Raw genomic sequence first — 133192 nt, forward strand, 5'->3', positions numbered from 1 at the left:
ATTAGGTCACCAAAATACCCAAAACACTCAAGAAATTCCTGGCCGATAGAGATAGAGATAGAAATAGATAGATAGATAGATAGAGATAGAGATAGAGGTAGAGAGAGAGAGAGAGAGAGAGAGAGAGAGAGCAAAAGGTTTTACGTTATCATTGAAATATTAGACGTTGTACTATCGCTCTCTGTTAATAATTTGGAAATTGATTCTACTTTCCCAGTACGAAAGCGATGTACTGAATTGTTGAATTTGCGTGAAATTAAAGAGGAGAGAGAGAGAGAGAGAGAGGGAGAGAAGAGGAAAGGAAATGGCACGAAAAAGTAGTTCTCTCGCTGATTTTTAAACGAGCTTTAAAACATAGCTATCTCTGTATTGGAAAAACTGGTTAGTAAATTTACAAACATCATGGCACAAAGCCATCTCTTTTTTCACATTTCTCGGGATGTTTAGATGCGCGGCTCGACGATTAGCGAATCCCTTCATTTAATGCCGCATGGAAGAATAAGAAAATAGGAGCAGCGTTGCTCGACGTTTTTGTTGAAATGCTTCCAAAAATCTTTCTTTACTTTCTAGATATGTTCCTGCATTTTCATCGTTGTTTTTCAATCGTAGTATCTTTAGTTAGCCGAAGTTAACCTTCAGAAGAAAGAAAAATGATAATATATGCACTGCGGTTGAAAAATACCACCCGAATGTCTTGATAGATTCGTCGCGACGCTCTGTGAATCTTATTAAAACGCACAAATTAATGGCAAATTGACGATTAAAGGTAACGCTCTCTTATGAATTCGTCTAACCGTAAATTTAAATCATTTATTAAAATTTTAGCGGCGGTACGTATCTTTCTTTTTACGAATAAATACACCAGTCGTGAAAGAAACCTGCCGATGTTTCTCCTCAATTTTCCTCGATGTTCAATTAATCGTAAGAGTCAGCGTTCGTTCGAACGTTTCGTTGTTCGATCGAAATTTATAATAAGAGACGCTATGAACTTCCCGAGCAATTTAACATTATCGAACCTTATCGATTTCAATTAACGACGCCAAACATAGAAAATATGGTTTCTAAATGTTCTTAAAAGTGTCATGGAGACCGATCCCCATTTTTAGAAGAACGATATACGACGATATCTGGTATACCGTGTAGTTTTTCTTCTCCAGTTCCTTCCCATTCCTTCGTTGACGACTGGTTTTCCAAACGGGTGGTTTCCACTGGCTGTAGCCGGTAAGAGCAGTCGTCCGCGAAACATCGCGGAATTTGTAACGGGAAATTAGCATATCATAAATACTGATGATTCTTCGCTTGCGTGTGGGGATAACTGCGTGGTGGGAAACATATGATCGTGTCTCCTTTGAATATCATCCAGCTTATTTTTACAAGAAAAACCACTCACAATCAGTTTGGAAGCAACATAAACTTAAGACGGATTCGTTTACGTTGCGAATATCTCGTTGATTTTCTGTAATTTTAGTTAAACGCGTTACGAATTCTTCGCATCGATTCCTGTCGTTCGTCGATCCTTTTTCCAAGCTCCGTGCAAACCTGCAACGCTTTGAATAAAATTTGTAAAACGAAGAGGAGTAAATATAGTAGTCGTACTGTTGTCTTCGATATTTGTGATTTATTTTAGGAACTTGTTGCGACATAATATGACGTTTTCCTTCGCATCGCACTTTCTACCCTAGACGTATACGAATATTATTTACAATTATGTAATTTATCATAAATAGATACGTGTTTTCAATTCATGTAGATCTAGAGCAACAGTCGGAGAAGAGTTACAGTCAAGAGTGTTCAATCTTTTCACAAGGCGCTTAGCCATTGCGTTCTAATCGATGGTTTTATACAACTATTGCTGCGAATCGTCGCGTATATATATAATTCCTCCCACTTTATACCCATTAATATAAGCCATATTTTCTTTTCTTCCCTTTGATACGAGCCTTCGTTATGTAAACATTTCAAAACGACTCGGGGGAACACCGTAAAGAGGATTCGATTAATTTTCTAGGCATATCGCTGCTGATAACGGCAATCGTGCGCATGCACCGGTCTGACATGGGCTCGAACTTGTGTACACTGCGTCTCATAACTATAAAACCACCCAGAAACATTCAATTTTTATCTACAGTGTTATGTATTAGTCACTGAGAAGTCACATCAATGAACTTGATAAATCTGAGAAGTAAGCGACGATGTTACGAACACCGTTTTTTAAATCCACTTTACGAAACCGCCCAGAGATTTTCAATTTTTATCTCTATCGCGTTACGCGTTAGTCACTCAGAAGTCACACGAATGAACTTGATATTTTTTAAGTCTACCTTACAATCTATCGTTATTCGTGTAATTTTCTCGCGATACGCTTTTACGCGATAACGTACGTCAGTTACGAATAAACCTATGGAACTTACGAACTTAATCGATTCTTCAGAATTGAAATGAGAAATGAAATTGGAAAATTAATAAAAAAAAAAAAAAAAATAGCGGAATCGATCGGTGTGATTTCTGAGAGGTTCGTGTAAAAATCATTTTGTACCTCGTACCTCCTATAAGAATTGAAAATTTGAAGATACTTTTGTAGCTACGAGTCGCTGTGTATTTATGCGTGTGTGCGTATATGCGTGTATTATCCATCGTATTGTTCCCTATATTTACATACGAGTTTTGCCATGTTACACCAGCATGCGTACAGTATAAGTCGATACTTACATCATACATGCACGCGACTCTATTTGCGATTTGTTTGTGAAATCTAATCGATCGATTTGCCATTGAATCCTTTTTGCACGTACATCTCTCCGTTTTTCGATCGACTAACGATGTTGTTGTTGTTGTTGTTGTTGTTATTGCGTAGTATTAAAAATTCACTCGAGAAACGATCGAACATATCACACCAAGTATCAAAGATATCAACAAGAGATTTAATCGACAAAATGACGCCAAGCAGCAACTTACATCGGTTGGTTCACATTTGGCACACCACTGGGTCGATCATTTTGGTCAGAGTTTTATACCACGTAAGGTCGATAAAGCGGCTCCTGAAGTTCGGTCGCGTTCCTCTGCGTTTCTTGTAGAGTACCTTTGCTATCCTCCTGCGGACTCGGCGAATTTGGATTCGGATCACCGCCAGTTTCTCTCTCGCTGCTTCTCACGTTTCCTCCGTCCTCGACCTTATTATTCGCCCGCGCCTCCTGTTGTGCCTTTTTACTCCTTTTCCATTTCATTCGTCGATTTTGAAACCAGATTTTCACCTGAATTTTAACACACATTGCTCATACATAAATTTTAATGGCAATTATCCATGGGATGCATAGTGACGTTCGAGTAAATGGACGTGGAGAAGAAAAAGGAAGGTCGTCTATAAAAACGTTAAAGTAACGAAGAATTTTGCTTTTTACTATGGTACAACGGAGTACTGAAACACGACACTGAATCGTATCGCTCGAATGCGAAAAAATTGTAGTCGCGTATAGGATACAATACGACCCCTTAAATCGCTGCAAATATACCTAAGTACATGGACTCGATATTTCCTTGCCGAATCCCACAAGAGAACGATGTGTAAATCCTTTGGACAACATATCACGTGCTTGAACCTCCCTGATGTCTCGTTCCCAGCCCTAGTACGTCTTCACCCTTCGAGGAAAGAAACGTGCTTTCTTCTCGCGATAATAGCTACAGTCACTCACGAAAGTATTCGAAAATTTTTATGAATATATAGAACGTATATGGTAGGAAAGTTTTTAAAATTTTACAATCTGTACCGTAACTGTGCTGTAACCAGACACGATTCTCGTGATCATAGAAATTGGGTTATAGAGTTGGTAACATTTGAAAGCCATCGAATATTAGATGTTTATCGCTTATAATTGATAAGAATTTTATTGTCAAACAAATTTATTAATTAGAATCAATGAGATTTTTATCAGAGATCTAAATAAACAGTTATCTTTCGCTTCTAAAAAAAAAACTCTGTTCGAACTGTGAAATTTTGATGGAAAGAGATGTTACCCTCAGGAACTTCTTTAAAATTCTCATGAAACTGATACTCTAGGACGTGTATTAAAAAATGTTCCATAAAGTGAATAAAAGTAGCGAATTATCAAATATTACCTTTATTTAACGATATAATATCGAATTATTCATACGTTTGTCGAGTAAAAGGTACGAAAGTCGTAACATGAGGGGAAGACAAGTATTCTTGTCAAGAATAATACCTGAGTAACATTTTTTAACGATTTAAAGCTAAGCAAGCTACGAAACGTGAATTATCTGCATAAATATTACAAACAAATAACATATTCAGAATATCGATAATCGTAATAATTATTCGATATTATCGTGATACTATTGAGAACATTTTTAATATCGACGAACAAAATATCTTTCCTGTCGTAGAAAAATTGCTATTCTCGTATTTTACAAGTTCTGTCGAAACTAACACTTTTATTTTCAACAACTATCTTTCATCTGTCCTCGTCGGAACTTGTAATGCGAGAACGTTTTCTAAAAAAAGTTCCACGGTACACGTTTTAAATGAGATCTATGAAAAAGTTCCATAATTCTTTCGATCTCTGATTTTTATTATCTTGATTTCAAGCGAAATACCTAATAATCCCTGATGTTTTAGTAAGTTTCTACAGATTTTTCCAGCTTATCTTGTTTCTCGTAATTGTCCTGATACTTGTGATCGATAGCGTGTATCGAATATATCACGATTAATTAGATTTAGTATTAACGAGTATTAATATACTTGGACATGCATTTCCTTCCTTTCGTCGATACCATAAGGGGAAGATGAAGGAACGATGTGACGAGGAAACGCAACGACCGGACAATTCGGAAACTAAATGCTTCAACTTGAATCAGTTGAATATCGAAACAAATCAGGGACTCAGTCTCCCATAATTCAGACTTTCGTTGCTATTTGCCGAGCGATCCGTCAGAACACGTAAGCTTCAAAGTTATGTTTAAGTTGTTGAACTATGCAAGAGATTCGCTCGTTCACGTTCGCCCCGGCAAAGGAGAAGGGTCCTGGATTATTTCACCGATTTCTCTGGAGGCTTTTTCCCTTTCTTCATTCTCTCTTCCATTTTCTTTTTTTACACCCACGTTTTTTTTTTTTTTTTACTATACTGACTACTCGAATCGCCGCGTCTTTCCTTAAGTGAAACAAACAAAAAAGAAAGAAGGAGAAAGCAAGAAAAAGAAGAAGAGAAACGACGAAGGAAACTAGAAGGAAAAAGAAGAAATTAAAAGAGAGAATGAATTTGAAGCGATTAAGGAAGCTATTAACCCTCGAACAGCAAAGGCTGGGTCAATTCTGGCTCATGCACATACCATATATAGATAGTTCACCCTTGTTACTTTCAAAATCGTCATATTTTTTTCGCGTGCATTTATGTTACATTTATGTATTATCACTCTGTCAAATTATACGAACGATTTTATTTTCTAAGTAAATTTGGTTATCACGCGGGAGCGAAGGGCCTTTCCCTTCGCACTGTACGACTATCGAATAAAATATTCGGCTCTCATGATAACAATGAATCAGCTTCCGCTGGACGAGGGTTGGTCTATTATGTATGTATTCGATTTAATTCGGTTTAGCGATTTGGTGTAGCGATTCATAAAGGTACAGATGAAGCAGCGTTTACCTGTGTTTCCGTGAGCATTAACGAAGTGGCCACTTCGAATCTCTTCGGTCTGCTAAGGTACTTGTTCTGTCTAAATTGTTTTTCCAATTCGAGTAGCTGTTGCGACGTGAAAGCGGTTCTCGGCCTTCTCGTTTTTCCAAGGAGGGCATGCTGGGCCGCGCAACCTGTCGATGATAAGTATATTTGGATATATTTAACATACTTGGCTCTTTTACGCGAAAGAATTCTTTTCTTATTTTTAAAGAAACATTGTCCGGACGGTACACGCTTTATTTTATGATACGAGAAGCATCCTATTATCAAAGATTTTAATTTGCAAAAATATACGCTTTGTCATTCTCAGGCTCTGTTTTTAATCGCGTTTATAGAAACACGAATTTGCATGAATATTCCGCAGTCTGTTATTCCGAGTTTTCTTGTTCGACGCTCACAATTGAATGGAATAGAAGAAAATCAGTATTGCCTGTTATTGATAATGTTGGCTCGAATTAATACTAATCGCAAGGAGAGACCAATAAAAATCATCGAATGCTAATGCAATTACCGCCAGTGTAAATCCCCCTGGGCTGCAATACTATGATTTGGGGTTGAAAATAGGAAGGGGGAAAGGTAGAAAGGGAAGGACAGAAGACGAGGGTGACCGCCCTAACGATTAGCCCTATGAACGGGTCTTGGCCAGACCCGATTTTCTCTTCTTTATGACTTTATACGCGCAATAAATCAAAACGAAATTCGACTTCCTTCGCGAAGGGAACAACAACGATGGATCGATGATTATCACTGTCAAATCGTACAATGTATTCTTCAAGACGCGTTGCATTTTGCTTATATAAACGTAGACTATACACCCTCTATCGTACACAATTTCTCGTCCCTTAGAATTTCGATAAACCAAATTTGTACGACATTTGACTTATCGATAGCGATAAGATTCTGTGTTAAAACGAAAATTTTGATTTAAACCGTACGTAACGTTGGCTCTAGTAACTTACATCTAATGAAAGAGAAAAGACCAGAGATTTCGCCTATCCGCGAAAAGATGTTTGTTGCGTGAGCGCATCGTCGTCGTAGCGATCTGTCAACATCCTAAGGCGGAAAAATGAAACAGGCCCATGGTGTTGAATGTTTGACTAAGCGGCTGATTAAGAGCGACATAAGGGTATCGCACGTTCCAGATTAATCTGGCTGTACGCGCGACTAAACATTGCCATGTGTACAAACATTGACAGCCGGTCACACACTTGCTATGTAGGTAAATTGGTGGGTCGCATCGTAAGCTGAAAGCGTTTGGAGAAAAAAGTATGGTGAACCGCGTTGTAAGATCTCGATGCGGATACACCGTACTTTTCACCGCACCTGCATATCGTATAAGTACTTAACACGTAGCATAATGGTGACTTACGAAATCGTTTGAACATTTGTCATACAAGATCACCGTAGACCGTTCAAAATTTGTTCGTGTTCGCATATGTAGAATTACAAGTAAATTGCTATAATTTGACGTAAATATACCTTACCCTACGTTTAGAAAAATTTCTACGATCGAACGTAACGAATATCGTACATAATAACATATTGCTATCGATATTACTTCCAAATACAAACCGTCTATGGTTTGGTTTCGTTATTTATGTCGGTCGTAGATATATTAATCGTCCCTCGGAAAGATGGTTTGCCACCCGCTGAGCACATATGGTTCCATGATTTTCCTTCTTTTTCTCCGTTCCCGTCGCAATTGCTATCTCGGCGGTCGCTTCTGTTCGCCTCTACCGATTCTCTGCTATTCGTATTATTACATATTTCCGTTAAATTTGATCGAAACCAATAATCGTGCGATTACACTTCGGTGCAGAAGACTTTGTAAAATCGTGCTAGATAAATGCATAAACGTTCGTACTCTAATTCTAAAACTTTCATCTATTTCGTAAATACGAAAAGAACGATGTTTTTTAAAGACTATTACAGTCTGTTTAATCTAATTGAGACGTAGCCAATGTTACAAAATGATCGAGTTATTATCAGTTTCGTTTTATGGGCTCTTTTCTCAGAAAGCTGAATCGTCTTCGAGAAACAATTTCGTTCCTCTCTCTCTCGTTACCTTCGATGTTTCCTCGGTGAATTTTGATTAAATCAAGCGAAGTCGAATGAAAAAGCGAAAGCATCGATACATAGTGTTGGGAAGCCACTGGAATTGCACGAGTGCGAAGGTGCCAGGGAGAAATGGTGCAAGTTATGACAGATGTCGGTAAACAAGAAGGGCGGCGCACCATCGAGTGGACAATCACCATTTTCGTGCTCCTCTGTGCAGGGTGAAGCAATGGGGTGCTGTTAAGGTTAACGTCGTTCTCACCCCGCTACACTTTTATCATGATAATTTAATTTATTTGGGGTCCTATTAGCCGCTTCACGCCAGGCTGCTCTTAAATCATGCTGATCACCATACCGGTAAACACCAGCCATTATCTGTACTTAACGCTATTCTACCCCACTATTGCTCATATTCCCGCCCCCCACCCGGCTCAACCTCTTACTGTACCAAATACACACTTCTCCAATTTGTGATTCCATTTGGTATCGTTACTATCGTCTTTTGGTTTTCTCTTTGTCGCATCTGGTCTGGTTCGAAGGGCGAGGAAGTATTTGGTAGTTGTTCTTAGTCAAGACGTCCTATTTATCATTTCAAAACTGAACACGATGTTGTGTTAATGAAATAACATGTTCTGTAGATCTGCATTTATTTTGGAAGGAAATTGTCGATACGTAATACGATCGTTAGTGAAACGACGCGAGCCGTAAAAATATTCTGCCACGGATTACGAACATATAATTTCGATAGAACGTACGACCAACTTCAAGAGACTAATTGACAATGGACCTGCTGAAAGCAAAGGTAGACTAAGCCATAATTTTTCTAAATGGAAGTTTACGTTTTAAATAGGTGGAGTTAATGCGCAGAGGTTCGTTCAATTGGGCAGTAGTCAGAATTTTACATGTCAATTGTCGCAGTGAATCTTCCCTATGTAGTCTGTACATATACGGTTCATTTCCCTGTTACTTTTGCTTCCATTCTACTGCAATTTCCTGATCCTCCTCGTTCATCTTATCGATCTTTTCTAGTTTCCTATCCTTATTCGTATCTTTATCCCTGCTTCTTTCCTCCCTGTTTTCGTATTTATAAAATGAAACATACCAAAAACGATCAAGCATATAAACTCTTAAAAAGAGTAGTTACATCGTTCCTGAAATTTCAGTGGTCGTAACGCGCACTCACTGGAACCATAGTTCTACTCGTAACTTTATTTTTCTTTTTCTTCTCATTTCTCTATTCTACTTATAAAATGAAACTCATCGTCATCCACCGTTCGATTTCTACGTTGCAATCATCGCGGTAAATCCTACTACACAGTCGGTAGATGCACGGCTCCCTTCCCTGTTACTTTTCTTCCCATTCTACTGCAATTTTCTGATCCTCCTGATTCCTCTGGTCGTCGATGCGTCCCGTAGTTTCGTATTCTTACTCGTAACTCCATTCCCGTTCTCCTCGTTTTCCTGCTCCCTGATCCCTCCTCGGTTTTCCTTGATGGGTGTGAACGGGCGTGTGTGCACGCGTGCGTGAGTGCGTGCGTGCGTTCCGGGCGCGTGTTCGCGCGCGCGCGCTCGCACCAGATCTTGCTCCCTCTCCTTGTCTCGTATAGCGGCGGAAGCTCCGCCTGCAGCCCCTGAGTGCTCGATACGACCCGCCCCCAAATTCTCAACCCCTCGTATCAGAGGTGAACGAAGACGAGGCGAGGGTAACGTCGGTGGGTATCCACCATCCCTCTACAGCCTTGATCGCGAGACGTCATCGACTCCCGCTTCCACTTGCGCCATACGATTGGAGATCCGCGGAAGCCAGTGGCGAGGGCAGATGAATACCGAGCGAGGAAAAAGTTGGCCAACTTTTGTCAGAGATTATTTTCTCTACCCAAAATGGTTGGATTTAATTTGAAACTGCGCTCCGTGAAACTCGCCGCGAATCACGTCATAAACATCCAGAACGTTACCATTTACTTTTATCATCGGGCTACTACTAACTGGACGAGCTCCGCGTCTGCTTCCCCTACCAACTACGCCAGGCGTTGCGGTAATCATCCGCAGAATCGACGATTTTATCCGTTACCATTCTCGCTGTATATGTACTTGGTTATCTATCGTACGATTATCTATCGTAGAATACCTATTTAGGAATAAAATTCCGGCTTCTCGCTTTAATTTTTCTCGGGCATCTTAATTATCTTGATTAAGGAGGGCGGAGCGTGTACAGACATTTCGATTTCCTGATGTTTCACTTGGAACGTGTTCCCACGAAATTAAAACAATCACGAAATCCGCAGCGATTAAGATGTAACGCGTTAAAAATTACAAGATACTTGGTATAAGCGTATATTTCGTATAGCAGGATTATTCGTTTTATTGATAAATCTCGATATTCGGTGGAACCTTATTTAACGCGTATTCTACGCTTAAGACGAGTGTTCGTGCTGTGTACCGAGTTTTTATCAAACGAACGTCTTGTAATCGTTATGTACGCTTCCGATCTAGTTTCCGATTCGGTCAGTACAATCAAGACAAACGTGTGTCTCGTTGTAGCGCTAATGAAACTTGCAATTGTTTCGTACAACGCGTACGATACGAACGTAAAAGTTTCTATGCTTTCGACTACTTTCGTCAGCCGGTGGTGTACATCGAACACGGTCATATTTATACACGACGTGTACACGGAAAGCTGTGCTCTCGTGTCATCGTTTGCACGAGACCATGTGGCTACGGCGCGATCAGACCAGATCATAGAGATATAGGATGGTTTGGGCGAACGTGGAACGTTACACATCGGGTAACCAAGATCTGTTTGCTTGCGGGCGGCCAAACTAGCTGGCAGCTAATTCAGAAACACCATTACCGCCTACATGCCTATAGACAGGTAGACTGACGCGACCGCTACTGCAACGCCACTAGACGTTTTCAACGTGTTTCCATGTATCCAGCTACTAACGTTCCTACACACTCTGCATACGCGTTTCCGATTTCTATGTACGCGTATATAGCGTGTCTGCGCGCGCTCACGTTTATGCACATCACCATCTTTCTCATATGTGTACGTCGGTGTGCAATTAATTGCTGGTTTCTCATTTCTCAACCATCATCGACGATATCGTATACAATATCGCGAAAAGCTTCGTCGAGATTAATTCAAACAGCTCCAGACTACTTTATCAAGGGAGGACGTGTTATTCGCTTGACGCGAACGTCCATATACTTTGATAGAATAATAGTAGTAGAAAGTAACGAGCGTACGACGTACTAAGTCGGAATTGACATGATTCTCGTCGAGGCTCGAACGCTCGGTAGCACGACTAACGACAATGATCTCTTACACGTTCAGGAAGATGACCAAATCGTACGTTTAACCCGAAAATGTAGGGAAACGATAGTTTCGATAATACGTAAACCGCGAATGTTTATGCGTTAAAAGCTATAACGAGTATCGCGTCGTAGATATTTTATACACTTTCGCGCGTTATCTACTGTCCATCTTTAAATTTCCCAATACGAGGATCTTAAAACTCCTCTTTGAAAAACAGAAAATATACTTATATACTAATATACGCGAAAATATACTATCGAAATTCAAGCCGTAAACGACTCAAAAACGATATGTACTACGATATAATCGTTATTAGGCGTTTTTTTTTTGTTTTTCCGATCTCCTCGTAACGAAGAAAGGAAAAACATCGATACTGGTTAAAGTTACGAGACATTTCATAGAGATAGATAAAAAGCGATTTGCGTTCTTGGATTGTTTCAAAGATGAGCGAAATTAGCTGTTGGAACGGTCTATGTAAGTCCGTGGAGTTTCCATGGCAACCTTAGAACGTCTGCGTCGGCGTTATGCTATCGTGGAGAGAAGGGCGAAGGGGATGAATAGACGGATGAATGACGCACAATTAACTAATTAAATCATCCGCCAACCCTTCGCGTGCTTCATCTCTCGGGTATCATCCCCTTTTGTTGGCAGACCTCCTACCATCTCTTCGACATCTTCCGCCATTATTTTTTCACCGTAACTTGTAAAGCGAACCTCGTTCCACGTTCTTGGTGAATTCGGAGAACGGAAAATCGACGAGACCAAAGAACTGTTGAGAAATTCAATCCGGTACGACGACGTCTAATATTATATAAATTATTATCATCTTTCTCTTTTTCGATGCTTTTCGATTAATCGAAGTATCTCATAGTCTTATCCTATTCTTCTATTTACATTGTAAATTTTATCTCTCGTTTCTTCTTCGTGTTACTCGTCGTTTAATTTACCCTGTCATTTTTCGTTACACGTATTGCTTTACACGTACACGTTGTGGGACAATCAATAGGATCGTTGGAAAATCGAGAGAATCGGCCAGATTACGTGGTACGTTTCACTTGTATATTTTTAATATTAGCTAAGCGCGAATCGATAATCAAAGACAAGATCCATGTATTTTACATAGATCCGTGGGTCCTTTCCTTTTTTTCAGAAAGCTGTTCGATCGTTATTAACGGCGTGGCGAAAAGAAGATGCCAGGCTTAAAAACCTTCGCACGTTAAACACTGGCGTGGATATCGCGCAAGTTGAAAAGTCGTTTCGGTCGATTTCGATTAATCCGAATGCAAACTGGTATCGGCCGGATGGACACGCGGGGACACGGGAAACCGTTTTTAGTGTACACGAGGTAGAGATATCGGGATTTGGGATACGCCGAGGATGGAAGATCGCGAGTTAGCCGGCAGCCATCGGTATCGCACTAGTTAAATTTCGATACTGCAAAGCTCGACTCAAAATAGATGAAACACGGTGTTGTTGGAATATCGTCGTTGGTATAACGCGCGACAAATATTCCACAAATAAAAGCTCGCGTCTACCTGTTTTCCACCCTGCCTCTCCCTTCCCGTGTCAGCTCACCGTGCCGAGCCGCTGAGTCGCGTACTCATCGTTATTTACATAACGTCGAGAGCATACGAGAATGCGAGACTACAGGTGAAAGAGAGAAACGGCAGACAGAGACGGTGGACATAGGAGGAGGAGGAGGAGGAGGAGGAGGAGGAGGAGGAGGAGGAGGAGGATGGAGGGGAGGAGAAAGGGCTGAACGGGACGATACTCCCATCCAGCAATTTTTTAACAAGTCGTGTTCGTGTTCCCTGCCGACGCGATAACGGCCGCTTCAGGTGGGGCTGAATGCAACCGTTTTATTTTATTCCGCGAGACCGCTTTTTTTGTACCCGTTGCTCGTTTTACGCTATCGGGTTTTCGCCTTTTTCGTCGACGTTGGATTGCTCGGCAACTACCAATCAGGATCATCTGACAGAAAGTACCCCGCACTTCGCTCCGAACACCTCTCACTCTCTTTCTCTCTTTCTCTCTTTCTCTCTTTCTCTCTCTCCCTCTCTTCCACCCTCTCGCTCTAAAACACACACACACACACACACGCATATACACGTACAATCGCGTTCCGTTTACTCCCGCTCTTCCCCCATTTTTCTCTCTTTCCCTCTCTTTCTATTCTCGTTTATTCGGATTCGGTCCATCTCGGCATCCTGGTTCGCTACGTTCACTGACCAATTTGTTCGATAAAAGCTTTCGACTGATTGGCTGGACAACGCGACCACTCTCTTTTTTCTAAGCGTGAAATTTACCGTAGTAGTAACCGGAATCATCTTCCTTTCTCTCGTGATCCTCTCTATTCGCCGGATACTCTTCTTCATCTTTCCTTCGAATCTCGTTGTTATTTATTCCGGCATTCTCGTGACGTTTCTGCGCTATCAGGACCCTCTCGCGCGATAATTTGCTAATTGCGTACCAAATAATATCAGCGAACAGACGAGTGGCAAGTTACGGGTTACAGATAATTCTACGATCATCAAAGTCTCCCCGATAATTCTACGATTCTAGAATTTTCTACGAAACCACCCTTCCGTGTTTATTTCGATCGTGTACAGATAATTTATAATTGGCGATTCGTAAAATTTCGCCAATGACGTTAACTCGGTCGTGTAAAAGGGTTTCCTTCGGTGTTTGTGTCTTACGGTCCTGCAAACATTTATACAGAGTTCGGTGATGTTTGTTATTTGCTCTTTGAACACTGCTGCAGGTGGAAGCGAGCGTAAGATATCAGGGCTGTAACAATTTCCCGATATCTTGAAATAAGGGATGTTATATTTCGAAATGAACGGTACAGATACGTATTTTCAACAGTATGCTGCGAAACTGTCCCTCTGTGTTATCATTTGACAACCAACCTAAAAACTGGAGTAGCCAGTCAATATAGCATGGTAAAGAGTTACATTAAGCATGTAAACATTCGTTATCTACCTATCGTACGAGCAGTCTGTCGATCTATTTTATGACGTTGTTCGTACGTCAGGGTAACGTTGAACATTAGTGTTCCAAACAAATTTTGTCCCATCGATATATGTCAATTTTAGACGAGAGATATTACCACGGTAGTTTGGTCGACGTTTTAAAAACACGAAATGGTATTGTCTCGCCTTCTAATAGCGTAACGAATAATCTGAACGATAACAGACTTTCTATCTTTAAAACTTTTCGCAGCCTTGCTATCGCACGTCATTTATAATTTAGAAACGATTTGTGAAACAATTACAATATTAATTAGCCTTCCCTAGGTTGTATTATTTTCAGATAACGAGGAGGACAGAATGTTTATAAGGCTGTTACGGGTAGTAGTTAATCTACCTACTTACGTTTAAATATATGAAAATTCTAGTTTAATTTACGCTTAAGACGATCGATATCGTAATGAACACGAGCAAAGACGATAAAAGCACGTTAAGCCGAGAAGGAGAGAGTTTTCGATTTCGAGGTGAAGAGATTATATCGGTTATCACCGATTATCGTGTTTTACAAATGTTCCATATCTGCTCTCAAGACGTATTTTTATTATTAATTATGACTAAGTTGCGTATTTTTATGCAAATTCGTATTCCTACGCGTACGACCACGGAATTGAAACCCGAGCGAAAATTCGGATGTTCGTTCTCGAAACGTTAAAACGAGAAATTTGGCGGAAAGTAGATGAGAGAAATTTGGAAATTTGACGTATCTTTGAGTATTATCGTATCGGTTTTATTACTCCGTATCGTCTATCGTAAAAATCGATTTAATCGAGTCGGCCAATTACCTACAAAGTATAAAATAACTGCGACTCGATTTGCTCGTAATTTTCAAATTAAACGTCGTATCTCGTGAAAAGCAGGCAAGCGTTCGGATAGCTATCAACGATAGCGCGCGTACAAGAAAATTCGCTGCGTGAAACGTAGAAGGTCGTAATCTGAAGTGTAAAATGTGAAATTCGTGTTCGATGGATGAAAGATCGATACGAAACGACTGGATGTTCGGCGAGTGTGGAAGAATTAGAGACGAAGTAGGGCATTTGGTAAGATTACTAACTCACCGGCTAAATCGGCGGGTAACCTCGGATACAACATTCCAGTCCTAGCCAACCACTCGAGTTGGAGTGGATGGATGTGATGCTGCTGAGGATGAGCACCGGCACTCTGCGAATGTCCGACGGGTTGACCTTCCTTGTGTATCGAATGAAACGCGCTACCACCGGCAGGATGATAATATAATCCTCCGGGATGTATGAGGGGACCACTTGGATGTAAGAGAAGCGCTTGATTTTGTCGTGCTACTCCCGCGTTGCTACCGAGCGCGCTATAATGGCCACTCGGTAAATTCGGATTACCAGGGATAGCGTTGCCACTGGGTTCCTCCGATCCAGGGGAAATCGGAGGGCTGGAGATGGGACTATGGCTCGCGTTGCTTCCGGAGCTGGCGCTTCCCGTTCTCGTAGGATCAACCTCGATCGAACCGTCGTCCTCGATATTTTCCAACCGATCCACTCGAAATCCTCCGTTACCGATGCCAGCGTTTTCTCCTTTGAAAGGCGTTTTCGTCGTTTCTTCTACCGATTCCACGCGAATACCGGACAAATGAGCGTCGCGTACGGATCGGTCACGAATATCTTGTCTGTCACTTGGATCGCGAATAACTTGTAAGTTCGACGGCGAAGCGAGTCCGTGTTGGACGACGGTTCTGTCGAACGGATGCAAAAGGCCTCCGAGGGAAGATGATGTTCTTTGCTCGTCCGTTCTAACAGCGCCGATAAGCGCAGTCCCATTACCAACGCCGACCGCAACTCCGATTCCAACTGCGCTCGCAGTTTCGGTTTCGCCTGCACCGGTGCAAGCGCGAGTACCGAGGTTAGTACCGGTAACGATGCCGGTTCCAACGGCTCCGCTTACACCTCCTAGAGTGCAGGAGGATTCTCGATCGTGGCCACGGACCAACGAGTTCGTCAAACAGGGGCTCGCGTCGATGACAGAATTTCGCGTTGCGAACAGCGATCTTTGGTTCGGTCTATCGGATCGTTCGTGATCCAGACTCTCCGGTTTCCCAGTTGCCCGACCGAGCAACGCGTCGATGCAGAACGACGTTTTCCCAAAGGAACTGTGACGTCTGTCGGTCGAGTGAACCGCGTATTCCTGCGGCGAGATTCTACCCGGCGAGTTATTCGACTCTCTGTAGTGACTCGCCACCGCCGATACCATTTCCTCGGTGAAACACTTTACACCGGTGTCTTCCGGGTCTCGAAAGAAACTCGCCGCCGACTCGTTCTCCTGCTTCGAGAAGGAAGGTCTCTTCGCCTCGTTCTCTTCGCGATACCTCGACATTCGCGATTCCTCACCGAGCTCCGAAGGAGAGCCGTTTTCCACGAAGCGTATGTTTTCCGGAGATCCGATAGCAGTCTCTCCTCTCACCTCGGAGCCGGGCGACCGCACTTCATCCGATCTCGGTGAACACGAACGATCGCGGCCCTTCTGCCGTACGGAGTAGCCGGTATGTTGACCCGTCTGTTGTTGTCGTTGCTGTTGATGTTCCTGTTGCCTCTGTCGCAGGTACGAGTCCTCCGTGATCCCTTGGGCGTTGTAATGCATACCTGGTTCGTGGTTTAGCGACCGTGCGAAATTCCTCAAATCGATCGGTTAGTACATACTTGGTATCGGTATCGGGCCCCTTCACGAACACTACTTTTCGATCGATCGTCTATCACTTGCAATTTCGACCGCGTTTTCTCGCTAACCGCGCGAGACTCGATCATACGCGTATAAATGTTCTCGAGCGTCGATAGAAATACGTCAAGTCCAATCGATTCAACTGGAACGGTAATCGATCGATGGTCGATCGCTGTGGCCGATCGACTTCTGATCGGCGTACGGGACTCGATCGATCGATCGAACGACCGCACAACCGACCGACCGACCGGCCAATTCAACCAACCTCACCCTTTAATACGGAATCGCGGATGTTGCACGCGATGTGCGATTACGTTACGCGACTCTGTCCGTCTTCCGGGTTATCGTGTTCGAAACGAAACGCAAACGTACGACCACCGATCACCGATCGTTCACCGACGCGAAACGCGTGCGTTTTTCAGTGACGAACGAATCAACGACCGGTTTTGATTTCGACCGGCGATACGAGCGATTAGCTCGACGCCGCACCACAAAGTGACGTCGCGAGGAACCGCGTGTCCGTAACGGGAAAATCGCTCCCCTCTGCTACTGCGTATCCGCGGTCAGTCGATTCTGCCACGCCTATCGCGGCAAAGCTCGCGGTTCTGCCACGCCTACACCATCCCCTTTGTTCCCCTCTGCTTCGCCATCTGTTTCTCTATCTCTGTCATCGGTTCTCTAACCTCGGATGTCGAGTATCGGAGTACCCCGAGTTCCTGCCGACTCGTGATTTCTAATTCTTCGCTGCGAGTTCCTCGATTCGCGATCGCTGCCACCCACGACGATTCTCGATTCGCGAGCGTTCGACGCAGACATCGCCAAGCCACTGCGAATACCGGCGAGCTTCGAGGCTCGGGCATTCGCAGCCTGAATCCCCGGGCGTCGCATTTCCAGCGCGAAACCAGCATCCAGTTCTGCCCTCTTTAGGTAAAACGTTCCATCTGGTAGCCGAGTTGTCGAAATTTTTCTCCTTCGAGACCCGGCTAAACGATAATTTGAACCACTCACGAGGCTATCTGGATGACGCGCGAATTCATTTTCGGCTCGTGCTCAGACTTTACGCTTGTTTTTTAATTGTCCGATAGCGTAACGGTAGCGTAGTCGGTTACGTGGCAAAAAGAGACGTAACGTTTCATTCTACGTTCGTCGTAATAAATTTCAGCTACTGAAAATGTTCCTTCTCGCCAATTTTCCCCTGTCTAGACGAAACAGGTGTTTCGTTCGATCGAGAGAGAGAGAGAGAGAGAGAGAGAGAGAGAAAGAGAGAAAGAGAAAAGATAAAAGACTTTGGATCCTAATAGTTTCGAGAGCCGAAGGAAACGTCAAGTTTCGCGAATCCAGAAATCAGATTTCAAGCCATCTCTGCGCTTTAATTAAAGAGGGCAGAGTTGCACGCTGCTCGCGTATCAAGGAGCAAGATCTGTATCTCGTTCGATCCGTCTCTTATGAAAGTAGGCGAGGAGACGCGGGCAAGAAAGAACAGGGAGGGAAATAAGAGGCAAAGTTACGAAGAGTAGAGAGAAATAGAATTGCGAGTGGAAGTGACGAGAGACGAAGTAAGAGGAAAAGGCGGTACTGGAAGCGGCGGCAAGAGGACTGCAGGAGAGGAAGATGGGAAACGAGAGCAAGAAGAGACGGAGAGTGAATTCTCTCTTATGAAACGAGATTTTCGTTCGATCCAACAACGACGAGCACGGAATACGCTAAGGATAACCGATATGTGCAGTTGCCGGTACGTGATCGGTCGAGAGAAAACGGAGGTGGATGAACGATCTCTCGATTTTCGTTACATTTGTGTATACGCGTATATAGAATAAGATAATCTAGAAATAATTGGATAACGTTTGGTAAAAACGCGAAAGTACCAACGACGAGTTTACGTGCAAAGGCTGACGAGCGAGAGACACGACGGGTACCAACGGTTTTAATCGTTTGGAATTTAGGAAAAGTTGATCGAGTCGATAGAATCAACGATAAATGAAAGTTCCGCTGGCGTTCAAGCCCATCTACGTTTCGTTCGATCGTATAAAATTCGTGACTCTTTCCAAGGAAATATCGGTGATATCTGTCGCCTTATCGAGCAGCTAATAGCCGCCTAATAGGTATCACACCCAGTTTTCAAGTAATCGGTCTGTTATCGGTTGTCCCGCGATATTTTACGTGGGTCCTACAACGCATTTGCTTATCCTGCTGATAAAAAATCTATTCGTTTTTAACCGCGTTTAGTTCAACGTATCTAAGCCCTCTCAAATATCGTTCCCTTATCGAGACATTGATTTTGATTCCTGGTATACTTATAAAAAACTAGAAGGAGGGGAGGAAAGTCCGAGGGGAAACAAGGGTGGGCATACCAAAAAAAAAAAAAAAAGAAGAAAAAATGATCTGTTCGATGAAATTTTCTTCCCATTTCTCTAAAAAGGAATCCGTAGGACCAGCGAAGGAACGTCGATCTTCGGAATGTTAATATCTTGCCAATTGTCGTCTTATTTACTCGCCTCGATGATACGCGCGTTTTATCGCCCGTGTTTCGTTACCCGATCAAGAATAAAATCACTTTTTTACTCTTTTTCCTAGTAAGTCGATTTGTTTTCGTTTCGACAATTTATACGGATAAACTAGTTGCGCGTAAAAGAATGACAGATCGCCGTATCTTTCACGCTTGTTATGATTCCTTGTATACTCTTGACAAATCGCAGCATAACCGAATACGAGTCGAAGGCAAACGGTACTAGTTCACCGGTGACCGCTTTTTAACCAAATAACACAGAGGGAAGAATATTTACTTAAGGATCGGAGCACGTTCAACGTACGTATACGAAATAAAAATTTTAAACGTTCCTCCTAATACACCAACCCGTGTCTACCAAACGTAGATCGATGGGCTACGTTCGTATTTTGTTTGCTCTTCGGCCAACGTTGTTATCCATTTCTATTAAAATATCTCCATCCATCGAATCTGGTAGCTGATAAGTATCGGGCTTGCAGCATTCTGTTGTAATTGCTGTTGAAAATAGTTGCCCAGCGTTTCTCGCGAATCCTTGATCCTGTATCCTGCTGCGCTTTTAGCTCGCCTGTTCTCGGACAAACCGTTGGAAATTCGAAAAATTATCCAAGCGGTTGAGAAATGGACGCAAGTGGCAACGATCTGTTTGCGATGCAACGTGCGTTTAATATGCGCCTGCGCCTGCACGTATACGCAGGTAGCACCTTTCAACCTCGGTCGTCGAGCAAACAGAAAAATTTTCAACCCATGATTATGCTCCGTCACGATAAACCAAGCTTATTTTTCCTCTCTTACCGTGTTTCGAGAAAATCCAAGGTTTCCGAAAGCCGCTCGTCCCGACAATTATTATACGCACCGACTCGTATCGTTATATCGTGTTGCCCGATTATTATCTAGAAAAGATCAGATCGTAATTTGAAATAATTATTTTTAACTCAACAACGTAAGCACGTGTTACATACTTTCGGCTATTAGCGTCTCGTTAATTTATATTACATCTTATCGATGTTCGTGTACCGTAGCTAAAAATCGGCCAATGTGCGCGGAACCTGCGAACGTCGATGCGTACACGCGCGTAACTACCATTCACGTGAAACGTATTTGCGTGTTTTTGCCCAATACAAAGTTCAATTTGACAAAGTTAAACGGTTGATAATCGTAATTAGCCGGATCATCGTAAATTTCGAAATTATATTTAACGATAACGATTTAGGATAAATATCGTTCTAAAGTCTAGTGGTGCCAAACTGAAAAGTAATTAACGATTTGATTGTTAATTCATCTGTTCTTATCGCAGGGATAAGATTGTCCGATTAATGCTTTGATTAGGTATCGCTGGCGATAGATAAATCTTAATTGGTGTCATGTATCGATTTGCTACGGCTTTTGTGTATATGTAAATCCTCTTAATCGTACTTTATCCCCTTCGCTAGATTCTGTTTAATTCGAACGGTACAAAGTATTGGAGGGAACGCGTGAAACATGTAACACAAGGCACGAAATCTGAAACACGAAAACCGAAAGGTGTGATAATCATTCGATAATGTGTAACGTATCAGTGTGATACAATATAAGCATTTACAGAGATTTATCTAAAAGGAATTCTAAACCGATAGAGCTATATGTACATGCGCGTGTAATATTCGTACGTGTTTCATTTTTACCTTTAGTCACCTATATATACTTTATATTCAATTTCTCAACTGCATACGCGTATGGCGAGTCACGAAAATATTTTTTTAGAAACTTATACATGTACGAAAGGTCTCGTACCGCGTGATACAAGTATTATCATGACTATATTGATAAACTATCAAGAAATAACGATAGATTTTAAACGATGGTCGTCTCAAGTTTTTATACTCGTTCGTAAAAACAGAACATTTTCGTTTGGTAGACTGCCGGATATTTTTCCACGTTACCGTTGATCGCGTCTTTATTTCATCGACGATATTCAATTACGAACAAATCCATCGATCGACTATCGTTGGACAAGAAATCGTTGTAAATATTGTATTTAATACACCTAACCTCAACCTAACCCCAATCTATTTACTATTTACCTGTCTACTTAGACAATTCGACGTTTCTTTTCAATAATATCTGTTTTCCCTGTGCTTGCCTTCCTTTTCCCTCTCTTCCTTTTCGTTCCCTTTTATTTTCCTAACGCTATCCATTCGATTTTCCGACTCTTTCGCTCTTCGACTCTCGCTACGCTACGGTTCGAGGTCTATCTCCTAATTAGAATCTTCCGGCCCCCATGTGGCCGCATCGTCAAGTTCGGCCCTCACCGCCCATTACTTTTAATGGCGTTGTTAATGAAACTAGGTGTCGCCAAATTAACCTCTCGTTTCAGCAACGCTCAACCGAAATAATAGAAAACTGCGTTATCTCGATGCGGAACGAAGACAATTCCGTTTCAAGTTCGTAATTTATAATACATGCATGTACACGCGTATAACTCGTTAAACGAAAACCGCGAAAACCACGGAACCAGTCTGCTGCCGTTACGTTCGGCTCGACCTCTTAAAAATCAATTTCATCTGATCGAATATCGTATCGATCGAACTTATTTAGGTTATACGCGCGTTACGCGATGATCGGATCGTTAATAACGAATATACTTATGTACATTGTTACTAAGACGAAATCGAAGAAGAGATGGGATTGACGTAACTAAAGTGTAGAGATCAAATTGGAAGAACGATAAGGATGAAAAGAATGGCGAAAGATATACGAAATTGTAAAGAAAATACGATGTAACGCGAAACAAGTACGCTACGTTTGAAAACCACTGGCACTGGCTGATTACCGCGGTAACCATCCCCCGAGCGCCAATTAATCTTAACTTTTACGGGGCAAACACTTTTCATTAAGCTCGGTCCTGCCTCCAACCGGAGTCGAGTTATCCCCTCCATGTTGCAACCTTAGCCACCCTTGCCTACTTTCCTCTTTTTTCCACCCCTACTCTTCCGGAGCACGGCAAGCTCCTCTTCGCACTCGTCCTCTACCGAGCATGCCGAGGAACTGCGAGGTACGGGCGAGGTACGGCGAGGAACGGCAAGGAAAATGGTTCCCCAGACAAGCGTTTAATCTGGCTCTAATTAGCAACTTACCCTCCGCCCACGTCTCGACGTTTCACTCGCTCTATCTTTCTCCTTCTCCTCCCTTTTACTCGATACTCCTCGTACTCTGTTCCTCTCCTCCTTTACCCCTTCTTCTGCCATACCCTTATCCACTCTATCCCCTTCTCTATGTGTAGGACACTTCCTTCGTGGTTTATCCAGTTGTTGCCAAGCTTTTAGCCAGGCCAAAAATACGAAACGCTTTCCATGGTTGCTGAATGTAACCACCGCTCCACCGACAGATATAGCGACTATTTAATCGCTCATTCGAAATAAAAACATTACACTGGATCAAATTTTCCTCCAATATCTCGTACAACGAACGATTCTTTATTTAAGCCTTATGCAAGGGTTATCTAACGAGTATTTAAACGGGTTTGAAGTTTACCGTCGAGTACTGAGAACTTTTACATTTTCCACGTAAAAATATGGGAAACATGCGAAACACATTTTGACAGGGAAATACGAAAGTTGTTAAAAGAAGTATAGGAATGGGTACTTAGGTATCCAATTGCCCGCGTTGAGGTTAAGTAATTTGTGAAATAAGAAAAAGAGATATAGTTCATTATCGACGTCGTTGTATCGGACCATTGACCAGATACGTATATATGAACATGTACATATGTAGGGGAAAGACTTGACCACGGTCGTATGCACGGGTCTGGAAACTACAATGGAAGAGATAAGGCTGTTAAAGTCGGGAACTGTACTTTACAAATTGACCACCATAGGAAGCGGCGATCGAGAAATTAGGATTTCGTATTTAACGCCATCCTTCGGTGAAAGCATCGAACGCGAAGAATATAAACTAAACCATTGAGCTTACTCGATAATTAAACTACTTTTCATAATTTTTTTAGCTCTAATTTTAAGTAAGTATATATATAATATTTCATCTATTACAGAAAAATGTTATTTAAATGAATATTAATTACGAACCATTATTAAATATACATTATTGTTTCCAACAAAGAAGTTTAACAAAATTATAACTTCCAAATCAAATATGGACACATATATTTAATGCTTTTATATTCGACAATTATATTAGAAAGTAAATTTGTTGTCAGCTTTTTTTAATTCATAAAAAATTTGTGTAATTATCGACGTTATCCACAATACGTCGAATACGTGAAAGAGACGGAGACAACCAAGTTCGAGTTATTTTCATACGATGGCGCTACACGGTAAATCTTAACTTTTCGATCGAAGCGCCTTATCGACTAGTCACTAAAAGGTACGAGCATGAAACTTACCATACGAGACTTCGTGTCGCGTTCTGAAATACCGATTTCGAAAAGAATCGGAATGTTTCTTATGGCCTCTGCGATTTGCTGAGGCGAATATAGGAATTACATGTCTGACTATTCGAAAATTTTATTACGCCATTTACAATTTATAACAAGACGCTAGTGTAATCAGTCCGAACGCGTTTATTCAAACAAAACTTTAGTTAATGCTTGATTAAATGAACTTCTCATGATTGAATTCATTTGTCTGAACATGAACTACTATTATACGAACAAGAAATCGTAAGTAGCAAGGAAAAGTTGCCTGATGCATACTTACCTTCAGTTTTCTAAGGATTTACTAGATCTAATAATCTGAATAAAACGTAACAATTTCCTTCAACGACGCAGAGATTGTATTCCAATTGTTCGTATAATAGTTAAGTAGTTTATAGCAATATGAATCATTGCTATTAATATCGATTCACAAATGTAAAAATTAAACTGTCCGGCATTGAATATTACAATGAATTATATTACATTGAATATTATAATACCGTAACTATACAGCATATAAAATTATATTGTAAACGATCGATCGTTATAAACTGGTATCTTCCAGCATAGCTTTTGCATGTACTGTTATCTCGTCACATTTGTCGAGCTACGTCTTTCAATTTCATTTATGTATCTCCTATGTCCTTATAAATTACAAAATCTAACTCATAACCTTGTCGATCCAAGGTACGAATTTCTGGATATTCGTATATACACCTGGCAGATGTTCCCGACCGCATCCTATACCCCATGACACGAGACCGATTAATACGTGTCTTCCTTCGACGGACATGGTTAAAGGACCACCCGAGTCCCCCTGTAATCGTATTTGTATTTATATCATTCAATAAATTAGATAGAACGAAATGTAATAGGCACTACTGGTCTGTCAAATATTTCATATGCACCAACTTAATGCAAATTCTGTATAAGCCAAGTTTAATTTACCTGACAGGAATCTCGTCCACCTTCCTTATATCCGGCGCATAAAAAGACGTCGTGAATGGTTTCGCGTCTTCCAGCCGCTCTAAACCAACGCTGACATCTTTCATTGGGGATTACCTGAAAGGCGTTACTTCGTATGTGATTCAACTTCGCTATTCGAATTTTGAGAAGAACTTTAACGTATGCTTATTTAAGATAGGAAATTATGCGTATAAGAAACTTGTTAGAAATGAAAATACACGATTGACTTTAGATCATGATCTACAGGACGCAACAGGATTGAAATAAAATTGAGTCCAAGTATGATAAGCGTGCTGGTGCACGTACTTCCACATCAACCTCTTGAAGAACCGACGGCGCCGAACTTTGCCCGTGTCTAGTTCTACCCCAACCGGCAACTGTCGCTGTGCGTCCAGAAATTTTGAGATTCTTGGCTGGTAAACAGACAGGTACGATATGTTGTTTGAACGCCACTGTTCTCGAAAGCTTCACCAATGCCACGTCGTTTCGGAAATCGGTTGGCGAGTATTGCGGATGAACCTGCGAGACAATTTCCGATAATAAAATCTCTACGTCTGTTTCACGGCGCAATTCGCATACAAAAATTAAATAACGTAGCTCATCGCCTACCTCTTTCCTTTCGACGTTGAATTCTTCGTGTAGCAATCGTTCGGATGCGTCTCTAACGTCCCATTCACCAAGACGAACTTTCAGGTTACTATTCGGTGTTCTGTACGAAAAAGAAAAAATTGATAATTACCATTCAAGTTGGTAGTGACGAATTGTAAAATGTTCTTGATACGTATTTCTGCATACTAACGTTGCGACACAGTGAGCCGCGGTAACGACCCATCTGTTGTTCAATAAGGCACCGCCGCATGACAACTTTTTTGTTAAGAATCCAGATTTGATAATGGCAGCCTAAATTTCGAAGGAAATACGTAAAACGATCGACTCTCTCGACTCTTTCAAATTTTACGATAAATTTACCTGCCATGGATGACTACCGAAACTGGAACTGTGCCCACCTACGATTCTATTACTTCTCGTGTAAAGTTCACCGCAACCTGCAATATAATGCAAAACAAAATCTGTATCATATACAAGGAAGAAGCTTTGCTTTGGTTTAAAGCAATCGAATAATGCGGTATCCGATATCGATATCGAATACATATTTGATATCACGATCGTATTAACACATTTTTTCAAATTGAACTTATCCAAGATCTCATGCTTCTTGTCTGTAAATTTCTTTCTGTGAATAGCACGCGGTCACGTTTTTCTACATTTCTCCCATTTTTCTCTCGTTTTTCATCTGCTTACTATCCTTCACCTAGTTTATCGTTGATATCTATTTATCGTTGTCGTGTATGATAGCGATAAAGCCACATGTATAAAAACGTGCAAAGCGAGAAGTGACAGAGAAAGACATTAAGCGAGGAAAAGTGCTTTCTTCTGTTCTGGTATTCGTTTATTCGCGGCGATGATTATCGTCAGAAAAATACAATAAATATTCTTTGATCCACTAATATTCCATTATAATTATTCTTTGACCCACTAATATTCCATTGTAAATATTCTGCGATCAATTAAGTCGTCGACTTACAAATTTCGAAGAATAACGCGAACTTTCTGAAAGATAATTTGTGAGGCAATAAAACACGATTAGTTAATTTCTATCAAGGAAAGCAAAATTACCCGATAAATTGCCATAATATTAATAGTTCACACATGATGACACCTATATTCTCCATAACATCGCTAATAACTTTGTAAATAATTCCAATTTAAAAAAAAAAAAAATAAGTAATACAAAATATTTGACCGACTTCTTTACGTGACGATCAGAAGTAGGAGAGTACGATATTGGTGCAAAACTTTTGATTGGTGCGACTTCATGCGGATTACCACGATATTTGGAATAATCCACGGAGTTTGAGACGTCCTCGTTTGGTGTGTGAATTCCCGAAACATCGGGATAAGCGACGTCATATTCATCCTGAGGATAATCAAGCTGCAGCGGATGATAAACCGATGGACGATTTGTATGCACAGGCCGATCGTAATTCCATGTCTGTGAAGACTCATAAATGGTTGTTGGTTTGTTTGCGATGTCTGCGTACAGGTAGCTCGTCCCGTGCTCGTTCTGACCGCTATACGTCGGTTTGCTCGGCCTTGCCGCGTTGTCGTAGATTTGCACATCATCGTCCACATAGGGATGTTGATTTCCCAAGTTTAACGAAAGTGCTATGTTTAAACAACCTTCATTTTACCTTTTCTACCTTATTAATCGCAATTTCCATTTAATTGTACTTATCACCGGGTCCATTCAACATATCGCTGAGCAAACCGTGTTTTCATACGTATCAGAAACAGAATCAGAGTTAATGGTCCCCACCATTATCAGTATCGTTATGTTGCATTGTTTCCTTTTTCCTCGACATTAAACGACATAAAGAATTAACTTTACCGCAAAGATCTTTTACAATTTGCATCGCACGTAATACAATCGAGGCTTAACGAGTAAGTAACTTTTAACAACGAAATATTTCGAAATTGGTTATCAAGGAGAAAAGGACTCGATAAAAATTGTAGAGATTTTATGACAACTCACTAGCATTTTGCAGTAGCCCGATTGTCGGTCGTGGTACTTTGTCGGGGATGTCATCGTCGTCGACGCAACAGCTCCATATCAATCCTCCGGAACAGAGATCGACCGGACGACCACCTCCGAGAACGCAACTAATACTAAGGCCACAATCGAATGTCGTTCCTTTGTACGTACACGTTTGCGGTATCACTAAAACAGAACAGTTATCGACAATCATTCACCATTTCTTCACACTTGAAGGTAATAAAACTGCACCGCGTAAAATAAACAGCGTATAAGGGAAAAATATTCCGAATTTCATCCCCTTAACGTTACAGTGACTCGCAAAAGTATTCGAACACCTTTTACGGATATATCATGCGTATATTATACGAAATATTTAGAAATTTCACGAGGATTCTGATCAGACACGATTATCATGATTATATTGGGCAAATTTGAAGCTAATCCGAAAAAAATGTTCAAGCAATAGAACAGTTTACAAGGTAATCATTTAATGGTTTTATGCTAATCACTCGCATTCGATCTTTTAGAGATTATTATATTTTTTTATGGGTAGTGTCTTGTCATGTCTTGTATCTAGCATTGTTGTTCGAGTGGCATACGGCATCGCGTTGCTTTTCTTTCGGTCTGTTTCTTGAGATAAACACATGGCTGCTTTCGTTTCGAATAACGATTTCATAAGTGAAATCGTGAATTCAACTCATAGTGACGAGATCGAGCAGGAAAGTCGGACGACTAGCGGCTCGATTATTATATTTCGAATTATTGTACCAGTATTGTATCAAATGAACGTCTTTGAGCGTTTATTCGATCATTACCGATCGTAAATTGTCCATAGTCCGTCGTTATACATATTTTGTCTGTTGTACACCGCATTGCTTGTTTGTTCGTTTTTTGTTTCGATTTACTCTACAAAGAAGGATATTCGATCTTTATAATATATCTTTTCTCAAACTGAAGACTTTATATTTTAACAAGTCAATCACGATTATATTCCTCAATCTCGATTTTTATTGTACGAAACGTACTTCTACCCAACATGTCCATTAAGCCATTCTGCAGATCGTTATTATGACCTCGATGATCTCCCGTGTAATTTCGTTTTTTCCTCAGAGCCTCGACAAGGAGGGTGCCTTGCTGTTGACTGGTTAATTTACGTCTTCTTCCTTGCCTGTAACTTGTCGACGTTAGCTGTTCCAATTCCTCGCCGTTCATCTTTTTCTTCAATCGATCAAGAAAACCTGTAAAATCATTTTCTTCACTGGTATCGTTCGAATATCCGTTATCGATGATACGTTCATTCGTTAGCTGTCGTTGTTGAACGTTAACGTTATCCAACGTCGAAATATAACTTTCACTATCGTTGTCACTATCATCAACTGTACGTATATCGTGTCTCCCTGCTATTTGTCTTCTCCAATCGCCATTTCCGACCGTGTCAGCCTCCGACGAGTCTTTTCTATTGGAATAATCCAACCTACCTTCCGATAGACCTTTATTTCTAACGAACACTCTGCGAACAATAGCGTTTCGAGGCTTGTCAAAATGATCGTAATCTCCATCGTTCCACGAGTTTTCTCTTCTCGGATCGAAACATGTTTTCACGCCAATTTCACGTACAGGGTTATCAAATTTCTGACCCCCAACTACCGTCAAACTATTGTCCAGTTTATTTGTTTCCCTCGGGCTTCTTTTATCCGACAGTTGCTTCTTAATCCATAAATTGAGAGGGTCTTGTTCTACGAACTGTCCGTTGGATAGCAACGTAAATTTCTCTGCTCTTTCATTTTTCTTGGATTTCTGCAATTTCGAAAACCAATTGTGTAAATGTGACAAAGACGGTGTAGTGGAAGAGGCCAAAGGACGATCGTAAGTCACTGCATCGTAGTTACTGTACTTGAGTGCAGTAGCGGTTACTATTAGGAACACGTGTACAGTCGCAGTGACACTCATGGTCTGATATCTTTCTAATTTATTTCGTAAATAAATTAGAACTCGTATTAACGAGTCGTCACAATTCGTACCATAGTTACGCGTAATTTACTTGTTACCGATAAAACTCTCGACTTCATCGAGAATCGAATTGCTTTGTTACCGTTGAAGAGCGCGCAGGTTGCCAATGATCCATGGAAGATATCCGACACCGTCGTGCCTTCGACATTTTACCTTCGTTCCATCGATTTAATCGAACTTTGTGTATGTCACCTGATAAATTTCAGTAATTTTCTGTGCACGGTAACCACCTTTCGGATCTGTCCTTTTTTTTTTAAATGATTCGATAAAAGACAAGCGTCGATTAACCAACAACGTTCACCTATTGTACGTGTAATTTTGATCACCGTTTACGCTCATGCCATAAATATCGTTTCCGTTGCGACACTTAAAAAAATTAATTCTTGCTTAGCCTATTACGAATTGATGCGTTCCACCGACTAACGAGACTCTACCGGCATCTAAAGAAGCGTTCCCGGCTTTCACCAACGTCAGCTTTCTCATTGCTACGATAGCGTGTCTTCCCTGACATTGGTTCCCCACTCGTCCTCTTCTTCACTCTCTTTTGCTTTCTTCCCCCTACCTTGTTGTCCTCGCGTCCTTTCTTTCCGTTGTTCTTTGCCTTTCTTCCTTTCTTTTCCCACGTATAATGTACATATTTGCATGTTATATATGCACAGTAGCAACAGTAGCGACAGTAGCTCACCAAACAATTCGATCACTTCTAAAAACGTTTTACGTTTAATAAACCTTAAGGCTAATTACTAAGACTATTTAATAAACTTTAACCCTTATAAGCTGTCATGGGTGAAAGTTCACTGCGAAACATCAGTAGAATTAAAGAAGCTGATTCACAAATGATTTATTATTACGCAATATAGACGGGGAGCAGAAGAATTATTGTTTCCGATAAATAATTAACTATATAGCATTGCGACGATATTATCACAGGCCGATAATATCGAAAGAAAATTCGCATCGAGTGAAATTTCATTTGTGATATCTTCTAAGAGTTAATGTTGGTTATTAGACTGCCTAACTGTAATTCCGAGATGAAACATTTAAGTCTATTACATCTATTAACGATTCGAATCGTTTAATTTTTGGGTCGCGGTGTAGATTCACATAAAACTTACGTCCGAGTTCGTCGAAAAATCGTGTCTGTCCTTCTGTATCGATTACATTTTCCATCGCAGTTTCCTTCTTTGTATCTAGATCTAGAATCGAAATGCGTAATTTATATTATATATTATATACTATATTATATTAGCACAAACGTTATGTAAGAAGAAACATAACCGACGTTCTGCCAAAATGTTTTCATCCATGTGAATTTATATCTTCGTGAAAATTAAGGGCAACGATACGAATAGACTGTATGTAAATATGCTATTCGCTTGCTTTTATTAACTCAGACTCACCGAAATTCTCTAAATACCGGTCATTTTTCCTGATATCGGCTTGACAATAGAATCCAACAAGAAGCCGAGTGAAAAGTAAACTTGCAAGCCAATTCATTTCTCTTTTCTACCAGCGATCTAAAACAAGATCGATCGACAAAGATTTGACTCGTTGCCGACTCGTTGTAGCTCCTCTAGTCGTTCACCAATGCGAAGGAACACCCTAAATCTTTACGCTTTGCGAATCGAAAATTCGCAGTTTCCGTGCAGTGTCTTTTCCTTCGAAACAGTTTTATTCCCCGATCTTTTTCAAACGTTAACTCGCCGATATTACCGATCGATACTTGCATAGCTCCTGTGATTTATTCGAACAGAATCGCAATAAAAAAGTTCAATCGATAATCTAGCATCCTTGCTAGAACCTCTCTCTCTCTCTCTCTCTCTCTCTCTATCTATCTATCTATCTATTTATGTTTAAATATAATCCTCTCGAATCAGGTCAGAAAGATACTAAATTCTAAAGAATACCGTTGATCGATCACATTTCTATTTTTATCGTTTATCGACGATAATTGCAACTCGAACAAACTTACGACTCGTCTAAATATATAGTCGTAATCTTACGATGAAATATGATCCTACCCCTAAATGAGGGTCTCTATCTTTCTTCACAAAGTACACATTAATGAGAAAATTTGTCTCGATAGGAACGCCTGAAAAGTTCTGCAAATGTTTAATTTCATTTCTGAACTTTGTGTGTCTTTTTCCTGGATACCGTTCGTGTACCGTAAGAATACGCGAAGCGTAGCGAAGGCATTCACACGTAGTGTGGTCCGGTAGAAAAGTGGGTCGTGAAACCAGGCCACCGAAACAAGTGGCACGTCGTCTCTTCGTGTGGTTGTTGCTTCGTAACACGTTCTCAGTACCCTACGACGTCCCGTGAACGTGCGGTACACGCGTGAAACCGTAGCATTACACCGTTTGGTTATTAGTGAAAGTTAGACTCAGTAACTTTCGACTTTGACAATGCCGATTTGAATCGCACGTATGAATCGGCTCGTCGAAATACTCTTGGTAGGACAATTCCCATCTTTGCACGCCTGCCACGCGTTCTCTTCCCTTCCTCTTGCCACGTGACGTTCAAAAGGGGCTGCTTAACGATAAACATGAGCATTCGTCAGACCGTTTCTTTTCACACCGCGTGCTGAAACCGGTGAACATTGTCTGGATCACGAGTTCCTTCAAAAATTCCACGCGGACCATTGCGTTTATGATATCCAACAATACATTTGCCTCCGGTTATTAATTATTTAATCGTAGATTATTACTCGATCGATTGGTGCTTTATGCTGGCGCACACATACCCACGCACGCACACTGGCATACGCACACGCCAACCCACGACTGACGATGACCGAAATGAATGAAAAGTACCGATCCTTAGAACGATAAGAGGAACAAGTGTTTGATTTCAATTACATTTCCATCACGATCGGAATCACTTTGACGTCTTTCCTTCGCCGATTACCCGATGACACTGCGAAGAAAGGAGGAGATCCTCGGCATAAGGTTGACTACTGATGAGGAACGGAAATACAGCATCCAGAGACCACTCTCTCTCTCTCCTGATAGTTCCTTTCATACGGCTTTTCTCACTACCCCTCCACCTTTCTTTCTTTCCTTTCCAAATCGTTATCTTCCTCATTCGGATGCACCGGACGATTCCTTCGCTTACTTTCAACTCGTATTCTGCATTTATACAGACCCTGGTTATCGAATTAGGTCCACATGCAGAAATTCCACTCTTCGAACTGTGACATCCTATATACATAGAAGTATATCAAAATGGCATTCTTGACTATAAATAGCAATTGTTTAATTTATTTAACTTCTTGTTATTGTACATCATATTGAAAGTGTCTGAAGCTTAGTCAAAGACATCTGTGTACTCACCACCGTCGATCATTGTGGTAAACCTGTACTAAACCCGTAAAAATCTAAATTTCCCAAAGTCATATTCAATTAGTTTTTATGTACAACATTTTTAGTGCCAAAGGTGAAATTACCTTTTAATGTCAAACCATTTTTTTATTAGTTGCTAGAAACTAGCTTTGCCAGAAATCATATGAAAAATTATAGTGAAAGTAGAAGAGTGAGAGTACCGTCAAGAACGATTTCGAATGTAGGACAAAGTGCCAAAAATAATGGTTTTTAAAAACTGTTCCGATTTCGGCCCCTCTCTTTCTCGTAAACAGCTAAATTAACGGCATTCTCACTTTTTTAAATTCCTTCCTATTGCTCGTTCTTCCTTGTCGTCCTACCTTTGACTATCAGCTGCACATAGTTTTCTAATTGTAAATTGGTCTCTTGAAAGAAGGCCATCAGACTTCTAAGCACTCTTTCCTTGAGGGTTCCAGTTAATTTTCTGACATTATTTCTTACTCTCTCTCTACATTTTCTTGAGTCTTCTTTTCTAGGCTGATCCTTTCTGTATACATAGAATAACAGCATTTCCATAATGCGTGATCATAATCAGATTCTTTTAATAATACCCTTTTATTTGTGATATTATGTTTTCCAATGGAATCTACAATCGATTGTATTTTTAATTAAATAATCTTATTCTGTACTGTATCGGTAAAGTCGCATATGACACGAAAATTAACGCGATCAATATCAACGAACATCAATCCTCAAATTCCTCCGACAATCAAAAGTGGGATACGAAAAAATATTACATGTTACTTACTTGTTTGTTGTATTTAATTTCTTCTAGCGGTTGCCATATCGATATTGAAATTATTCATATTCGATTAATCGATTAATTTAAGTAAATTGCTCGATCTATCGATCTCTAAATTCGAGATGTGTTGATCGAATATTATTCTTCGTTTATCGATATCTGCCGACACTCATTTCGATTTTTCTCTCTAAATTCCTTTTTTGAATAAAACTTGTTTATAGAACAACAAATCGTGAAAAATTAATCTGTCAAAATAAAATTATAAGTTAAATAATTAAACATAAGTGGCAATATCATTCGTGACAAGATTTTACCAATACAGACGATACCTATCGAAATTTTCGAGTCAGGCTGAGTCACTTTGTGAACTTCATCGTATTAAGATATCATATTAAGATGGTGAAATAAGACAAAACATCGTTTCGGTACGAACGATAAATTTGTAACAATTAATTGAGCAATTTTACTAAAGGATATGGATTATTACTTAACATGGATCGAAAGCATCGAGAAATATTAGACTCGTGTTACGAAGATATTGTACCTAGAATAAATATAATCAAATTATGGCCAAAACTGTTTGAAAATAAAGTTTTTAATAGAGATGACGTGAATATTTCGCGCTGGATAGTAAGAAACTTTTTAAAATTTCCTGAACATTTTACGACTATAAATTATATAGAGTGACTTGTGAATTTTGTAATATTTTATATAGAAAGACATCACAAATAAAACAACAGTACATGAAATATATTTGACGATAAAAACACGAGGACCACTTGCATTTTCTCGTTTTCTTGCAAGCCTAAGACAAAGTAACCATGAAGATTTAGCAGATATTTTGGAAGGAACAAGAACTCCATTACCTATTACTAACACGCCAAGTTATGGTAATCATAATGAATGCACGAAAGAAAGCAATGTAGAGGAAACTACTTTTATTCCAACTGCAGAAGGGTAAAGTTTAAAGTCCTACTAATTAGCTTTAATTTATTTTGTATGTATATCTTATTCTGCATTTACTGTATCAATTGTATTTCCATTTTTAAAAAGACCACAAGGCGACTTTTTTCGTAATATACAAGTATTAGAGGAACCACTACAAATTTTAGTACAGAAAGCTACAAAATTCTTAGATGGGCCTGAATATGAAAATGTTCAAACATATCCAATGCGTAGCAAACCCCGTGGACTGGTTTTAATAATAACAAATATTGATTACAAACATCCAGATAAAGAAGATAGAAATTCGGCTATATATGATGAATCAAACTTAAAACAACTTTTTAGACAAATGGGTTTTGAAGTTTCTTCCTATTGCAATCTAACAGCACAGGTAAATATGGATACATTTACATATTAAAAAACAAATGAAAACTTTATATCACATACGCTATTTCTTTCCAAGAAAATGTTAGAGAGAATTAAAGAATTTTCTCAACGTAAAGAGTTACGCAAGGTTGATTCTTGCTTTGTTATAATAAGTAGTCATGGTAATGTTAATACACAGTATGAAGTCACAGAAATAGAAGGTGTAGAAGAGCATATGCAAGACAAAGTGCAAAATCAAAAAACTGTTTTATGTACTGATATTTTGAGTTATTTCACTGCAGAAGCTTGTCCCAATCTTGCAGGGAAACCAAAGATTTTCATTTTTCAATTATGTAGGTAAGTGCTAAATCCACTATAAAAGTATCATAGATACATATAGTGATAATATTTTATTATTATACAATGATCTTTTAGAGGAAAGAAAAAACAAAAATCAGTAAAAGAACCTAGACATACAACAGATACATCTAACTTTCAACATTCCTCTGATGAAACTACTAATGTTAAAAGAAATGGTAGGGAGACACTGAGATGTTATGAAGATATGTTACTTTCATATGCTACCCTTCCAGGATATGTTGCCTTCCGAGACAAAATAACTGGTAGTTGGTTCATACAAATTTTGTGTGAAGTATTTATGAAATATGCTCATAAAGCTCATCTTCAGGATTTATTAAACATGGTGAATAAATCTTATGAAAGTATATTAATGCCATTCTATACATTAGTTACAATTAGTTAATGCTTCACAGGTTGATGAGAGATTAAAAATACAAAGGACTAATGGAGGAGACTGTCAGACATTAACGATAACACTGATTGGATTCAATAAACATTGTTATCTTAATCCTGGTCTTTTTGAACAGATATGATCTTAGAAACTTGCCATTGAACAGAATGCATAATCTATATATATATATATATATAGATTAACATTTTTTCAACAAATTTTATATATCGAGTGTATTTATTTATATATAAATTTTATATATTTGAATATGAATTAATATTAAACTGGGCAAATGTTACATATTGGATGTATTTGAATCATATTACATTTTTATTATATTTTACAAAATATACCAAGAAATGTGTAAACTTTTACGTTCTTCTCTTTCTTTTTTGCGTATAATCTATCTACATTGCACAAAATTTTTTAGAAATGATAAAGTACTATAGTCATTGATATAGTAATAATATACGTGACAAAGAAAAGAATAATGATATGAACAAATGAAGCGTTTGTAAAAGGAAGAACAATACATTTCACATTAAAAGGAGCAATGATAACGATGACGAAAACAGACTGACATCCAACTGTGTTTCTGTACAATAATAAGATTTCAACATTTACGTCAACCGCATACATTGAAATTTACTCTAAATGCAGTATAGCATGAATAACGATCTGTAGTTGTAAAGAAATAATTATATGCTTATGCCATTTGATACTGTGGTAAAAAAAAGAAGAAAATAATTTCAAGCGATATAATTTATGATTAAAACTCTTAACATTACAATATTTGTGTCATGTTTTCGTATCGCATAATATCGCGGTTGAGAAAGAAAGAGGTGTTTTGAAGTTAATATGATATACCAAAAACATATGTCATATCTCGATTTATGTTCTAACGATATTACAGCTGTAAATTACAAATTACATGCTTAACTATATTCTAAATTCAAATAGGTGAAAAGATAAACGTTCCAATACTCTCGGATCTGTTTTCGATAAGTACATCACACCGTGCAATTAGATAGCAGAATTTGTAAAAATTAAAAAGATATGATAATAAGAAAAATCCACGTTATGAGAGCAAAGAAAATAGAAAAATTAAACTTCTGACAGATTTTGTAATAATTATGTATTTAATAATAAATGAAATATTAAATAATTAATAAGTAGATTAATTTTGTAGTAATTTTTGTAAAATTCAAAATTAATTTTGTAATCAACTGTAGTTGAACTTATTTCCGTGAATGATGCTGAATATATCTTCTTTTATATGTATTTATTTATTGTTTTGGATATGGCTCAAGTGAATGTCAATGAGTCAACGTCAAGGCGATTTAATTTAAAAAAAAAAAAAAAAAAAAAAAAAGGAAAATTCAAATTTTCTATCGAAAAGTCGAGAATGACACTCTCTCTATCACGTAGCTTTTTTCCTTTTCCGTTTTGCTTCTTTTTCCCCATACAATCCTGTACACCATCCGATAGAAATAGCATATGAGGCTAATGTTTAATACAAAGATTGCGCGTTGGAAGAACGTGGCTTTTTGATCTTCTCCAAATTCTTGATTACCAAATCGTGCAGAGAACAATAACGATTACGGACTTCGCACATAACTAGCCACAGGCTTACATATTCTTTTTCATCTAATTCTTGAACTGCTCTTCTATAGTCGCTAATGTGTGGATACTTTGCAACTTTACTAACAATCTTTCCTCTAGAGATAAAATACCTAAAAAAAATATCATTGTATGAGTATAATGTGTCCCTTATGAGAAGAAATCTTTTAATATCATTACTATTCACATTACCTAGATATCTGATCGAAAAATGCAGCAGCCTCACTTTCCACTGATTGTATTTCTGCAAGTGTATCTTCTTGGATGGACACACCAAAGTTATTACCATCTTCGATTTTTGGAATCAAAAATGAAATCCACATTTTCAACTGGAAATTCAAAAATTAAAATAACTGATAAGGATATTAAAGTTCATATAATCTATATATACTACTCATATACTTTATAGAATATATACCAAATTAGAATCTTCTAATAGTTGTCGAATATAAGGCTTAACTATATGAATAAGATCACATAGGGGCTTGTTACAAGGTACAGGTCCATTTGGTAACACCATCACTTTGGTTCCACTGGTATCATCTATGCTATTGTCTAGCTTTCGTTTCTTTGCAGTAGACTCATTTTCGGAATGATTAAGAATAATAGGATCTGGAATGGGCACATTTAAGTCTTGATGAACATTTGACAATTTCCTGTTGCGGAAACCAGGGGTTTCTAATAATTCATTCAATTTAACAATCTTCTCTGGAAATCCTTTCAGCAATAGTTGTTCAGCCTAAATAAAGTTTATGCATGTGATATTATGATGTACTTCGCAACAAACTGAGTATACAAATTATAGGATAATAATATTCAATTAATTACCTTTGTTTTTAAAGAATCTTTGTATTCCTGAACCTGTAAAATAAATTTGAGAGGTAAATGCATTAAATAGGATGGTTATATTCAATTAAAAATTGATACTTTGCTTTAATTACATTTACAAACACATATATGTCTTAAATATGAGCAAAATGAGATTACACGTAATAGCAGTTATAAGTAATACATTTATTTCATAGTAATGAGTTGTCGAATAAATGTTTATAAACTATCCGTAAAATTACAATCAAAACAAACATTAAATATTACTAACCAAAACGATGAATTAATGGACAAAAAATTGTATAAGAAAACCGAGAAAAGAATTGTACTGTCGATATAACAATACAGGTATAGTTTTGCATAAGTATTGAGATAAGATGACTGACCAAGGCCAATTACTAAAATTGTAAATAGATTAAAGAATTGACGTGTATAAGTGATAGGAGAATTATGTTAAGATTCTTGAAAATATTGATGATGAAACAGCAAATATTATTTGGAACATAGCGATGCCGGTGAGTTAAACGCTACCATTAACCTAAACAATCTTACTTGCAATATATTAAACGTGTAATACAGACTACTTAATTTCATATCTTTCTGTTTTGCAGCTTCAATTATAATATAAAATATTTTACCTTCTGTGCTGTAGTATCCGCCATTATACACTCCATGAAAAAAAAAAGTTTATAAAATATAACCACACTATCCCTTTGTTGTAACGTACAACTTCAAACAGGAAGTTGCGGTGAGTATTCTTACTACGCCATCAAATCAGAATCTGTAACATTAATGCAGTTATATTAGTCTTCTCAGAATTTAAATTTCTGTTTATTCGTCTAGAGTTATTTTTTCTTCGTCAAAATCGAGACACCATAGAGCTGATTGAGAGAATTATAATCATAGCATGTGCAAAGGTGCACGATGATACACAATATGTCAATCTTTATTCTTTTACTTTTTACATGTTTTATTTCGTATTCTGTAGAGGTTGTTTTTACTATAATCTATACAATTTGAATTCGCTTCTTTGATAGAAATGAAAATTTAAGAAAACATGATGTGATAAATTATAATTGATGTGAATAGAATACTAATAATACAAAATGATATTTTGATTCCAATTAACTGTCAGAAATTAAGTCAATACTCATATAAATAATCTATGAAAATGTCAAATAAGTAGGTGCCAGAAGTAGGAGAGAGATAAAAGGATAATACTTCATTAAATTGAATGTCATGGATATATTTAAAAAAAACTGTAATTTTTTAAAAATAAACAGCATACAGTTTTGCGAATATTGAACATATTTTTTAATCAGATTAGAACAATATTTTGAATCAGATAAGTAAAACGGTAAAATGTATCGTTTCATTGTATTACCATTGTATTTCGTATTTTGTACATCAATATCCATCTTTTGAAATCAGCAAATTAAATCTGCTATACATGATTGTATAACACATGTTTGTATAAACACTGTGTAGAAATATATATTAAATACGGCTAAGTGAGTTTCTTTGCTTTTTGGTAAAGTGTATCAACGACTTTCCCCATACTGTGTATAGTATCTAATGCAATCTCGTAAGTCTTATCGCGCGGAGTATCTTCAAAAACGATTAAAACACCTTCACCCTGATCAAGGACACCCCTTAGTTTTTTATCCAGTATCATCTGTGAAAGCTTCTTCTCCACTTGAGTAAGTGGTAGTGATATAGAGGTTGCGATATGACTGACCTAAATAAAAGAATGAAATTACAAACGATGAATATTTATATTTAAGTAATCAACCGATTTAAAGTAAATAATCGTACCTGTACGCGGGAATAAGGTTCAACTAAACGGCATAAGTTTTGTTCAAGCATCGCATCGTAGAGAGAGCCGAGATGAGCACGCACAATTACGTCATCCTCAAGTTCTTGGCGATATTTTTTCACAGCTGTCTGGAAATCTGCTAATGAACGTCGGTGGCTCGCTTCGGCAACTGCCCGCATTGCGTCTAAATCCCTTCCTGCATATTTAACAGCTAATTTTCCTGACATAATTGATTGAACATCTTCAGGTGTACGTAACATAATTTTTGAAAGTAACATATATTTTAAAGCTGTTAAGGCCTTTGGGCTTTCTACGCTATCATATCTGAAGAACAGTAGTAAAGCAATTAAAATATACAAACATAAACATAACAATTATACTGAAGTACAATATATTTATTTAAGGAAACAACCTACCCCTCAAATGCTTCATAAAAATATGAATAAGCAGTTTTAAAATCTCTTTCATCCGCAGCATGTAATATTCCTGATTGTAAATCTAAAGCAGCTTGCATTTTAGGTGGACAATAAATTGCATTAGCAGTGGTTCTAGCACTGGTAAGAGCTGCCCTTGCTTTTGCTAAATTACTCAGTGCATGATAGGTTTTGCTTTCCAATAATTGTACCTCCACCAAAAGTTGTTTATCATCCAGTTTCTTAAGTTCTTTAAGTAAAGCCGATCCCAACTGTAATGCTTCACTGTACATACCAGTATCGAAATATAATGCTATTAAACGTGCTTCTAATGACTGCCTTAAAAATGTCCTACGTTCTTCTTTTGCCCATTCTATACATTCTTTGCATAGTTGAACCTGTTGAAAAAAGAAGCATTGTACTAAACTGTCTATGAAAATACAATCAAAATTATTTGTGAAGATACCTCAATGCCGATACCAGCTTCCAGATCCAAGAAAAAGTCTACTAAGGACCGTACGAGTTTGGCAGCTTTTGCTTTGCTAATCAAACTAAGAAACGGTCTGGTAGCTTTAATCAACTCTGCCAACTCTTTTGCCTTCCCTTCTTTTTTGTAAAGTTCACCAAGGTGTAAAATACCTTGCTCCTTCACTCGGATATTATCTTCGTCATCCTCCGTCACACCGATACTTGGGTCGGAGACGATTTCACTTAAAAGTGAAATACCCTCGCTACGATTAGTCATTGAAACTGCTTGTGCACGTTCGAACAGCATTGCACCGGCCATCTCAAAATTTTCACCGCTTTATAAGGATGAAAACGGGATCAGATAACCTTTATCCTAAATGATGAATATTATTCTTCGGATAATTGATCAAATTCGTGAAATAATTCCTACGTTTTACAAGAAATCAAAGTTAATTTTCTTTAATACGTTGAATATTGCATGCGCTTGTACGCACAACTACACAAATTTTATAAACGTCTTCTGTTTGTCACTTTATTCGCAATCCGTTTCAACCTCAGAACTACAAAACACATGTCACGCTACTACGTAAATCAAATCAATTGCAGTAAGCCTGGAAACGTTCAGACTGATGCAGATTTTTCTAAATAGGTTATTGTTATTCGTTTTTAATAGATGTGATTACATTCCTGTAATTAATTATGTAGTTGATTTTTCGTTGTATTTAAAACTTGTATATTTTTGTACTTTTCTTTATTAAACAATTTTGCAAAAAGGATGGAAGGTATAAAGAAAGCGTAAAGAAAGAGATAGAGTAAAAAATGTACTATACGGAAGATTCCAGATCGAGATTGTATGTATATGTACGTTGTGTTAAGGGACATGTAAAATGAGATTGTGTAAGATATAAATATACGAATGCTGAATGGATGTAAATCTTAGATTGTATAGACGTTTAGAGCTGTTTGAAGATAAAAGTGTAACAATTATAAATATTTACTTAAAATATTGGATGGAAATTGTTATTGTTACAATTGATTTTAATAATGTTATGATCATGTCGCAGTATTTGTTTTGAAAATGTCACAATTTACTACAACAAATGTTATTAATGAAACATCTTCCAAGTTAACATATCATGATTGTAAGTTACAACTTGTGTAAATGCATTCCTTTAATTAGAAAAGAATAACATTTCATTTGAAATAGAATATATTTTACAGATAATAAAACAAGGTCTAATTTACCATTTCAAATAGCCCTGTATGTAAATCTATGGCTTTTCCCAGTTTGGCTGTTGATTACTGTTGTAAACTTGGATGCAAAAGTAAATATCATCTGTGTGATGAAGTTATAAGATCAAAATCTAATGTATATTAACTTGTACTTATATATATTAATTTTATTTATTATTTTTTCACAGTACAATAATTTGACAAATGTTTATAAATTGCTAACTATAGCAATATTTCTGATACTTTCAATTTTTGAAAGCTTAAAGTTATATTTGGGATACCTTGGAAATCTTATCGGAAAGGTAATCATACTTTATTTGTAATAGACTTTTTTTAGTTGATTTGTAGATTTTTGTCATGCAAGAAAGTTAATATTAGATTCCAGAATTAACTACTTGCTGGTTAATCTCGATATTAATACAACTTCCCCTAGAAGCATTTCTCCTTTTTGATCGTGGAATACCATCTCATTATAGTGAAACATTTATCAATTCTTTCATGGTCTGCCTTCTTCTTATTGAAATTATTACAGGTACGATAGCTTTAATGAACTTAGCAGATCATCGTGCTAAAGTGTTTTATTTAATGCATCTATACAATACATGTACATAGGATGGATGTTAAACTGTTCTAAAATACCTTTGTAGCTAGTCTCATTTTTTAATTATATATAGAGTTTTGAGCAAATACTGGCTAAGTGTAATTACTGTACAGTATACTAGTACATTATATTAAAATACTATTGCAGATTTTTCCTTTAGCAAATATTCTCAATTAACACAATACCTAATGAACACAATTCTCAGACTAATAAAATGTCTTATCTCAGAGGTTATTAGTTTTATAAAATAACTGTATCGCTAATACGTTTTTTCGTAAACGCATTAAATAAATTTCCATGCTCTTTATAATGATGCTAATCTCGGTAGTTTGTTCATTAGTAAATGTTTGTAAAAGTTGCGAACGTGTAGGAACCATGAGCGAAAGAAGCTGTTAACAAAAAGTCGAAAATTATAGTAAATAATAGTATGTAAATAAATAGAAAAATTGTAGAAAGTATTAATTTATTTGAAAAATATAAACTCATATTTCGTCAAACTCAACACGTGTATTATATGAATGTTTTTATGCTTTGACATCAACTAATTGGAAATGTAATGAAATAGTATAATTAAGAATGTACATATGTATTGCGTATAATACAAGAAAAAAAGAATAATTTTTCGTATGTATGCGAATACGTTTTTAGTAAATACTGACTTACGTCGAAAAGTTGTTGCGCCATCCAACCGTGATATGGTTGTAGAGCTTCTTTATAAGCCTTTTTTAAAAATGCTACTAAATCCTCTGTTGGTGTTGCCGTTTTAGAGTCCTCGACAATTTGTTCGAAAAATAACAGAATCATATGCAAGGCTCTGTAATTTATAGATCGGAGTTTTGATTTAACTAATGAACAGAATAAGTGATGGAGAAGCGTCAATACACACGAATCGAATTCATCAGAAACCAAGTAAGAAAGTGGAAAGAATAGAAATGCATAAGAAACGCTACACGCACCTGGTTAACCACGTTAGAGCATCCGTAGCGATTAATTTAGTTTCAGTATTTTTTTCAATTAGAATCATATCTTGTAGAATCGCGTTTTTTTCTTTATCCTTTACATGCCGGGACGCGAGTTTCTAGAATTATTTTTAGGTATGTATATGATTATCCTTGTGAATGATCGCATTTTAAGGTATGTACTTACATCAATGTTACCCTGAATATCATATTTAACCGGAGCAAACACTTTGCCAAGTTTTTCTGAAACATTCGTGTTCGTCTTTATAGATTTCGTTTTTGTGTAGGTTATGTGATATTTACTGGATACCAAGTGCATACCAATAATTCGCACAAGACCTCGAGCTGCATCCAAGAATTCTACGGTTCTTATTTTATCTTCTGTGATATTTGGAAATAAAACTTCTATTTGATAAGTAAAGACATCCTCGTCATCGTTTGCACTCGACGAAGGGGACAACATAATTCTGTATTAGGACAACGTAATTTCAGTTATAACAACCAGAAACGATATACGTATAACGAAAGTGTTTATTTTTAAAAGTTTTTAAGAAATATTAATAATGTTCTTTCAACCCTTGCAGTCTTTTTTAATATATTATCGATCTGTTTATGATAAGTAAATACTTAGGGTTATAGCTGTTAGCTGCAATATATAAGCTGCGATAACAATTTTATCTTAGAGTGATTTGTAACAGAATTTTCAATATATAATCGGTAACAAAAATGTGTGTACACGTGATTTTTTGTCTTATTGTTTATATTTTTATATTGAAATAATTTTATAACAAACTGAAAAAACCGATAAACATTCTCATAAAATCTAATCGATTACGTGGCATGATCGTGTAATATATATTTTATTACATCGTTAACTGGATTGGTTCTACGGACACTTTTGAATTATTTTTTTCAAAATTATTTTCACAAGTTTATTAGTCGTTATGCAATTTCATATTAGCTATATCTACAAATTATTATCGTCCATAAGGCATCCTAGTTACTATCATGTAAGTAACCCGATGTTTGTAGAATACGTCGGATATTAATGTTATTTCTTGATTGAAAATATATCAAACTAAATTCGTAGTTATTAAACTATACATACCTATACGTGGCAATTTCACAATTTTATCGTATTTTCGGTAATAAGAAATAGAGATTCTGGTTTTATAGCATTCGTTCCTTCCGTAGTGTTATTGTATACATTCGTTCACACATTCGTACATAGAAACGTCAATGCACAATATTTGTATTTTTTATCAAATACAATGTATCAATAGTTGCTACAAAACTCTATAGTATTTTGAATGATATTTACAAAATATGTTAGAATTTAATGAAATGAAGTATGTAGTTAATAACATTGTATGACGTATGAAATTCTCATTTTCTCCTCCCATGTTTAAACACATGCACGCACAAATGCTCTCTCTCTCTATCTATCTATCTATCTATCTATCTACCTTTCTCTTTGTGTCTCTCTATGATTTTATTTTGTTAGAAATAGCGTACACAGGGCAATAAGGTTTTTCAAGTCCAATACGGAAAGTTTTACTGTTACAGTTTTCACAAAAACCGATAAAACTGGGAAAAATTTCTCTTCAAATATAGCGCATTAGAGAAACAAGCTCGTAGGAAATATCAATAATTAATTAGTAAGCAAATACATATTGAGCTTGAAGTTATCTTCGTTCGAATTAGCATTAGCGACGAAGCATTATTATTAATATTAATCGTGCTTACTCGCTATGCGAAGATTACAAAAACATAGGACGTTGATTCATCGGCGTCGATTTTTATCGTTCGACATTGGCTATATTCCCGCTTTCAAGATATAAAATCGTGGCAAAATGACAATAACCTTGGAATCTTTAAAACGCCGTTGGAAGTGGATATTTGAGAACATTGCCAGTCGAATCTTCAGCGACGAGAGTCAATGCGGTAAGACAGTGAGGAGGAGCTGGTGGAACTAACGCCTCCAGAGGTGGTCGAGAGCCGGGAAACTGTTTAGAACCAACTACCATTCCACCAGATGTTTTTCTGAGCTCTATTACTCGTACTCCAAAGCGTGATCTTACGACGTTTCTATGATAAAAAAAAAAAAGAAACGTATATACATACATATATAAATAATAACCGTTTTAAAACTATAATAGCAACAACGGAAGAGGCTGAGTAAGTGGGTGTATGTGCAAGTTTTGTGTACGTGTATTGGGCGTATATGCGCCAGTGAATCAAAATTGGAAGAGAAACATTTTATTATACCTTTTCCCATCGTACTCGATGTCGTGGAAAGGTCGATTGAAAACGTTGTCCATTTCGTTGTTGAACCATCGATGATAAGCAAGAAACGCTGCGCAGGATGGTGACCAAAATGTACGATCAGTTTGCAAATTGGAAGGGGTTTGTTCCGATGCAGGTTGCATCAGACTCTTGGAAAAGGATCTGTTTAATTCAGGACTAGCGGGTGCGGATAGCCTGCCGGGTAATCGGGAAGGGTTTTGAGAAGACGAAGGGCGGGACGATTCGGAAAGTAAGCGATTTCTTCGAGGACTCCCTAACATAGCGTATGGTTCTTGTATCGTGACTGTCACGCTGAGCGGTCTACTCAGTGCGATCGTTGTGTGTTGAGGATCTCTTCGTAAAACGGGGTTGCGATTGAAATCGATCCCAGCCGCTCCGACAAAGACACGATCGACGTAATCGAATCCGCGGCCCATTATGCCTTCACGAGTATGCCCGAGATCAAAGGTGTGTCCTAATTCGTGGAGAACCGAGCCAAGAGTCGTGGCGAAGCAGCCACCGTGCGTACCGCGGTAATTACTGTCATCCATCAATTGTTCAGTATCGATGACCGTAGTGTCGAGGAATCTAGGCAATATTTGCGCCATGCAGGTAGGCCATGTATGAAGACATGCCGAACCGAATAACGCTAATCCACCTCCACCGAGCGCGGCGTGTCCTTGCGTCCTCGCGAGAATATCTTCGCGAGTGCGTGGATTTGGCGCGCCTCGATATCTGGTACAGGAAAGAAACGCAAGATATTTGCGATCTTCCGATGCCAAGGGACCGGTCATTAATTCTCGCGCGATGAATTTCCAAAGTTCCCGCTGATTCATTGCACGTGCCTGATTAACGTCAAGCATGCTGTGCATTATCAAACATTCCATACCACCCAAGTCTCGTTCCAGTTGAAACGTTTTCCTTCCGTAACCCGCCTCCCTTAACTTCTCGGCGGTGAGAGTTTGTAAAAGTCGGGCACCGAGACCTATCCTTATCGTCGCACTTTCCGGCGACTGGTCTTCTCCTTGTGGACCTTGGAAATATCCATCGTGTCCAAAGCAAACCACATAGACAGGAGTTACACGTAGTCTCGTCGTTCTCGGCTCGTGAATTAGAACTAGTCCCTTTTTTTGGCCCGCCACTTCTAATTCCAACTTGTTCGGACCTCGTGTCAATTCTACTATCACACGAAATTCACCAGATACGATTGGCCACTCGGAACATTGATTATTTTCATTTCGTACGGTGATAAAGCTATACGCCATCGACGTACGACCTCGTATCAGAGCTAAACTATAACATAAGCTCTCTCCATCCGTAACGTTCGTTATCGATATCTCTTCTGAATTCTCATTCTCCGTGGATTTGCATTGTCGGTTCTCCCGTTCTAATGGAAATTGTCTATTACCTTCGTAATAACATTTCTGCTGACACCGTTGCTGTTCTTGCTGCCGTTGCTGCTGATGTTGCTGCTCACGAAGAAGATTTGTCAGATTCGTGTCTGGAAGTACCTGTGAAGTTTTTTATGTACAATTTCAAGATACGTTGCTAAACGATAAAAAAAATTAGAAAGATGAGAGTGACGAGAGTTAGAAACGGCGACGATTATAATGGCAATGACGAGCAGAAGCATGATAATAGCGGTAATAACGACAATAAAAATAACGATGACGATGACGATGACGATGATGATAACGACGATGACGATGGCAATGACGACAAAGACGACGACGAAAACGATGACGACGACGACGACGACGAGGACGACGACAACGACAACGACGACGACGATAACCACGTCGGCAAAGGCGAAAACGATGATGAAGACGAAGACGACGATGTTACCCCCTTTGATAAAAGTGTATCATTTACATAGAATTAGGGAAGCAAAGAGATGTGGTTTTATTTTATTTTTATTTTTTACAACTTCAATGCTTCATTCGATGGATAAAAAGAATAATAGCAGTTTCACGAAAAAGTGACCATATCGATGTAAAATGACAATTCCAAGAGAGGTGCTGCGATCTCGCGGTGAGTTAGAAAAGCTTCTCTACGGAGTAGATTCCTCCAAGTTGTTTCCCACTTCAATTTCCGTTCTTCGGACCGCACTGACACGTACCGTCACATAGAATGTCGAAAGGAATAAAGGCAAGTCGATCGAGCGATTTATTGATTTCCCTTGAATAGCAATGAGAAAGTTTCGTTCAAATCGTATAAGATTGGCTTTTATTAAGAAAAAAAGATATATACGTGCAATCACCGATAAGAGTGCGAGACAAGTAACGAAACGATGTGTCGATATAAATTAAAACGACCAAAAAGAGGGAACTTTGTAGTCGGTGTTAGAAGAAAGAGAAAAAACTTTCGAGTTGCAGAGTAAACGAGGTGTGTCGATAAGGAATTATTCGAATTCGCGTTTGGTTGTCGACGATGTACGCGTGTAGTAAGTCTGACAAATTGAATCGGAATTTTTAAGCGGCAGTACGATTTGCAGCTTTTCAAATGTCAGCTATTTCACTCACCATCGTAAAAGAAGTGTGTAGAAATAGAGTAGACGTACACGTTAAAAATGAAAGGGAGGAAGGTACGTGCTGAACGATCAGCTTCAGCCGGCTCCGTACATACGGAGAGAAAGACTGTGGCGCCGGGACGACGGCGGACGGCGGGTTGCGGTACTATGGCGTCCTCGCAGCGACGCATGCAGTCGCACAGGCGCACTCGCGTTTCTCTTCGTTCTGCGTTCCTCTCCTTTCTCTTTTTTCCCTTTTTCCACTTTGCGTTAACACCCCTTTTTTTCGTACTCTTTCTTGTTTATTCGTTGAGAGATCTGTCTCGCTCTTTCCCTAAAAAACGTATAATTCAATCCCTCTGCCGTATATCACAACGATCATAAAAGATACATGGACGAGCAAATTCTCCTTTCTCGTCTCTTGTTTATTTATTTGTAGAATTTGTTACGTTATTTCGATTACTTTCGAATTAATTGTATTTTTCTAACGTCAAAAAGTATCTCTCATCGATCCTAGAATTTTTATCTAATGGAAAGTTTTGATTAACGTAAATAGAAATCGGTCGCGATCTTTTTAAACAAACAACGCTTTTACCTATCAGCAATGGTTGTATCTAACAATAACAGTATTATTATTGTAATAATACAAAATTTGATGCTTTGATTAATTCTTCTTCGTGGACAAACTTCGATCGATGCTACACTAGTCGGAGAACTGTATTAATTTGTACGATACCGTGCTTTATCTGTGAGATGATTTCAATTGCGACGGTACAACGTTCGATCGACTAATCGCATATGCGCGTGATCACGAGTAGGGTTGATTCGTAAACGGTGTCAAGGATGAGCAACAACAAACATCGTTTCAAGATGTTCACGATTTGAATTCGTTCTATTCTTAATGTTATGTAGTACTTAGTACGTTCGTAAAACTTGATTCGAATTAGTCAAGTTATCTGAATTCCAGCAATTTACATACATTCGAGTAACTTAAAACGTGTTTATCAGTGTAAAACTGTTATTTACTTGACTCGTTCTTATTAATCACGTCATCTGATTTCCACTCGTTTGAATTCAAGTAACTTGACTAATCCAAACGAGACTTAAAGAACAGCCAATAGTCGTGACAAGCTTTTCCTCCTTTCTCTTTCTTTCCCTATATATCCCTGTATGAAAATAATGTTCTACAGCGAGTTCAAGTATTATAACGAGTATTCTATTCATACGTATAGTATAGTATAGTATACGAGTATTCTATCATTTTTCCATCTGTTTCGCTAAAAATGTATTAAAAATCCGTAGTCTATCGATAAAAGGATACGAGTCTAACAATTACATTCGCGAAGAAATTTATGTACATAATTTATACACTAATATCGTATTAACGCTCGCAAACAAAGCGACCATACTGCCATTTACGAGTTGAGACACCTGTTGATATTTAATGCAAATTGATTGCTCTCCTTTGCTCTTCTCTTCTATTACCTAGTTACTTTATCAATAAATCTGTTATTTCGTTCGCGTCACGCGCAGCTACCGATGTAAAATGTCAAATAAAGCAAAATTTGTTTCGCTTTTCCGATAAACATAGCGAGTAGACGTCCTCCTAATACTTAAAGCCAGCTATGTACATACGTACGTATAGGCAGTACAAGAGGATGCAAAATATATGGCAAGTGTCGTTGTCGTGGGGTTAGCGACCGTGAAAGTGCTCCCATGTAAAAGTAGAACGACAGTTTTTCAAAATCGTTGCGACGATTGCGTGCGCCCACAACCGACCTACTTGACGATCGGTCGTTGCACCGTACCTCAGTTTCCTTGGTTGTTGTGGACCTTTGCTTGTCCTCGAACGAAAGGTACTCCGGAACGCGTGTACACGGTAAAAGAAAGTGCGATTTCATTCAAATAAAAGTTTCCACGAACTACGATCTTGAGCGTGCCCGTTGTATCTCGAACGTACTTGCACATTTCATTTCGTGGCGTGAATCGAAGGGAGGATGCTGCGCAAATATGATCGATAGACGGCGAATGTTTATGCACTTATGGGAAATTTAAAGGTGCAAAAATACACAGAATGTACTTAAAATATGCAAAGTATAGCACTCGTCGTAAGATTTGACGAGGTTCGGCTCTCGCTTCTTTAAATTGCATTTACGAAAATACGAATTTATACAAATTTGCATAGATCAGGTTGCTTGGAGAATCTATCGCGAGAGTTACAAAAGATTTAATTCGAATTAGACTATCTATAGCTCCGTGAGTCTTCTTGAAAAATTCGCTTTATTTACAGGCTCTTTCAAAGAAGTTTCGTAAAGACTGTGATAAATAATAATGAAACTGTGTTATATTGGGACAGATAGAGGGAAATTCAAGATTTAAAATTTCTCGAATATATGGCATTCGATTCTCTTTCATTATTTGATAGAAATTCATTAAAAAAAAAAAAAAAGGAGAGAAAACTACTTTTTATCCAATCCAATAGGAGAATCAAATGTAATTACGACAAGGATACAGTATGGAGATTGCGAGGAAGAAGAACTGGAATACGTGTACATTTCAGGCCGGAGTGTCGCGATTTCGCGTGCATCGTGCGTGTTTGCACGCGTTTCCAAACTGAAAGGGTTCGCAGACACTTATCCACTCGACACTTGTCCTATCCGGTTGGTCGATCGTGTAGTATGCTCACATACTGGATGGTTGTATTCACATGCGTCGATTTGTATTGCGTGGCACTTGACACGGGAACGAACGAGAAACGGATGACTTTTTTTCACTGAAAACTAGGTCGTACCGAAAAAACGAGGCTTCTTTTCTTATCGTTATCATTATCATTATCGTGGTTGTTGTCATTATCGATCGTTCGTAAGACAACAACCCTTTAATGAAGAAATACTCTTTTGTGCAACTACTATCTGTGTACATATATCTGTATTGTCACGATCGAATGATGTTTGTAAATACCTATTCACTTATTTCCTTTCTCTCAGATAGAAAACGCAGTTCATCAGCTCTTTGTTTCTCTGTTACACGGCCTCCAGCATAGCATCGCATCCGTGATACGTGTTGCGAACGTTTATCAAGCTTAATTGGACATTCGAGTTTTCCGCGATCATAGAAACGGAGTGAGTTGCGTTCAACGATAAGACGAAAACATACGAAAGAAAGCGAGACTATGAAGGTAAGCAGGGGAGAACGAACTATACCGGAGAGAGTAGGCCAATGCCAGTGTCAGCGGCACGGCTAGTAAGTGTCTGACGGTAAACCTGATCGTGAAAACAGAGAAACGAGTTGCACCGATTACGTTTGTTTTTCCATGATTTGTTTCAATACGATTCTGTATATTACTTTACGATATATATGTATAAATCGTGGGTCTAAATCCGTAGTACGAGTGAAGTCATGAAGATTCCATGGCTCGTAGTAAGACGAAGATCAAGAATAACAGAATTGTGTTGGAGGCTTCGCGTTTGAGAAAGCTGAGTTTGAAAAGCTTGCCAAGTATAGGTACGTGAATTTGCTTAATTCTTAACGAGACAGGAGTTGATAATCGACAGGAGGTTGTTTTACATGCAGGAATAAGTCGAAAATGTAAAATAATATTCGTTCGAATTTTGATTCACCATGAATGTACTTGTCTCGAAAAAAGTGATGTTGAAGTTCGTCGATTCCAAATTTCTTGCTTAATATGCAATTCATTGCGAAATCGTTATCTGTTCTCTTCGTATCTTTCGATTCTCCTTCGTGTTTCTTTCTAGACATAACGTCCAAAATATGTACGTATAAGATAGCACCGGAATACAGATGAAACGAAATGAAACGCGATGACACGATGAAAGATCACGTGTATCATTGTCATGCGTAGTTTACGATAAATATGCGATGAAATCGTGGAGTGGTAGTATTCTGACAGCATCGAATAGAAATTAACTATGTTGCTATTCTGGAATTTTATACACCTCGATGTCGTATCGGTCTGGGAGAAGGATTTTTAAAGTTCTAAGAAAATCATTAGCATACAATTGCCAGGAAATCCAGCCAGCAAAAGTAAACATAATTAGTCACGTGATAATCCAACTATTGGTAATAGCTATCTAATCGCTGGTGAAAGCGATGTATTATTAGCGTGACTGTATTATCGATAAAATAGATGTAACAGAGTTGACCTGGTCATCTTTACACAAGGGTTGGGAGTTAAACATGCAATTTAATCTGTTAGTCAACCTCTGATCTTTCGAACCGAGGGTAGATCAACTCTAGTTCAATATTTTAGATATTTTATCGTATGTATATTGTGTATCACGTACACTCTTGTATCTTCAAATTTTTCATAAGTGTATATACTATATTTTCGTTATAATCGTGTACGTATTATTAGTATAGTATAGGCGAAGAAGAGGCTCGGTACGCTGGGTGCTTCGGTTCGGCCGAACAATAAACAAAGTATACTAATTGCAAGAGGAAGAAAATCAGCTCACATGCGACAACATCATGTGTAGAATTCAAGATCAAGTAGTTACGCGCATTACGACACTCGAACAAATGATTTTGAAACGATTTTGGCATTGAATCGCACGACACGTAGATGCGATGAAGAAATAGCTTATTCATAAAGAGATTCGATGAGATCACGAACAAAGTTTTTTCAATGCGTACAGAAGGGAATTCGATCAAAAGGTTCATCGAACTTGTTGATTCGCGCGATCTATGGTATGGTTGTTTGGTTAGATAGACGAATACGTAATTTGCCTGAGAACTATTCGATTTTTATGAATTCGCCGTACAAGAATTCGCTGTAAAAGGGTAGACGAAAAGGAAGGAAAGGCAGTATCGAACGAAGAGTGTTTTTACTTTCCCCTTTTTTTCCTTTTTCTTATTTCCCTTTTATCAGATGATCGCGTTGATTTGAATTATGCACGCTGGTTCCCCATGCGAGTTATATTAAAGGAGAACGGTATCTTAATCAAAAATACAGTTTATTAATGTAAAAGAGAAATGACAAAAAAGGAATTTCGACTTTGTTAAATCAAAACAATTGTTCAAACGGTGCCTAGGACGATTTACGTAATACTATCGGCTATCGCGAAAGCTATTATACCACTACGTTTTATTCTACATATTACGAACATCTTTTTTTAAAATTAGAAACGAACTCAATTGATTTCACCGAGTTTTACGAATGGCACGCTTCTATATTATGCAACTGTTTAACCTAACAACTTAATGTTAACGGTTATCATTACTTACACGATCTTTTTCACACATTTTCCCAATGATGATTTCTCTTTTCGTACAATAAAGCAAGAAGACGTCGTCGCGTACGAGAGAGAAGGAAAGAAGGGTAAAAGGTACGAGAAACGAAATTGAAAGTACAAGCTACGGAAACAGGGGAAACGAAGGAACGATCGGAGAGAAAAATGTCCAAATATAATCATCCGTAGACCGAGCAATAATTTATTCGATTAAAAATTTCCAGTCACGTTGCCTCTAAATAGCTTGGGTGTTTCACTTTCGACGCCTGAAGAGTAAAATTCATTCGAGTACTCGAGACGACGACGATGACGGCGTGTTCGCTCCGTGTCAAGGACAACGCGTCTATCGTCGCGTACTTTCCTGAGAGCCAAGAAAATCTCCACTTCTGACATACACGATACGAACGTTACACGAGACAACGACTACTACGACACGTAAACCATCGATACGTGGATATCTTTCTTCGTGGTAAATTGATAGTTTCTTCTTTGAATTAGCTTCCCGTTACTCTTTCAAAAGATTACGCAAACTTGTTAAAGTACAACGATCGAGGTTCGAATAGTTTTGCCTGTTTGTATATGTGCGCGTATGTATACCTGTTCGGTTGTATATAGAAGCCGTGATTATAGACCGTGATAGTCGGTACGATATCTGCCTGCGTATCGTATAGAGTCGGAAACGGAAAAAATGAAAGAGAGAGAGAAAATACGTTGGTGAGATTTTTTATGTCCGCACGTCCTGGCAACGATCTTACGGAATTAGGCCGACAGGGTCTGTCGCCGATGTCCTTGACACGCTGAAAGTAAGACCAAGCCCGCGCGCGCTAACTTTAATGTCTTACGCAATCGGTCGTAGGTGTATCATCGCGAGCGTCAAAACTCGCATCAGCAACAACATAGGCATTCTCCAGTGATTATCGATAAAAGAAAAAATACTGTTATTCATTCACAGCCATTCTCGATATCTGGATACCGATCCTGGATAGGATTCTGCATTTCCTGTCTACATTCTTGTAGGTAAAGTATCTACAGTGGCTCACGAAAGTATTCGGACATTTGCTGAAACCTTTTATGGATATATTATGTGTCAAAAGTTTCGAAATTTCATTAGTATCGTAATGAAACCGGGCAATCGTGTAAACGAACAATTTTCATTTAGCGGATTTACGTATGTGATCCAGTGTAAGTACTTCAGAGAGAAACGAATTTGAATAGCTACTGTACTGCACACAACTACTGGAAAGTTTACAATTAGAAAAGTGATTCTCTACATTGAAAACACGGATGACCAGGATACGATCGTATCTGGCTGCTTGCCCGTGTTTTTGAGGATACGAATGAGACCCATGGACGCGATACATGTATACTATGCATACATACACAACAGTTCAGACGCTCGATACTTAGGCGCCAGGCGTCTCAGCGCTAGTGCTGCAGATATTGCCATCCTGACGTATTTTTTCGCGCAAAGTATTATATGTAGGTTGGGTCATGCTTATCGTAGTTAGATAAGTGACGTACGCTCTTGACGTCTGCGTATATTCGATAATAATGTAAATGTCATATTTCCCAATTATTTTGTTACACAGAATGTCAGTTTCACGGATGACCAAAGTTAGATCACGCTTAACCCTGCTACGTTCTTTTGGCCATTTTGCAACGCATGTTTTCTCGTTTCAATCGTCTTCTCGAAACGTTATAAATCTTTTTTGATTGCTAAAATCAGAGCAAGATCGTGATATTATAAGGATTAGGTGATTACATTTAGTTTAATCATAAATTTCATCGAACGAAAGATATTTACGATTAAAATATCGTGCCATTCGTTTTGCACTGCAATCTGAACGCGATAAAGCAGACTCCTCAAGGTTAAAAATGTGTATGTAAAAGTGATTTTTGTTCGTTTTCCCATACACGTATTACGTGTGTCAAATGAAAGCGTTACGTCTCGGATTAGCAAGAGTTCTCGCAATATATGTATATATGTATATACATACCGCTTGAACAGGTTCGACTTACGTTTCCGAAATACGTGGTTTCTCAGTCCGTAGTTACGAATTACGACCGTTGAATTTGTCGCGTTAATGACGAAAAAAAGCCGGCGGGCGTGAAAGCGAGCTCTCTAGATGCAAAGCAGCTATATAGTTAGATTTTTGGTAGAACTTTTGAATTTTCGCAATTGAAAAAAGGGCGAACATCGAGCCGAACGTAACGAAACAAGAAAATAACCACTGCAACGTTACATTACTGTTCGAAAGTATCCGAAGATCAGTATATTTTTAGCACGATGTATTTTAATTATAAAATTACGGATAAATCGAACTGCTATGTTTTTAATCTTTTGTAATCATCACAGATACTTAAAATAATATACTGTGAATTGATTAAATTGACTTCCAAAAGACAATAACAAGACCGATGTTTGTAATTGTCAAATATTTGTAGAACGATTTCGTTATTTGACTCCTTATCTCTGGATCCCTTAATATTTGAACTACAAGTTAAACTTTAGAAAGAATCTTCTAAACTGATAAAATGACTGCGGATGTTAATAAATACAGTGAAATTGAAATAGTAAATTATGTATAGTGCATTCTCATATAAAATCTTTTGTATAATATGTATACTATATTCAGAAGAAGTTTCTATAATCGTTCAAACACTTTCATAAGCCACTGTAGATGAAAAATGTAGGCGACAGAGCACGGCGTTAGCGAGTTAAACGAATCGATGAATCAATGCTGATCTGACAGCTGCAATCGTCTCTGCACATGCTCGGTCTACCTGCACCTACTTTCTTGCCGAATTACTTCCATTGTTTGTTGTCTCACACTGCGAAATGGAAAAGATGATAAATTACTACTGTGGAAGCTTCCGTACTTATATAGTAAGCAACGATTCGAAAATACGGTCGGGGAAAGGGAAAGTGGTTTGTCGAGGTTGATCGTCGAGAGTAACGTCTTGCCTTTCTTCTCCCATTGTCCATCAGGCACTATCTATCCTTCTCGGAAATCTGCCTCGAATAGATGGACAGGTTCGTTTCGAAACGATCAGAATGTGGTGTCGCGTAAAGAAGAGCTGTTCTTCCATCGATTAATCGGTTAGTCATAGGAAAATATGTCGGCGAATGAAAATCCACGATAAGGAATAAATATGGCTCGTTTTGTTAAATTTTGACAAATTGCATTTCACTCGCTCAACTCGTAAGGGAAATTTTGCCTCGTGCGAATTTTGTTTTAGTATCATTGTCCCGTGATAACACCACTGCGATGTTATTTGCATAAGCATCGTAAAAGATGGTTTTTCTATCTTTAATTTAATACCGCGTAACAGTATGAACTATTTAATCGCATTGAGATAAAAAGAAATCGAAAAAAGTACCGTGAGATTTTATCCATAATAATATAAACGTGATTTCTTTTGATGGCAACTTTTAAGGGTTAACGGATATGCTACCGATTTGATATCGCGGCGAATAAACGCAAACGCGTAACAAACTTGTTATTTTATCGGTCGGTGCGTCTGACTGCGTAGCGTCGCATACTTTTGCGTCTATCAGTTTGCCACGAAAGAGGAAAGGACGTTTCGTATGTCGACTAAACTTGAGCTTTTTATGTGATTTTCAAGATAACGTTCGCAGCTTGTCTTGCCATTTATGCAAAGATAGTGTTACGGTTTACGCACTGAAATGCTCCTTGTTTTTCTTTCCTTCCTCTACTTTTTTCTTTTCTTTCATTTAGCACGAGTCCAAGTTTTGTGCGCATCAGCCTGCGTTCGTGTTACAGATAGAAAATGTAAAGGTAATAAGTGCTGCTTCTAATTACCAATTCGCCATTAATTTGTACATTTTTGTGAAATTCGCATACGGTCGTTATACGTCAACCAAAATCTCTGGAAACTTAGAAATAATAGCGCACGAGTATTCGTAGGTTGAACAGATTTTAATCATCTGGGGGTCCACGTGATGACGTTCGGTTTAATGTTGGGACAGCAAGTCGAAATTGGTGAAACGTATAAGTCGATAAGGTCTTGCGTGAGCTGGACAGGGATAATGATATTTACGTATGCAACAAGGTTTCCATTGGGTTCGTCGAGGAATAGGAGGCGCCAGAATAATCTGTCGTGGAGATCTCGGTGGACAAGCAGATTGTTCAATGTCGCACCCGGCGCAGCAGCCACTTGGTTTGCACTGATTCGACATTAGCCTTTTCGATCGTTAATGAAAGACCATCGAATAGCGAGCTAGTTACGGTGTATCTAACGGTGCCCGTTCACGCGTTTCATGTCAACTAGAAAACACACTGTTAATGAAACGGTAAATTAACTGTCGCCTTGCTAGAGCTTTATGACACACTACCTTTACATCGAGATGAACGATAATTATAACGAGGTTAGCCGACGATTAAACGAGCATGTCTGTCAAATGGTGTAGCCGTAATATACTCGTAAATGGTGATAATAACCTGATAAATTATCGCTAAAAAATCGAAACCGCGAATGTTTCTATTTTACGAACGCACTTAAGGCATGATTTAATCAAACTGTATAATTTCTACCGCGGAATCGTTCGGCTCTTTCTATTTTAATGGGTACACGTCAATTTTCTTTCATCTTCACATGTTTCTCGCTTTTCTACTTTATTTCTCTCTTTTCGATTGCTTAACGAAACATCAGCTGTAAAAAGTACTTTCAGAAGTCCCATCGACACGTGTGCATTAAAATTCCAAGCTTCGCGCTTCTTCGTATTTCGTTAAGGTACTTTTACCTTTTTAACGAAAGAGAGATTGAATCGACATTAGATCGAAGGAATATTACGTAAGAGCGAAGCAATGGATTTCGAAAGTACGAATAAGATTGTGTACGCGTAAGTTCCAATCCGTTAATCGTCGCAGAAGCAACGATCAGGAAAGTACAGGCGCAAGATTGGCGAGTTTTCGATCGTGAACGACGATCAAAGGAGACGATAGAACAAGCTGGAACATCGAACCCCGAACTTCGAGCGAATGCTATTCGTGATTCGTGGTTCGTGGTTCAACGGTCGACACCGTATGCCATACTCTCGAAACGAGGTTATAACCAAGGTTACCAAACGGAGACTACCCAAATACCCAGATACATACGATTATAGCGGTCCCCTTCTTTTTAATCGAATATTTTTATTTGACACTGTACTTGGTAAACCCTTGAAACGATCCCTCGAGAGTTCTCTTCCTTTCCACGCGACACGGAATGCGAATGGTAGGAATGGCAAAGGAGCGCGTAAACCACGACGCAACAGGTAAATCAACTGCGCTACTCATGTGAAGTTTACACGAGGAAATTTTTTTTCAACTTCGTGCAACGATTTGTTTCGAATTTATCAATGCTTGGCATTCATGCGGATTTTATCGAAGTCGAGACGATGGGAAGAAGACGCGAGGAACTGGAGGATTACGTAGCGGTTGGCCATAAGCACAATGGTCTCCTGTCCATTAACGCGATGGAAAAATTGCAAGAAGATCGACACGACATACACCCTGTATAACGCGTTAGGTAAATTTGACATTTTACCTTTCATCTTTTCGCTTGGAAAAACATTTCTACTTTTATCCTATTTGAAGGACTCTGATGATGACTCGGAGAAAATTGGATATTTTCTACAGCTTTCTACACAACCCCGTAACAGCGAGAGGAGTTTATGTTTAGAATCCACAATCTTCTCAAACTGTTATGTATATTTAAATGAAATATTTGCTCGTGACGATGCGAGAAGATAAATTTCTAAGAATGCCAAGAAAGTTGTATTATCGCAAGATAAAGGAAAAATTGGGGAAGATATCGAGTAGTTCGTACGAGGAAGGAACAGGGTAGGGGAGGAAGGAGAAAAATTAAGGGTAGGGGAGCATACAGAGAAACGTGAGAAAGAAATGATGAGGGACTATGACCTGCGTTTATATGTATTTACTGAAAGTGACAGTGATTCTATATCTGTCGCTACGATGACGTAATTACGATTGGCCGCCCAGGGTCGTCAGACGTGGTATTTCTCTCGCAAGGAATTCGATTCCGATTAATCGGGCGATCGTCTTGCTCTAAAGGAATGTCAAATCTTTCGAGATTTTCAGAAAGAAAGGAAAACACAAAGTTCGATCTCTAGTCGATTGGATAGTTAAGCGTGTATCACGCACATATGTACATACAGTCCTTTGCCATGGAATCAGGATCACGCAGTGTTTTTGATATTTCTCGATTTTTTAATGGAACTAACAAGAGAAGATCGCGAACGATTCGACTTCGATTTAGATGAAACTTCGAACGTTCGCAGGACAGCTAAGAATAGTAGATACGTACTTTTTTCTAAATATATCATAAGGGAAGAAACAATTTTTCATACGGACGGTACACGATCTTGAACAAAGTTTCCATCCCTTTATCCATCTCTCCCTATCAGCCTTAAATCATTTTTTTAACTTTTTGAAAAGTAAATGGCCAATTTTGTAATCTCACGATACCTCTTCGATTAACAATACTCAATAAATCATTCGTACAGAATTTCGCAGGTACGGCGAATTTCCTAACGAATTTATTTCGCCTTTACCGGTTACCGGTCGAAAAAAACGTTCTTTTACGCAAGACACGCAGGATACCCACGCAGCGTTGGTTTTCAGCTTGCTAATTCGAAGCGTTTAAGGATCTAACTAAACGACATGACCGGGACTCTCGTATTTAGCTGACGAGGAGCGCAGTGAGACGGCGACGACGCATCGATTGCGTCTTTTGGTGCGGGTGTTGGACAGCGCAGACAGACACCATATTTCTTCGTTTCCTATCTGTTTCGGATTTCGGTTCGCTTGCACTTTTCTATTCCCTATTTCGTTTCGGTCTTTGTCACAACCTATAAAAAGATATACGCGTGCCCGTTGCAAATATGTACAAGAGGAAACTCTACTTTCTCTCTCTTTGTCTCTTTCTCTTTTGTTAGAGAGTTTCTTTCCCCCTGCGAGTCGTAACTCGGCTCGCTGGTGTACACACGATGCACGCGACATACTCTTATGCCCAGCTGCATAAGCATTTGATACACTTGCTACACTCTTGGTACAACACCGGTCAACGTCCTTTCGAAGGTTTGGATCATGCGATCCGAAAGGTAAGAGCGAGTGTGCAGCACGTCGCATACCGATTGATCGTAGTAAACGACTGGTCACAGGAACGGATCGATAGAACTTCGACATCGATTAACTATAGCATGTACTACCGTATTTAGGATGAAAGGATTATGTACGTATACGTGCGCGGTCGTGTCTATGTCCTGTGAAAAAAAAGAAAGGAAAAAAGAAAGAAAGGAAAAAAATCATACATCATAGCCGGTAATCGTAATTGCACGTTCATTGTAAATACTCATTGTGTATAGATTCATCGCGTAATTAGAGAGTCGTTGGTAAGTACGATAGAAAGTACGATCGTTCGTACGTGCGTGAATAGAGGATTCGTCTTTCGTCGTCTTTCGCTGCGATGTACACGCGGATAAATCGGAATTCGCTTTAACGACCATTCTAATCATTGGAAAAATGATCTTTTTGTAATACCGACGCGTGATACGCCCCTGACTCGGAGAACACGAACGTTTCCTCGAGAGATACCAACCAGAGGTTTCCTGTTTAAAGCCCGCTCTACACGTTGAAACATGTTGCGACGCATGTATCGACACTTAGGTTCCATGAAATTTGCATCGGTTTCAGTTTAACTGCACATTGCCGATTCTACTCGGTTTATGGTGTGATAACGATGTTGAAACACGTGTTTCAAAATGTCTGATCTTCCAACTCCGGTATTATTATCATTAATAGGAGGTATGTTGATTATATAGAACGAAAGATCAAAGAATAGCAAAGAAACGAGCGAAAACACGGCTAATCGAGAGGAATGGTTTTTCTAATTTCGCGTTATTAAAAGAACTAAGAACGAACGTACACCGTGATTATAGAAAATATTTGCGTATGGCTTCGCTGGAAATAAATTAGGAACCCTGTCAAGAGATTTCGTTTCGAAAGGAAATTGATTTCCTACAAGATTTATATTCGGTATCCTTATTACCGGATCGATACAAGTTGATTTTGATAGCGATTCGCCGATACAGATGTACATACATTGTAACATGTATCATGCAACCTAGGTGTCGATGCATGCATCGCAACATGTTTCAACGTGTAGAGGCCCCTTAAGAGGCATGCGTTGATATTTCGATCTCGTTTCGCGCCAATCCCTACCAATCAACCTGCGATCACATTTACAATTCTTCGTAGTCTTGCTGTGTATCGAGCGTGTGTACAACGAGCTAAGACTTTTCACAGTTTCGTACACCGACTTCGAGCACCGTTTCCTGAATCTACGGGATTTTGGTCAGAGTTGAGAGAAGGAAGCGATCGAAATAGCTGAATGAATTCCCTTTACTTAATAAAGGGAAAAATGAATATCGAATTAAGAAATATGCAGATCGTTCGAAGGCTAATTGAGCTTGGAGTAGATCATTTTGATAGGCTGTGGGGCAAGAATCGAGAAATCAAGTTCCGCGGCCGACTTGGACGAGAAGTCGAGCCGTTTGTCACTTTTACTGTTGTTGAGGTCAGTCGAGCATTGACCGCTTGTCGATTTAATTGCTGTGTACTTGTACAAGATACCAACAAAACTATTTCCTTTTTCTTTGCTTGTCCTCTTGTTTATCTCGTTTACCTTACATTTTCTTTTTTATCCTTTCCGTTTTGTCACGCGACGATGACCGACAAAATTGTCAAAGCAAAGAAAAAACCTGACAGGTAGAAAAATAAGCGCGATTCGATCGTTTAACGAAACTATGATTTTCGTTGATTGTTTACTTCGATGGTGGCAGGATAATCTTTGACCCAAATCTTCTTTTCGTTCGTGTTTTTTCAACCCCGCAATTTTTTAGCAAGTTTGTAGTGTTTATTACGTTTTCCGTTTATTTCCTAGTATCAACGAATCTCGGTACAATATTACACAAAGAAGTGTACGAAAAATTTGTTATTTTCACGGTGAGAGCAGATTGCCCGCAATCGTCGATGGAGCCAGAGGACAAAGCTAGACGATCTGGCAATTCCGTTTGCAAAACCATATACACATTCTGGTAATAGAGTCAAAAAATCTAAGATCGCTCTTAGAATGTCGACTATGTCAACTACGAGAATGTGGACGTAGAAAACAGCTTCGTTGGAATATGATGCAGTTGTCCTAAATATAGGTTAACGCGGTATCATAGAATACGTCGAGTATTCTTCGCTGTTGTTTGACGATATTCATTGTTCGTCGTCGCCATCCTGCTACCATGGGACGTAAAATTGTCGACCAGACGATGATTATAAAGTTGGAGCGACTCGAGAAGGAAGGACCAAACGGATCGGTATAAGTTGGAACATGGTTTGTGTACGGCACTTATGCCACTTTACCGCGGTCGTTCACCTCGAGGTTCTCCTTCGAGCTCCAACTCGAAGGTGTTAGCGTCATTCGCCTCGTACGGTTTCGTCGTTGTGCTATCATTTTAATCGTAGACATAGAAGGACAGGAGGCTCTTAAATCCGCGATAGCCGGCGTTCGAAACTCTCGAATCTCGAGTCGAGGACAAAAAGCATGTGGAAAGAAGAGACGATTCGATTTCGTTACCCAGTTTCTTGGCCGCGTTACGAAATTCACGGCAGGGAATATTTTGACAAATTTTGCAACAAGGTTTCGACGATCGGGATTTTGCAATTACATTGGCCCATTCGGTGGCGGGCATCGGTGGAGGGCGTTGAAACGACGATGTGCGAAGGAATGCGTGTAATGCGGGCAAATGCGAACCGAGAAATCCGTACACAGTCAGCGATCAAAGGAAGATCCGCATAACTTCGCGGCGCTCGTTCCCTGTCGTTTTCGTGACCGAGTATAGCCATCGTGCTACGACATCGTTTGTGCGAGCCACATATCCACCGGTTTCGCGCTTCTTACGTAACGCAAGGGGATCTATTACGTTGGAAAGTAGAATCGTTCGGTGTATGCAGACCGATGAAAAAAGAAAAGAGAATTAGCGCGGCGACGATGCCACTCGAGCGATCGTGTCTTCGAATGTTATCGTCGGCGTTTCTTTCGGCGCGACGTTTCACTCTAAAAAGGAAGGAAAGAAAAGAACGGAAAAGAAAGACGGAAAGGAATCGAGGTTGATACGGAATGCGCGCCAATTCGGCTGTAAATTGGGCACGCGGTGAACTGCCGCAGCCCCGCAGCTGGAAGGTGACAGAGAAGACGAAAGGCAAGGAGGAAAAGATGTTGTTACGTGGTCTGCGTGTTCCATGTTCCATATTCTGTGTTCCACGTCTCGTGTTCCGTGTTTCGTGTTCGATTCGACATGCTAGAACGAGCTTCGAAAATTTCGGCTGCGAAAGAGGTCTCAGGTTATCGACCCATTGGCAGTGGTCAGTGATGGTAACGGGCGAGCAAGCGAGCAAGCGAGCAAGCGAGCAATCGAGCAATCGAGCAACCGAGCACACGACCAACCGGACAACCAGTTCATCCATCCGATGCACGGTTCGGTCCTTCACCCGGCATTATCCCGAGTGTTACGTACTCGCACGTATATTACACGTGCTCGCAATATGTACGACGTCCTTTTTTGCGAATCGCAATTAGTCAAGACACGAGCTGTGCGCAGTGACGATCGAATCTGTATCCGACCGATTAAAAAAATAGAAAGTTTCCTAGGGTAAATGGTTGTTGCCGTGTCAAAAGAAAACGGTGTTTACGAGATTGCTATGAAATTTATTCGACTGAGAAAATCGACCAGATTAAAGTAAACGATTAAAAGGGTAAAAGCGTAAACAGGGTTACACGACGATGTTCATCGACAATATGTGGACGTAAAGGAATTGGAGGGGTCGGTGGAAGAGTCGAAAAGGGGGCGAGGAAGCAGCCGTAGCAGTGACATTCGACCGCCAAGAATTAAAATACGGCCGCGTGGCGAGACTCCACTATGGTTTCTAACGGATCGACCGAAGGTCCCACGGGGGGCTTCCACAGAAGATTCGGGAGACGGTTCGAAGAAGGAATAACGGACGGTCAAAAACCGCGTTCTCGTACCCAACCGGAGTCCGGGGCCCGTTATTAGCCGTTAGAAAGGAAACCCGTTCGAAGGTGGATTGTGCGGGCGTAGGTATCGCTAAAAATTACCTGACACGACCCGTTTCCCGTCTCGTTCTCCCTTTTCATTCTGTATCTGTATTTATACATGCGTTATATTCGTACATCTATACAACGTTGCATTTCTCCGCTCTTGTCCGTAAATCGACGAGCGATAAAATTTATTTTCACGCGAAACTTTGGCAAAAATAATCGACTCGATCGGTTAATCGTTGCGTAGAAAATGGAATGCTCGTAACTCGTATTATCTGTTCTCGCCTATCGCTTAAGTGTATCCACACGCTTATTCGTAACGTTAATCGCTCTCATTAATTTCTACATGGTTAATCTTCGGTCAGTTACGAGTTAATAACTCGTGAATTTCGTCGAATCCCGAAAGTTTTCTCTTATCTTCGAAAGAGTTATCTCTCGCGTGATATCTACCGTTGCAATTTCTCTGGTCGGTAATGAGCAGCTCGGTTTCGTTCTGTTTGAACAGAAGGCGAGGAGAAATCGTGGACACGACGAAAGAGGAATCGAATTGGAACGTCGAAACGCACGCGATAGTCGAAGAAAAGCGGTAGCGGGGATTAGATGGGTCAGCGTGCGAAATGGCTGTTCTACTCGACCGACGGTGGGCTCGTTCCGCTGTTATAATTCGAATTTTTCTCAGAATATTCATGCATCTCCTAGTCGAGTATCGGCTCGATCGCTAGTACCTGCAAGCGGGAACGACTGCGTGAGTGCGAATGGATCGTGTGCGGTTCGTGTACGCGTTGTAGGTTCCTTGGAAGGCGGTAGGAGGTTGGAATCGCGAGGTGACGAAGGAGGGAGTGGTAACACCTGGAATGTACGTAAGGTAAACGGCATCCGGGCAATGCCCTCGCATGTAAACAATCAGAAATCGCAAACTTGATTACGCGAGCAAGTTGTTTCTCGCGTATGCACACATTCGAAGAATCGATCACGTTTACGTGCACGCATGCTCACGATCCGTAACAGTTATACATATAGTAGTACGAGGACTTCGGTATATGGTAGCGTACTAGTTCTCCCCTTTTCACCTGTCTCCTTCTCCTATCGAAAAGTCTACAGTTTAATTCACCGATAGCTAGGTGCTACAGTGTGACGAGATCGGATACGTCGAATTAGGAATTACGATGTTTATCGAGCGAGGAGCAATCGATAAGAGAAAGGGGACAAGAAAGTTGAACCAGAACTGACGAAGCATCGGTAGCTGATAACGGTGGGAGATGACGTGTGAGATGAGATTATACTCTGGTTAAACTATAACTCGGTCAAACTATCAGTACGATATAGCGGCACATCATCTTCTTCCTCTCTTTTCCTTGTTCTACGACCATGTTCTTCCGTTTTCTACCGATACCGAGAGAAAACCGAGTCGTATCGTTTCTTCCCACCTCTCCAAATGTAAACTCTGTGTTATTGTCTCAAAGAGCCAAAGTCAAATTTGTCGTACGTCGGCGAGATCGTTCGATCGAGAGAATCACGCGACTAAACATCGGAACAAAGTTACGAAACGATACGTCTTACGTCGTCGATAGGTTCGTCCGACGGATCTTGGACAAGCAGAAAAAACGAGAAAGACGACTTTCCAAGAGATACGTAAAATTATCGTATAGATGTACGTGCAGGAAGAAACGAATAGTCATACAAACATACGATGCATGTTTAAAGCTTCTGAAGGTCGAATATTTATCTCGAGACACGCGTAGCACTTGGACGTATCAATATTCCGGCTAAGTCGATCGTAACTCTTTTTGGTTTCGGCGAATCGGTATCTGTTATTGGCCTGCTGTATTAATCGGTGAATCATTTTCCTTTCGTCTCGCGATGGGGGTTCGATGTACGCGTCCGATAATAATTGAACTCCTCTGCTTCTATCGCTGTTGTCGCATCGCGCGTGTCTTCTCCTGCTAATTGTTATCAATCGAAATTCATACTCGCCTCTTTTTATCTCCGTCCTTATTCCCTTCCATTCGAAATTGTTCCAAAGAAAATCCTACGCTAATTATACTCGAACAACGTTTATCATCTCGTTTCGATGATTCGAATTTTACAGAGTGAAACGAACGAGCGCACTCGTAATCGGATCGTCGAGTGACATCGCATCGGTTTTCGCAACCAATTTACACGACTTATGCTTCTTCTTGGACATACTTGGCAGAAAGGGAAGAAAAGTCGTGAAACCTGTTGCTAATCGTGTTACTATATTGCGCATGCATTACTATCGTAGAGAAGATGTTGCCGTAAAGAAGACGAAATTCGAACAATGAAAATATCACAGGGTGGTATCGAAACGATCAAAGCTGTAACTCGTGACACACATAGCGTAGATAATAGATAAGTGACAAAGATCGATTCGACGAGCCAAGACGATTTGATCCATTTTTTCTTACGTTTCTCCCGTTATCGTTTTTACATCGAGGATGTTACGTCAAGTTACATCTTGTTGCGAAGAAAGGCAAAAGTATGGGAAAATAAGCTATCGTTGCTGTTTCCAATGAAATCGAGGCCTTGAACTTTACGATTAACAGCGATAAATCGATTATTTTCGGTCGAATCGAGCAAACGTGAAGCCGAGACGTAGAGTGACAACACTTGGTGGAGTACGTGTTGTTCATGTTGCAGTAAAACGAGCGTGCGTTCTTCCCGGTTTCGAACGAACATTACTACAGAGAACTCGTATGTGTTCGATGGCAAAAGGGATATTTCTGGTATCGTCCCTGGTGAAAACCGGACATGGCTATCGAGAAAGAATACGAACTGGGTCAATGACCCAACCGCCGAAGAACCGCGAGACTGTTCAGCGGTGGCCAGGTCTGTGTCAGTATACGTAGCTGTGTGAAAAATGAGATTCGTTTAAACGCCGAAGAAACAATCTTGCTGCTTAAACGATCGTTCGTCTTATCGCTTGTTTCACGCTCGTTTCTCGTAACGTGCTTTCATGTTCGCGATTACGACCTTGTATCTGCTGAAAAGGAAAAATGCGCTCTATCCTTTGAACGGAGAAATAATTCGCGGCTCGGTGGAATCGGTTACGATTCGATTTACGATCGAATAAACTAGACTTTCAACAAAAAAATAGGAAAATCAAGAGAGAAGGAGACGTCTTCGCGCGTTAGAGCGCAAAGCGTATTTCGCCTTGTTCGCGTATCTATTATGCGACACTGTTCTAATTTTCTCTTGTTTATCCCTTTTCCATTGTATGTGTAAAACGCATGTCGAAGAAGGAGAGAAGGAGGAGGAGAAAGAGAAGGAGGAAAAAGAAGAGGAGGAGGAGGAGGAAAAGGAGGAGGAGGAGGAGGAGGAGGAGGAGGAGAAGGGACGACAAAGCAAAGATCGAAAGAATAGCTGACCCGAAGCGGATCCTTTGCGTGTAAAACGGAGAGGCACCGTTGGGTTTGGTGATAGCGATCCCCACCATAGGTTGACGGTTTCGAATCCCTGCAGGGGGCCCGAATGCCCCCACTCTATGGTGGCGGTAGAAGAGACCTCGTGGTCTTCGACCAACGAGACTGTGGTACAAGGAGTCCGCCCTTGCACCCTCGACGGAAGTTGGTCCACTACCCTGAAGGCAAAGCTCGTGTCGTACCCCCACCGAGTTTCGTGTCACCGTAACTCGTTCAACGGACCACCGTCTTACCTGACTCCTTCCGCTCCTTTACGTCCGTCTCTGCTCCTCTTTGTACCGTTGCCCCACCATATTCAGGGACTGCCGGGGGCAATTGGGAGGCATCCGGGGGGCCATTTAAAGCCGCTGGGGGGCCGGTACTCGATGAGTCACTATATAAGCGGGCAAGGACAAGAAGGTGTATGTTAGTGTACACTCAATCTTCCCGTGGCTCGCACGATTCACGAAGTAGCGAGCGCCGGTGAATTCGGCTGCGGCTGTGACCGACTTTTTTTTTCTTTCCCTTTATTCTTTTTCTTTTCTCACTCTTATTTCCTTTACTCTTTTCTTTCTTCACTCTTATTCCACTCCGATGCGTTTTTCTTCTTTTACCTTACACTATTCCATTAAATAATTGCCCAGCTCCTCCTCTCGCTCTCTTACTCGCTCTCTCTCACTCTCTCTCTCTTTCTCTCTCTCTCTCTCTGTCTGTCTGTCACTCGTTTCTCCCATACTTCCATTGACTCTCCCACCACGTTTCTTCCCCTAGTGCGTAAGAACAAGCGAGCGCGTTTATCACCTGTGCGTGCACGTTTTTCCTACTCATTGTCTCTGCTAGTTGATACGATTCGCGGTTTCTTTCTCTATCCGTTGCAGCGGACACTGCGTCTCGCGATATTTCACTTTATCTGATTTTTCGGCGAGCCTTCTCGATCGTTGCGTAATCGTTACTAAATCGGTATCGACGATTTTTCTTCCATCGTTTTTGTTTTGCTTCATTTTTTTTTTTTTTTTTTTTGATAAATCGCTCCAATTATCCTCTCTCGTACACGTGCGCACGCGCACACGCATAAACGCATACGCATTACACAGAAGCGTGCGCGCGCGCACTCTCCTTCCCCCTCTCCTCTCCTATTCCCCTATATTCCCCTCCAGATTATGCCCCACCAGCCTAGTCAGATTTGATACTTAAAGCCGCGAATTTCGGAAGCATCGTTTCGAGTAGGAAAATTGTGTTCGTGCCGATACGAAACCAGCCAGAGGGAAGGTTGACCGGTGGTTTTTCGTCGGGACGTGCGAACGTGTCGTGACGAGAAGGGATCGAAGAAGTTCTGACAGAAAGAAAGCGAGAAAGAGGGAAGGAAAGGAAGAAAGGGTCGTAGAAAGCGAAAGGAGACGAGAAAAGCGGAGACAGGGTTGAAAGGAAGAAAGAGGCGACAGAAGAAGGTGCTACACGGAGAAAGGAGAGAGGGAAGAAAAGAAAAAGAAGCAGAAAGAGAAAGAATAGGAAGTAACAGCGAAGGTTGTGTATAATATTAGGCGCCGAAAAGGTCGAGGTGATAACGAAAAGAGAAAGTAAACGAGGGAAGGGTAGAAATTCAATTTACGAAGCCGAGGGAAAGTTAGAACGATAAGAAGAGAAATATACGGAGAGGAAGGAAGAAACGAGTAAAAGTGTATCGGGATTAAGGGTTTGAGAGAAAGAAGCTCCCTATTTCGAATTGGAAAAATCGAAGGGAAATTTCGTTCCCGAAATATTTGCAGAAACGAACGCAAAACGTATTATTATAAAAGCGTAATTGAATATAGCGCGATGTTAGTGGAACACGCGACACAATGGGCTTGGCAAGCAATGGGTGGCACGAGAATCGAGGTCCTTTACACGTTTCTCGTGTTCTTAGGTGTATTATTGGTAGTAAGGTGCATGCAATGGCTTAGGTATGTGCGCTCTCTGCCTCCAGGGCCTTGGGGTGTACCCGTGTTTGGTTATTTGCCATTCTTGAAAGGCGACGTTCACCTCCGGTACGGAGAACTCGCAAAGAAGTATGGTCCAATGTTCAGTGCTCGACTAGGAACGCAACTGGTGGTTGTTATTAGCGATCATCGTACGATTCGCGACACGTTTCGTCGGGAAGAGTTTACTGGCAGACCGCATACCGAGTTCATCAACATCCTCGGTGGATATGGTAAGTGTATAACACGTGACGCCTGTCATGCTCGTTTTCCGATAACTAACTCTATCTCGATTTCGTGTTCTCGCATATTTTTCACTCTGCGTTTTCCCGTCAGATTCTTATCTCTTTCCTTCTTTCCCTTTTCACATTTTTATCAACCATCTCGCCGCTGCATGCGTGCGTCCGATTTTATCGCCGAATCTTTCTTTCTTTTTTCCTGTTTTCCACTTTTAGCCAACTGACTTCTACCTCTTTTTTTTTTTTCGTTATTCGAAATATTTCGTTCGTCTTGCTCGTAGATTATTTTTTCGCGTCACCGATTCTTTCGATTCCGTGATCAGGATTCCGGCAGGAAAGCTTGTATAGTTTACAGATAATTTATTATATTGTTACGCTGCGTACGAATTAAAACACGTTGAATCTCCTGTTTTTCGTTCGAAGCGGTTTCGTTCTACGAACTGGTCGGTTCCCTTGACTTTTGAAGCTCAAGAGTTTTTCTCTCGTAGGTATTATCAACACCGAAGGTGCTATGTGGAAAGACCAAAGAAAATTTCTTCACGATAAGCTCAGAGGCTTCGGCATGACCTATATGGGCGGTGGGAAGAAAATTATGGAATCGAGAATCATGGTGAGCGCTGCATTTTACAAAATTTCGTCTTTCCTTTTTCTATAGTTTTTCTTTCTTCCATGTACTACGGTAGAACCTGAGTAAAATTAACCAAACGATCGACTAGTGAGAAGTTTAAGAATAGTCCCTCATGTAAGAAACATTAAGAAATATAAATAGCAACTGAAACTGATAGTACATCTTTGCTCGCAAATCTCTATTTCTGACTAATATTAATATTTAAACATAGCTCGAAATAAACGACGTTCTCGTGAAAAAACCAATATATTCGATTATCCGAGCAGCGTGCTTCCCGATTGTATTCGAATAATCAAGGTTTCACTGTATATTCGCATAATACTTGCTTCGTTGCACTTGATATCAAGTAGATGAAAAAGAGACGAATAATTTCTAATTGGTTTTAGCGCGAGGTTAAGACGTTCCTTCGTGGATTGGTGACGAAACGAGGAACACCGACGGACGTTTCAGCTTCCCTTGGAATGTCGATCAGCAACGTTATATGTTCCATTATAATGGGAGTGCGTTTCCAACATGGCGACAAAAGGTTCAAAAGATTCATGGACTTGATCGAGGAAGGTTTCAAGCTGTTCGGCAGTATGGCCGCTGTCAACTTTATTCCTGTGATGCGTTACTTGCCTTGCCTTCAAAAAGTTCGCAACAAGATTGCGGAAAATCGCGCGGAAATGGCCGATTTCTTTCAAGAGGCGGTCGACCAGCATCGAGCAACGTTCGACGAAAGCACTTTACGAGACCTTGTCGACGCTTATCTGCTCGAGATCGAGAAAGCGAAGGGAGAAGGTCGCGCGACTACGCTCTTTCAAGGGAAAAATCATGGTGAGAGTGCGCCGATGATATATCTCGTACACAGACAGCGAATATTTATGAAATTTTCTATTTTCATTCGTATTTTCATGGACAAAGAAATGGAAATTTGTTTATTAAATGTGGTAACGAGCGCCGTACTTGAAATATTTCGTATCATTTTGCGCGCTGTTTTCGTTTATCTTTGATTAATATAAGATAGGAAGCGACGTACGTCGAATTTGTCGCCTCGGTTTAAACGAACGATGTCGATGAATTTTGGTTTCGTACGAAATTTAACTGAGAACTCCATAAACATTCGCAGTTCGCTCGTAAGAATCGCCTTTCGTTTTACACCACTCATTTCTTTCTTCTTTTCGTACTATTCATAGATCGCCAGATGCAACAAATTCTCGGTGATCTGTTCTCTGCTGGCATGGAAACGGTGAAGACCACGCTCGAATGGGCAATAATCTTGATGCTACATCATCCGGATGCGGCGACTGCCGTACAGGAAGAATTGGACCAAGTGGTAGGAAAATCGAGGATGCCTGCTTTGGAGGATCTACCTTTTCTTCCGATAACCGAAGCGACGATACTCGAGGTTCTTAGGCGGTCGAGTATAGTCCCTTTGGGAACCACACACGCAACCACGAGGTAATTATATCGTCTACAGATCCCACTGTTGACACGATACTTACGAGAATTCGTCGGTCGAATTTCCAACCTTGTTTTTTAACCGAATTACATCGAGCGGGATCATTCTCTCTTTCGTCTCATTACTATAATTGGGTTTCTTCAATTGGGTTAATATCTATCGATATACCGCGATAAAAGCGAAAGTAAAATCGAACCAGTCGCTAATTAGGTTATTTGCTTTCGAAAAACGTTGCTATCTTGTAAAGCGGTGAGTGGACGAGCAAAAGAGAAAAGGACAAAGACGAGACGCCGATATAGATATACAATTTTCGTAGTATTGGGGCGCCGCGATGAATGAATGGATGAATCACGATCTCGATGGAACGTGTGAGATAGTTAAGATTGAAAGGTGTAAAAATGTTTCAGAGATGTGACGTTGCACGGTTACACGATACCAGCTGGATCCCAAGTGGTACCGTTGCTGCATGCCGTGCATATGGATCCAGAACTTTGGGAGGAGCCCGAGGAGTTTCGACCGAGTCGGTTTCTCTCGGCCGAAGGTAAAGTCCAGAAACCGGAATACTTTATGCCTTTCGGTGTCGGCAGACGTATGTGCCTGGGCGATGTGTTGGCACGCATGGAGTTATTCTTGTTCTTTAGTTCGTTGATGCACACGTTCGAGTTGCGATCGCCGCAGGGCTCGTCCTTGCCGAGTTTGCGCGGCAACGCCGGTGTCACCGTCACGCCTGACCCCTTTGACGTTTGTTTGGTACCAAGAAATTTGGATCTCATCGAAGATACGAGCAACGATGTGATCCCCTCCGGCGCTATTCTGCGTAATATCGGCAGTCACTGAGTTTCCTGCTTTTTCGAACGCTCCATAACGATCAACGGAGCACGGTAATCGTTCCTAACGAGACCGATCCGACCTGGACCGACTTGGCCCGACACGATCCAACCTGATCCAATTCGATCTAATACGATTCAATCCGATCCATCGTACATTCGTCCATCCTTAATCAGCCCTACAATATTTCACATCATCGTCGAAAGGTTCGTTCGAACGCGTTCCATTATCCCTCCTTTTATTCTTCTCTCCATCTACCTATCGCATAAATGTCGTTTCACTCTCGATTTCTATTATTTAATTTCCTTGCGTGTACTAGCCAACATTTATACATATTTAGGGTAACATTTCGCTCTTTATTTATTCGCATTTAGTCATTAGCGTTATTTGATAAATGTATGTCGGTATAGAACGTGTGTATACGGTTGAATGATATGAGAAGTTTGCGTGTACATGTTCAAATTCGTTGCACACAATATATACAAAAACGATTTCGATAACAATTCCGTCAACGATGATCCGTCACGTTCTAGAGATCGTTGTGTTGGCGCAGTCTCGGACGTAAAAAGAGACAAAAGACTTTTAGATAGTAATGATAATAAGAGGAATCAATTATTAGTAACGGTATTAGAAATAAGTAGTGGTAGTGGTAGCGGTAGTAATAGAAATAGACAAAAGTAGTAACGGCAACGATAGTACAGGCGGTAGTATTGGTAAAATTATAATTGATAACGACAATATCGATGATAGCGATAGTGGTAAATGCTAGATTAAGAATTTCGGGTTAATAAAAAAAAAAAAAAAAGAAAAAAAAAGGAAAAAGAAAAAACAAAAGACCGTGTAACGAAGTACGCTGTGAGTGTGCGCACAGATATTCGTAAGTTACTGTATTATGTACATATCTAGGTATTATCTTGATAATAGGCGGTGAACGAGAGCGCGAGATCGTCTTCGACTAACGAGTTCTCTTTCCCTTATCGTTCGAAAGTTTCGACGCGACTAAATTCGAATGGATTAGATCGTAGGGCTGCGCGTCGGATGGACGCGGCTGTTGACCTAGAACAGTGATTTTCGTGAAAGTTAGAACGAGATTCTTGCGACACCACACACAGTGTAGTTACGTAGCGTTTCAGAATTCAAGACCAACATCGAACTCGATCCGTTGGGTGCGGGCAAAGATTAAGGCTGTGAATTTCGAATTTAGGACATGGGACCCTCGAGATTCCTGTGATAACGCGATCGTAAAATCATTTCCAAAGATATATTTTGTTGCGTGTCCGGCGAAAGCCGACGAACCATCGACGCGGATTCCCCCTGGTTTCTTTATATTCCGTCATCTTTCTTCCTCTTCATCGTTCCTCTTACGTTTTCCCTTTGCCGCGGTGAGCTTTAACGCCACGTATATATCACCGCGTCGATGCTTCGTTTGTATTCACCAGTAAGAAATTTATATGCTGCATGCTCGAATTGCGGAGCACCGCATTGTGTTCACCCGCCGACCGCGAATCTGTGTTACTTAATGTTATTATCTATTTTTCTTTTTTGTAACGATCATTAAACAATGTTAATGTCCATATGACCAAGCTTGTAATTATAATTGATAATACGTGTGTCTCCTCTTCACACGAAATAAATCGATATTTTGTATTTCATGAAAATCAATCATTGCCTCGTATCGTATCGTGCGTACGTTGTTGCTCGACGAGTCGTGTTCACGAACGGAACGACCGTCACGATTATGTTCGTGACTTTTTGTGAGCTGAAAATTACATTCCCCGTTTTATTTCGATCCAGTAGTCGATGATCCTTTCTCTTTTTTGCTTTTCCTTCCCCACAATTTATTTCGTATTTATTTCATATTTCTCTCGGTTTGTATTACGCTTGAAACACCGTTTCGCTAGAAAGAGAAGAAGAAAAAGGGAAAAAAGTAGAAAAAGACTGTAATTACGAGGAGGATGAAGGGGATACCTTTTGTGCGTTACGGGGAATCGATTTTGTGTTTTCCGAATTCGCGAATATACCTGTTGACGAAAAGATTAAGAGAGCCAGAGATGGAGGGACGGGAATGTGGGCGGAAGCTGAACTTTCGGGATGACAGGCGATATAGCTCGACCAAGACGAAAGAACAGGTATTTAAGAAAAAAGACAGATACAAAAAAGGAGCGAACAGCAACAAAGGGGGGAAGAGGGGAACAGGGGGGGCGTGATTGAGAAAAGGAGAAACGAAAGAGTCGTTCGTTTATCCGCTGGACGAAAACTTTCTAAACGATCGATCGTTCGACCAGGTTAATTATGAAAAGTATATATTTTCGTAAAACACGCTTGTGATAGTTGTAACTTGTAACGATGATCGATCAGATTACAATAGCCGTTCTATTAGATCTACATCTTTTATTGATTATAATCGTTAATTAATGATGTCGTGGAACGAACATCAAGCGATGTGGTTTCGGAACTAACGTAATGCCACAATCGCCTTCGAGATCGACGATCTCGTCCGGTGGTATGGATATAACGAATGCGCGCAGTATCCTCCCGGCGAACAAAAATAGTATCATCCTAGCGAGTTCCTCTCCCACGCAAATGCGTTTTCCTTTGAACAAAATGAAATCAAACAAAAGAAAATTAAAAGAGAATAGAATGAAATAAAAGGGGTAGAAAAGAAAGAAACGCGTCTAGCAGGTATTTGTTATTCGAATAAATACGATGAAGCAGAAAGTACATATCTATAATATCACGAAGAGAAGGTGAACGAGAGAGAAGAGAAGGAGCGGGAGAAAAGTCGAAGATAATTACCACTTTGAAATGGGAGAAACGATTCCGGTTTGAAGAAACTTCCATCATCGGATAGGAATCTGTCGGGTCGAAATTCGAGAGGATCTTGCCAGTAAGCAGGATCGGTGTGAATAGCCCACTGCATCGGCACGATCATGGTACCGCGTGGTACATCGTAATCACCTATCCGCATATCCTAAACAGGCGAAATTTCTCATAGAGAAATTGGAATTTGATTTATGGACGGTACGGTACCTCTGATGTTCCATGAGGAATACCGAGTGGTGTAACAGTCCTTATCCTCTGCACTTCGGCTATAGCAGCCTCGAGACGAGGCATAGCGATTCTATCGTCTAGAGTCGGCTGCTCCCCTTCCTTCAAACATAGATCCATTTCCGATTGTACCTTTTCCTATGAATAATATAGTAAATAGAAGTGATAAACGATCCAACTGCCTTTGTGTGAATGTGTCATGGGATAAATAGTTTGCTTTTCCGAGGAAAGACAAATATGGACAAAGGTTGTTTTTGCTACGAGCTTACCAATCGGCGATTCTACTTAACGCTTTATCTTACGATCTCCCTATAGAAAATCTCACATACCGTAGGAGGAGCTGTAGGAGAGTGCAACATACCTGCTCCGTAGGATGGGCAGCCATGAATAAGAGAAACCAACGAAAGGTGGTCAAAGTAGTATCAGTTCCAGCACCAAAAAGATCTGCTAATAAATGGTACAGTTGGGGTTCTGTGAAAAACTCGGATTTTGTACCGTTTTCCTTCCTCATTTGTTCGTCGAATGCTGCCAGAAAGCTCTCGACTCTATCCGTATTTTCTGATGCTTGCGCGATCTGTGCACGGTGTTCTTCGAGTATTTCCCGATATACTTTATGCGTTTTCTCCTTTCCATCGACGATCGATTGTATCGTTCGGCCGTATCGTGGTAAGAATCTGAAGAGCAATTTTTACGCATAAATTTGTCATTCTTTTATTTTAATAATGTCGTTTAAAATTTGTCACTTGGATGTACCTGAGAAAAGGTAAAAAGTTGAGCGGTCCAGCGACACCAATTTCTTTCACTCCTTCTTCTTGCAGATGTCTTAGCCATTTCCAAACTTCGTCTTCCTCCTTATAGGTTTTTCCAAATACGATGCTATTAACAAGATTACCCATACAATGATGAAGCGTATTTAATGGATCGATCGGTCCATTTGCCCCGCGATTTTTCAGTGCCTATCATACGCAGACGAAGAAAATTGTATAAAAAGTGATTGATGTATCATCGATTGATATATTGCGACGACGTATTCAATTCAATTCATGCTATTAACAGGATTAGATATCAGAAAGCCAAATATTTTTGTTCTCAACATGTAATCCATTTGGAACTGATCTTCTTGGTATTTACTTTTTCACCAAGCAAATATTTTGCTATTTTAAGTTGTCGTAGTATTGTTGTGTTTAGTCGGAAATTCTACTATCAGGGTTAGTGTATATGTATTACAACTAGTTATCGAAAGAAGCAACGAAGCGGTGACTAATAACACGACATACCGTTGCACATTCATTTGCTGCATCGGATATTCGTTTCTCCATTTTCTCTCGCTTTGGTCCTTCGTGCTTTATCATTCCAAAGTTTCGTAAGCAATTGCTAACGAATTTTCTCTGATCCTTCCACCGTTCTCCCTCCGCGCAAACTAAACCTGCACAAAGTCATTCGAAATTACGAAATAGTATTTATAATATCGTTACTTTTTCCTATTTTTCGATTTATAGAATCAACGAGTATAGTTCCCGAGCGATACACATGATTTTGTCAGATAATCTTACCATATCCCTTCATAATTCCGTGTGTAAGGTACAAAGGTGCTCTACCGGTGGACATATCTTTCGAGAAGGTCTGCTTTATTAATTGAGGATCCGACAATAAAACAGTATAAACGGAACCCATGCGAAATCCACATATAGGACCATAAACTCTGGCTAAATTCGTCAGAGTTTCGTGTGGTTTTTTTGCATCGATCCATGGAAGATAGCCGACGATCGGAAGTTGCCAAGGACCAGGTGGTAGACGACGTACCTTTCGATTTATATAGAAGACGTATACAAGAACGGAAACGAATAAAACGAATATCGCGTAAATGAAGTTCATCGTGAATCAGTTCGCGAAGCAGCGACGAAGCATCGAGCGATTCGATTGAATCTTCTGAAACGATGTTTGCTGCGTTACCTGTAACAAAGAACAAACAAATTACTTCTCGCTCGGTCGTATCGTAATTGTAGAGACATCCTGTATGTTTGTAATAATTGACAAGTATCCAAATACTCACGTAATTATTAACGCAAAAACGTAGCAAATATTTATTGACGATAACACCGAACTAAAACGCAATTGAAGTTGAGCAAGAACATGCGTATGAAAGCTATTTTAGCGGATATTAAACGATGGAACTACCCAGTTACGACGTAAACGATTGACTGGCAATCCTGAGTAGTCCGGTAAGTCGGACACAAGTAAGAATAGAAACAATTTAAATTTTTGACTTTCAAATAGTCGATCAACCGTTTTACAATTGAGATATGGCTACACGATCGAGACGGTCAGAACGATCTGCTTATTCTGGTTTAGTATGAATCGCTTTAGAATTTTGTATTTCATGCGAAGGTTATATATATTATATATATTATGTTCACTCGAACGTTGCACTTATAATTATTTATATATTGTATCCTTAATGACACATTATTTGTTATTTTGGTGTAAAATGCTACGATTAGAACAGTTACAAAGAACCATGTTGCACTCTGAGGCTATCAAAAGTATTACTGCCACAAACTACTGACGCTAATACCCTCCTCTCGTCGTTTCTTGCTATCTCGTTTGTCAGTCCATTTGTGATATTTCGTGGACGTGGGTAAATTTCCAATTTCTTTTCGCTCTTAGATTATCTTTGGTAATTCCAAGAACTTTTCAACCGTTATTGTGTTAGACTATCGCTGCTCTAATCTAAACCCTAGGACCTTAGGATCCTGGGACAAAAATAGCAAGTAAAAAAGATACTATTTCACAAGTTTCGCTTATCTGACCCATCTAGGACAAGGAAAAACTGTTTTTTGTTTCGACCATCTGCTTCTTACCTGATTTGTTTTGTGGAACTCGATCGTGGGTACCCCGTTTTTTGGCTTTTTTTTTCTTTTTGAAGAGATTTAGAAGGTCTTTGAAAGGTTAGGAAGAGACATCTATCTCGAGGTCCTAAGCTTAATCAGACTTACAACTTTCACTAATGTCACTTACAGGATAACATTGTAAGATATGCATACGTATACGCACTGTATTCTACCTAATGTTACCTAGAAGTTAATCAGTCAGTCTTCCATAATTCTAACCTAATGTATAAATATATGAGATTTACTCTGTATATGAGATTACTCTGATTTACTTTCGTATCTATGTTACTTACAATTTACATGATTACGCAGAGTTAAACACTATATCTGGAACTGTTTGTCTTTGCAAATGCCGTCACTGCAGTGACACCATCGTTTAGACGAACGCTAAGCTTGCTTCTTCTCTTTCTCTATGGTCAGCAGAAATTGTATAAGCACAATATATTTTAGCGATCTAACGCGAATCCACTCAACTACTTCTTTTTTGAAGCTGTGAACCGCAAGTAAATATTTTGATTACATCTTCCTTCGCCACTGGAAAATTTCAAAGGGACGCGAAGGCGAAGGCGAAGGCGAAGGCGAAGGCGAAGGCGAAGGCGAAGGCGAAGGCGAAGGCGAAGGCGAAGGCGAAGGCGAAGGCGAAGGCGAAGGCGAAGGCGAAGGCGAAGGCGAAGGCGAAGGCGAAGGCGAAGGCGAAGGCGAAGGCGAAGGTGAAGGCGAAGGCGAAGGCGAAGGCGAAGGGTTGGTTTGAAAAGTAGAAGGAAAAGTAAAGGGAAAGGTGGAGTGGAGTGAAAAGGGTTCTTACTACTATCCTTGGCAATAAGATCTTGATCAAACACAATAAGTTAATTGAAACTATTGAAGTTCCTGAGATGTAATATGTTACGATATGTCCCACGGTTTAGCAGTTATACTTTGTCGGTATATTCTATGGGTAGAATCAGGCACAAAATGTTACGTAAACATTGGTCAATCAAAGTTTCATTAAAAAGTTATATTAAAAATACAAAATACAATGAGAATAATACTTTGACTTTCAATATCACCTTCGATTTCACCCCATTGAACTTTTATTTGCGGATAACTTTAGAGAGATTCAATCTTTTATCGCTAGCAGTTTCGTATCGTAGTGAGGTATTAACAGCTAATAAGAGTAGATATTATTAAGTGAATGTTTGGCAATAATCGTCTTTTCAATCATAAAGTGACATAAAAATCAACAAAACAAGGCTTATATTCTCCCCGTGTAGTCTTCGTAAGAAATTTATATCTTCTTTCCTATTTCAATAAGTACGATTTAAATATTGAAGCTACCTCTTTACTGATCGAAACTCTTACATCTTTCTCAATTGTACCTATTCTGTTCTGTACATTCCTCTCTCTTCCAAAAGTTCAACATATTCGCTCCTTCATGCGAGGTGAACTATTCGAATTGAATTCGCGCCGGTGATAAACTGCTCAACCTTTTAATGTAATTTTATTATTTTTCATTTAACCTAAGGACAACTACTCCGAACTCGATAAAATGATTTTTCTCCAAGGCTGGTTGATGACCGCAGACTTTTTGTCAACTCTCTTCGAAGGGTATAACGAACTTTATGCTGATCGCAATCCTCATGGACGAACCACGTAGCTTTTCTTCGTGATCCTTCCTGTCCTCCACGATTCACCTTTCCCTGCATTCATATACTCTATTTGTTCCTGCACTTTTCGTTCGACCTATCGTACTACTCGATAATTCATCGACCTGAAATTCTATTCTTCCTTTTTACCTTCTCTCTTTTTCTCTTTTTCATATTTTTTTACTTTCTTGTATTCTTATTTTTCATCTTTATTTGTGCTATTCGGTGAACGTAGAGTCACCATTGTTAAAACGAATATTATAGTAGGAGGTGACCATATTTAAAGGAGGGTTAATGGTGGAACAAGATGCAGGATTGGCACATAGGTACCAGTCTATCTACCTCTTTCCTCTAATTCTTGTGGTAAGCAGGTAGAACCGGGGCAACGATCGACTGGGGTCATTGGCTGGATCCAGTTATCAAGGTTAGGGTCCTTTTCTTTGCTCGCGAGAGATCATCGTTTCTCCTCGATAAATTTCTCAAGTTTATTCACCCGTATGCGAGTCGCATCGCAATGCGATATGTCAAGATCAGCCAACAGCTCCTGCCTTTCAATTTTAATTATTTATCAACTACCAGGTAAACGATGACTGACTAGTAAGTTTTACATGCTCTTTAAAATCCTTCGCATTTAATGGTTCGATGACTAGTAATGCGTACCCGTGCAAATCGAGAATATAACGAAACTATTATCGCTAACACATTGGTCTCGAAGGAAGTCGTATAGGGTGGCTGATTCGAGCGACGCGAAAGACAAAAGGAATTGAAAAAGTCTTCATAACGAAAATGATCCTTGCCAAATTTGTGGAGGCTCTTCTTAGAGTCTAGAGGCTAGAAAATGATCTACGTCTTGATTTATCGTCGGATAGAAATTAAAAGGTTCTACAAAAATAATGTCAAACGCGATTTCATTTTTCTAGAATATAACTACAGTTAGACTTACAGCAATTGTATAGTATGTGTGTAACGTATTGAACAGGAATTAAAGATGCCAGACTGTTCTTTCGTTATTCTGGAAAAAGACAAACTCGGGGACGAATCATTTTTGTTCAGATAAAAAAATTGATATTCGATTTATTCCCAGTTGATGCTTGTCCCGTACCCGTTGTCTGCCTCCTTTTTCCTCAGACTGTGTGTGTGAGTACAGTTTCTTTTTGAATGTCCGATCGGTCGCACGTTGTCGCCATATCTCGATCTTTCTGTTGCGAGACCCGTTCACACGAGAATTCGCAGATTCGACAGTCGAACCAAACGTGGTCGTGCGGCCAACGACCGCGACTTTCTCCTTTTATGCTAATTTTGTTAATACGCTATTTTCACGACTTTCGTACTTCGCAAGCATGCCATTTTATCGTCCTGTATCTGATGCAGGACGGGCCGACGAACCAAACGAAATATTTTTGGCGAAAGGAGATAATTAAGAAACAGTTCGTTGCTCGCCCTATTACGTAAAACCATATCGAAGCATTTCAGAAAGTTCAACGAATTTGACGGTTACGATAATGGAACGAACCTAAAGTCGCATACACTGTCGGCCATAAGTATCGGGACAGTTTAATTGATTTATGGTAACGGTATATGAATTTTATTAGAGTACAAACTAACGATGAATTAATAATTAGAATCGACATTTACTGCTTTCTGATGAAGCCACCAAGGATATAACCTTAAGCTATTAAAAAACATAGCAGTAATATATTTTAGTATTCCCCGTATACGCTATTACATACATTTGCTATATAAATATCATCGTATTAACATCGGTAGTATTTCTATCACTTTGCAAGATTAGTCCTCTTAATCTGATCTTTGTAATATATCGACGATCGACTAGTGTCGACAGATAATTGCGGAATATTCTATCCATATGTAATAGGAAATAATTCGATTAAACAACCTGTTGGAACAAATTGAACGAAATCAGAGAACGAGCTTCCTGATTTGAATTACGAACGATTCATCAATGGATCGGTGGTGGTTCTCCAGACTTAATGTATGCGAATAAAGGATAGGTTGTGAGTGACACCATGATTCGTGATACAGTACGATACAGAGAGTATATACAGAGTTCGTTGCCCCATAAAAGAAGGTGGGTGTATTGGCCCCGACAGGCGTTTCTGGGTTTATTACCTACGTCAGTTCGATCGCAAACTACCGTGCGTCTATACCCTGTAACACTGTATTATTTCGACTGGCGACTGATTGCCAGTAGAGAAGTACGGTAAAAAAAATTATGGAACGCACCTTTCGAAATTTCTCCTCGGAAGGTAATATACATCGGATACGACAAGGTAATACATCGATGAAAGCATTTTAATGTCTTTTAAACCCATCATGGTTTTACACGCTATACGAGTATTTCTAACAGGCAGCGCATACTTGCTGCCTTTACCGTCTTACTTTCTCTTTAATTCCCTTTAAACCCTCCAGTTTCTTTACGCACACTCGCTACCTGAAGTAGCGTTCCTTCTTTTCTTTAATTATTTCTCCTTGATACTTTCACGATGGAAATGCTCGATTTGGAGAAAAGTAAGGGCGGAAAGGAATCGATTACTCTTTCGTGTTGCAGGTACCAACGTGTGCTTAACGCTCGACGTTATTTTTTAGCAAAGAATTAAAATTCTTCGCGATGTGCAATATGCGATCTGCAAAAAGAAGCGCAATTACACTCGCGAAGAAAGCGAAGACGTAGGAAAATCGACATTACCACGCCACTCAACTTTTTCTTCAACGATCGTTCGAATCAACGTGTTGCATACATTTGACAATATGTTTCATCGGTACGAAATTTTGAAGAACGAAAACGAATCGAAATGAATCCAGGCGACGATGAGTTAAACCCAGCAATAAAAATAAGTGAATGAAGTCGAAGATGATGGTTGTCTCACGATAAAAATATTCTTTTGTTGAGAACGATGACGATAGCGGTAGCAATAGGCGATGACGACGATAGTAGCGGTAGCGACGTCGTTTCTGCTGTCTCTTCTAGCGTCGGGGCTGGTTGTTCGTCAGCGTGGCTGTACGGTACACAGCTTCTTAGTGGGGATGGAGGACACTTTCACTCTCACAGGTGTATGACCGAGTCGAGAGCTCGGAAATACTTGTTACCTGAACGAGTATCGTTGGGGAAAGAGAAGGGGGATAGAATAAGGGGAATGGAAGGGATAGAGGGGCGACGAGAAAGAGATCGAGAGCGGGAAAGAAAGAGGGAGGAAAAAGAAGGGAGGGAGGGAGGGAGGGAGGGACACAAAGAAACGTGACAAACAAATAAGAGAAATGACAAAACTGTCTAATTTTTGCAGCTATCTAATAATAGAATGGTACGTATAAAATGTCGCCTTTTTTCAGAGAATCTTTTAGTCGCATCTTCGGTTATCGCAAAGACGTTATAGTCTGCGCAGTACTTAATTTCCAATTATCGTTAAACGTATCGATACCGTATGTAAATTAAAGTCATGGTGTGAAAAAAAACAGGGTGAATAAAAAGGAAACGTATTAGAGATAGGAATGAATGGTTCGGAAAGCGGAGAATGTCGCGTGGTCCGCTGGATAACGACCCAGTGTCCACGTGCTCGTACGTATATTTTCAATTTTGTTCGAAATTTTACCAGTATGATCGTAAATTTTAAAAATTTAATAAAATTTCAAAATTCCTATAACACACGTGATATATTCGGAAAAGGTTTCTAGAAGTGTCCAAATACTTTCGGCAGTCACTGTAGATGGGTAACGAGTAGCGAGGCAAAGACAAAAAGAAAAATAAGAAGATAGAGTGCGAAGAGGCTGGACGAGGTCAGTGAACCATGAAAGAGTATGGTTTTTTGGTCAGTGTACGCACTACCGAAATACGTTCCCGACGCGGCGAGACGTTCCCGCCGATATTTCTCCGTGGGTCCCCAGTCGGCCCCAGTGGGTCAGTGGTTCACGAAGAACCTCTCGAGGATACACGCGAGAAAGATACGATCCTTTTGCAACACGCTCGATGTTTGTTCGTATTTTTTTCAACATTACGTATTTAAACTAATTCTGTTCACGTTTTATCATAAACGTATTTATTATATTCACAACTAATATTTTATATGTGCGAGATATATTTTTATTGGACATATTTGTTTATACCGTTAGCAAATTGATTGTTTTTCAATACAGTGAAACGAATATTCTCTAGTTTTCAGAAGCATATGTAACTTTTTTAAAGATTTCATATCCCAAAATATGGAAAATTAACGTGAGTCATTATCGCTATTAATATGGATATGTTCCATAAACATATGATAATGTTTACAAGAAATACATTGTAGTTTCTGTATACATTTTCAGATTCGTTTCAAGTTATAGCACGTTGCACAGAGAATCGCAAGATCATTTGCAATGCGTTTGACATGCAAACAAAAGTAATCACGATTTTAGGAGAGGACAGAAACGGGGAAATGGTTGGAAGTAAACGAAAGAGAAATAGAGAAAGAAACGAATGCGAATGTTCGGGCAACTCGATAGTTAGCCATCGTATCTACTTGAAAAAGGTGTACCGATCGTAACAGACGCGAAAGAACCATTCTGCTTGCTTGCGGTTCCAAGAAATCCGGTTAGAATTTAGGCTATGTGGAGCTCCTACTCGAATCTGGAACAGGCTGGTCATTGACCTTGCTTCGATCGCTCTTTGAAAAGATTTTCAAGCGTGATTACAAGTTTACCAGTGATTGTCTTCGACACGCGACACGAGACATTGTCGTTCTCTCCACGCACTTTCCGCTATTCGAACGCGATCGAGAACTGTTGCGAGGCAATTAAATATGAAAATAGTTTTTCAACTAGAAATCCGAATATCGTGCTCTCTGATGACCGATGTCTTTGTTCGAAAGTCTTCCGTGGTTGATAGAACGTGCAGAGCAATATGAGATTCCTTTGATTTTTATCTTCGAATATAACGATGATTATAGTAGCTATGGCGATCGAGGCAGAGATCGAAAGCTGACAAGAATACACCAAGAGAGCACGAGAGCAGGGGAGAAAGGCCCGAAATGATTCCGAGATGACATGTCCATATACCGAATTACACGACTAACTACCGAATCATTTTGACCTACATATGTATATGATACCATGTTTTCCCGTATGCTCTTCAAATGGTTATAGAGATAATTTTTAATTGCATGTATAAGTAACGAGATAAGAAAACAAATTGGTATTCTCCTTGCGATCTCGATATCGTCTATCATGAATATGCATTGATATATTATTTTCGAAGAAAATGGCAAGCGCTATTTTGAATAGACCGCAAACATATTTCACTTTGACATGAATTTTCATCGCTACCAGTAATATAAACTAGAAAAAAGAAAGTTGCGGATGAAGCGTTGGGTCAACGCAATGTTGGCCCTTAATGGGTTAATCAACGGAAATGACGGTGCATATCGGTTACGAGCAAGTTTTACCAAGTAACGTTTGATAATGGAAGACACGAAGGGTGGGCAGCATACGTGTCTATTTATTTAAGTACGTATGTCCCTGTTCGCGTATAAAAGTACGGTTGTACCGTACGATATGTATTCTAGTTGATATTTTGTTGGATCGCAGCGACGGAAAAATAACGATCGAGCATAGTACTTATCGTTTAAGGATGCTTCGGTTCAAAAATAGTGAAATAGCAATTATATTATTCCTCGTAACGGTGGCAATTGGTGTCGATTCAAAAGCTACTGATTACGGTTCAAAGCGAAAGATCGTTCCACCAACGCCGAAATTTGAAGGAACGTTCAACGAAAGACACGAGCATCAAACCATCGGTATATGATCGTAATTGAGACGCTTTTTGAAAAAAGGATCTATAAGGTCTGTGGTAAACACCATTGGTCGAAAGTAGCCGGCACTTTAAGCGCCGTTGTAACTATAGATTCAAACGTAATGAAGATTTAAACGAAAAATTCGAGGCAATTTACTCAATGCGCTATTTTCTCTTATGAACCTTCTCTCAGAAAGCTGTCCAATTGATTGGCAAAAGTAGGAAAATTCATTCTAATTGAATCACGATTCGTTATTTGTTTCTACTCACTGCTGACAGCTGATCGCATAAAATCATGGACGAAAGAGGACAAACAGAACGTTTGGGAATTAAGCGGTTTGTACGAAGGAGATATAATGCTTAATTCGGAGGAAGATGGGGGGAAAAATGGTCTGGTGAACAACGCGTTTCGTTGGCCAGGCGGAGTTGTACCTTATTACATAAAGGAAGAGGATTTCGGTAAATCATTTTATTAAGGGAGTATGCTACCTTGAAATTTGAAGAAAATTAGAAGCCTTTGAGATTTGAAGCCAAATTTTAAGAAAATTAGAAGAGTAGATTCGATTCTTTAAATTGTCAAGACGTTGTACCTCGTTAAGTAGATAATATCGATAACAAAGCTGAGATAAATGATGCCATCGCATTTACGTGTACTTTTATAGATGAAGAAGATATCGAGGTAATCGAAGGTGCTATAGAGGAATACCATAAGAACACCTGCATACGTTTTCGTCCTTATAAAAAGGCAGATACCGACTATATCACTATAAAGGGCAAAATGTCGGGATGTTGGTCCTTGGTTGGCAGGCACGATCGCGGACAAGTAGTGAATTTGCAGAATCCGGGATGCGTGCAGCATGGTGTGGTCGTGCACGAGTTGATGCACGCATTAGGCTTTTACCATCAACAGAGTGCCGCGGATCGTGACGAGTGGGTGACGATAAATTGGGAAAATATAAAACCAGGTAACGCGTCGATTACTTCGATGATTGGCGGATCGAATCGAAATTCACGTTTGGACAAACAAAATTTATTCGCGTTATTACGATTTATACAGGCAAGGAGCATAATTTTAATAAATACGACAATGGCACTGTCACAGATTATGGGATTGGTTACGATTATACGAGTGTAATGCATTATAGTTCTCACGCGTTTTCAAGAAATGGTGAACCGACCATTACACCGAAAGTAAGTAATCGGCGCAATTTCGCGAATTGAAAAGTTTGCAGCAATACGGAGATATAGGTTCCATATTCATAACTGCAAAAGATTATTATTATTATTACGTTGCCCCGAGAGTTGATAGCGAAATTTAGGAAAAATTTGAAATTCTTCCTTTTTGCTCAACGTTTGTATTCCGCAGAAGGAGGAAACAGAACTTGGTCAACGAAAAGGACTCAGCGGAAAGGATACACTGAAGTTACTAGAAATGTACAAAGAGGAATGTAACAAACGACAAATGAATGAAACCACGGATAGCGATGATTCATCGGATGATATATCTATCGAGTGGCTACTCACTAGATCGTAATATCAAAGTTAATAAATCGCTATAGTAGCATTTAGTTTGACGCTGTGTTGAATAATAAAATGAATAATAACGTTGGAATCGTGTTTAATTTGATAGAAAAAGATAATATGCAAATTTGTTGCTGTCAAGTACAAAAAAAAAATAAATGTTAAAATATTCAAAGAAGGAAATGCATCAAGTAACAGGATTTTGTTGATTGTAGTACATCAATTCCTTTAATTCCTTGATTGCGTCTTCGGCGGCCTGAAAGTATATTTCGTATGTACTCTCGAGCCTATATTTTAGACGACGACGACCCGAGTTCTTATTTGTTTCATTTGAATTGTAATTTTATTACTTACAAGCCTCACACACTGATCGTTGTCAAGGATTAAACTTTCTACTAGATTCTTCAAAGACTTACACCAGATTTGTTGCAAAGCTCTACAAGAAAATCTGGCTAAGAGTCTAATCAGCTGACATGTTCTCATTCGGAGTATCGTTTGTCGATGCGTGAGCAGTTTACCGAGCTGCTCTATGGAATTTCCTTTTTAACGAAAAAAATATTTCGTTGATATTATGACGAAACGACAATCGACTTACAAACGATAAAAGAGAAATGGCGAAAAAATAAAAAACGATATAAAAGAAATAAAAAAAAAGTGAAATAATTAAAAGGGGAGGAAAACTAAATCAAAGTCTTCCGCCGATTAAAGATAAAAACATGAGAATTTCGAGTCGACAAACTTACCCGATAAATGCGAATGCAATACAACTTTTTCCACAAGATGAGCATTTTCTGGTTGAGAACGTAATATGTTGCTTAAAATCGCAACGAGGTCTACGACCACGCGTGCTTTTCTTTTTTCCAAACTCAACAATTGTTGTAACAACGTTACTCCGTTTACGATGTAAACGGCGTCGCAGAATTGAGTGAGAAATTGTTGTCGATTGTAAACTAATCTGCAAAGTACAAGCATCATGTATTCTAGTGTTTGTAACTCGTCCGCGGATAGCGTAGATGCTGATCTGGTGTTTGCATTTGTCGGTTCAGACTTTTTGTCCAGTTCGAACTCGGAACGTTCGGACATTAAAAGTTTCAGAGAGTAAACGAGATTCGGCACGACTCTAACATCCAAGTATACTTGCGTGATCTTCTCGAGAGAATCTTTCGTTACCGATACGACGAATGGTAAAGACAAAAGACAAGCAACGTATTCGACAACGCGACAACTGGCTGCTGGATTCCTTAATGGCGATACAAATACCGACACGCAGTTTTGTTGAAGCAACGATCCTACTTCGCCCTCCATAATTTCCTCCATGGATCGTTGTAAAAACGCTATCCATTCTTCGTTTTCGATCGGCCTATCGACAGCCTTCGGATTCCAGTCAGGTATTCTGTTGTTACATGATAGTCCAGCATTAACTGAATCGTATCTTCGGCAACGTAGCTGTTGATCACATGCGTATTCGTCGTTTTCATGGTCTCTTTCTGATTGAATCGTTTCCACTTCTCGAGGAGCGATCTGCTGCTGATTCAATTTATTACCACCGGTATTTTTTAGTTCAATGTTCTTTTCCGATTTTTCTTCTTCCGAATGTTGTTTCGAGTTTCGTTCACTTAAACGAACCGGTAATTTAACGTTTGACATCTGATCAAACGTTAAAACAGTTTGTTTATTCGTTGAATTCGTAGTATTTGGACAATCACTTCGACACAATGCATGATCCGCTGAGAGTAAGTCGCTTTTCAACGATGCCCTTAAACTAAGATTTCCTAATAATACATCGACACTAGTGCTAGAATCCGTTCCGCTCGGTTCGCTATGTCGTAAAGTATAACATTGGTTCATTTCATGTTGACAATATCCGTGTGGTATCGGATAACGCGGATTCGATGTAAATGTTTTCTGGCGACGTTCTTCGATTGTTCTTTCATGCTCTTGTAACTTTTTAATAGCTTTCTCCAAAAATCTGCATTATATTCATATAAAATTCTTATTTACTTAAAGATCTGTCTCTGCTCGATTTCATCAATCAAAACTAAGTTTTATCAAAGGTTTCTTGTCTCAATGACAGTATTAACTAGCTAATTCTAGAAATTACAACTAGTTCTAATTAACGGAATACAATTAATTCTCGAATTAACTAATTAAAACCAGTATTTACAAAAAAGATCTGTTAGTCCAATATTCACTGAGAAGACTCAGTTTTGATGAAAGTTAGATTTAAGTAGATTTAGATTTAGACTGTAACGTATATGTATACATATATACTTTGATTGATGATTGGTAGGTTGTACTGCCAAGTTCTGTAGTTGCATCTGTTTCTCTCTAGCCTGACTTGCGGATAAAGGTGTAGTGAATGGTGTAGGCCCAATTTCACCTACTATTACTATTCTATTTTTGACAAAAGGATGATCTAAAAGAGCTGGCCAAGTTAACCTTTGCGAAGGATCCTTTTGTAGCAAACCCTACTAATAAAATTATCATTGACGGACAAGGAAAAAGTAAAAACCTTCTAAAGCTTATCAATATGCTACAACCTGTAAAAATTGTTTGCAATTTTGAGAAATATAATCAGGCCACTTTATCGCTTCAAATCTTATCAATCTGACTAAATGTAGAATAGAAGTTGTTTGAAAAGGTGGAGACCCTACAACTAGTTCATACACAATACAACCCAAGGACCTGGAAACAAAGTGCTATGCGTATTATATATAGTGTGCTTTGCTAAACATTCTCACATCTAGTTGTCTATAAAATTAACACACCACAAGTCTGCATTATGGTCATAAGGGCGTTCTTCTATAAGTTCTGGAGCCATATACAGTGGCGTTCCCTTTATAGAAGTTAATACATGCGTCCCTGTACTCATACTGCGAGCAAATCCAAAATCACATAACTTTGCAACTCCATTGCTTTCAAGAAGTACATTTTGTGGTTTAAGATCCCTAGAGCAGAAACAACTTATTATTATCAGAAAACATTTTAACAGGTAAAATATCGAACCTGTGTAATACTCTGTTGGAATGCAAGTAGTAGAGTGCAGACACAAGATCACAAGCTATTACTTGTGCCCTTTGTTCCGACAAACGACCTGCTTTACCTAATATTTCATACAATTCCTTGTCTGCATACTCAGTCACAACTACTATCTAAAGAAAAGATTAGCTGTATTCTACAGGAAATGCATAATTGCACATTCTTCTCAAAAATTATATCAATACCTCATTTTCTGTTTCAAATGAATCAAGCATTTGTATTATATTTGGATGATGAAGATGACGTTGAATTTCACATTCTTGACGCAAACTCTTTAGTTCTTTGAATGATCTACCACGCTATATAATTTTATTTGTACGAAACAGAAATATATATAAAATTATGAATCCAAGCAGGTAACCATCACCATAAACTTGGTCGAATATTTATCGCTTTACCTTCCGGATTACTTTGAAAGCTACGATTTCACCGTCAGATCGTTTCTTTGCTTTGTATACTTGTCCAAAAGATCCCTCGCCCACTTGTTTTAAAACTTCATATTTTTCCATAATCTTATTGGATACACGTGCGAGCGTGCGCGTCTATATGTATATACATATAATTATATGTATGTATATGCGAAACATGAATAATATAAATACGAAAAGACAGATTAATAGTTTTATAAATAAGAAGTATAGAACATAATATGATACCTATTATACGTACTTGGATATAACAAGGCACTCGTTTGGCAACGTGTAATGAACTATATCTATACCTACAGTCAAGTGTAACACATAATATATTACACGTCATATACTATGGAACAAAATACACCATGGATGAACATAACCAACGTTTGAAAATTCAAACATTTTCTAAGCATAAATAAAGCAATTTATTAGTGTAAAAAAACATTCTGTCACTAAATAATAACTGGTTAGGTTAACAGATTAATAATCTTTTGTTAATGAAGTAATAATTAAAACGATAGGTTTTACTATATATATATATATTTTTTCTAATTTCATGGAAAAGGAATAGATACAACCCTTAGAGTTAGAGTTTGTGTTATTATTTATACAGAAAATTCTTTAATATCAATAACAATACAAATTTAACAGTTATAATATTAATTTTTCCCGGCGATCGTTACTTCGTTTAGAGCTGTCGCTATCAAGTGACCTGTCACTCTTATGAGATTTCTTATGATGTGTTCGTGTAGAACCACGTTTGCTTTTTCTATCATGATCACGTTCCCTCGAACGAGATCTCTTATGTTTATGAAGCTTTTGCACGTTCCTCGATTCAGTTGTAATTCGTGAACTTTCTCTTTGTTTTGAATCTTTTGCACAAGTAGTATATGGTTTCTCAAAGTACTCATATTTCTTGTTATATTGAGAACTGGAATGTCCGCGATGATTCTGCGTATTTTCTATAAAGACATCGTTGCATTTCAATGGAAATTCATTAATCGTATCGCTAAGACTATTACTGGAACTTTGAATTTCAGTAGTAGTATTCGTATCGTGATTAGTTGCACGTGCTTCTGTTATATAATCTATATATAACTCCATTTGCTGTTGTATAACTTCCCTGAGAACTTCTATGTGAGACTTCTTATTTGTATGCACACCTCTGTGCTTAGCCCGTCGTCTTTTTAAATTACGTTCTTGTATAAGCAACTCCAAAAAGGATAATTTCTTATCTTCTTTATCTTGGCTTTTCCTGAAACAATGTTAAAGGATATTACAAAATATTGCATATGTAAGGCCTAAAAAGTAAACTTTGTTTGTATAAACTTACAATTTCTGAATATCTGTAATATCATGTCCAATGTCAGGCTTCACTGTATTTGATATAACATAATCATACAAAATTTTTCTTTCATCACAAGTAAAATCTGTGAAGATTCTATTGGACGTTCTTGGAATTAATCGCTCACCCAAACCTATTATCAGTGTTAAGAATTCATGTTTTGAAAAAAACTACATACTTAAAAAATAAATTAAATAAGGAAATATGAGGTAGATATTTAATATTATTTAAATATATGGCAAAGAACATGAAAAAGGATATATAGAGCTTGTGCCAAGTAGAACATTCATAACTTGCTGCAAAAAATGGACTGATTTAAAACTTGTAGAAATTTCAACATTGAAATTTTATGTGCATTATACTAACCAATTTTCAAAGTTGAATCTTCCTCCTTTGCTTTTTGTAAAATGCTGTTTTGCATTTGTGAATCTACAATTAAATCAAGGTTTACAATAAATCCCATTATCAAAATTGAAATTGAATTTTTAACGAAGCTTAATACATACCTAATTTTATCGAGGAATATGAGTTTAATGGTAAACATGATTCAGGCAGTAGAATATCAAATTCATTGTAACCTTCGTGTTTCAACTGACAGCACTCCAGGTGTTGATATAACATCTTTTTACTAACTTGATGAGATGAATCGTACGGACAAACCAGCATATTATCATTCTAAAAGAATACATAAGAAAGTAGTTTTGTTCGTTTAGTTGTTGATGAGATATTATCTCTAATATACTTACGTCGGTTCCTATACTTTCTATGGTCCAATTCAAAGTAGAGATAGTTTCAACAATTTCTTGGTGTATTTTCTTAGTGAAGTCGTCCAAACTTTGGCATTGACTTTCACGGTCATTCATAGAAGAATTTAGCATTTTTATTTATTGTTAGAAATAGCCTTGTACAACGGAAACAATATTTAATGGTTTTCCAATGTTTTATTCAAACGTGAGGTTATATTTTAGTTTGGGAAAACTTGTCCTTGCGAATACAATTATAGAGACACCTGTAAGAATCATAAAATTAGATGACGAACAATATATAAGATAAGTATGGAATAGATATGGCATCTTATAGGATTTTGTATCACGAGATTATGCTATCTACGATTTAGAGCGGTGAGTGTAGGAATTATCTGAAATATCGATTTTCAAAAAATTAAAGTGTTTCTTATTGTAATTTGCTGCGACCAACATAAGAAATATGTTCAATTCAATCGTCGAAAGTTGTAAAGCCAGTAACTATGAAAAAATCATTTATTAAACACTTCTTATTTACACATAACTCTTACTACTCGTATGCCATCTTTGCAATCAACCAATAATGTGCAAAAACGAAAATTGAAAGTAATAAAAAATGTATAAAATAAAATTAAATATATTAAAATGAAACAATAATCAAGCTTAAATTCTATTACGGAAACTACAACACAAGCTACCGGTAATGTTAACAGTGAAATGGACGATTGAAGAAATATTAACAAAAAATATTTCAGAGAACTACATACGTACTTAATTTCGTTATTTTAATGTTTATGAATTGTTAAATAAATACGTATATTAAATACGTAAATAAATACGTATGTATCAACTATATAATGTTAATAATACAATATAAACGGTAGTAAGATTAATGCAAAGGCAATGTCATTGAAAAAACGTCACTGATAGGTTATAATACATCACTTTCACAATGTATTACACGCTACCGCCACGAAATTCGACAACTCAATGATTCCAATTCTCCGCATTTAGTGACCTCTATAGTACGTACACGCACGGTACGACACGCTCTCCCCACCATTTGAAATTCGCTGCGCAAGTTACGGCGCAAGTTACGGCGCAAGTTACGGCGCAAGTTACGGCGCAAGTGTAAGTTTATTGTCGAAAATCAGAGTGATTAAATGTGTATCTGTGTTATTCCGCGACAGGTATCAATTTCTCCGCTGCGTAGTGTTTTCATAATCATTCATTTATTGCTTGAAACCGCGCTACTGGTAACTTCGTTTAATTAATGTACGTTTCTATTCAATATTACGTTATAATCTATTATTTGATTATTTTCTTTTTTTTTTATTGTCTTTTTGGTTACTCTATTTACCGGTAAATCTTGTAATGATTTTTCGAGACGCAATTTAATCGATAATTGTTTCATTATCAAATAATCTATTCTTTGTATACATTTATTTTAATGCTTTGATCTTTTTTTGCGCAGATCATTGCTTCATTGCGAGGGAAACTTTGAAGCATTAGAGGGATATCACGAAATACAAAAGAACACTGCGATGTTCGACGATGAATCCGAAAATTTTTCATGCAGATTTGGCAAGTTTGATTTTCTTTAATTTTTGAGTAGTTTTAGTAGTTTTTGTTATATTCGAGAAGGATAGCTATCATAGACACGTTTGAACACGTTCTGCGCATCGCGTTTTTGTCGTACTGCGCAGTTATGTTTAACGGACAAGAAAAACGCGCCATGTTTTATTAGCACAAAATAAATGGCGTATATTCAGTTAGGCAGACAATATTTACGAATCATTCATATGTCCGCGTTGTACGCGGATAGAACGAACCAATTTTTATTCCAGCCGAAGAAAAAAAAATCGTACACGATTATTGCATACTACACCCCTACACCGAGTTAGAACTTACTTTTACCTTTACTTTTATGTTTTATACTTTGTATATTTATGCTTTATTTTCTATGTAGTTATTTATCTATATATTTCTACGTTTATTATTTTTTTTTACCCAAGAAATTCTGACTCTACTAGCAATAATAACTTTATGAAGCCATTAAACATTTCTTTTAGAAATGTTGAGATTTGTTTACAATAGTCAATGGCTTAGGATTTCCCTTTTTGCCTTTTATTATGAGTATGCATTGTTCGCTTTATCGTGTATCGTGTATGTCGCTACATATAAACTACATATTCTATTTATATTATACGACATGACATCTTATCTCTGTGGTAAATGAATAATAATTAGTTTGTAATCTTGAAAAAGCAATATTTTCATAAATAAGCACTTGATAGTAAAGAGAAGAAAAATATGGAAAAGGATATGTTTCCTCTTTTTTTTACTTCGTTACTTTTCGTTATCTTCTAACAAAGTCTTCTCTTCAATGCGTTATTTAATTTTTCTGATTGCGCGCAATACTATCGGTAAGGTCAGTATTTGATGTGTTCACCTGTGTTATTGTCATTTTATGTTGGTAACATAGGAAATAACAGTAAGTTTTTGTCTATGATAATATTTGTTGCCAATAATAGATAAAATTTCAAATGGTCGCGTTGGGTAAACTAATTCATCGGTGATTTTAAAACGAAGTCGATATACTAAGAGTCGGTAACAACGAGAGCCGTAGAGCACATTATCGACTATGGAATTGTCCCTTATTGACATTAGATATTTTATAATTTTGTTCTACCTGATCAGCATCTGGTTCAATAATTGAAATCACATACACTATAATTATCCATGTCGTAACATAATTTCCATTTGTTATATAGAAATAGTTATACCTATATTTCGATAGATTTTTAAATATAACTTTAATGAGTCACTTATCTGTTACTTCAAGTTAGACTCATAGAAAAGGAATTTTACGGATATATTTAAAAAATACGGTCGGAAATGAGTAAGAAAGAAGGAAGATGGAATCATTTCTGAGCTACTACAATCCGTCGAATATATTACGCGCGATAAATGTCTACGTTAATAGTTAATGGTACAGTTTAATGGCGTACGCAGGTGCGGAGACGTCTTGTTGTTTACCTTCGAACTTGTACATGCTCCCTAGTGGTTTGTTAACGACATCGTTTTAAAACGTAATTCTAAAGATTTATTTTTTCGACTTAATTTATACATCCACGAATTTTCGATAAATATTAAAACTACATCATTCGACGCGTTCATATCATACGCGAGCACAATTTACCCGAAGATTTTTTAAACGTAGATTGTCCCGAAAGTTGTCGATACGATTGGTTCTCGACTCGTTTTCGTGTTGAAAAAGTACGAGTCACGCATCGACGCGTGATGTGTGTGAATCTTTTCGGAGATCCGAATGCATCGAATTCGTAACGTATAGACCGGGCGAAAATTGTATCCGTTTGATGGTTTAAGCGTGAGCGATGCATGCAACGGCGAAAGCTAGGAGAACGTGACAGTTAATCGTAGGAAAATTCAAATACGTAATGATCCTTTCCCGGTCCTAAGGAGTAGACGTAATGTGCGTATATTTACTTTAGTACCCACCTGTTGCCGTAACCCAGTTTCTTACATATACCAAGCGGGAAGTTTTTCAACTTTCCAAGGATTCCTGAAATTCTCCACCTTTACGCGATGTTTGCGAAGGGACAATCGAATTGGAAGTCATTTACGATGCACGCTGATATCTTTGGAGCAAAGTAGTGAATATTAATCGGATCTGTAATGTGAGCTATCGCGATATGAAACTCTAGCTTCTATTCTTCGCTATCGTCACTTTTAGACGACTTCTTTTTATGAAATTTTCACGTACAGAAAATGTATTTGTGCCTTGATTACTAAGAAGTTTGGTTCGTTGTAATATACATGAGATGCACATTTGGCTGTATGAGATTCGCAAAGGAAGCATAGCGGCAGTTGTTTCGGACGATATTCGTATTTTATACGGACGAAGCGTTTCGTTAGGCAGAAATTTTTGAAAGAAATTCTGATCGCGGGTAAACACGGGCGAACTGTATGATTTACGGATCGAAATAAAAAGTTTATCGGTTCTTTATCGGTTATTCGGTGTTTTAAAATGGATCGATCGATCGATCGTTGGATCGGTACTTAAAGAAAATGGAAATTTGTAAATAATTAGATAGGAATAAACAAGAAGATCGGATTTAAGATGATACGTGTTTTAGAAAATACGTACTATCGTTACTTATTTACGTATCGTAAGGAAATCGGTGAAAAGGTAATGGCGAAAGATGATATGTTATAACAAGCTTATTAGATAGCTGTATAAATAAATAGTTTAACAAATAAATAAATGGGTGCGCAAACAGACGAATGAATAGATGAAAAGATGGATGAATAGATGGATAGGTAGATAGTGGGTAAAAGAGGAAGAAAGAGGGGCATGGCGCGACGCGTCATTGCACGTGCACGTGCATTGATACCGATATTTATGCCCGCCAGTTAATCATGTCAAAGTCGTTTGATTTGTCGTTGGCTTTTATGGAGGGGAATTAAAACGTTCATTTCGCCGCAGACACTCGGCAACAGTGTGCTCGTCCTGCTAGCGTTGCTGGTGGTACTGGTGCCGGTGTTGCTGCTGTTGCCGCGATTGCTCTATGAATTATTTTCTGGACAACCCTTGCCCGATGTAACAAAAGGGGAGGGAGAGCTTTTTGGAAAATTACAGTATCTCGTTTACGTCGAAAATTCGTATCTGTGACGTGTCTGTCGTGTTTCACATGGATCGGTATAACACGCGACTCGATAAACCATAAACGAACGAAAAGTATGTGCGGTGCGAAATGAAATTCGAAGCATTCGGCGAACTAAAATTACAGGAATCGCGTAGTATCCCGTGAATTTTCGTAATTTTCGTAGGAATCGTAGCTTCGTCAATTGTAACGCTCGACACGCCGGTTATTAAGTTCCGTCGTGATTTAGACCGATCGAAGGTAATCGGATCGGTCAGAGACGAGCGTCTATCGTGGAACGTTAGGGGGAACGAGGAGGGGGAAAATTCTGAGGACGTGTGGACAAAGTTAGTAGGTGGATGGGTGAGAAGGATAGCGGTGGTCCCTTGCGTATCGACAGCCGTCCGTCAAGGTGGTCGGTGACACGCGAAACCGAACGAACTAGAGAAAAAGTCGGAAGAACCGACATTCTCAGTCTCTTTCTCAGTCACCCTGAGGATTGGTCTACCGAGAATACCGAGGCAAAGAGGAGAAAGAAGATGGCGAGAGCGAGAGAGACAGAGATGGTAAAAGGGGTGGCGAGGAAGGAAAGAAGTACAGAGAAGGGGGTGGTAGAAAGATGGAAGGTGGAAAAGAGGAGGCAGTAGCAGTCGGCATCAGCTAGGTCCGCGCACTTCTATCACGTTGGGCGAACGGGCGGACAGCTCCGAGGCGATTTGTCTTTCATTTCGGGCTAATTTATTGCGCCCAAGCAGTTCCCCCTTTCTCTTTCTCTTTCTCCTTCTCTTTCTCTTTCTCTTTCCTCCTCGCACACACTTACTCGCGGCGTTTCTTACTTGCCTGCGTTCCCACCACCCCTCTTCGTCTCTGTTTCTTTCTCTCCTATTCTTTCTCCTCGTGTCTCCTCTCGTCTTTCCAGCGCTATTCTCGACTCCGCACCATTCAACCACGCCCCACCCAACTAATGTCCCACATAAAACTTGGTATCAGCGATCCTCAAACGGGGATTTACAATCCCTTCAAGCGCCGCTGTCACGATAAATCCTCCAGGGCGACGTCGATATATCTCGCGCGCGAATACTTCTGTCCCTAATGGATACCCCTCGGTACATACAATGCACGTCGAAGCTGAAACCAGTCTGGATCTTTCCTACGTCCGTTCTAGTCGATTCGTCCTGACTCTTTTTCTTTTAGTCGTTGCATGTTTCGCGTAGTGTAACGACAGTGTGTTACCTTAGTTTTTTCGCCAACTCGCCCATCTTTTTATCCTTCCACCTTTCTCCACGTTTCCTTTTCCAGCCGAAGCGAAATGCCCCGGCAAGAAGATAAGAAACTATGAAAAAGACGTGCGTGAAAACGCATTATCCGGGTAATAACGCCATCCTATTAGGGTATAGTCGTCGACGACAGTTAATAAGAGTAAAAGCGCGCGTTCGCGCAATTAAGAGTAGTAATAAGCGCCTTAAGGCCAATAAGATGTTTCCTAATGGAACTAGCTAACAGCTTCCAGCCAATTATCTAGGCGCGCATTAAAACGAACGTAGAGGTTCGCCGATACGGCGGTATGCCCCGATACTTGCATCGAATATATATCCTAACGTATACTCGGCCAATTGTATCCAATTTCGATCGTAGATATCTTTGTTGCTCCTGTCTTTCTTCCTCGTCTTGTTGTTCCTCTTTCGACCTTAAGGTGGACAACCGGCTACCTGGTTACCCACTTTCTATATTTCTTCTAACGATATATCCAACGTATATCTTATTTCCATATTCTTACATCGAGGTATATCCACGATTTTCCAGTAACGAAGCTTTCAACTTGTGTCTACGTTTTACGGACAGCTGACAAATCTTGCTTATCCGCGTGAACCTTAATTTCCATCTGTTTCCGACTAATTCGCGAAAAATTGTTCAACGGCGAAGAGAAGAAATTCGCGTTGGCACGAGAGAATGTTTTCGTCGAGTGGCCGGCAGGGAGCGAAGGGAAAAGGCTAAAAGGTAAAAAGTTAACGAAGGAGACGCCGTAGAACGATCCGGGACCGTCCGAAACGATCCAGCACGATTCTCAAATGCCCGAGGTAGTCGGACGTGGCTCGAGGGTTGCTTTAGCATTGGCATAAAATGGAAAAGCAAGGAGCGCGAACAGAGACGGACGGTGAGACGCGTAGAAAATGGCAAGGAGGACGAGTTGACGAAGAAGAGACGGAGAAAACTCCCTGGCTTTTGGTCGCAGGCTTTCGGTATAAGTCCTTGTTATGATTCAACGCGGCTTAAGCCGGTTGTTCGCGGATCCTTTGCCTTTCTCCCTACGCCGCTAATTCTCCCAACAAGCTTCTCTCGTCTTTCTCGCGTCTATTTTCAAAGCGGAACACCGCCTCGGTGGTATACGCGTTGTTATCAAGAAGAAATCAAACTGTATCAATTACTTGGAACCACGCAGCGAAAGATAACGTCCGATGGTTTTCTAAATAATTTCTCCAGGCATTTACAGTCAGCGAAGCCACGTCGAGTCGCGTGAATATCGAACAATGATCGGGAAATATACGAAAACGTGCAAAAGTCTTGCTTGAAGCGTTAAATCGTATATTCGGTGCAACGAAATTAATTTCCCTTTTTATTTATATTTATCGAACTTAGTCTATCGATACGACGAAATGAACCACCAAATGGAAGCGGAAGTTTTACGTATTAGCTGCGGAGATAAGCACGATCCACGATTTTATCCTGCTAAATACGATTTTGCACAGGTTTCCCTTACGTTCTACGTTCTGACCGCGATCGTTCCCCGAAGCTCCGTTCGCAGAGAGTAGCGCTTTGCGAAGATCGAACAGCGCGTCGCATCGTGTCGCATCGCGTCGAGTCGAATGGAAGCTGCAAACTTTTCGATCGATTTCGATGGATTACGGTATACCGGGTGTATTCCTGCAATGCGACCACGTTAATTGCAACGATTATTAACTTGCTCGTAATTGCACCTGATCGTGAACGCGATGTAACACATGAGATAGAATATGCGTGGCGTAGGGAAATGGGAAACGAGGTGGTTACTGGTACAGCACGCGTGAAATTTCGCAATTATAACTCGAAGGTAAAGGGCGGAAACGCGTTGCTGCGACAGAGACAGGAGAAGAGAGGGTTGGTGAACGCGTTGCGCCAATCGAAACGGTCGATCTTTACGATTTCCATTCCATTCTAATTCCGCTGCTTTACACCTTTTCGTCGTACACCAGATTTCAAGAATTCTTCGGATTTTTCCACGTTGCGTTTAGTCACGTATTATATCTCCACTCTTAAGAGTATCACCCCTTTAGTTTCGTAATTGAGCCACCAGTTCATGCTATGCCGCGATACATTTTCGTGACTCGGAAGATGTAACGATGCTTTTACGATACCGAACGCAGCACGCCGCTCTACTACGAAAAATAACTACGAACCGACGTACATCGCTATGGTTCTCGTACAGCGAGACCTTCACACGCGAAAAGTATTTGCACGGCCCATTTTATTTACCGGTAGCATTTACATACCAATTAACCAGGTGCAAGCGTATTAAATTTCAAATTGCTCGCTATCGCTTTTGTATTCGCGATACTTTTTTGCAACTGTCGCCACCGCCAGTCTTCTACCGTGAAATACTAATCCAAGTAAGATTTGCTCGACTTTTCCAAGAAATATAACGACCGTCGGCGTAGTGCTCGTAATATAATATCGACAAGCTGGCAATTTATTTCCTCTCGTTCGTTCAAGATTCACGCAAGATCTACTAAACTAAAAAGGATTACGTTTGAACTAACTTCTGCACACGGGCATCAGAGCAAAGGAGTATCCGTTGTATGTGCAGTGAAACCAATCGTGGTTACAATCACGATCGCATTCGTAGTTGCAGTTGCAGTGGTTGTACGAGGCGAAACTGGACAGTGCGGGGGACAAGAGAGAGGCGGAGGTAGATGAGGAGGGATGTTGGCAAACGTAGAGAGAAAGAGACCAAGTGATGGCGAGAGAGAGAATGGTGGACGGGGAAGGGACGAGGAAAATGGGGGGGGGGGGTTAGCGTTGTTTTACCGTAAGGGGTTAATTGCATTGCCAATAACAGATAATGCAACAATCAATGATTTAAGGGAGGTGGGGTTGCGAATGGGGAAGGGCGGAGGGATCGGGGGCACGGAAAGGGGAACAGGGATGGAGATCGGGACGTGGTCGAGAATGGGAATGAGGTTGGGAATCTGGGAACAGGTAGAGGTCGGAGCGTGGAAGAGCGCGCATAGAAGAGAGATAACGAGGAGAGCGCGCGTGGTTTGTGCGTGCGTGCGTGCGTGCGTACGGTTAAGCAAGAGAGGGTGGATGGACTGATTGGCGCGAGGAGGGACAAAGTGCAAAGTACTTTGGAAGGAAAGGGAGATGAGAGGCGTTTCGCGACTCGTGCGTACGTACTAGTTCGTAGCAGCAACGAGCCAGAGAATGGAAGGTCGCGTGCGCGTTTCCCCTTTCCCCGGTGCCCTAGGCGATCGGTTAGGATACGTCCAGTTACAGTATGGCCTATATATGCGGCGATCGTACTTGTAGTGTTTCGCCCGAAACAAAAGCGACGAGTACGATTGCTTACTTACTTGCTTACTCGAGGCAGACGTTGTACGAACACCGCGTAACACGGACTATAGATTTTTGAAAAGACAGGATGAAAATGTATATATACTTAGAAAGATACGGTTCGACTTGGATCAGCCCCGGTAGTTTGTTATTCTAGCAATGGTCGCAGAACGGTTCTCATCGAGAAACTTTTCGCAAGGTTTTGCCCCGCGAGCCAAGGGGGAAAGAGTAATGTCTGTCAGGAAATTAATATAGGCAAGATTTGTTGTTATTGCGGGACACGCACAGACGCGGCAATGGAGAGGGACGCAGAGCAACGGAGAAGAGATTGGCGCAGAATGGTGGCGCGCGAAGGCTTTCTCAGGGTAGAGAGCAAACCCATTACTTACTATAACTGCCGTCGGCGGGGTAGGAGGCTGACCGAGGTAGGAGTTGCTGTCAGGCATCCATCATCGCGACTAATGGCTCCACTCTCCTGCCAATAACATCCGGGTGTGCACCACCGGCCGGAAACCTCTACGGTTTAGTCGCTTTGCTCGATCTTACGTTCAACTGCTCTTCAACCATGCGAACCTCGTTCGTGAACGAATTCCGAATTTTCCTCGATTCCTAAGAAAACTTCTATTACCGTTTACTAAACGTCTATCCCTCGTTTCCCTCGACTAGGATATTCTCGGTCGAGGATTTCAGTCAAAGGATCGCGAAAACAGTTGGATCGTTGTATCGTTCGAAACGTCGAATTATCGTTTCTTCGGTGCGCGCTATAGTTGGTCGACGATAAATTCCCGCGATTATTCTCGATCGTACGATACGACTAGACCAGAGAGACGTTTCGATTGCTAGTAAGCCGGGCCCGTGGCATGGGAGCTGGGTCGCTGCACGCTGTGTAACAGTAACGGTCAGATAGTTACTGCTGAGCGATTCGATAGGTGGATAATGACGAGTAATGACACACCGCGGTGGGAATCGAACCTCCACTCCCTCGCTTCGTTTGCCTTTGCTGTCGTTGCTCTTGATTTTGCGCCTGCTCTTGCTCTTGCTTTTGCTCGCTGCGTTCGATGCTACGGCCCGTTTACGCTATTCGCGCCGTTCACGTTGTTTGCTTTCCTCTCGCACCCCTTTGTCGCTTTCTCTTTCGCCTTCCTTCGCTCCTCCGTGCATTCACGCACACACGCTCTCGTTCTCTCTCTCTCTCTTCCGTTCTTCTCACCCCATTACTTTCCTCGTTCGACGCTGTTAACCCCTGTAGGGATGTCCTCTTCTCGCGATTCTCTATCGCGCATTGGCTTGCGAGTGTGGATAGTCGAGATTGCGTCATGCATATGCAGCTGCATTTGGCATCGGAGTATGCCAACCCAATCACCACCGTGAAACTTGATCGTCACCGATTATCCATCGCCGATCGACCTGATGAAACGCGAGTGTTTTTAACATTACCACCGGCGGCTCTCCTTTCGCTTCCAACTTGACACCTTGCAAAGAAATCGCGTTTGTGCGCTTACGACTTGTAATGCAGTCAGACACGTGGAAATTTTCCACGCGGTCCTAATCCGACGACAAGGAACTGTCTGTGCAGTCTCCGCGTCACGCCAACAAATAGTAATCGTCGGCGTCCAGAATGCTGGATCGAAAAGCTAAGAAAATGAAGTGGATATTCAAGGACACGAGAATATTCGTCGCGTCCGGCTGAATCAGGCTTCCGAATAGCAAACTTGTTCAAGCCAAGAAGAGTTGGTCCGTTTATTTTATATACGCTGACTCGTTGCCTAGCCAGCAACTATCGTACCAACAGTTCCATACACGGTGGATAAGACCCACGTACGCGGTCTACGGTGAACATGCAGCTACCTACAATGTGTGTAGTTTTAACGACAGCGGGTGGTAGTCGTACATTCTGTTTGGAAGACGAACGAATCGACGAAGAAGGAGAAATTAAAAAGCTTGACCTTCGAATGGCGAATGTTGGATCAGTCGTTCACGTTTGGTCTCTTCGAGGAGAACAAAGAATGCTTTAGCGTCTCTAATTTTTCTTCTACTTCTATGGAAAGGGACCAACGACTTCAAAATGTCTCTCCTTCGAAATCTTTCAATAGAATCAAGATGATGATAGCAGATACCTCATTCTGTATAAAACGCTCGTGACAGCAATGACCCGGCCCCCATTGAACGAGGGTCAAAAGTAACGTCGCGAGAGATTCGTGCAGATCTGCGTAGTTGGTGGATACGGAACGAGCTTCGAGAGCACGTCTTGGTTGTTTTCTTCTCTCCTTCCGTAGTCAGCAAATATAAAGCGACAAAGATCTGATCTTGTTTGCAGCTAGCGTCGAACCAGTAATTTAAAAGGTGGCAACGATACAGAACTATATAACGATAGCCGGTAAAATCGCGAATCTTTCTCGACGATGGCACTCAGGGACGCGGCCTGAAGATTCAGCAGTTGTTATCGCTTTCAGAATGGAAGAGTGCAATACCTGTTGCATACGTCAGGGATTCTTTTCGCGCGACGAACGATTCTTATGGAAAGCCAGAATCCTCCTTTAGTCGACTACTAGAAGACTAAACTAGAAGAAATCCGCATGAAACTGTGCAGCGATCTAACTACAGCGGCTCACGATAATATCCAAACACTTGTGGCAACTTTTTACGAATATACATGTTATATCCTTTGTATGCAGTATAATATACAGTGCAGCGTGTCAAAAGATATGTGCGATCCATTTCAATGAGAACAATGAGACATATGTTCGTATAAACATATGTTCTATCTGTAATTCGTCTACGAATCGACTTTGTGTTATCTAATTACGTTTACGGAAGATACTCAAAGCGATCGCCTTGCATTGGCAGGAATCTTGCATTGTAGACGTCTTGTCGTGGATTCGGTTACACTGTGCATGGTTTCTCGCGTTTCCGCCATTCACTGACAAGCTCCTTTCATCTTGAATCTTCGTATTTTAATACATTGCATTTATGAAATTGGTTGTGTCTCATAAACGAAAACGTAAACCATATGTTTATATGGACGTATTTATTGTCTACAGATTGCTTTTTTATTGAGGATGCCACATATTCCGCTACAGTCTGTATACTATAAACGTTAGTGGACAAAAGCTTAAGACGATGATAACTTTTCCATCCTATTACAAGGCATTAAATTTCAATTCATCCGGCAACACCGCTCGCAACGAAATCTTGTACCGTCCAGTGTTTGTGTACGTCAGCGAAAGCAATTTCCAAGTGTCGACTTTTACGACCGAGTATTGGCTTGTTACGAGACACGCGTCACTTGTCAGGTCAAAATCACGAAGGCGTCCCTGAACGCTTCTTACGTAAATGTTCGGATCATTCGTAGCGCGGATTGCATTTTAAATATCAGTAGTGTTTGCAAAATGTTTGCATTCCGGTAGCTATTAGTTCGGTAGTTCATAGCTGCCATGGTTGTTTACAAGCTGTCTCAGACCTTGCAACAATATTTACTACATTTCGGCAAATATCTTTTTCTTTTTGCGAAGTAACAGCAAGTTTTCTATCTAAATTTAATACGTTTCGTTAAATAGTCTCATTATCGTTCAATCGATTCCACTGTTGTTTGAACGTTCGTCTTAAACCAACGTCCGCAGCATCGGATCGTTTCATAGCTATCCTCTCAAGAATAATGGTCGATATTTTAAAAGTCTCGTGGACGCTCGTAGATAGAGCGCGAGTGTACATGTAATTATGAGGAGAATTTCGAACTGTTGGTTATTTAGTATCAAAGTCGTAAGTTTGGTATCTAAGGTAGTCGTGTTAAACGTTTGTCCGCTGCCGTATATAACACGAGACATATTGATATTTCATTAACGCTGTAACGAGACTGTCGTGATTATCTATCAGGATTATATTGGCGCGTTTGTCGATCGAAGAAATTTGACGATCGAGGCGAAGAAGGACCGGGTCCAGGACACAGGGAATCGAATAGCAGAAAATTCGGTCGCGGTGGTTGGTAAGGTGGACCAAGAGCACCGGTGGTGGGCGCCATCGAAGCACCGGTTATCTCGGCAATTAATATGATTGAGGAGACATCTCTCACGTCTCCGTAATATCCAGCAATGGCCCAAGTTCTGATTGCTTTCCCCGTTCCACCCACGCTTCGCTTCGCTATCTCGAATACCATAACCCTAGCGCGCTTCCTCGCCCCTCCCACCATGTTCCGAGTTAACGAAACTGAGTTACGATACCCGACGCGCGAACTGCGCGTTTCCGTTGCTTTTTAACCCACTTTTCCACGGTTCTACGTAAACTCGTGATCCGGCTAACAAACCGTAGAATGTGTGCCGCGCCAGATTTCTGTAGCAACATCGAGTTATACGCGTATCGTTCACATTTTTCTTCGGTTTCTTAAGCCGCGCTCGGATTGATCAAGTTTGCTGGAATCAAGCGCGACTTGGATGCAAGTAGCTTGAAACTACTTTAACGGCTTGAACCCGTTAGTTCTTTTTTCTGTTCGTAACGGGCGTTTGGGAGAAGCTTGTGAACTATCGTTGCAGGCCGATCTGACGTTAAACGGAATTTGCATAATGCCCGTGGTTCGCTATTTTTCGCGTTGTATCGTGTAAAGAGAAGGAAAGCGGAAGAGGGAGGGGGAGAACGAACGGCGCCAGGGTAAGGCGTATGGAAGCAACGGAATGTTACAGCAACGTGGAAACGAGAAGGATCGCAAGCATCGTACTCAAAGCGGTACGTGACAAACCTCCACCGGTTCTTATCTGTCCTTGCCCGTGGTATAGCGAATCCTACGAGGTTCCTGTGATAATCGGAATGTTCCACGCCCGGCGAATCTCTCGCTTCTTTTTTTCTCTTTTACCTTGCTCTTATTCCCTTATTCTTTCTCATTTCTTCTTCTTCGTTCTTCCTTTCGTCTTGTCCCTGTAGGCGTAACGGGGGGTAGTAACAGCAAGAACCATTACGACCTTATACCTTCTGTTAACAATCCTTCGCCTTCTTATATATCTGAGAGTCGATGCCCGACAAGGCAATCGCTATTTAAATCTCCGCTGGCTGTTTCCTTCCGTTTCGTTTGTTCGTCCCGTCTTGCTATAATTCTATATCCATTCGTCTAAATTCTTTTGGCTTTCTGTCGTCGTGCAGACGCTATAGCTGCCTTCTTTCGCTGATTAATCTTAACGAAAAAGAAAGAAAACGCGTCAAAGACGCGACGATCCTTTGTGCAGTTCTATCGAACGAACCGAAGAAGAGCGTTAGATTTCTACTCTTTTCTTCCGTACCTCGAATTGCAGATTTTGCCGCGGGTATGCAACGTAGAAGAAACGAAGGTAAAAGATATATACACGTCCGTTGTACGTTAAGAAGCTTTCTTTCGCCCGACAATATCCGATTGTATTTCTTTTTCTCTTTATTTTTCGCTTTCTCTTGTACACGGCTTTTTCTCCGTTTATCGTGTCTCGCTCTTTCTCATCTGCCGTTTCTTTCGTTCACGGGGAAAATATACTTTGTCTAAATTAGAGCGCGAGGGGAAAAGTAAAACAGTGAAAGATTGACAAACGAAAATGGTTGTGAACGAGTCGCGTGCAACGATAGCGAAGTTTGCTAGTCGGGTGTATAAAACGATAAATAGTCGTGTCACGTGCGCGATAAAGAAAAAGAGAGACAGCTAGCAACTTTGTATTGGCGAGAAAACGAGGAAACGAGAGAATGAGAGAACGAGAGAATGAAACACATGTCCGTGTCACCGTCGCCTCTCTTGCCTGAATCCTGGAATTTATGCTGGACAGTGAATCATGTCAAAATTTGATTTGTCGATAGCTTTTATAGCGGCAAGTTATTGCGCGCGGGTTAGGTACAAATTCGGCATAGTATACGTCGACGGTGTTTAAAACGTTTCAACTTTGTCGGTTTTGTTATGCTTCAAAAATGTAGCAATGCACGGTAATATATATATATATACACACATACATACATATATATAATACTTTTACGCGCACGTAAGACCGTTTAGATTCTTGTAACCATTTTTCACAAATCTCAGTACGTAATACAAAATGTATTCGTTGATATAAATTCGACGATTCTCATACCTCATACTTTTCGAATCTTGCTTCACATCGGCCAATTTTTCTCCCATCGCGTTCTCAAAATACTAATTGCTGCAATGAGATCGTATGCTTTACCCAACGTTTTTTTTATCGTCGTTCGTATTGCTCGCCATTTGTCTCGATCAAGCAGTTAGTTGTTGCGACCTCTTTGAAAGCTTGGACAAGTGTGTACCTAAAATATGTCGCAAAAAGTAAACGATCACGACGAGTATACTCGTCGAACGCAGAGTATGTGTGGCTGTTAATAATATAGAATTAAGTCGTAACTAAATGACCGTTTTATTCTTTTTTTTTTTTTATTTTATTACTGACAAGGCTCGTCATAACGCGATATATCGCTGGTTCTTCGTGACGAGTATGCTCGTCAAAGACAGCTAACCGGTTGAGATCGTAACAGCTTCGAATCTCTCTTAAACGTATTTTATCGAACTAGAAGGAATTAGAAATCACAGGTAAATCGACTTGAGCAGGCGCGTAATTTTTTATTATATACGCGTAAAAGCGAATGTTTGTCGAGAAAGTACGGACGAATTTTCAAAACGTTACCACGACTGCAGTCAGGCGGTACCGACGGGAGATACGCATATATCAAGCGGGCACAACGAATATATCATTCATAATTTGTTCGGAACGGTTGATTTGTAGCCCGCGACGTGTGGCGTCGAGCTGTCCCCCTATACACGTGCAATCCACCCCCTCCCCACCCCTTATCTCTATTTATCCGACTATCCGTCTATCTTTATCTTATTCACACGCGTACACATATATTTTCTCTTTACCGCTCTATATTCTCTTTCTCTCGTATACCTTGAATTCTCCTCGTTTTGCACTTTCTCTGTCTCTAACGGTTGCGCTGTTACCCAACTTCCTCCCTCCCAACCTTTTGATATATCCACATCGAGTCACGTCACACGGCCTTCTATCCCCTGTGAGTGTAGATTGAAATTAATACCCAATAATGCTTGTAAATCATTAGGGAAATGCACGAGCCATGTTAAAATCGCGCTTCCATCTACCGGTGATAGTGGTTGTTCTATGTTTGTGACAGCATTGCTCTCGTTGATTGAGAAAGGGACGAAGGAGAGGAGAGAGCGGGAACGAGGAAGAGAGAGAGAGAGAGAGAGAGAGAGAGAACGCGAGTGCGTACGTTTCTTGATTTTTTTTCATATCGTTGGCGTCGTATTTACGCGCTCAACACCTAAAAACTAACCTACCTGAAATAAATTTGTTTCCATGAGATTTTAACTCCACGATTGCAGAAATTTCTGCTCGAAAGACGACCCAGTTAAAATGCTGTATCTGGCATCTGTTTCTTTTTTCATTTTCCGAGAGATGTTAAAAAATTTGAAGTCGCTCGTATCTTTTACCTTCGAAATAAAGATGTATTATACAGTCTGTTACGTTAATAGCGACTGGATATTTTAAACCGGATGAAGAAAAAGGCAAAGACAGTAAAGAAAGTAACAAAATATAGTCCTCTGCGACGCTTTAAAGCGATACCTTAATCGTCGTTGTATATTAAATATAACTTCCTAACCATCGTAACTTCGCGTTTCTTTCGTCAACGATACTACGAACAAATTTTTTTATTCGAAAGAATGACGTTTCTCTCTACGTCCGGTTCTATCGGAGTTCCACTCTCCCCGGGATTGCTATAAAAAAAAAAAGAAAAAAAAAAGAAGAAAGATAGAGGAGAATAAAGGGATTTCACGGAAACAGTTTGTTTCCTATCACTGTTGAAAATCACTGTTCACACCGATCGACGTGTTTTCGAACGAAACATCAGCACCACGTTCGAAAACGATCTCAACGACGATGTTTTCTTGCGGATTCGAATGCAAAGACTAAAAGTTCGACGAGGAGTCGCGCGTAGGTGCAACAGGTGGCCCATAAAGTGTGGACGTCCGTTTATCAAGAACGAACGAGTGCATTCACATTGACTGATGGATGTTCAGGTTCATTGTAACGGTGTGACACAAGATTCGGACGTATCGACCTTAAATACGAATCGTTTGAATTTCTATCGCGGACAAATTGTTTCCGCGTAGTAGATTCGTTTGCGATAAGACTGGCAAGCAAACTTTAACGCGTTTTCAATTTCTCTTTTCCGAAAAGAATCGATCACACGGGAATCGTTTGTTTGATCGATTCGCTGTGTAGCGATTGTTTCGTCACGCGTTATATATAAAAAAGAAAGCATCGATAACAATTAAAAAAAAATACTCGAATATGCACCAGAACGAGTTATAATGTAACGAACAGAGAATACGTATGCATAGTGACTCGTGCAAAGCATTTGAACACACGCAGAAGATTCTTACGAATATATCGTAAATTACAAGAAAAGAACATGACGAGTAATCTTTCGATTTATCGCGTTATCAATCGGTTCCGTGGTATAGCATCGAAACAGTCATTTTTAATTGGCTGTAGGATAAAATAAAACCAGTGGAAAAATTTACCGCGCGACTCGAAAGGATCAAAAGGCGGAAGACTCAAATTTTAATTTCAATTCGAGCTTGGAAATTTGAGATCGACGAGAACGACAATGAGGAGCGAGGCGACGAATCGATGGGTAAGATAGAAGCCACGGTTTCCGCGGAGAAACCTTAAATTACGAAACTGTAAGTTACATCTTGGTGGATTTACAGACAAGGTGGGCCCATCGAGGCTTTGCATCATAGTTCCGAGCCCGGCTCGTCCCACGACGATAGTAAAAACTTTTACGCTCCTTATAATTATGGGTAATTCACGGTAATTAACGAGGCTGCTCGGAGTCACGCTGGCAATTTTCTGAGTAATATTTCTGCGACGATAATATCGCGATTTCCTACGCCACCGGTTTCTTACTGCTCGTTCTTCCTTCGTTGCTAGCTTGTGTACTCTTTCACCACCCCGATGTTCGTCAATTTCCTCCGTTCGAAGGAGTTTTAAAACGCGAAACCGTTCAACTCGAGGCAGTATCATTTACGTCTGTTTTTAATCCCTCGATCCAATTGATTTGAATTCTAGAACTTGCAGAATTCTAAGAATTATAATTATAATAAAAATGAACCCTTTTTCGTATTTGTCTTTTTTCCCCACGAAAGCGAAAGAACAGCCTACATCCTCGATTATCGACATCGATACGTGTCAGTTTATTTTTAAGAAAATATTCACCGTGTGACGAAATTGCCGCGGGCGTGTAGATCCTACGACTGACAAATTCTCTTACCATGGCGAAAAATTAGAAAATTGCAAAGAAGAGACGTTCGACTTACATCTCGTATCACGTCGATTCATCGACTTAAGTTTGCAAATTATCGTGCCACGGTGCTTTCGCATTTCGATGCATGGACGAAACATCGTTTTCGTAGAGTGCGCGAACGTGCTACGGGCGGCGATTATCCAAATTGAAAGAAATTCTCTCTCCTTTTCCGGGCGTATTTCGACTACGCCGGCCGAAGTTACGAGGGATTCCTCTCAGGGCGAAGTCCGTGGACGCACGAACGGCAATCTGCGGAGATCTTCTGCTCGAATTTATTTTATAGTTTCTGCTGGAAATGACGTCCCGTAACGAGACATAAATTCGAAAAGCCGTGGTAAACACGGTCGTACGTAAGACGAGCGTACCGGTTCTTCCGCAGTTAGGCGGTCTATTCGAGTTTACAACATTGACGAGCAACGAATGCGAACGAGCATAACGTCACCATTGCGCCACTACTTTTTCATTTCGTTGTGCTTTCCAAAGCTTCTTCCGAGTATCGTGCACTCCGTTAATTTAGGAAACGATTGGCTATTCCGCCGAAGCGGTTCACCGTACGTCCACTTTGATCGCGTTCGCTTTGATCGCGTCTCATCTCCCATCGGGCGCGTACTAAAAGCGCGTATTGAGCTGAATTCAGTTCTCGTGGGATGCTGCCTCTCTCGTTCACTCTCCACTACCGTTTGTATTACTGTTTCTTTCTCGCCGTAACGCAGACCTTTTCCCTTAGCTTTTCGCCATGTGCTTTCCTTGGTTTTGTCACGATCGCGTTCGTGTTCGTACGTGCACGAATAAATACAGACGCTAAACGGCTACAGAAACGATATACAGGCGCAGTTACACAGAGACGAACCGACACAAAGCTAACGAATCGATGTGTAGTAGAGAGTTTACGTAGGAATGGTGCGGTGGTTGAGTCGAGTGTAGGGAGACAGCGGTCGAGGTGGGTTGGGAGCATGGCATGAAGGTACGAGGGTGTGGGGTTGCAGGGTTGTGGGACTGTGGGGGTGGCTGCCGGCGCTGCCGGTGCTGCTGGTGCTGCTCGGTATAAGCCAGTGCGCGTCAATAACCGTCCATCAGATGTAATAGCTCCCCGAGACACATCGGTTGCATTTAAATGGCTGCTTAGCCGACTCTGTCTCGACGCCGACGTGGATCTATGGAATTCCATCAAGCTCTACGGGATCCCTTATCGTCCTAACCGGGTCGCCGCGTCTCGGTCCAAGCGATCCCAGACCCACGTTATTTTCTTTACGCGTGCGCGCGAGCGCGCTTTCCGTCGTCTTCGTCGTCGTCTTCGTTGTCGTTGTCGTTGTCGCCCACGCTACGTCTATATAGCATGCACTTTCATGGTTACTTTCTTACTTCTCTCTTAGGGATGAACTAACTCCGCGAAACAAAAAATACCCTCTCTACGAATTCCTTGTAATAGTCGCTTTGTGATAGGAACAGTTTGTTTCCGAATGTGATAGGACTTGGTCGGTTTTCGCGAATTATCGTTGCTTCGCCGAGACCGATTAAAAATTGTACGAGAAACGTTTGACGATTAATGCCTCGTCGCGTGAACGATATTTGTCAAAGTTTTGAAAGAGACGGCAAGGCGGTGAAAACGATTACAAGATTCTCGAGCAGGTGAGTTCTGCTCGGCTCTTGATCGGAACTGTCACGAAGCGAGTCGTCGTAAGAGTGAGGGTAACAAGCACCGGTACGGTTGAATTCGCTGACTCGTAGCTTTCTCGATTGGTTCCATCCGCGAACCTACGTGCTCGTCACAACAGTTCGTTCTGGATTTTCACAGCTTCCATCGACTTTCTTCCGTTTTCCGTTTCTCCTCCCTCCGCCGCCACGGTTCTTTTTTCCTTACCTTTCTTATCCTTCCCGTTTCAATGTTCTCCGGCTGGATACTGCACTTTTCCAGCTTTTATTCGTTCTATCCCGTTACCGAGAGGAAAGAGCGCGCGCCAGACGAGATTCGTACGACGGCTGCGACTGTTTGACGAAGAACGATTTCATCGTCTTGTCTGTACGGGTTTTCTTGCCTGTTACCTCTTCCCATATTTTCTCTCGTTCTCAAATTCAGCCTACGACTCGATTTCGCGCCCTCCTCTCTCTCACTCACTCACTCTCTCTTTCTCTCTCTCTCTCTCTTCTTGGCTCTCTCTCAGAGCCGGTGACTTAATCCCTCGCGGGCGTCGCTCGTTTTGCCCGCGGCATCGGTGTAGAGTAGGCGAAGCTGACGGCGGTGGTGGTGGTGGTGTTAGTGGCAGTGGTGGTGGTGGTTTAGGCGATGGCGGGGTGCGAGAGGGCAGCTACAGGCAAAAGGATCTGCATGGCGGCTCTACCGCGTCGCAAATCACTTAAACTGCGGCTGGTGGAGCTACGCGAGGGCAAGCTCGACTCTCGGGAAGGAGCAGCGGGGGAGAGAGGGGGGGCGGTCTGGTGGATAGTCGAGGGTGCAGAGGATGGAGAAAGCGGACGAGGAACAGGGGCAGGAGGAGATGGAAGTAGAGGTGGAGGGTGATTATAAGACCGCTCGGGGTTGCTGGCTAGCGAGGTAGTACCATCCGTTATGACTATAAATCTAAGATAACAATAACGTCCCCCCTCACTCCTGAGCTTCGTTCTCTCTATCCCTTCCCTTCCCACCCGACAACGGGTCTCTCGTTCTCTATTTCCCCGCGGTGTTCCCTATTCTCTCTCCTTTCAAACTCGTCTCTCTTTCTGTCCGTCCTTGCGACTCCTCGTCTGTTCGCCTGCTCGCCACTCCGCTATTCGTTCACCCTATCTAACCGACGGTTTCTAAACCCTCCGCATCGTGGCGGCCGTTTGTCCGGCCAACATTAGCGCTTAGCGGTTGTTCGCGAGCCGCTTGTTCTACGCGCGGTCGTTCCACGCACGTGTTCCTCGAACGCCGGCTCGCGTTGCGTGCGCGTCGCCAGATCGAAGCAACCGTCCACCTAAACGCTATAAACGATATGTGCGTCTTCCGGTAATACGGTGACCGGTGGCATCTTCTGGCGTGTATCCGTTGTTTATCCCATTGTTAGGTTGCGGCGCGGGATCAGGAATTTGGCGAAACGTACGCCGCGAAGGAAATTTCCAGATAGACATTTTTCGGAAATCGCGGAGCGTGTCGCGTATGTTTTCGTTCGTGCGTTAAGCTCTTCGGAATTGATGCGCATTGTACGCTGTAGACGCGCACTTGTGCAGCACACCTGTGAATTTATCGATATTAGCTGGAACACGGCCGGTACAGCTGGCGCTAACCAAATGAAACCGAAGCTAGACCATTATTTCGCGCGACAGATTCGCAGAAAAGGAGAAACGAACGGTGGAAGACGATGGGTTCTCTCTTTTAACGAACACGGTCCGCCGGCGTTTCTCCTTAACTTTAGATACGGCTTACGGCGAGGCGATCGTTTGGCACGCGTCGTTTTCCACGCTAGAAATGCTCTCGTAGTAGGCGCAACGAGATAACGGTTTGGCTTTAACGTTTGTATCCGGTACGCTTTTAATTGGGCTTAATGCCGTAAACAGTGCGCGCGTTAATGAAAAGTACCTCGACGCGGCATTACTATTCGGTACATTAAGTCGCAAAATGAAATTCACAATCGATGACCACGCTGGACCATCGGCGAAAGAGTAATAATGCATCGCGATAAATATGTATACGAGTTTATCGTAATAATGAGTTCACCGATTCCTGCTACAGAGGAGCGTATAGGATGATGCGAGCGGACGCGGTGGCTTGTCTCCGCACCGATACTCGGAGAGAGCAACAGGGACGAAGGGAAACGACGAAAGGGAGGGAAAGAAAGAAAGAAAGAGAAGGACGGCGAGCGGCAGAAGTGGAAGAGAGAAAGAGAACGATACCGTGGCGCGTATGTGCGTACAGGGAGTAGGTTGGTGGGTAGAAATAGCGGGGTAGGAGAATGGTACTGCCGGCAGAGGCAGCGGCAGCGACAGCAACTGTAGGGGGTGGCTAAAGTTGGTTATTTTATTGGAAATTTTGGCGAGTTCGCGTTCGAATTTGTGAATCGCGACTGTTCGATTGCTTTCAAAGGTAAATTAATATCGCGCCATGAACACGTGCCTATCCGATGCACTGATGAGCTTAATGAGAACGGAAGTAAAGAGCTGTGGATAAATGTTACTTTGATCAGCAACTAATTGGACTCCGGGGCAAAACACTAGTAATTGTCGACGAGCTCATAAAGCCAGCGACGAACATAATCCGTCGAACTGGTTTTGGTGGAAGCTATAATCGATAACTTTGAATCGAAAGTGTATCTCGATCGATACGAGTTAATCGATTTTTGGTAAACGCCGATGCGGTCGAGTTGACGATTACGTGGAATTTCGTTGATACGCAACTTGCAGAATCGAAAGATCGACTCGTTTTCTTCGGGAAAATGTGAATACGAGCGACATTCACGCGAGAACAACGAGTGGACGTGGAAACAGCAGACGCTGCTCGCAACGTGTCCGTCGAGTAGCAATAAAGGAAATCGAGGAATGAAGAGCCGTTTTAGTACATCTGCCGCTGCGTCGTCCATCACTCCCGCAACGGGGAAACTAGCTAATACACGTATAATTACTCGCTTCTAAGATTTATTTTAACTATCCCCTATATCTTCCTTCTACTAACGAGCATGACTCTGATTTACCTTCGATCGCTTCGTCCTCTTCTCCTACCGAGACGAGAAGATGCAACGGATCTTTTTGACGAATCTTATCTTCGAAATTCGTGAAATACGGAAGAAAAAAGCTATGCCGAAAGGAAGGACAAACCGCGGACAAACAAGAAAGAAGAGAAGAAAGGGAAAGAAAAGAAGGTCGTTCGTTAGAATAGTTGGTCTTTGGTCTTTGGCGTGGCGCAACCTACTCGCTCCATTAACTCGTTCATAGACGATCTAACGTCGTGGCGTTGTCTCACACCCCATAAGCCGGTAGTAAATCAGCTCTAGCACCCGCCTTACCACCTTCCTCTGCCCCGCGTGCTTTGCCGTTTTGGCTTCTCTAGGTTGGAAACGACGGCGGCAAACCCGAAACTCAAGCCAAACGTAGGAACGAGCAGCTAGCTAGCCTGCCCCTCGTACGATGGTACGAACGATGCCGACAGTGTCGGTGTAAGATCGCACGCGAATCCATAATCGCTGTAAACCCAAGGACTTAGGCGGATGAAACCGCGGATCCTCTCTCTATCGCGAACGTAAGCACGCGCTCGTACACGTACACGTACACGTAAAGACCGAGCTGGTTGGGTTGCTTCATTCAGTGGCTGGCAATCTGTATTAGCTTTCTCGTGTAGCCGAGAGGACGTACGAGAAGGGAGTTGGTGGTCGCCTCTAGCCTAAATCTATATTTCTACCTCCCATAACCCGTATCTGTTCATCTGCTACCACCGAGTTAACGGTGGCAGAAGCGTTTCGCGCAACCTTCCACCACCCGTAACATCCCCTGTGTTTCCAAACCCTTCTCCTCTATCGCGTTCTGCTCTTCACCTTCGCCTCCCTTCGCCTCGTCTCGCGCATCTCGCATCTCGCATCTCTCCCATCTCGCATCTTGCTCTCGCTCGACCTCCGACGCTTCGAACTCGCTTCCCGCCGACGACAAATCCTCGCGCGGTACTCCTACAGACCAGCGCGGCGCGACGGTACGAGCACATTTTCCTGAAATACGACGTCCCCGGGAGCATAAACGCCGTTACTATTCCCACAAGTTGTAACTGGTGTTAATTATTGACTTGATACGCGTACATGTGTACGTGTGTTTACGCACGCTGGCCAATCTCTGTGTGCGTTTCTACGTTTACACACGCCGAACAAGGGGTGACACGGGGAATACGAGCGGGAGATACAGTAGGTGCTTCTGTGCGAGTGTGCCACGACGGTGTGCGACTGCGACAGAGGAGGACGAGAGAAGGAAAGGCGATAGCCTTTTCCAGCGACGCAACGTTATCTGCCGATATCCGATTAACGTTGCTTTTCGCCACGATAACGTACGAACTATCGAACGTCGTTGGCTTCGCTTATTTCGTCTTTCGTCTCCACTCGAACATCGTGCATTTCCATTGAAGGGACTTTTTTTTTAAAAATGCTGAAGCGGTTGTTTTTAATCGAAGATCTCCAACGCTAGTTTAATTAGAATTATACTTTGGCTTACCAATCTCTAACGTGTTCTCTGCTAGCTTACTAAAAAATATTCGAGTTTGTTTGAATTTCAATTTGTTTGCCCGTTATAAAACAGGTTACTCGACACGGAAAAAGTTTGGTAACGCTGAGTTCCGCAGAGGAGCGTAATCTTGACGTTTCTCCTTCTCTGATAATTTGATAGACGTTTGTCAGATTTGTTTTATGTCGTTCATCGTAATTTAGTCGCACTGCTTGATAATTTACTACGAATCTACGTTTTGTTTTGATAAATTTCACTGTTCCTCTTATCGGGTACTCAGAAAACATTGGGAAATGATACGGCATTTGTTCGGCGGGGATCCAAACGGCGATCTTGCAGGGTCGAGCGTAAAAAACAGCTCGTCCGTCGTTTCGATTTGTTTCCCGAAAGGAAAGTTCTAAGCAGGCGTATCGTGTATATGGAACAGCCTCGGCTACGCGCTTCATGCAATCGTAGGAAGCATCCGACTAAATTGAAAGTTCCGTCTGAGAGGGAAATACATTTGTAAATGAAACAGTCATGAACGTATGCCCTGGCAGCCTGCGGCTATTCAATCTAACCGGGGTACAAAGCTAATAGAAATTCTACGTCTCTCGCATAAAGGAAACCGTGAAATAAAATCGAATGTGTGCCCCCTTGCACGGATTACCAATAAGTTGAACGTCCGATGGTTTGGATGTTCAACAAAGATCGTGCCGGCATCTGTGAAATCAACTTTCGATTCTCGGCTCCTTTCAACACGGACTGGCTACCTTCTCCGATCAAAAATTCAAAGTCGCGCGTCGATCGGTAGAGGAGGAATTGTTTTTCAAAATGAAGACCATAGATATAGACACCTTGTGCGAGTCTTCTCGCAACATAATGAAAAGCAATATGCTAAGTGTAACTGCCAAATCTTCTTCGCGAAAGAGCAAAATCCGTAAGCGTCAAAACCAGCAAAATATTAAATCTTGGACAAGCAAAAAGTGGTACACAAAAGATATAAAACAAAATGGTTTAAATATTTTTATTCTTTTTCATTTTTGGAGATGATTTATCGAGTACCGGTTAACTCGTGTCGGGTTAGTCAACATGTTAAACTCGTTGCACTTGAATCATGCTGTCGAAACATTTTTATTCTTGGCCGTGATAAAAAGGGAATCTCCGTTGGAGGATAACGTGCCTGGAGGACAAGTCGACGGGATAATTCATTGTTCGACCGTTAACCTGGAGTCAGTTCGTTGCGCCAATTCAAAATGTATCTAAAAGGATTCAAGGGGTGGGTTGTGTGAGGTGGAGCATACGAAAATACAAAAGGAACGAGTGACATGGGAAGAAAACAGAGAGAGAGGGAGAATCGGGAGTAGACGAAAGACGGTGCAACTAGGCTTGAGAAACGAGGGAGGAGAGACGAAAAGAGCGAGGAGAGTAACGTTTTCCTGGCCGTGACACTGCTACGACGACGCTTGGTTCCCGAGCATTTTACCCTCGCTGTCGGTGACATATTTCTTGATTTTCAGAACAATACGGCTATAAAGCAACGAAGGCGTGTAAGAGTGCGTGGCGAGCAAAGTATATTTACCTGTTGTACGGTAAATAGCGAAAAGTAGCAAGAGCAATCGGGTAATTCAAAATGCGTCCCGTGTAGGCTACGCGTATCGTATCATTGACCAAGCGAATATGCTGATCTGACCCTGGCCAGAGTCCTGGCCTGGTCTATAGCCAGATCTGCTGAATTTAACTTGCATTCCCTCCCTCCTGTACCACGCTGCATTCTTTCTTTCCATCTAACCTTACTTTTTCGATTTTAAAAAATATCAAAAAATTCATACTTATTTTATTTGTTCGATTATAGACGAGTTCATCCCTCTTTTATGCACGAGGGAAATGTCGCAAAGTACACAATTGATGCTGATGTAATAATTGTCTGAGTATCTATTCCGCTTCGGAGAACTTTCTGTACGTTTAGCTCGAAAGAAGACGTAAAGTCGTCAAAGAAGTTTACGCTGCCGGCGAATTGGTTTGCAAATTATGACAATCTGGTGATATCGTCGGTATATTCGAAACGAGAAGCGTACAGTTGTGGTGTGAACGTATTAGAATGTCTCTAATAGACGCATTGGCATTAATTCTACCCAGATGCTTTGAATAGCATGTGTATCTGTCAAATATCCTGTTAGGTCGTAATGCTCAATGAACGCATAATATCCGAGTAATTGTTAATAAGAATACCGGTATTGTTTAAACGATGGCGGATGTGAGAAGCGATAGGAAGAAAGAGCATGGAGGTCAGAAGATATTGGCACGAGGGAAAACCAAGAAAGGGAGAACGACAGACGTTTATTCCTGACCAGACTGCGGACGATTCCAGCAATAAGAGGCTTCTGCTGGCGAAGGGATGAATCGCCGGGAGATGATTATTTCGTGGCTCACCGGGATTGAATCCGCGTTGAAGAGTGCTCGACGTGGCGCGGTCAGGCCAGTCTTGCGAGAACGGAAGATCGTCGATTCGGTCTTTCATCGGATGCGACTTTCCAATATCGTCTTCAACGACGTTTCGATCAACAACGTTACCGTCGCTGCCATTGCCACTCTTATGCCAGTGGCATAATCTCGATCTGTTCTATTCGTTTCGGACATCGTTCAGCCTGTGATCGACGTCTTTGCACAATTTTTCGTATAATCTTGTAATTGTGCGATCGTATCGCGTATTCGGTTTTTACTTATCTTATCGATAATCATGAATATTCGGATACTTTGGTCGAAAAACGTTTATATTTGGAATTAGATCTTTTTGTCGTCTATAACTTTATGAGCTTTTTCCTCGAGAAATCTCTCGTCTTTATCGACAGCGAATTCCCTCAAATAACCTTCACAGGCTTCTAGAGTATTCTTTCTTGCTCATAACTTTCGAATAAGTTTCGTCAAGATCTCGATAGATAATAAAAAATGCGTTAGACGATAGGAGAAGAGAAGGAAACATATTTCTAACGCGGACACGTTAGATTTCAGTTGTTGATTCTACGGGTTAAAGTATCGGCGTTATGGGATAATTTAATCGTAATGAGAAATCGTGTTTCCAGTTGGTGGCATGAAGCAGTCTGTAAGATCGAGAGACACGGTGCGATTCTATTTAGCGGTGCGTCGTTTGACGGGGTTTATTGGGGGTGCAACAGGTCGGGTTAGAGTAGAGTGTGTTCTCTCACCACCATCATTAGTCAACGTCACCACCCGAGCCTCTCTCTTCCTCTTCCACTCTCTCTCTCTCTCTCTCTCCTCCCTCCATGTTTCTCACGCGCGCTTGTTACCTATCTTCTTCTTCGTCCGTGCATCTACCTACCTACCTGGCTGGCTGGTTGGCTGACTGGTTGGTTGACTGCTTACCTACCCTATCCTGTACCTATTGCTAGCATATCGTCGATCACTAAATCGCTCAACGTATATACCGCGTGATTTCCGTAGGAAGAACGTGCCATTAACTACTCGAGGTTTGTGTGTACTATATTATTCGTTTCAACGTTCGGATTTTTGCTCGATTTGGCGTTCATCGCCGACTCCATCAATTCTTGAAAACAAGAATTAATAACAATTGACCAGAAGCAGGATAATATCTACTATATATCCGTGTCAAGGATTGGTATTTCACTCACAAACGTTCTTTCTCGTTCCCTGAGAAAAATTCTCAGACGTGACACGTTCACATATGGTCCAAGACTGCGAACGCGAAAGCCATCGCTATTGTAATTCTTAAAAAAAAAAAAAAAAAAAGAAAAAAAGGAAAGAATATACATGATACACAGAGACAAAGAATCTTTGTCTCTCGAGTATAATCAAGATGCGAAAAATGAATGCGTGATTGGCGAAAAAAGAAACGAGCATCGGAATGTCTGGTGAAAATGGTAGAATCGTTAAAGTGTATCGCAAGCATAGTCTCGCTTGAATGTCGGTAACAAAACGAAGCAGTCGGCCTCTTCTTCGTGTCGGATCGCGTAATCCGGCCGGATCATCCCATTGTTGTTAGCCCGCGTGTGGATAGGAGCTTTGTAGTTTCACGAGCAGAAGCCACGTTGCTGCACCTTTTCCCTACCTTCTATTTCCTGTTTCTGTTCTAGCGGAGGGGCGTTCTCTCTGTCTCAGTAAGTATAAGCTCTTTCCAACAAATCCACCAGCTCGTTTAGTGCCGCACCGAGGATTAGCAGAAAAGCCTTCTTCTTGCGTCGCGTAACGCGCCTGACCGCGCTTACGGTGCACGGGGTGCAGCGCGCACGTGCTCTATACCATGCAAGTTTGCTCGCGCGTGCACGACCGTGTCTATTCGGTCAGCGGTGGTATAACGCGCAAGTTATACTTTGCCTCCTCTCGCCAGAAGCAAAAGGAACGTATGCGAACCGTGTACCAGACGGGTAACCGGAACACGTATGATACGCGCTGGGAAAAGTCAAGAGTAACTCGTAACGCATTTGAACTGACCACGGATCGGATCGAGGCAGCTCGAGCCGCGGGAAGGTTGAAAGCCGCTGTCAACGTCTCTCAGTGGGCAGCGCTGTCTAGTCTGTAAACCTTGTTATCAACCACCGGCCATTAGGGGTCCAAGGCGACAAAATGCCGAGCAAAGTGCCATCTTTCCCATACAATTACGGTTCACGTTGTCGATGATGCTAGCGCGCGCGTGTACCTTCCTTAACCCGCTTGCTTGAATTATCAACGCGGGGCGATTAACGACTTAAATCGCGCGTGTCAGAGTAACGCTTTCTTCAGGCGGAGGGAATTAAAACGCGTTTAAAAGAACGCGTCGTTAAAAGCGCGAACGAACCGCGTGCTGATTTAATGGGCGGCGGGAAGCGGAAAGTAACGGCGAAAACGTAAGGGTGAAAAAGACGTAAGGGGGAGGGGACACGGAGGGAAGGGTGTAATCGAAGGAAGAAGGTATTCGCACGAGAGACGACAAGATGCGTGTAATTTTTATCGATCTCCGTTCGATCGTGTCGAAGTATTCGTTTTAGGCGGATGCCACGGCACGACCTTTTATCATATTTAGAGTCGAATCGGTGGAGGACGGGAATGACGGGCGACTGTTGTTTTCGCATTAAAAAATTGGTAAAGTGGAAGTACAAATCATCGAACGAGTACCGGTTATTTGGAAATGTTGAACCAACCAAAAGAGAAGGGTATAAACGGGCGGCTGGTGGGATGGAGGGTGGGAATGGGGATGGAGGGAACGGCATTTGCCGTAACAAAATGCGAAGCGCTGCACGCGTTAATTCCCGTCCATAAAAGCCATCGACAAATCAAACCTTCGACGTGATTCACTGCTGGCATAAATACAACTAGATCAGCGTGTGTACGAGAAACGTGGTATGAGCGATGGGTCGACAGCCGTTTACCTCTTCCCCCGCTCTTTCGCCGCTTCCTCATCCTCCGTCTCTACCACCACCGCCGCCGCCGCCGCCGCCGCCGCTGCCGCCGCCGCTACCACCACCGCTGTTTCATACCGCCACCGCTACCTCTACCGCTACCTCTACCGCTACCTCTACCGCTACTGCCGTCGCTACCGTCACCACCTCCTCTTCCCTGCCTCCTGCCAGCTGCCCGGTGCCCGCGGCCCGCTCTGTCCACTGCCCACTGCCCACTGCGCCCACTGCCCGCTGCTCATTGCCCGTTGTCCGCTGCTCGTTGCTCGTGCTTCCCCTTACCCTCTCCTCCACTCTCCCCTTCTATCCTTTTACTCTCTTTCTCTCGTGCCATCGCTGTTCCCTTTTTCCAAAGCGTACGCCACCGCCACTATTGCTACCAACCGCGAACGTGTTACGGCTGCCGCCAAACCGTTATGTCCCACTTTTGTATTTTCCTAGCCTCGTTATCGCTCCGAACGAAACTTTTCCCCCCATTGTATACCAACATTTTTTTCTTCGAATCAATTCGTATCTTTCGATCCTCGTTTCCTCTCTCGTTTATCCTTCGTTTATTTTCGAACAACGAAAACATCTTCCACGTCCTTGAGACGTTTGCCTTAATTTGACGTATGACGAGGAAGAATTTTGAACCACGCGTTCAAATCGGTCAACGGTCGATCGCCCTCATCGCCAGCCGGAAAGTTAAGCGTCGTCGATTTTTCGCTGACAGCGAACCCGTCGGAGCACGATGTTTAAAATAACCAAACAGCGATGGACGTCCATTGGACGATTCGGCGAATCAACGATTCGGCCGATGACGGCGGCTTTGCGAAGAGAAATAAAATAATCGATGTCGCGTCAGTTTCGATCGAACCGCGCAACCATTCTACTAGCCACTAGCCATCGGCCGACAGCCGACACCCGATACCGGACACCAGACACCCCTCGCCGCTCGACACAGGGTAGTCGGCCACTCGCCACTGGTAGCCAGTATCCCAGAACCGTGCACAGGTCACCACCCCTACCTTTCGCGAATAGTTCGCTGGTATAATATGCGGTGTTCGGGATGATTTATAGGCGCGTGATATTTCTCGATACAATGGCAGCCGGCGGTGTTGGTAACGGAGACAGTACGGAAAAGGTACGCAGAGGGTAGGAGAATGGGGGAAGGGCGTCGAGAATGGGAACGGAGAGGTCGTGATACATCGGGGGTGGGTGGTGGGTCGGGTAGAAGAGAGCGGAAAGAGAAAGGGTGGTTTCAAGCTGAGAAGTTAGCATTGTACGTCGTGCTCGTGGAACGAATGTCCGCGTTTCTTGCGGCATAGACTCTATCACGGTACTCCATACAGAGAGCTCGGGCTGCTTCGAATCGTCAGGGAAGCAGAAGCGCGCACGGACGGGGTGAGGGAAGCGGTAAAAGAGGGAGGTCTGTTCACTTATCTCGCAGCCCGTAAATAATAAAAATATAGACATTACGCGACCGTATATCAAGCGAGCGTGTTTGGTTCGTTTTACGTTTAAGATAAATTCGCGTACCGCGACGTCGTCCTCCCGAAGCTTGCCCGAGGGAACGAATTAGAAGAGAAAACGAATGGAAAAACGAGCAACCTCGTTTCTTTCCTATGCTATATTCCTTTCCAGGGGGGTAATCGCTCCGTGACGGGCGAACGTGTTGGATACGTGAAGCGACCGAACATAGAACAGGTGCCTAATCGTGTTTGTTGCTACAGTTCTTGGTCATCGAGTTGCTATTACACAAAATTTTTATTATTTTTATCGTCAGTAAAATTTATCCTCCACGAAAAATTGGCAAGCGTGATTCAACGCGTTTCTAAATAGCATAGTTATTGTCAACTACTGAAGCGTTTGAATGGGCGATTCGACCTCGGACTCTTAACTTCGTAAATGATTCGAATTAGCCGAAGAACGAAATTGTCATATCGGTCAACGTATCGTCGAAATGTAAGATCTTAGCAAAGCGTTACTCAGGAATGTTCTTTCTTTCTCCATCATTCATGGATGAACGACCGGTACAAGTGCGTTGTGACGTGTTACGCGAACACAGTCGCGTTTGTCTTTACGACACACGGTGAGAGTAGCTGAAAGATTCAGCGCGTTGCACCGTTAAAAGTCAAGATCGTTGAGACGTCCGCACAGGCAAAGGCAAAGGCATCGGCACTCCCCAGCCGCTTTATAAACTATTCCTGTTGTCTCCTTGGGTATTATTCCGAGTGCTGATTTATAGGCTCCATTAATTAACGGGAGCGCCTTTATTCGGACGAAAGGGATGGACCTATTGCTCACCGGTTAGACGCCAATTCAGTGCCATTGTTCTTGCGTCGTTTGCACACGTACGTACGCACACGAGCACAATCTCGGGAGCAGAGCGTACGACGAATACGACGATAATTTTTCGCTGGTGAAATAAAGTCGGGAAAAGCGCGAGCACTGGAGAAAAGGCCGGTTGAAGAGGGCAAAACGAAGAAAGGGGAAGAATAGAGGAAGTCCGAAGTGGGCGTGCTCGCAAACACCGTGAGAAATATTTTTCCACTAGCGAAACAGCATCACCTTGTCCCTTTTGTCCAAGCGGCACGATCGAGAGCCTCGCTTAGCGCTAGGCTTACCTTCTCTTCGAGCTTCGCAACCCTTCTGCTCTGTGTGTGTACCGCGTTATATTTAAACGAACTATTTTAATCGGATAATAACCGAAAGGAACCGTTTGAGCGATGAAAGCGTGCGGATCGCGTGTTTATTCGTTCGTCGTTTCCAGCGCGAATCAACCATGTCTTCTTGCAAATTCGGGCTGTGTATCGCGGTATACCGACGATGGATACCGATGATAGTTTTATCGTTAATGGAAAGCCACCCAGAACTTTTCAATCCTTATATTTTCTGGTTAACACGATAAGGAACGAAGTATGGCACGTTTCAAGCTGTATTGAAAAATAATTTATCTTTTTCTTGCCTATAATATATTATAGATTAGTGAACGAACACGCTGTATTCACGCTGGCAAAAAAGACAAGGAAAGAAGAGTATCTAAAAATTGAAGTGAAAATACAACGAAACAGATAGCAATAGATAGCAACAATAACTAACGATTAATAATTTAGCCAGTGATCTCAATGAATTTTAGCCACGGTATCTTACGCTGCAATATATATTTATCTTACGAAAGATTTACATGCATATTCAATACGCTATATTTTATCATACCCTAATATTTTACCAACACTATGTTGTTGCTACAAATAAGCTAAATCGCGTACTAGCGCATCTCCGCGTGCAATTAACAGCGCCCACGTTAGAAGTGGTTTCACGATCATGATAGCGCGTTATCGATCTGGATCGTAGCTGTTAGCTTCGCAAATAGCTCGACATTTCGCGTGCGAACGATCACGGTTGCCCTTAACGAGTCCGACCTGGACGCTATCGAGTACCGTCTCCGCAACTTGTCTATCATTTTTCTGTCAACGATACTCGCGGCTTCCACGTATCCAGCCGATATAATGATGGTTCACTGAAATTTTCCGCGCATTATTCGAGACGTAACACGTGCTCGTTGTATCGCGTAATTCGTCCGGATCGGTGGTTGACAGGTGACAGGTGTGACGCGGGTCAGCGCGTGACATCTGTCAACTGTGAATGTTTCAAGCGACGACGGTGACGTCCGTGGCGCGCTGAATGCAGGCTGACGTTGTTATCGCGTCGACGCTACCGGTCGATCTAATGAGCTCGGACGCGTGGAAGCGCGAGAGAACGGCCGGAAGAAACGTTCCAAGTGAGGATCGATGGAAATTGAGCGTGTCAGAGATCTCGGGTTGGCTAGAAACGCGCGAAGGTGAAACGTTCCTGCGTCTAACTACTCGTCTTACCTCGTCTTACTCGTCTTGCCTCTTGGAATCGATGGACAGGTTGCGAAGAAGAGACCAGAGACTGACTCGAGTCTCGTAGAAGCGTGGCACGGGACATTGTAAACGCTTCGAAGTAGACTGTGAATAGAGAGAAAGAGATAGGTAGAGACATCGAAGAGAGGAGAACAAGGACTAGGAGGGGAAAGAACGAGAGAGTCGTTATTTGTCACGGTAAGCGGCCTTTCTCGCAGTATTATTTCCCGCAAAGTGTTATTAACTGCTCTCATATTTCGCCTTTTTCTACCGCTCGCTTGTTTCTCTTTTTTCCCTTTCGTCCTGTCGCTGCTCCCTTTTTGTTTTTAATCGTTAATAGCACCCGTTCATTTCGGCGCTTAACCACGGCTGTCACACGTAGTTATTTAGCTGAAATGTCAGTGGTAGGAACATTATGGTTTTCAACGAATACGAAAACAGAAGGTTGTACGAGCACGGTAAAACGCGGGATAAAACGCAAGATAAAACGCAGGATAGCTCTATCCTGTATACGAGAATCGGTGGCTCATACGCGGATGTTCGAACTCGAGTTGACTTTTTTCTACGCGGTGCGTCGTCTTCGTTTCCTCTTGTTTGTGTTTTCGTTGCTGGCGTTACGTTCGACCTTCGGAAGATGGCCGATCGAAGGCGGCGCGAACGAAACCAATTCGAGCCGATGCTTTCTATAATCTGAGACGCAGAAGAGGGAAGTAAGTACGGGGAGAAAGCGGTTTTGTCTCTTGAAAAAGAGAAAGGGCAGCGAGCTAGAAGGGGGACGAGGAGCGAAGGCTTGGTAAGCTGATAAAGCGAAAAGAGAGGTGGTTTCTGGCTACGGATAGTCGCAAATCACTTTAACTGCCCGTGGAACAGTTTGGAGCCGCTAATGGCGTCAAGTGTCTCGGATACACCATGGCTTTGGGTTTGGGACGACAGTTTCTACCGAGAAGACGGCCCAGGGATACCAACGATGCTCTGAAAGTTAGCGCGGAATAATGGTACCAAGATCAAAAGCGAAAAAACAGGAGAAGAACTATTTTACCATTCTCCGAGTTTCAACGGTTTGAAATCGTTCCTCTCGAGGAAATACGTCCGACTGGAATTTGGGCTACCGTCGCTCGCAATATCCGCTACGACGTGTTGCGCGTTGTTACGCATATTTTGTTGCTCCGATTTCTCGGAATTCTAATGTCCTCGTTAATTGCGCTGGCCATTGCTGTCTTATTCACGATCGTTCATTCTCGTCCGCTCATTTAAATTCTCAGAAACCACCTGTCCAGAGAGAGAGAGAGAGAGAGAGAGAGAGAGAAAGAGAGAGAAGCTAAGCGTTCAGATTTGCCTTAGTAAACATTTCCTATGTAGCGTTTCTTCATCTTTCAAGATACGTTGAGATGTTCGAAGATGCCAGGTGTCTTTTTACCTTCAACACAAAGTTACATCGCACCGGTCGAGGCGACGATTAAATAATATTCCTAATTGAACGAAGAAAGACAAAGATGTCGCGAGGAAAACGACGAAATTTGAGTTTTCTTCGATCTCGGAATGGCAAGTAGGATTTTCGAACTATAGGGGACAAAGATATGGTCCCGTGTTATGGACGCTAAAGCGGCAGTGTTTCGATGGTTGCGCAAGGGCGAAAATCGGGGAGATATTCGCGATATATCTCTGCGACTCGCGTATTCGTGTATTCGCGTATCTATGTAATCGGTACAAGGCTGGAGAATTGGCGTATCATTGTTGTAACACGTGAGCGTTTATGCCAGTAAAAAGGAAGCACGTATAAAAATATTCCGCTACCGTTGTGTGCAGGGGTAGGGTGGATAAGGGGGTGGCCAACGTAGCGAACTGAAATCGACATGACCGGTCGGCACAAAATTTATTTATTATTTTTGTCGTGCAATTTTGTATCGTGCCCAACTGCGGTGAAATTAAATTATTATTTTGCCGGTATAAATCATCGGTTCGTTGAGTAGGCGGGGTGAATGCGAGGTAGAAGGGAGGGGGAGGGGCAGAAAAGGAGGGGGATGGATTCGATGGAAGTGAGTGAATAAGAGAAGTATGGGTAAGTGTGCGAGAGAGAACATCCGTTCGCTTTAAATCCCCGCAAATGAATATTTATATTTTCCATTGAATTACTCTTTCGGGGCGGCATAATACGCGTGAAATTGAAATATATTCGATAAATTATTTTATCGAGTAGCGGCACGACTAATCGGTGGCTGTATACCGTGGAAAATTTTCATATTACTCGGTAAGAATCAAAGTTTGCGCAGGTCGAATCGAGGTTAAGTTACACGAACGATAAGGAGATTCTTTGTCGTAAGGCGATTACGAGAATGTGTTAACAAAGACTTTCGAAATTCGTTAGGCGTCGTGGTCAGGATGGTAGATGGAAGATTTGCACGACGCAAATGTATGCATATATCGAAAGTATAGTTGGACGTGATGATCGCGTGATAGAGGAAAGGTTTGAAAGAATCGGACGTGCATAAATCGGCAGGATGATTTTGTTTTTTCGACGGTGGTTAGCGCGCGACGAATCGCATTCGCTCTCTCTCGAAACAATCGCAATGCGGTTCGATCGACGTTTATACGCGCGAGAATGATTGCAGTTCGTAACTCCGTGTAAAAGCCCATTTCGCGATTTCGTAATTCGAAATAATTATTGGTGCGCATTGCGACGGCCATTATCGCGGACAAACAGTTTTATATCGTAAACAGACGCCATTAACAAAGAAGAATTGTTCGGTGGTTTCGATGTGCTCAGCAACAAAAGCACGGTCAGATTACACGTACCACCGATGTAACTGTCGTAATAACGAACTGCGTGGATTAATTTCGCAACAAGCATTGCGGTTCGCAAAATCCACAGTTTAATCTGTAGTCACCGTTACCGCGGTGAGACAATCGGGCGCGCTGCGATTCGTTCGCGAGCCATCACTGTTTCGTCGTTCGTCGTTTGTCGTTTGTCGTTTATCATTCGTCGTTCGTCGTTTGTCGTTTGTCGTTTGTCGTTTGTCGGTCCAGAACAAATCGATTCATTCCTCGATCGTCGTCTTGCAATCCTACGGCTTCTTCGATTCCTCCATTCTGATCTACGTATTTCCGTATAATAGCTGCTCGAAACATACACACGCTTGAAGAAACATTGGTAGAAGAACGATAATGGGTGGAATCATGGTGTTGAAGCTGCACGAGCAAAAGTAAACTGAGATAGAACGTTGAACGAACGAAGAATGGAACGAAACACAGCCGCACGTGTGACAAGAGGAGCAACGATAGAAGAGACGCGCGTATAGAAACCATTCGTATCTGCAGTTTGGTCACATTAACGCACACCTACGTATATCTATTTCGCGCAGAGGGGAAAAGCTGTGAATCGCGAGAAAGACGGTCTACGGCGAGGGGGAAAAAGAGAGAGAGAGAGAGAGGCATGTTGGGTGGAAGAGTGAAACGGAAGAGAAGGAGCAGAGTAAGATGAGTTAAGCGTTTAATAAGCTTAATCACGCGACAGATCTGTGAGATACAACTTGCTTCGCCTTCGTAGCGAAGCTGTAGCCAACCAGCAACCCTTCCAGCTTCCTCCCTTCTCTCGTTGTTTCTCCTCTATGCATGCCACCCTCGCTTCGGCTCACCTCCTCCCTGTTGTACCATCTGCTGTTACTATTTTACCGGCGGTTCTACGAATGTACGAGTCTCGCAGCACTCGCCACCCGTTCCACCGTACGATCCACCACCCGTTTCACCACCCAGTCCACCCAATCTACCCTGTCCACCCGGTTCACCCGGTTCACTCGGTCCACTCGGTCTACTCGGTCCACCTCGGTCCTATTAACGGAAAACTGTTTATTGCCAGCGAATAACGGATCCATGGGGATTACGCGTGGATCGCCACTCTTTATCATGCCTGACGATCACGCACGACAATTGCGCGCGATGAAAATTTCAAACAGGCTCGGATCTTTCTTTTCGATGCTCGTTATCTTCTGTAAGAAGTGGAATACTTTAGTTTGAAAGAACGACGCGAAGGTTTCTGAAAGCGGGAGAAAGTGGACGAACGAAGAAAATCGTCCCGAGTCGGCGTTCGATGACGAACGAATCGGCTTCACCACGTGCGGACTCTAACGAATAGTTTGCTAACGTGGAACATTCGACGATAACCGGCGGTTCCCTTCGACATCGTTAGCCGGAAACAATGAGCAGAATCGTGCAGGATTCCAGCCGGAATTGCATCCAAAAGCGACGGGCCTCCTCGAATAATGGCGATCGATGCGTCTCGCGAATTCGAAGATTATTCGAAGAACGCCGGTAGCGAATTCGCTGTCTAACACGGATGTGGTCTCGTTTAAGAATACCGACGAAAGATATCGGGTAGAACGTATCAGGGAAATTAATTAGGAATTCTAAGTCGCGTATCTAATGTTCGTCGCGTTTCTCGGTCTCGTGAAAAAGAAAGAATGGGAAGCGGGAAGTGGAAAGGGAAAACTGGAAAATGGATGAAACACGAGGCGGAGGAGCATTAAGGCGATGGTATTAAGCCAAAGGTAGATGTTTCAAAGGTTTTCCAAAGCTTTCGTTTTAGCCACGATGGTGCGGTATGCGCGATTAGATCGTCAACCGTGAGATAATTGAGGAAGACTGTCCGATGAAAATCCCCTTCTCGTGGTTCTCCCCCGGTTTAGCTAGCCAGATCTGGCCCTCTTCTTGGAATATGCATATTTAACGAGTTATCAAGTCCGCGGGCGTGAAAGACGCCCTTCTTCCCACCATGACATTCCCAAGAGGCGGCTCGCTTATCCGGAAATTACCCAAGTTTCGTACACGGCAACCGGTTGCCACCTTAACGGAAAGGCAACCGACTCATGGTCCGAACCTTTCAGACCATACTTCGACAATAATCGCTGCCAAAATCAAACGTTTGTAGCGGCCGTACGAGTGACCAACGAGAGTTGCTGAAAATTGGCTTCCGGATTTCTGCCACATGTGCACATATTTGTTATTAGAAGCCAGTTACAAAAGACAATTGATAGCCTTTGTAAACGAGAAACTCTCAGTCGTCTAAAGCTAATTACACGTTTAGCTGAATCCGTGAGATATACCTCTTTGAATTTACCGTATTTGGATCTACATCCCGTCTATGATGAAACTGTGCAGTTATTTCAGCCAGTACAGACTACCGGAGCAAATACGAAAAATCATTCGACGTTCTTAAGTCGAAATGCAAATCGTAGTTTGTAGCGTATATATAGTAAGGTTTATCAGGTTGCGCTAATATCTTTAACAAGAAATCTATTACGTCTGAATAACAAAAACTGTCAATTACACCTTGGTATATGAATGCACTGCTGTCATTCAACAAGACCGCAGATTGTTCAGTGGCGTAAGGGCTGGTTGAGGGTAGTCAACTCTATCTTGAAAAGAGACGAATAAGATATTTGGACGAAGTAGAGCAGTACGGTGAACTATGGCGAACAACAATGAACGACGACGAATGGTCATAATCGGTATATAGATGGAATATTTCTGCGATGGACCACGATGGGTCAAGATAGACCGCGATGAGCCGCGATGAACCGCGATGGGACGGTGGATAGTTTGTGCACGCTGCCATAAGTGCAGTGGCCTCGCGTGGAAGGCAGCGAGGGTGGTGGTTCGCGTGCATAACGGGCGAGCAGCATTGATACGGCCGGATCACAGC

At 41.0% G+C, this 133192-nt stretch overlaps 13 protein-coding genes and 1 long non-coding RNA gene across 20 annotated transcripts; 5 read left to right on the top strand and 9 right to left on the bottom strand.

Annotated features, from left to right (window-relative positions):
* Positions 1 to 2542: 2542 nt before the first annotated feature.
* Positions 2543 to 16762, bottom strand: LOC117233569. The gene is made up of 3 exons (XM_033493982.1): positions 15146 to 16762; positions 5658 to 5821; positions 2543 to 3251 (listed from the first exon to the last, which is right to left on the bottom strand). Exons 1-3 carry the CDS (start codon positions 16689 to 16691, stop codon positions 3009 to 3011), a joined length of 1953 nt encoding a protein of 650 aa, XP_033349873.1. The 5' UTR covers positions 16692 to 16762; the 3' UTR covers positions 2543 to 3008.
* A 7052-nt stretch (positions 16763 to 23814) lies between these two features.
* LOC117233605 (serine proteinase stubble-like) lies at positions 23815 to 33672 on the bottom strand. Of its 4 annotated transcripts, XM_033494074.1 has the most exons (11): positions 33384 to 33672; positions 30656 to 33221; positions 30371 to 30451; positions 27243 to 27428; positions 26537 to 26875; positions 25619 to 25695; positions 25449 to 25549; positions 25259 to 25358; positions 24956 to 25168; positions 24632 to 24745; positions 23815 to 24500 (listed from the first exon to the last, which is right to left on the bottom strand). In XM_033494074.1, exons 2-11 carry the CDS (start codon positions 30750 to 30752, stop codon positions 24345 to 24347), a joined length of 1464 nt encoding a protein of 487 aa, XP_033349965.1. In that variant the 5' UTR covers positions 30753 to 33221; positions 33384 to 33672; the 3' UTR covers positions 23815 to 24344. The 4 variants fall into 4 exon arrangements, with proteins under 4 accessions (XP_033349965.1, XP_033349967.1, XP_033349963.1 ...); XM_033494076.1 differs by lacking the exon at positions 26537 to 26875; XM_033494072.1 differs by lacking the exons at positions 30371 to 30451; positions 30656 to 33221; positions 33384 to 33672 and adding an exon at positions 28271 to 30347.
* A 110-nt stretch (positions 33673 to 33782) lies between these two features.
* Positions 33783 to 35648, top strand: LOC117233607 (caspase-6). The gene is made up of 6 exons (XM_033494078.1): positions 33783 to 34007; positions 34093 to 34334; positions 34431 to 34713; positions 34786 to 35045; positions 35124 to 35391; positions 35462 to 35648. Exons 1-6 carry the CDS (start codon positions 33870 to 33872, stop codon positions 35579 to 35581), a joined length of 1311 nt encoding a protein of 436 aa, XP_033349969.1. The 5' UTR covers positions 33783 to 33869; the 3' UTR covers positions 35582 to 35648.
* Positions 35649 to 35732: 84 nt separating this feature from the next.
* On the bottom strand, positions 35733 to 38655 carry LOC117233609 (proteasome activator complex subunit 3). Its single transcript, XM_033494080.1, has 5 exons — positions 38526 to 38655; positions 37888 to 37920; positions 37478 to 37798; positions 37252 to 37388; positions 35733 to 37172 (listed from the first exon to the last, which is right to left on the bottom strand). Exons 1-5 carry the CDS (start codon positions 38559 to 38561, stop codon positions 36950 to 36952), a joined length of 750 nt encoding a protein of 249 aa, XP_033349971.1. The 5' UTR covers positions 38562 to 38655; the 3' UTR covers positions 35733 to 36949.
* Positions 38200 to 39383, top strand: LOC117233612. The gene is made up of 3 exons (XR_004493355.1): positions 38200 to 38402; positions 38499 to 38635; positions 38731 to 39383. It is a non-coding gene; the product is annotated as an uncharacterized LOC117233612 (long non-coding RNA).
* LOC117233608 (26S proteasome non-ATPase regulatory subunit 11) lies at positions 39251 to 41084 on the bottom strand. Its single transcript, XM_033494079.1, has 4 exons — positions 40583 to 41084; positions 40120 to 40514; positions 39703 to 40027; positions 39251 to 39625 (listed from the first exon to the last, which is right to left on the bottom strand). The coding sequence occupies exons 1-4, from the start codon at positions 40901 to 40903 to the stop codon at positions 39395 to 39397; spliced, it is 1272 nt and encodes a 423-aa protein (XP_033349970.1). The 5' UTR covers positions 40904 to 41084; the 3' UTR covers positions 39251 to 39394.
* Positions 41085 to 41357: 273 nt separating this feature from the next.
* LOC117233611 (transmembrane protein 17-like) lies at positions 41358 to 42920 on the top strand. Its single transcript, XM_033494085.1, has 4 exons — positions 41358 to 41726; positions 41806 to 41909; positions 42006 to 42119; positions 42196 to 42920. The coding sequence occupies exons 1-4, from the start codon at positions 41663 to 41665 to the stop codon at positions 42427 to 42429; spliced, it is 516 nt and encodes a 171-aa protein (XP_033349976.1). The 5' UTR covers positions 41358 to 41662; the 3' UTR covers positions 42430 to 42920.
* Positions 42276 to 44611, bottom strand: LOC117233610 (glycolipid transfer protein). Of its 3 annotated transcripts, XM_033494081.1 has the most exons (7): positions 44486 to 44611; positions 44164 to 44169; positions 43699 to 43848; positions 43565 to 43620; positions 43375 to 43496; positions 43082 to 43232; positions 42276 to 42807 (listed from the first exon to the last, which is right to left on the bottom strand). In XM_033494081.1, exons 3-7 carry the CDS (start codon positions 43838 to 43840, stop codon positions 42643 to 42645), a joined length of 636 nt encoding a protein of 211 aa, XP_033349972.1. In that variant the 5' UTR covers positions 43841 to 43848; positions 44164 to 44169; positions 44486 to 44611; the 3' UTR covers positions 42276 to 42642. The 3 variants fall into 3 exon arrangements, with proteins under 3 accessions (XP_033349972.1, XP_033349973.1, XP_033349975.1); XM_033494082.1 differs by lacking the exon at positions 44164 to 44169 and having other exon boundaries at positions 43699 to 43844; positions 44486 to 44592; XM_033494084.1 differs by lacking the exons at positions 44164 to 44169; positions 44486 to 44611 and having other exon boundaries at positions 43078 to 43232; positions 43699 to 43902.
* On the bottom strand, positions 44214 to 48313 carry LOC117233606 (putative zinc metalloproteinase YIL108W). Its single transcript, XM_033494077.1, has 3 exons — positions 48186 to 48313; positions 45646 to 47174; positions 44214 to 45465 (listed from the first exon to the last, which is right to left on the bottom strand). Exons 1-3 carry the CDS (start codon positions 48186 to 48188, stop codon positions 45252 to 45254), a joined length of 1746 nt encoding a protein of 581 aa, XP_033349968.1. The 5' UTR covers positions 48189 to 48313; the 3' UTR covers positions 44214 to 45251.
* A 20328-nt stretch (positions 48314 to 68641) lies between these two features.
* LOC117233538 (cytochrome P450 18a1) lies at positions 68642 to 73866 on the top strand. Its single transcript, XM_033493928.1, has 5 exons — positions 68642 to 70164; positions 70659 to 70780; positions 71185 to 71614; positions 71974 to 72238; positions 72647 to 73866. The coding sequence occupies exons 1-5, from the start codon at positions 69792 to 69794 to the stop codon at positions 73074 to 73076; spliced, it is 1620 nt and encodes a 539-aa protein (XP_033349819.1). The 5' UTR covers positions 68642 to 69791; the 3' UTR covers positions 73077 to 73866.
* A 518-nt stretch (positions 73867 to 74384) lies between these two features.
* Positions 74385 to 79460, bottom strand: LOC117233539 (cytochrome P450 306a1). 2 transcript variants are annotated; one of them, XM_033493929.1, is made up of 8 exons: positions 79300 to 79460; positions 77669 to 78068; positions 77393 to 77541; positions 76869 to 77071; positions 76477 to 76789; positions 76098 to 76253; positions 75864 to 76038; positions 74981 to 75660 (listed from the first exon to the last, which is right to left on the bottom strand). In XM_033493929.1, exons 2-8 carry the CDS (start codon positions 77988 to 77990, stop codon positions 75479 to 75481), a joined length of 1500 nt encoding a protein of 499 aa, XP_033349820.1. In that variant the 5' UTR covers positions 77991 to 78068; positions 79300 to 79460; the 3' UTR covers positions 74981 to 75478. The 2 variants fall into 2 exon arrangements, with proteins under 2 accessions (XP_033349821.1, XP_033349820.1); XM_033493930.1 differs by lacking the exons at positions 74981 to 75660; positions 79300 to 79460 and adding an exon at positions 74385 to 74964 and having other exon boundaries at positions 77669 to 77990.
* A 6658-nt stretch (positions 79461 to 86118) lies between these two features.
* Positions 86119 to 87944, top strand: LOC117233526 (zinc metalloproteinase nas-15). Its single transcript, XM_033493894.1, has 5 exons — positions 86119 to 86414; positions 86690 to 86869; positions 87073 to 87375; positions 87468 to 87601; positions 87777 to 87944. Exons 1-5 carry the CDS (start codon positions 86249 to 86251, stop codon positions 87942 to 87944), a joined length of 951 nt encoding a protein of 316 aa, XP_033349785.1. The 5' UTR covers positions 86119 to 86248.
* A 67-nt stretch (positions 87945 to 88011) lies between these two features.
* Positions 88012 to 91923, bottom strand: LOC117233537 (serine/threonine-protein kinase fused). Its single transcript, XM_033493927.1, has 10 exons — positions 91640 to 91923; positions 91369 to 91512; positions 91156 to 91269; positions 90938 to 91083; positions 90700 to 90879; positions 90472 to 90616; positions 90203 to 90399; positions 88675 to 89900; positions 88286 to 88470; positions 88012 to 88187 (listed from the first exon to the last, which is right to left on the bottom strand). The coding sequence occupies exons 1-10, from the start codon at positions 91727 to 91729 to the stop codon at positions 88119 to 88121; spliced, it is 2496 nt and encodes an 831-aa protein (XP_033349818.1). The 5' UTR covers positions 91730 to 91923; the 3' UTR covers positions 88012 to 88118.
* A 63-nt stretch (positions 91924 to 91986) lies between these two features.
* Positions 91987 to 94261, bottom strand: LOC117233540 (U11/U12 small nuclear ribonucleoprotein 48 kDa protein-like). Its single transcript, XM_033493931.1, has 6 exons — positions 94246 to 94261; positions 93478 to 93740; positions 93238 to 93406; positions 93098 to 93160; positions 92720 to 92864; positions 91987 to 92641 (listed from the first exon to the last, which is right to left on the bottom strand). Exons 2-6 carry the CDS (start codon positions 93607 to 93609, stop codon positions 92038 to 92040), a joined length of 1113 nt encoding a protein of 370 aa, XP_033349822.1. The 5' UTR covers positions 93610 to 93740; positions 94246 to 94261; the 3' UTR covers positions 91987 to 92037.
* Positions 94262 to 133192: the final 38931 nt, after the last annotated feature.

Source organism: Bombus vosnesenskii, unplaced genomic scaffold (genome assembly GCF_011952255.1).
Source record: "Bombus vosnesenskii isolate JDL3184/JDL3185 unplaced genomic scaffold, Bvos_JDL3184-5_v1.1 scf7180000013297, whole genome shotgun sequence".
Taxonomy (NCBI): Eukaryota; Metazoa; Arthropoda; class Insecta; order Hymenoptera; family Apidae; genus Bombus; species Bombus vosnesenskii.

What these genes read in the sequence shown, in the direction of transcription:
- LOC117233611 (XM_033494085.1), top strand. Translation starts at nt 41,663, where the DNA reads ATGTCACAATTTACTACAACAAATGTTATTAATGAAACATCTTCCAAG. An exon ending in CAAGTTAACATATCATGATT is followed by an intron (nt 41,727 to 41,805) that starts GTAAGTTACAAC and finishes TATATTTTACAG; the next exon opens with ATAATAAAACAAGGTCTAAT. An exon ending in TTGGAAATCTTATCGGAAAG is followed by an intron (nt 42,120 to 42,195) that starts GTAATCATACTT and finishes AGTTAATATTAG; the next exon opens with ATTCCAGAATTAACTACTTG.
- LOC117233526 (XM_033493894.1), top strand. Translation starts at nt 86,249, where the DNA reads ATGCTTCGGTTCAAAAATAGTGAAATAGCAATTATATTATTCCTCGTA. An exon ending in CATAAAGGAAGAGGATTTCG is followed by an intron (nt 86,870 to 87,072) that starts GTAAATCATTTT and finishes GTACTTTTATAG; the next exon opens with ATGAAGAAGATATCGAGGTA. An exon ending in TTGGGAAAATATAAAACCAG is followed by an intron (nt 87,376 to 87,467) that starts GTAACGCGTCGA and finishes CGATTTATACAG; the next exon opens with GCAAGGAGCATAATTTTAAT.
- LOC117233607 (XM_033494078.1), top strand. Translation starts at nt 33,870, where the DNA reads ATGGATCGAAAGCATCGAGAAATATTAGACTCGTGTTACGAAGATATT. An exon ending in TTCATTTTTCAATTATGTAG is followed by an intron (nt 35,046 to 35,123) that starts GTAAGTGCTAAA and finishes ATGATCTTTTAG; the next exon opens with AGGAAAGAAAAAACAAAAAT. An exon ending in TTCAGGATTTATTAAACATG is followed by an intron (nt 35,392 to 35,461) that starts GTGAATAAATCT and finishes AATGCTTCACAG; the next exon opens with GTTGATGAGAGATTAAAAAT.
- LOC117233610 (XM_033494081.1), bottom strand. Translation starts at nt 43,840, where the DNA reads ATGTTGTCCCCTTCGTCGAGTGCAAACGATGACGAGGATGTCTTTACT. An exon ending in AGGTCTTGTGCGAATTATTG is followed by an intron (nt 43,621 to 43,698) that starts GTATGCACTTGG and finishes CGAATGTTTCAG; the next exon opens with AAAAACTTGGCAAAGTGTTT. An exon ending in TGGCGCAACAACTTTTCGAC is followed by an intron (nt 42,808 to 43,081) that starts GTAAGTCAGTAT and finishes TTTTGTTAACAG; the next exon opens with CTTCTTTCGCTCATGGTTCC.
- LOC117233606 (XM_033494077.1), bottom strand. An exon ending in ATCGAGTACGATGGGAAAAG is followed by an intron (nt 45,466 to 45,645) that starts GTATAATAAAAT and finishes TTTTTATCATAG; the next exon opens with AAACGTCGTAAGATCACGCT.
- LOC117233540 (XM_033493931.1), bottom strand. Translation starts at nt 93,609, where the DNA reads ATGCTAAATTCTTCTATGAATGACCGTGAAAGTCAATGCCAAAGTTTG. An exon ending in TAGAAAGTATAGGAACCGAC is followed by an intron (nt 93,407 to 93,477) that starts GTAAGTATATTA and finishes GTATTCTTTTAG; the next exon opens with AATGATAATATGCTGGTTTG. An exon ending in ATATTCCTCGATAAAATTAG is followed by an intron (nt 93,161 to 93,237) that starts GTATGTATTAAG and finishes ATTTAATTGTAG; the next exon opens with ATTCACAAATGCAAAACAGC.
- LOC117233609 (XM_033494080.1), bottom strand. Translation starts at nt 38,561, where the DNA reads ATGGAGTGTATAATGGCGGATACTACAGCACAGAAG. An exon ending in CGGATACTACAGCACAGAAG is followed by an intron (nt 37,921 to 38,525) that starts GTAAAATATTTT and finishes TTTATTTTACAG; the next exon opens with GTTCAGGAATACAAAGATTC. An exon ending in TTTTTCGATCAGATATCTAG is followed by an intron (nt 37,173 to 37,251) that starts GTAATGTGAATA and finishes TATTTTTTTTAG; the next exon opens with GTATTTTATCTCTAGAGGAA.
- LOC117233605 (XM_033494072.1), bottom strand. Translation starts at nt 29,195, where the DNA reads ATGAGTGTCACTGCGACTGTACACGTGTTCCTAATAGTAACCGCTACT. An exon ending in CGGGCTACTGCAAAATGCTA is followed by an intron (nt 26,876 to 27,242) that starts GTGAGTTGTCAT and finishes GTTTAAACATAG; the next exon opens with CACTTTCGTTAAACTTGGGA. An exon ending in TCAACGTCGAAAGGAAAGAG is followed by an intron (nt 25,169 to 25,258) that starts GTAGGCGATGAG and finishes ATTGTCTCGCAG; the next exon opens with GTTCATCCGCAATACTCGCC.
- LOC117233538 (XM_033493928.1), top strand. Translation starts at nt 69,792, where the DNA reads ATGTTAGTGGAACACGCGACACAATGGGCTTGGCAAGCAATGGGTGGC. An exon ending in CAACATCCTCGGTGGATATG is followed by an intron (nt 70,165 to 70,658) that starts GTAAGTGTATAA and finishes TTTCTCTCGTAG; the next exon opens with GTATTATCAACACCGAAGGT. An exon ending in TTATGGAATCGAGAATCATG is followed by an intron (nt 70,781 to 71,184) that starts GTGAGCGCTGCA and finishes AATTGGTTTTAG; the next exon opens with CGCGAGGTTAAGACGTTCCT.
- LOC117233537 (XM_033493927.1), bottom strand. Translation starts at nt 91,729, where the DNA reads ATGACGTGTAATATATTATGTGTTACACTTGACTGTAGGTATAGATAT. An exon ending in GAGTGCCTTGTTATATCCAA is followed by an intron (nt 91,513 to 91,639) that starts GTACGTATAATA and finishes ATATACATATAG; the next exon opens with ACGCGCACGCTCGCACGTGT. An exon ending in ATTGCAAACAATTTTTACAG is followed by an intron (nt 90,400 to 90,471) that starts GTTGTAGCATAT and finishes TTTTATTAGTAG; the next exon opens with GGTTTGCTACAAAAGGATCC.
- LOC117233569 (XM_033493982.1), bottom strand. Translation starts at nt 16,691, where the DNA reads ATGCATTACAACGCCCAAGGGATCACGGAGGACTCGTACCTGCGACAG. An exon ending in GTTACCCGCCGATTTAGCCG is followed by an intron (nt 5,822 to 15,145) that starts GTGAGTTAGTAA and finishes TATCATCGACAG; the next exon opens with GTTGCGCGGCCCAGCATGCC. An exon ending in TAATGCTCACGGAAACACAG is followed by an intron (nt 3,252 to 5,657) that starts GTAAACGCTGCT and finishes GTTAAAATTCAG; the next exon opens with GTGAAAATCTGGTTTCAAAA.
- LOC117233608 (XM_033494079.1), bottom strand. Translation starts at nt 40,903, where the DNA reads ATGGCCGGTGCAATGCTGTTCGAACGTGCACAAGCAGTTTCAATGACT. An exon ending in AAGCTGGTATCGGCATTGAG is followed by an intron (nt 40,515 to 40,582) that starts GTATCTTCACAA and finishes TTTTTTCAACAG; the next exon opens with GTTCAACTATGCAAAGAATG. An exon ending in TTTTATGAAGCATTTGAGGG is followed by an intron (nt 40,028 to 40,119) that starts GTAGGTTGTTTC and finishes ACTGTTCTTCAG; the next exon opens with ATATGATAGCGTAGAAAGCC.
- LOC117233539 (XM_033493929.1), bottom strand. Translation starts at nt 77,990, where the DNA reads ATGAACTTCATTTACGCGATATTCGTTTTATTCGTTTCCGTTCTTGTA. An exon ending in CGGAATTATGAAGGGATATG is followed by an intron (nt 77,542 to 77,668) that starts GTAAGATTATCT and finishes GACTTTGTGCAG; the next exon opens with GTTTAGTTTGCGCGGAGGGA. An exon ending in AACTTTTTACCTTTTCTCAG is followed by an intron (nt 76,790 to 76,868) that starts GTACATCCAAGT and finishes ATTGCTCTTCAG; the next exon opens with ATTCTTACCACGATACGGCC.